General features: G+C 46.1%; 1 protein-coding gene across 1 annotated transcript; it reads right to left on the bottom strand.

Annotated features, from left to right (window-relative positions):
* Positions 1-51,004: 51,004 nt before the first annotated feature.
* On the bottom strand, positions 51,005-141,164 carry EBF2 (EBF transcription factor 2; the record flags this gene model as incomplete). Its single annotated transcript, XM_088521490.1, has 15 exons — positions 51,005-51,202; positions 57,190-57,357; positions 57,847-58,032; positions 58,500-58,677; positions 58,792-58,857; positions 59,987-60,075; positions 66,452-66,578; positions 67,180-67,310; positions 69,036-69,153; positions 76,667-76,748; positions 132,545-132,613; positions 139,088-139,161; positions 139,538-139,593; positions 139,896-139,959; positions 140,967-141,164. Coding segments are annotated over 15 exons (1,638 nt in total), but the record flags the coding sequence as incomplete, so codon positions are not given.
* Positions 141,165-144,179: the final 3,015 nt, after the last annotated feature.

Below are 144,179 nucleotides of genomic sequence, written 5' to 3'. Positions count from 1 at the left end.
TCCAGAATTTCCCCTAACAAGCTATGCAAGATGATAGTCCTGCAACCATTGCTACTGCCAATAACTTGGTTTTGCAGAGCCTGTGTTCTTCAGAATTTTGTTACCAGCAATGGAACTGAGATTTTACCACTGGCCCTTTTGCTTTAATTCACAAATTGCTTCCAATTTATAAATCCTCCGTTCCAGCATTCCTCCCTACTGCCTCAGAATACCAGAAAGCACTTCTACTTGAAAGTTCTGGACTCTGAGAATACAGAGGAGAATCAATGGTTACTTAATCTCCCTGCTGCTGTTAATAAAAAGTAACTTTTACTTCCTTTCTCAGTCATTTTTTCCCTACAAAACAAGCTTTTTAAAACTGATTATGCCAGATGATTTAATGGTATGGCCAAATAGTCCCTGCTTGATTAAGATGGATGGTAGCAGTGTTTGCAGCAATAGCAATTAAGACTCCCCTAGCAAGCGAGAAAAATAACAAATGAATCTAATAAGAACTTATGGGGAACCTCTTAGATGATTTTTAAGATCCAAAATTCCTTAAGAGTAGTAACACCTTAAGTTATTAAAATGCAAAGGATTATTAAAGTCAAAATTATTTTTACTACATGTATTATTTATGTTTTTATATTTCAGTATTTGAACATTTTTAATTTTTTTAAGTTATTAAGCAGAAGTTTAAGAAGCTTGAGCCCCGATTTCTTTAAGTTAACACTTTCAGTTAAACCACAGGATGTCTTTAAAATGAGATTGACTGTTTTAACAAGCCTTGTTTTTTTTTTTTTTTTTTTTTTTTTTTTTTACGTGACATGCATTTGACAAAATGTCCTATCACAAAAACATTTTATTTCTAACTTGTCTTCTGTCCTGCACAGACATAGCTTCTCAAAATACACTGAAAATCAGGACTATGTGATCTAACATTATAAGGATTCCTAGTGTCGAGCTGCTTTTGTTTATGATGTTCTAGAGCTCTTTTGATATCGGAGAAGTCATTACATAGTTTTGTGCCTCAGTTTCTGCATGTGTAAAATGAGATGTTCTCCACCCTCTTGACATCAGCGGAAAGTGTATTTCCAGGCTGCAGAATACTGTGACACAACCAGGGAAGTATTAGTGTTTTTAACCATTTTTATACCAACTTTATCTGTGCGTACAGAGCTGAAGTAGTTAATATCTGATGGTGAGGAGCATTAGTGTTATTGCTGTTCAGGTGTGACTGACAGAAAAAGCCCCCATGATTTAAGGGTGGCACTGCATTTAGAAGAGGTGGCTTGTTCAGCTTTTTAAAGTCCTTAAGATAATGTCTTTTATATCTATGATTGATTTATTTGATATTTATGCAGTTGGCAGTGGGATTTGAAATATAACATAAGCACTTCCTGAGATGTCAGTACTCCAATGTTAGTGTTTTGAACAAGGATGTAATTCATATCTGCAGGTGCTTACTCTGGTATCAAACACTTCAATAACATCATGCTTGTGGAATCCGGCACTCCCCGGTGTCCCATTTGTATCCTGATATGCCCACGTCTTTCCTATGTGTGTTTTTCTTTCTTAAGGAGCTCTCATTTCCTTCAATAGGATATGTTTTATTTCATCCTTTTTCCTGCATTTACTCATATTAATGTCACCGCATTCACTAGTAATAGCTCGGCTTGGAAATAACCCGTATATCCCTGAAAACACTAGGCCTGAAATTTAATGCCTGGGATCCTTTATGAAGAAAGAAGAGATGTTTAAGTGAAGGGAGGCGACCACCTCTCTTTGGACTCCAGTCTGGCCCAGCAGTTATAGGTGTGCCAGGCATGCCCGGGGCATCCCCTGGGCAGCGCCTCGGGGGCCTTGGCACAAAGGTGTCTGGTGTCCTCCGCTTGCTGGCTGCGCTGTTGGAAGCTGGCTGTTGTCAGGAGCTGCTGTGTCAGATGGGGGAATTTGGGCCTCCTCTAAAACAAACTGTAGACACCTTTTAGGGTTCTCTCGTGAATCTCTATAGAGTGAGGAGAACAGAAGATGGAAGTGAGATCATGGGCTTTTGCTGGTGGGCAGGTTCTGGGAAAGCAATCCAGCGTGGTGGTTAGACCAGCTGTCATTCCTGGGCTGTATTCTCAGCCATGCAGCTGCTAGAAAGGGGTGCTTGTACTTCTTGCGCCACAAAACACTATGTTTTTTAAATTAATGCTTTCTTTCTTCTATTTTGTTCCATTTAGGGCGTGTGTCTGTTTATATTCCCATCTGTTTTAAGGAGATCAGTCTCTTCACTTGCTTTGCAAAATACAGCTGTGTATTTGGTGGGGTCTTAAGATAACATTCTGTAAAGAGAACCACTGCTTAGCACTCTTCTAAAGAGCATTGTCCCTCTTCCCATTGCCCTGTAGACATCAATCAGTCTTAATAAGCCAAGAAGAAGCATCTTTGAAGGAAGTAGATGAGACTTGCACAGATTATAGAGTTGATTACCAAATATGACAGTGACAGGAGGAATTTCAGAGGCTCCTAAACGCCAGAGCAAGTTTTTAGTTTGGAGGCCATTCTGAGAGAGCAGTTGTCATTAAATTCTGCAGTTCAGTGCCTGAAATCTTTTTATTTCCTGTCATTATCTTGGTGCAATCAGTAGTACCTTTTTGATTATTATTATGCCTGTGCTCTTCCCCATCCCCTTGAGAATTTCCCTTCCCTGAAAAGCTGAACTTCACAATACTGGTAGAAACTGCATTTTTCTCCCAGCTGGCAAGCAGCATTCCACCAGAGTCTCCAGTTAACAGTGCTCTACTTGGGGAAATGTTACGAGCAGTGATGTGTTTGAACAACTCACTTGAGCAGGTTAGTGCTTCACTGCAAACTCTCATAGGTGATTCATCAGGGAAAGAGCAGCGAACAGAGACCCATCCTGCACTTCCCCAGAATGCAGGGTCTCGCTTGCAGCAGGAGCTACCCCCTTTACAAGGCATATGATCCGTGCACGTATGTATTACTGGACAGTGTGATCAGAATAGTCTCGTGTTTACAGTGGAAACAGGCCCACTCGTTTTTATTGCAGCAGCATTTATATTGCAGCATTATATACTGTGTATATCGCACTGGGGTATTTTTGTATCAGACTGCATACACAGCAGATCGAATTAGAGACAATCCTAGCCACGTTGGACTGACTTCACCTGAGACTGTGTGCTTGGGTCTTCCCTTGCATCTTTTATATATGCAAGGGTACTCCAGGAGAAAACAAAACCAAACCCCACTGCAAACAGTCTTGTGGCCCTGGTAGGATTTTATACCTGACACTCAACTAACCATGCGACAGCCAACCTCACAGCAGATAAAATGACCATCTTGTTCCAAAAGCACTGGCTCCTACTGCTTGCACTGAAGAGAAGCACTTTACCTTGAGCTGTATGGGAGCTGTGACCCAAAAGGCAACTTCTCCACTTTAATAATAATGGAAGACAAGGGTACAGTTATGTTGTACCAGGTTATGGATTGGTATCGTAAGAATGGCTGTATAAGATCTTAGAAGCATAATCTGCTGGAAGTTATAAGATACTTAAAACCTCTCAGATGAGAATACTGCAGAGACGTACAGTATTCAAGATATTTCACTCTCACAGTTTATAAATAGCAAAAATGCAATTTCCTGCTTTCAATCAGGGCAGCTGCAAGTCACACTGGCCTGTGGAAACCGGCCAGTTGGAGTCGCGATTAAGCCCAAGTGCCACATGCATCTTACCTGCTTCAGCCAAAACTGCACGTCAGCAAAGTGCTTCACATCTCCCTTTTCCAGCTTTCTCCCTCCTCCCCATCACCATGTAACTTTTTTTTTTTCCTTTTTTCTCTCCTTCTGCTGTCCTGCCTTAGAAAATAGGTACGTTCCAGCTATTGGCAGGTGGGGACGGGGAATACATGACATCACCCCTACTGTAAAAGAAAAAAAAAACAAGACCAAAATAAAGAGGAATTAATTTAGTTTCCTTTCTTCAGCAGGTGGAACAAGCCTGCCTGCATAAAGCATTTGTTCCTATCTCCCCTTCCTTTTAGCCTCTTCTTAAAAGCAAGAAAAACCTTATGCCTAACTCTGGCACGACTTCAGCTAATGTTACCAGAGGGGTAAGCAAACATGATTTTTAGGTTTTTATCTTTTTATATATAGAGTTTCAAGTACCTAGATCTTAGAATTCTGAGAGAGGAAAATATTTTCTAACACATAATTAGTACTGAATGGGCTGAAGGGAAGCAAAGGAAAAAAAACTGAAATCAAATTTGCATAATTGCCAAGGGTGTGCATTTCCTCTGCATTGTGCTGCATAGAAGCCACACCTCAAAAGACTAAGTCTCTGCAGATAAAGTTTTCTTGAAGATTTGGCAGCTACTTAGGCATAGAGAAAAAGACTGCTAAATCTGTCTGAAAAGAACAGGCCAGCATGTTCCAAAGAGCAAGGAATGCATTAACATAATGTTAAAATAAGAGTGGTGAACCCCAAACATTTCAAAAACTCCCAACTTCATGCCTAGATCTCCAGATTAGCCAAAATTTAGAAGGCAAAATACCCTATTCTCATTTTTTCCTTTTCTTCTGGTGGAACTTTGTGGCTCTGAGGCCCTGTATCTGCTTTGCACAGCTGAAGGCAACCAGTGTTACTGGGGAAGGGAAGGGTCACTGCAGATGGAAATGCAACACACAACAGCTGGGCTGCAAGCTGCATCACCTGTGCAGCAGCCTGGCCGCAGGTGCACTTGATTACCCCTAATTACACTCCTCTCCTCAGCCCCAGTCGAGCTGGTCTTGGGGTTTGTGAAGGTAAGTTCTCTGAGAGGATTCTCTTCTTACTTTATTTTAATCTTTTTCTATTTGTATACCCAGTGTTGCTTTGGTGCTTAGGAGAGAAATAACCTTCCTATTGCTGGGTGCTGTATGGGGAACTGATGATATATCGTCAGTGGATGCTTGGAGCTGCTGAGACTCCTTGGCTTTTCATGAAACTTGCCCTTTGAAGTGGATTTTCCTGACCAAGTAATGCTTCTCATTGAAAAGGGCCCCAGCTCCAGTAGCGGATCACCCTTGTCACGCTCCGAGTCTCAGCTGCTCTCACCAGCTCCTAGGGATGGTTTCCTGCAGAGCAAGCAGATCCTCAGAGAAGTGCTCTCCCAAGTCTTGGTTACTGGTTAGCAGGAAAAACAACACGGAATGCTCTCAGGTATTATTAGCAGAGACATGGTAATGCACAGTGCATCTCAGTAGTACCTTGATTTCTCCCCAGTGATTTTGCTTTTGTTGTCTGTCTCCCCTCAGATTCGTAGCGTTTTCTAGAACCTATCTGCTTCCAGAGCCAGGTATTGCATCCCCCTTTGTACTCTCCCAAAGCGAGAGGCCTCATTCCAGCCCTTACGCAAGGGGGAAAGCAGGGTCCTTGGTCAGTAAAGGGATAAGTCAAACGTGCAATGATGATGCTCAGGCGCCAAGGCCTGGGAGCAGAGCGGGTCTCGTGCTGGGGACAGCAGTTGTTAGAGGTTCGGAGAGTCACCGCTGCAAGGGGGGAAAAGCAAACACATAGATGGACAAAGAGGAACACTTGTCTTGTAAAAACCACCTAACCAAGCAATTAGATACCTCTCAGAGCTGATGTTAATTCTCTGCTTATGCAGCAACCAGATATTAATAAACAGCAATCGCTCTTTGTGGATAGGCAATGGTTTAACTATGTCAGTGTACGGTATTTATGGAACCTATAAAAGCCTACAAAGAGGGAGCAAAGGAGAGCTGGGGAGAAAGCTTTATGTTGCCTGTAGCTTCAGAGAGATGTGAGCGTAACAGCCCCTAGTGAATCAAACTCCTTGGCCTCAGTGTTGCTCCCATATCTGCAGGAAAGAACTTGAGTGAGTAGCTTGGCTCCTCTCCATGGCCATAGAGAACTCACGAGCAGTGGTTTACCCTTGTTTGCAGCACTGCTTCAGGAAATGTACTCAGGGGCCAAGCTCCAGTAAGTGGGTAAGTTTTCACAGGACTGGGACCTTGGATGCAGGACAGAATAGTCTTCTACTGTGTGCTTGGACGACAGAATTTATCATAACACAGAGGAAGACACATGAATGAATGAGTGCAAGGTGTCTGCTTGTACAACTTTGGTTGCTTTAAATTGCAAAGGTGAAAATAATCTCTGAGAGTGGGGAGCGGTGTAGGGCAATGAAAAGTTATTAAAAGCAGAAAAGATCTCAAGAAACCCAACTTTGTTTCATTCTTATGAAGAAGATTTGAATACAACAGGGAAAAAGCATTGGGAGTAATTATCCAAAATGGGTGGCATAAATCCGAGCAGAAAGTAATACATCAGTTTTAAAGCTACTCATTTCAAACTGTGAGTTAGATTTATTTGACCTGCATTTGGGAGCAAATATTAATGAAAGGGCGAAGGCAGCTTATGGCTCTTTCAGTTCTTTCATTTCCCACTAGATGTCTCCGGTGTAAAAACTAATTATGAATGTTCTTGATTTAATTTGGAAAAAAAATTGGATGAAGCTTTTTTTTATTATTATTTCTTTTTAAGTCTTGTGCTATTGTGTGCAGTGTGCAGCTTAACCCTTGATCTTTCTTCAGTAACTACTTCAGCCTTAAGTATGACGGGGGCCCACTTGGAAACAATGCAGTTAATGAATGTTTTTTTTTATTCTTTTTTTCTTTTAATGGAGAGTTGTCCAAGAAGTACAAAAAGAGAATTAAGTTTTTATTCCCACCAATTGTTTCTCTAGTATTTATAACATGTAACTTATCTCCTAGCTCTGAGGAAACATGTTCAGTAGCCTTGGAAACTTCCCTGCTTTTTTCACTAATCACCTTATGGGAATGTTGGATTTGAACTTGATTGAAACCTTTGGCTTTACTTTGTTCAAAAGTAACTTTACAAGAATAAACATTCTGGGGAATCTGCAGGAGATTCTTTTTTATTCTTTTGTCGCATTTGCTCTGCATAGACAGAAGGATCCAGCCATGCAGAGCTCGCAGCAGAACTGAGGCTTCACTTCCCCTAGATAAAAGCAGAATTCCTCACGGTGTTATTCTGTCACCTGCAGTGGGGCAGAGCTTTGGGTAACAATGATTTGGTGGTTGATTGGCCTGTTTGTTTAAAATGAGTTGTTTTGACCTTCTTTTTTAGAAAGTGTGGATCTTCTACTATCTGGATGATATCCAATAAATACATGGGTGCGGAGGCTTGGACTTACGTTTGGAAGAAGCAAAAATCCGTCTTCATCCTTGACCTTTTTGAGGTAAGGAACCAAACGAATTGTCAAAGGCAGACCGAAGTGTGGTTTCATAGTTGCGGACTTCAGCTACTCGCTCTACCATTGTGCCTATTTTTGCCTTAACACCCAGACTGACAAATTGTTAAAATCTAAATGCACGCGTCAAGTTTTTCATTTGGGTTTGCCTTGTACCAGGCGGTGCTGGAAGAGCTCGTTCTTTCCCGCAGCGATTGGGCTATCTAGAGGCCGTCCAGGTCGCTGGGGCTGGAGGAGCCGCTGCAGCCAGGGGTGTTGGTGCCGGCGCCAGGGCCCTGCAGGCCCCGCAGCTCCTGGGCTGGGACGTGGGGACGGGCTCGTTCCGCAGCTCCCGGGGCCTCGCCAGCCCCTCCTGGGCTCCGCGATGCTCCCCCGAGACGGAGCTGCCGTTAAAACCCCTGGAACCGCTGGCGCCGCGCTGCACCGAGGTGCAGGCGTCTAGCAGTGCCTTAAAGAAAAGGCTTGAGAGGTAACGATAATAATCTAAAAACACAAACAAATAAAAAAACCCTGCCAGCCGCCATAAGAAAAAGCTTCCTCAGGGAAATTAATAATTGCCCTCTGTGCACTACGTAGCATATGCTGGCTGCATCCTGCTGCCATTTTCATTTAAAAAAACTTGAAGTTATATTTTAGCATTACAAGGAAACACATTTCAAAACCTATACATAAAGGTACATAGGCAACAGCAATCTAAATTTAAATATCGTCATAGCTATTATGTTAATATAAGACCTATGATAAAGAGCAGAAAGAAAACGATAAGCAAACAATTCTTCCTCCCAAAACACAACTCTTTTTTTTTTTTTTTTGCAGTTAAAAATGATAAGCCACAGACAAATATTTCAAAAGAACTGATTATATTTTTCTGGTCACCTTATTTTACTCTGCTGTTCAGAATGAATGCTGTGTGCTGGGATGCTATTTTTTGTGTATGAGTGTTCTGCAGTCAGTTCTATTTTACCCATCTCAGGGATGGTTTCTGAGAATGGCCAGGAAAAAGACTTACTGCTTCTTCTCATCCCATGCTCCTAAATTTCCTCTCTCTGAATTTCAGATGTAATATCTGTGAGCAGATTTTCAGAATGGTTTTCTATAGGGTTCATTAAATACTTTGGAAAAGGTATTTTAAAATTGTTATGCAGATTTTCCATTTGTATTTGCGCATTTTTAAAATCTGGCAGCTTAGATGGAAATGGAGTTCTCAAGAAGTCTAATCTTTCACCTGTAGTAGATTAATAACTGTCTGCTTGTGCAAATATTTAATGGGGAAAGTTGATTCTTTCCAAGCCTCCTCCTCTTTCACTGCGCAAATCCGAGGCTTCCTCCTTCAGTGGAGCACGTAGGCAGGTAGTCACATCCACGTGCTGTTAAACCCGAGCTGATGTCCTGCCTCCTGGCAACGCTTAGCTTAGGCCAGCACTGTGGTGGCGGAGCTTGGAGCGCAGGCAGCGCCCGCTCGGCTCTGCTTGCAAAGGCATCGCCCGGGTTTCGCAGGCGGCGGGAACGCGGCTTGCACGCGTGCCTGCGCGCAGCCCGCTCCCAGGCCTGGCTGGCACGTGAGGCTCTTTCCAGCGGCCCCTCCAGCGTGCGGTGGCAGCTCGGACGTTCCTTTTCCTGCCCTGTTGAACAGCGTAGACGTACCCGGCGGTGGTACAGGCCAGCTCACAGCCAGCCTAAAACACCCCAGCAGGATCCTGCCCTTCCTTTGCTCGCTTTCTTCAGCCTAACGTGTTTCCGCGTTTCTCTTCTCCCCCGCGCCGCCTCGCTGCTCTGTTCTGCTGGCGGTGCCGCCCCGCTCTGCGGCAGGCCCAGGCCCGGCTGCCCCGGCCTGGGGGAGCGGGGGCTCCGTCCCTGCAGCACCTCCCCAAGTCCCCACGCGTGCAGCAGGCTGAGGGCGCTATTATAATTAGATAATAGAATAATTTCATATGCAATTGAAAGTGCTGCAGGGAAAGAAGAGGGACATTTAGGAAAGTAGATTGTAATTACTTGAGCTGGAATTTGTCCAGGATGCGGAGGTTAGTCTTGTGAAAAGTATCGAGGGATCTTCAGTGCACGCAGCTAGTTAGGATCTCAGTTGGACTGTGGATTCCAAAGATGCAGCCCGGCGCCCCGCAGTGCACTCGCTCAGGGCTCAACAGAGCTACCAGAAAAGGCACAGGCAGCTTTCCATAATAAAGGTAAAAAAAGGAAATAGAGGTTTTGGCAATGACTTTTATTTTGCCCCAAATTTTCCCTGGCGTTTTCTCCAACACTTTCCAAATAGAAACAAATAGTCTGGTTGTTGTTGTTGTTTCTTCAGTGGGAGCTGGGCACAATCCCCATGGGGCCTAATTGAAAATCCCAAAATAAAATTTGTGCCTTAATCAGACTGAGTAGTCCACGAATGATTCAATTTTCCATCATGGAGAAGATGTTGGTATCATTAGGAGAGACTCTGACTTGTACTCTCTGAAAAAGACCTTTCTAATTTTCATCTTTACTGCTAGTCAGAAAGATATATACTCTCCAAATAATGGCAGTTTCCTTGTGCTGAAGTTATAGTGGCTTCATGATACAATAAACAGCACCCTGTCATAAGTCTTGTATAAAAAATGGCCTGACATTTCTTTAAAAGCAAAGAGAAACACTACTGCAGTGATGACCTCTGCGCAAGGTCACAGATGTTTTGCATGGTGGGGGAAACTATGGTTACATACTTATATGCTACGATATATTGCTTACTGTTCACAAAGCGTTTTCCTGAGAAATTACAGTGCATTAAAAAAACCTCGGGTGAGCTCCATGCAGCCTTTGCTGCTAGTTTTTCAAGTGATACAAAACAGAATTAATATGACTGGGTGGGTTTTCTCTTTTGTTCCCCCTTCTTCCACTTACTTTGCACTTTTCTAAAAAGTCTTTAAATGCTTAACCTTCCAAATTGGATAGAATTTCGAAGAATAACAATCAAGCGGGTCCTGAGAAGGTTTGTAATTCAGCTTAAGTTTGGAGAGCTGCCTAAATGCTTGGACATTTATCAGAACATCTGCAAAAATTGAATTGGAAATCTCACCATAATAGTTTACTTATTAGATTTCTTGTGCTTCCCAGCATGTGGGAAGTCAACCGGTGGAACTTATCGCCACTGTTAAAATGCTGTTTGGTGTGTGCAAAACCTGGGTTAAAGGTTTGAGGTTTATATCCTGCAGCGGTGTAAACTGAGATACCTCATTAGAGAGAGCCATTTCATTTGATGTTGATGGATCCAGTTGTGCATTTGACCCTTATATGTATTTATACTGAATGCATCATCAACAAGGACCTTGCTAAGGTTAGAAAAAAACATTTCCCCTAGGACGTTTTACTTCGTGGTGCGTTCCCCTGAGAGACCGTGCAGCTGGGTTCCTACTCCTGGAGCAGCTTAGTCCGAGGGTAGCAGAGCTGTGAGCAAATTGTGGAAACCTTGCTGATTTACTAACTGAAAAAGTTCCTGGGCACTTTATTAACAAGGAAAGAAGTGCCCCAAGAATCCAGTCCATCCTGGCGAAGTAAGGAGTCTGACTGCTGGCATTAGATTGAAATAGCCGGGGCAATTCTTGCCCCAAACTATCTCATCTTGAGGTATCAAGGTAATCCAAAATCAGTGCCAGTTTATGCTAACACCAGTTGTAGGAAGAATGAGCTTGAATGCAGATTGTGGAGGCTTATCCAGGTCACCACACGTGCTTACATGAGCCATTATCTCAAGCTTTTATGTAGAGCATACTGGAGTATAGTGCAGTGATGGAATTTTTCAGCTTTTACAGCTGGCTTATTCCGGGTAGATTCAGTACATCTTCATGAGGCTGTGCTGTGTTATTTTTTACATGTATAAATAAGAAGCACTTCTTCCCCAAAGAGCTTAGTGCCTCAAGAAATGTGATTCAGGACACAGGGAACACAGGCAGTTCATTTCTTCCTAAAATCATGCAGCAAAGCAAGAGAAGAACCCAGTTCCCTCGACTCCTGCTCTGGTGCTTTATATTTTGGACAAGTTCTTTTTGGACGCTTCCAGCTAGCTAGAAGTCCAGGCAGCAGAGGGAAGGCAAGAATGCGATTCTGCCGAGCGGCGTGTTCCTTGGGAAGCGTCCTCCTGACTGGGATGACACATGTGCGGAGGAAGGCACAGGATGAGGACGGGCGTCCTGCTGTGAGACATTTGGAGGTTTGACTCTGGTCCAGAAATGAGCAAGGTGGAATTGCTACTCTCCGAGTCCCACGCTCACGCAGAACTGTGCAGGGCTCTGCTCTGCAGTCTAATAATGTAGCTACCATGTGGGACTAGTAAAGCACATAACCCAAAACTAATTTGTTATAATTTAATGGTGTACTGCCTTTCCTAGTAGGGTAGAAAATGATCATCTTCATTGCCTGGGGATGTGCTATAATGGAAAACATTTCCCCCTTAAATATTGTCTGTTGGACATTGATATACTTAACTGACATTCTGTTTAAAGGACAAACAATGTTAAACATCAATATCCTTGTGCCTTTTGCTACTTGGTTAACGGGAATGGCTGATGTCTGATCCTCCCAAATGAAGGGTTTTGGGTTTGTTTTTCCTTTTTTTTTTTTTTGGTTGTTTTAATGATACGGTATTGGAGGATCCTCAAGGAAGATTTAATTGTGGCAATGGTGCATCCCCTTTCTTCTCTTTTGATGAAGAAAGCATTGAAAGCATTCTTAGAGCAAATGGGTTTCCGTGTGATTGACACGGGTTATGTCCCCCCTCTCTGGGGATGCCCATTCTTTGGCTGCCTAAATGGGGGTCTCTGAGGCAGATTGTTCTCTGTGCCTGACTTGCCATCCTCTTCATTCCTTCCTCATTCCTTATATTGTAATGTGGCTACTATCACAAATAGCAGATATCCTCTCCTTGACCTGTGTCGGCACCTGAATTCGGAGGCCTTTTCCACAGGAGAGCACGTGGCCATAGTTAACTCGCAGCAGCACCCGCGGGGCCCGGGAGGTTTCGCGAGGAGGGCCAAGGTAGCGGTGGCAGTCCCGCGTGGAGCAGTCGTGGCAGGGCCGGGAGACAAGGGCTGCTGCTGCTGCTGGGCGCCGGCCCCGCGGTCGGAGCGAGGCTCCTCGGCGGCCTGCGGGGACGAGGCGGCCCCTGCGCGCGCCCTCCCGCCGCCCGCTCGTCCGCGCCCCGTGCCCGGGAACGGCTGCCAGCCCTCAAGGGCTCCTGCCTTGCGCGGCTGGGCAGCGCGGCCCGGCCTGGCATCGACGACGCCACGCGCTTGCAGCCCTCAGCAAGCTGGAGCAGGAGAGGAACAGCACAAACTGCCTTGACGCACAGCTGTAATGACAGAAGAAAACTTAGCTTCCTTTCGTGTATATTAATGTAGGGCCACTTTGAACTTTCCAGTTAGTGTTCACCTCTTGCCTCCTGCGCGTGATGCCTGAAGTTGCCCAGCAAACTCTTTGCTTGCCATTTGGTGTAAAAATTGAATCTGCCTCCCTTTCCTCCTCTCTCATCCCTCCCCCGTCTTCCCTTCGGTTGGTCTTTTAAACTAACTAAAGGAATGGCAGCATGGTCCAAGCTGCCCTTTCGGTGGCGTTTTCAGTCAACACGACACAGTCCCTTCTGTCTGTAAAGCAAACCGCGAGCGGCCAGCACGGCGCGGAGCGGGAGAGGAATCCAGCAGGGAAGAGGCGGCCCGTTCGGGAAGGGTCCCCGGTGCCGCTAGATGGCAACAGGCCGCCACCGCCGCCGCAGCTTTACTTAAAGATACAGAGACGGTGACCCCTGCGCCTTGAACTCTGTGGAGAGATGTCCGAGACATGCACAGCGCGCTGCCTTTGTTTGAACAGGTACTGCCGAGGTGCTGTGTGCGCTGTCAGCCAGCTCCCCTGGGACGCTCACAAGCTGAACAAATTTCCGTATAGGTATTTTATCCCCTTTGAACATGTAGAATTGTTTGAAATGACTGTCATTGCACATGTTGGGAGAAAGGATGCGTTTTCAACTCATCAACAATTTAACATGTCACCTTGAAGAAGGTTTCTTTGCACAACCTGCCCTCAATTTGCCACCTGTAGCATGGCAGGTGCTAATGACTTATTGCTGTGAATGATCTGTAGAAAACCCAGGCCATCCTGTTGCTATAGAAGTACATTCCAGAGTGGCTGTAGGGGTTTGTTTGTGCCTTGGTTTGCCTGTTCTTGTAGAAGGTCATATGCGGAGGGAGTTGGCGTGGCTTGGTGCGGGCGCCACAGCACAGCAGAGCGCCCTAGCCTGTGTTTGGGCATCAGACGCACGAGCAGCGCGGGAGACCCTTTCCTGCAGCGTGCCCGAGAGGCTGGAGCGCGGCCGCCTGCGCGGGGGCGCGTGCGGCTCCGAAGTCCCGTGGCGCGGGCCGGCGGCGTTCCCGTCCTGCGTGCGGGTGAGCGCGCTGCAGAGCTGCAGAGCTGCAGAGCTGCAGAGCGCCGGCTCCCGCGGGCGGCTCCGCTCCTCTGCTCGCATGGAGCCGAATGCCATCGCTTTAAAAACAAGAGACACTTGGGCGGGGAGGCAGGATGAAGTCTTGAATAATTAGACTAGAAAATGCCAAGGGACGTGACAAATGAATCTTCCACTGAATATTTAAACTGAACGTGCACAGCTGGTGATCTTGTTCTTCACCATGAGGCCAAAACCTGCTCACCTGGGTCAGAAGAGTCCAGCTGAACTGCCCTGCAGACAGCGGGCAGGCCTTGATACCACAATGACAGACCCGTTGCTGGAGGTGGGACTCGGGCCTCACCTCCAGCTTTACAGAGCGCAGTGTGCAGGAGCTGCTGTGGACGTGGAGGGGCTGCTCGGGCTCCAGGTCCAGGCAGGTGGCATCGGTGTGTATTTCTGCAGAGCTCTTCCTGGAGGTGGAAAGGGATGGCTTTTCTTTATTTTTTTTCTGCCTTAAACATAATCCTTTCAGAGAAGGAGAGGGTTCTGCTCATGAGGATGAGAAGGCGAAGTCCTCGCCCGGCTGGCCGGTGCTCGCTCTGCAGAAAGCATTGTGCCTTCAGATCGAGGGAAGAGTACCGTGCCTTCAGCAGCCTTGCACAGATGGTTTCCACCACTACACTTGTAGTCTCCACGCGTTGATTATACATATGCCGAAATTAGTGGAGGTTCTCAGTAACTTTATGCTCTGAATTTGTATATTTTATACAATATTTTATATCTAACAACCTGACCATCAAACATCGGAATTGCTGCAAGGAAATGAGACAACCTGTTGTAATGCATTACACTCAATTCATATGTTTTGTTTCTTTTACTCCAAGGCATACAATTTATAGAAGAAAACATTGAAAAGCTGCTCTGTTCCTTACATAGAGCCTGATCTTCCTCTCCTACTAGTATGTGAAGATTTCCTGGTATTTTCAGTTTTTGGCTTTTGAGTACCGCATGCTTTTATTTATTTGTTTTTTTACCTCTGTTACTTTTCTGTAATATTCTTGCCTTCTGCTGCAGTTGCCAGCGCACTGACTCCTACAGTAAGTCAGCGTAAGCGACTCCGAGAACACACGCCGCGTTGCTGTAGCTCCAGGTGTTGTTGATATTTTTAAACAATTGTTGGAGAGACCCCAAGATTGAAGACGGGGCTTGGCGGAAGGGCTGCACGTTCAAATCACTTAAATAATTAGAAATACAAAGCAAGTGAGCAAACATATCAAAAGCAACCCCCTTCGATGTGGCGAACTCTCTGTAGCACTTGGTGTGAACGTGAGAACCTCCGCTTGGCCCCCCGTACTGCCACACATATGGTCTCACACATAATGACGGGATATGCTGCACGCTGGGAAAATATTTTGTTGAAAATAAGAGTAAAGCGGCATCTTTGCTTTTCCTGGATAATTAGTGGTAGAATATGTAGATGACTTGCTTTTCTTGGAGCAGCTGTGCATAAAAACTGCCTCTGTGTTCAATATGGCAAGTATGGACTGAATGTGGTCAGTAGCGTTACAGCTTTAATTGGCCTTGTCCTGAGTGCCCGCGACGGCCGCGTCCTCCGGGACGGGGACGGGCTTCTCTGCCCGCAGACGCCTTGGCTACGCGGCGAGCCCTTTCCCTTGCGTTGGGATTCCCTCCGCACGCTTCCTAGGGAAGGAGAAGACCGTGCACTAGTCACAGGGAGGCACGCGGGAAGACGGGCTCGTGTTCAGTGTTCAGCTAGATGTTTGATGGAGGGGGGGTTTGGGGTTTTTTGGGGTTTTTTTGGTTTTTTGTTTGTTTGTTTGTTTTTTGCTTTGGTGCCTCTTGGAGTGGGGGAGGAATAATTTTTTTCTCTCTGCTTTTTAAAATTCTCTCTCCCATAGCTGAATGGAAGAAAAAGAGAAAAAAAATGACATCTGGCCTAGATATCTATTGTACTATGAAAATGTTCTGAATTTAAAAATGTCAGACTTCTGGAAATGAGCATTTGTATCTGGATTTTGTAGCTAGGCTGTGTGCTCTTTTAGGATCATGGGAAAGACCTGAGCTGGCAGAGGCTGTGGATGGTGTTTTAAGGTTCAATAATTTAGGGAAAGCTTTAGTTACCCAGTAGTTTAGCAGTGCAGTTTTGTCAGCATTTTTATTTGAATATCTTCTGATGCTAAGAATGTGGCCATGATTCGAGGCCTGAAACAGCATTTGGAAGTGGGGAGCAGGAGACAAGCTGGGAGGGAAGGAGGCGTCCTCACTGTGCAGAGGACCCCGAGACCGCAGAGCAAACTCTGCCGCTCGGGGTCCAGATTTATCACCCACGTGCTGCGTTGCCTACGTGCACAGAAGGGGAGTTGTTAGCGCGATCATTTACCTAGGCAGTGCTGAGAAGTGTGATATTGTAGAACATATGGGCTGCAATTTCATGGCAGAATAGCCTGTGTGAGGAGGCAGCAGCTCAGAAAACATTCTTGCTTTTGTCAGTTTAAATTCATGTTGTTTAACACCAAATTGAAGAAAATGTTAGGATTGCTGTGGCTCGAGGAGGCCACGTTACAGTGCCTGTCCTTGATCCGTTCCCCACCTCCTTCCTAATTCTTGTGCAGTGGCCACAGTGGAGAACAAAAACCCCAACCGCAAGGCTGCAAAGGTTGGTGTGCTAAAGACACTGGTCACGCTGGCCGGGAGGCTCTCGGCAGAGGCAGCTCCCGAGAGCTCCCAGCCGTGCCCGGGCTGCAGAGAAGCAGCCTCGGCTCCGCTCGTGCCGGGGCAGCCGCGTCCTGCCAGGACTTGGCTCCGCGTGCGAGGTCTGATCCCATCCTGTCGCTCTGGAGGATCCCCCCTTGCTGCAGTCGTGATAAGGTGGAGTGTTTTGTGAGTGATTAGCAAGAACTCTTAGCTTCTTAAGAGACGCTGCATTCTCAAACTCCTGAAGGTCTGATTCTGCATCACTGAATGAATAACGTGTGGTTCCAACACAATTTTGTCTCCTTTAGGCATTAGCAAGACCACGCTGCAGCTGAACCAAGCTCTGACTATTGTCACTTCTTAGGAACATTTGTCTTCCCATGCCTTTTGCATTATTGTAACCGACAAGTCTAAGACACTGTCTAATGTTAATTCTGCTCGTTGCTGCCAATTATAATCAGAGCTAGTCAAAATAAACAAATTAAACAAATAAACATGTCAAAACATCTCAGTCGTAGGGAAAATAAGCCAAGTCTGAACTCTATCAGCGCTGCAGTACAGCTGATGTGTGCGTGTTGTAAAATGCTCCATCACATTTTTCACCTTTTGTTTAGGCAGGGAAGGAAAAGGTGGGTCAGTTTAGAATTACAGTTTAGTTCTACCCAGCTAAGGAGCCTGCAACTGAAACCAAATCAAACCCAAATGTTCCTTTGCCTCCTTCACCCAACCTAATGATCATCTGCTATGTTTTAAATGTTGTGGGCTTTTCTGGGCGGTGGGAAGGATAGGTTGATCTCTGTTGTCAGCGTGCCAAGATGCTAAATCATGGTAGGATTTGGACAAGCTGCAGGTGAAAATATACCAAATGCGGATATACGCTTCAATATAAAACATTCTGTTTCTGTGACATAACACCATCCGAACTGGTAAAATACTACACAGTTTAAATTAGAAAGTATTCCAGGTTTAAAAGGGAAATACATAAAACACAGTTCTGCTGCATGGAGGGGACGTCTTGGCCTGGCTTTGTTAAGAATCAATGGTAATGGGAGGAGGCTTTCTTTTTTTCTCTCTTTTTTCTCCCTTTTTCCTCTCTTTTTTTTCTTTTTTTTTTTTTTTAGTGGTATGTTAACCTTAAAAATATGTTCTGAGGTTAAAGGAAAAAGCTGTCGCTTTAGACAGGTGGTTCTTGTAAAGAGGTGATCTTTTAAAGTGCAGTCTTACAATGTCAAAAGCAACGTCTCGCCAAAGATAAAGCTATAATGCAGGTGATTACTGGGACTCTTCTGTTGTCTGTCACATAGCTTTAAAATCTGCTTCAAAATTTCTGTTTGAGAAGGGGCTTGTTTTTTTCATAGGAGCCATGCCACAAAGATCAGTTTCAAGTAGGTAGCAAGTGGAACTGGATCCACGAACTGCCGCGTACGGAAACTAAGGCCCCACTTTTCACTGTCTTGGGATAGGCCCTGTTCTTGTTCCCGATCTGGACTGGCTTCGTGCTGGGAACCGCTGGCCTGTCCCTCCCTCGTGGGGATGGCCCTGCTCTGCCGCAGGGTGCTGCGGTCCCGGCTCGGGCACCTTCTGCCTTGTCCCGAAACTGCGTTAGAAAAACGTGCCCACCGCGTGCCCTGCCATGAGGGAAAAGGCAGGCAACTTCCCGAGGGTGCATGGCCTTCTGCAAGGCTGCTTGAAGGCAGCGTGGGTTTCCCACAAAAATATACAGGACTCTTAACTGCTGATGTTCTTCCTTCTCCCCCTCCCTTCCTTTTCTTCCCCCCGCTTTGTTTTCAATGCACATAGGATCTGGGGAGAAAAGAACAGTGTGCCTTTGAAATGTTGTTTGCTGAAGACAGTATATAGAATCTTGGTTATTAACAGCCTCTCACAAGACAGTTATTTTTGGAGTGGCCTCTGAGGAGGCAACCTCTTGGAATCGAACTCATTTATTCTGCATTTCACTGTCCTGCCATTTCCTGCAGAGAGAGGGGAAAAGTGAAACCACATGTTTTGAGGAGCGAGCGTAGGAAACCCCACTGAAGACAAATGACTGCTCCTCTCCCCTGGCAATTAGTCAAAGCCGGGCTGCGTGCCAGCCCAGGTGTTCCCGACTGTGTATAAATTTGCCAAAGAACAATGAAAATAGCAGCTGATTGTGCTGACAGATTCTTCTGGTAATTTCCTGTTGTTTGGCATCTTCAGGTTACTTTCCCACAATTATGGATCCTGATGAAGTCCGGGGCCTTCAAATCCACTTTCTAACTTGGAACGAGGTAATCGTGCGCGTGCATCCGTGTGCGCGTGCGCAGCCCCGCTTTCCCCGCAAACCTCTAGCCTTTTCTCCTAGTTCCCAGATGTTTTAATTTAATCCATCTTGCAAGATACATATTTTAATGAGTCTGAATTTTAAAAACTCTTTGCACCTGCATCATATAGAATTTCTTGGCAGTCCCAGCATGGCTTTTGCCAGGGCTCATGCTTATTCTATCACTCAAACGTGCCCCTTGGAAGCTTTTCCTCTTGTGCCTTCCATTATCTCGTAACTCGGGGCTGCTGCAGCAGCGCTCGCTGGCGGAGCTCGGGGCCTCGAGCCCGCAGACGGCAGAGGAGGGGAGCGCCGCGCACGCGGGGCGGCCTCGGGCGCCGCTGGCTCTGGATCCGGGAGGGAAGCGTCCCCGGAGAGGGACCAGCTCCCTCCTCCTGAAGGGGAGAGAACGGGGGCGAGAGAACAGACACGCGGTCCGGTGCGTCAGGAGGCAGCAAACAGGCCTTTGCCTTAGGGGTTCTGTTGGGGAGCAACTTGTGCTTTGATTTCTGGTTTCTTCCTTTTGAGCTGGCCCAGAGCTGGCGGGCCCCGAGGAACCTTAGCCGCGGGTCTGCGGCCTCGACGTCAGCCCGGGGTGACACGTGCGTGTGTGGATGTGTGAGAGCGGCGCGAGCGCTTCTTCCAGGGCCGCCTCTGCCTATTTCCTCCTTCGTTAGCTCTTCCTAGAGGATCAGCTCAGAACTCTGAGTTCTGAAATATTTTGCAAATCTTCAGTGGATTTTTTGTTTGTTTTTTGTTAGTGCAAATGTGCATTCTGGAAAGATCTGACTTTAATCTTTAAGATTAAATGTCCTGCTTTATCTACAAAATTTTCTATCTCTTTGTCCATGAAAGGGTGATATTCCTCATTGTTCTGTGGGGTAGGTGAGGCAGAACTAAGGCTCATCAAAAACTTCCTGTTTGCAAACTTTTTGTTTTCCTCGGAAAACTGCATTTTGGGTTATGTGAAAATTTCCTTAAGCAAACAAGACTAATACCGTCAAGTAAATTCTCTTAATCTTTGTCCTTTTGAGCAGGGGAGGGATATCAGTTTCAACTTGCTGGGGACTTTTGTCTGCAGGAGAAGGCAACAGCAGCTCCCGATCGCTGCGTTTGGGCTGTTCACAGGCAGGAAAGGAGAGTGGAGCTGCTGAGGCCGGGCTCAGCACCCCCAGCAGGTCTCTGTGCGTGAGCACCTTGCAAAGTGTGTCCTGTCCCCCGCAGGGACTGGCTCCATAGGTCCCTTGAAGCTCGCTGCCAGAGATCCGCGCTGCTTCCAGGAGGTCTCTGGTTCGGATCCTGCTGACAGCCTTTGCAGGGACCGCCGCCGTTCCCGCAGGGATAATGGCTGGTACCAGCCACTGTCCCCTGAGTATTTCCCTGAGCAGGTTAGCAAAAGGAGGGAAATAACATGGTGAAATTCCCTCCACCCACACCCTCTGGCTTTCATCAAAAAATTCTTTTCGGTGGAAATCTTCTCCCAGCTGGAGTGTCGCCTTCTGTTCAAATCCCTAAAATTAGATTGAGAGTCTTCTCTCACTTAAATAAATCCATGCTGTCTGCTTTACAGTAATTATCCTGCAGCAGTGGCAAAAGCACGCAGGTTTGCAACATTCTTGGAGGATGGAGAGCCCTCTGTGACCTGTCTTGGTCCTCACGTACGTTGGTAAATAGGTAGAACACATGGGAAATGCAGGAGGATTTGAAATGCTTTTCCCCATCAGTGCAGGTTTGGCCTCAGGACTGTGCTCGCCGTGCTGTGAACCCCCTCATGGGACTGCTTCAGCTTTGGGCTCTGGGGACCTGCCAGCTCTGCCCACTCGGCCCCGCTCAGAGCCTCCTGGAGCGGTCTGGCCCCGGGCACCGACTGCCACGGAGAGCTAAACCGTATCGGAGCTAAACCCCCGCGGAGCCGGGAGCCGGTGCCCCCTCTGCAATGAGGCGCTGGGAAGGCTGCGCCCAATTAATGCTCTCCCTGGGTGCTTGGGTGAGACCAGGCAATAAATACTGCGGCAATATGACATCTCCCTAATGGGACCTCGCTGCCTCCTAATCGATTTACAGTGAGTGACTGACACGGAATGGTCCAGGCTCCGTAAATCAGGGCTCGTGCTCTCCTTTCGCAGCGCTAGCGCGTGCTGGGGCTGTCCCCTCGCGTTGGCCACGCTCTGATTTGCAGCGTCGCGGAGCGCACGACGCCCCGCGGCCGCCTCTTGTGAGCACTCGGAGCCAGCATTCAGATTTGTTAATCAAACTGTCTTTCTTTTGGTTGGTTTGTTTGATATTGTGAGCCTTGACAAGATGAGGAAGTTGCATTTGCAATAGCTTAAGAAATAATAAGATGAATCCTTTCCCCCTCTCGCCCTGGAAGGAGGTTCCATGCCAGCAGCGCCGCTTCCAGCTGCCGGCGCTCGTGTCGTTTTCACTGGCACCTGGGGGAGAGGTTTCCTGCACCCCCGGGCGACACACGAGCAAGTTGGCGTTGGAGAAGGCTACCCCAGGTCTGCAGCTTCCAAACTCCTCCCAACAGCTTTTATAGAGAGATCCACGTAAAATATGTAACAGTTACTGCTGAATTATCAGAGGATTCCTTTAGCTTTGTATCACTGTAAGAGAGATCAGAATCTGGCCCTGAGTGTGTTAACATTCTTCCACTACCTTGCAACCTCAGGCTTATGACCTCTGAAGCTCTAAAATTATTATTATTTTTTATAAGGCAGTGCCTGCATTTCTTCAAGTCAGTTATCATGGGTCTTATGACAAATGAGCTTCTAGAGCGCTGAAATTTCTAAAGATATTATTTTTCTTTTTTCCTCTGTCTTAAAAATAACTCTCTGCCTCCTGGTCTTGGACAGAAACTTTACGTAAAGAAAATCTTTCAGGCTGCAGCTCACTGGGTTTCTTTAACAGTACCAGAGCTTTTACGAGTGTTTTCCGATGTTCTCCCTTGCTCTCCCTGATATACATAGTGAGCTGCTGGCTACCGGGGTGAATGCTCCTGCAAAACAGAGTAGCCAGAGACGCGGAGGTCTCCTTGGCCGTCGTGTTCTGCGGGCTGCGCTGCTCCAGGGAGCCTCGCGCGCGCCGGCGTCCCCGACGTGCCGGGCTCTGTGCTCCTGCCTGCGTCTCCAGGAGTGTCTGTTCAGCAGATGCTGCTCGCGCACGGGGCTGTACGTGGGAGGTGGAAACCTGATTATAGAGAGGGGTGTTGGCCCTGTCATGCTGGTCAAATTTACTGCTGGCTAATGATTTTCTGCGTTCTTGGTTTTCCCCTGTATTCTCCTTGGCTGCCGTAAGTGCTAAACGGGCTGAGCAGAGCGTGGCTGCGTGCTGTCCAACAGCTGCTGCTCGTCACCCACGTGGCAGCTGGGCTTCAGCACCGAGGGGCCTGTGCGCGCCGCTCCTGAGATACTCCTTTAGGGATTAAATAGATTGATATTACTGTAATGGAAAATCTGGGAGCTAAGATTTTTCCAAAATGGAATTTTACTTTGGGTGAATCTGTTCCAGGCAGTCCAGTTTGACATGTCTTAAAGGCACTCAGCAAGGCAGGTGGTTTCAGTATTTCAGTCCGTGAAAATCATGACTCATGATTCCTGTATGTTTGAAAAGTTGGTTTTCTGGTTTTGGGTTTTTTTCCTCCCTCTTTTTTCCTCTTCCTTTTCAAGCAGCCAAATCTTGGGAATTACTAATCTCTTGAAGATTTCAAATGATTTTCATGTTTTTGGAATAGTTTAAATTTGGCTGATTTCTTTCAGAAGAAATTCCTGTTGTTCTCCCCCTTTATGGTTATAAAAAGCAGACTCGTTGCCTTGAGGGAGAGAGAAGAGGGATGAGGATGGAGAGGCTGCGGGAAGCGAAAGATGAATTTATTCTGACTTTATCTTTTATTTTGTTCTCCCAAGTTAAATTCTGTGCTGTTTCACTAAGGCCAGCTGGTTTGAATCATTTCAAGAGAACACTATTTATTAAGTGTCTGTTTCGCGCTGTCAAATCCTTCAGCTCCTTCTCTATTCTCCATTGTAAGCCAGAACATCAGTAGTCCAGGTGGGCTTTGAATAGCTCCAGAAAGTAGGTAGGTGAGAATCTATTTATTACTTACTGTAGATCTCAGTAGACAGAGGCTCCAATTAAGGCAGGGCCTGACATACTTAGCCAGCTCTTAAAGATTTCTTTAGCTGCTTTCCCAGACCTATGTTTTGGTGGGTTCTATCTGCATCTGTTGATAAAATATGAATTCTTCATTTTAAAGATAAATATTTGATTAGGGATTCAATTGCTTTCCTAGACTTCAAAATGCTTAAAATCTGGCTCCAAATTTTCTGCCATTAGTACTCTGTTTCTATCCATGAAATCAATAGATAAAAATTGGAAAGCTGTAGGAAAAGCAGCATTAAAAGCAAAGAATAATTTTCAAACAAATCCATAGGAAGACTATTTCAAGGATTGAGAAAAACAAGTTGACAAATGTAGGTAATTAACTTCTACTTCAAAGTGGTGATGGCAACACTAGGGATAGCTGTCTTCAAACGCATGTGAAACATGGGAGCTACATTTTTGAGTGGAGTAGAGATTAGCTGCATTGAAGGTGAGTTGGTTTTGGTTTTGCTTTTGGTTTTTTTTGCTTTGCTTTTCAGAGTCAGGTTTAATCCGCTTTTCAGGAATTGGAAGTGTTCCTGGCTCCCAGCAACTTTGCCAAGAGCTGGAAGTGCCCGAAGTTCTTGCTGTAATTGGCAGAGCCCCGCTGGCACCGCTCGGGCTATAGCAACAAAGATGCTCCAGGCTGAGGACCCAGCAAAGCTCCTACTGGTGGGGCTTTCAGCCTCCCCCACACCATTTTTCTCCAGAATACCCTTTTGTCTGTCAAGGAAAAGCTGTCGTGGTTTGGAAACACAACAATATGGGTATTCCTCAAGTACCTCAGCCTGTTAAAAGGACTTCATTGTTCACACACATCTTCTCCACTTGACATTTCTGCAACCTTGTGGCATTCTGTAGCATATCCCCCTCGTATTAATAGCAATTTATCATTAATCCATTTGAATAATACTTCTTTTTTTTTCCAACGGAAAGAGACAGAAAACATCTGCATATTCAGTAATATTAGCTACAGTTTGTGTCTCAAGTGAGACTAACTGACAACCCTCATTTATTATGACTGTGTAGGTTTAATTGGGTTGACATAGGATTTGGAGTTTGTGAAAGGAGGAGCAGGTTGAAGATTTTTCAGGAAAAAAAAATTGAGGGGGGAAGATTAGGGAGAGGAGAAAGGGAGGAAGGGAAAGTAAGAGTAGATACGATGCCGAGCTGTTCTGTTGAGGCCCAAACATTTAGAAGGTGTTTTAATAACAATGCTTAAATGAGGGATTAGTTATTAAGCCATATGGTTTGTATTACAGCTCTCATCTTTTGTTTCCTGCTTATGCTGTCAAGCATTAATGTGATTGTTTTGATTCTTAATGTCTTAATGCATCATTCCTCCCCGTGCATTAGGCTAATAACTTTGGGCCTCTTAAGGGCAGTGTCTACATTCATTACCTTTTCTGTTCTGGCTGACCATAGCAGTTGAAATGAGTGACTTAAAAATACCTACATGCTCCAACATTTATGCAGCCAACACATCGAGATAATTGAGGAAATGTGAAGTGCATTAAGGGCTGCTGACTTCCACTGTGCTGATGACGTGCATGTAGTGCCTAGGTTAGCCTTCCCTGAGGCTTTTTATGAGCTCTTCTGGATAGATGAGGGTGGTTTGAGTTTGTTGCCTTAACTTTGGGCTAGCTTTCAGGTAGTTGCAAAAATTCAGGAAAAAAAGGTAGGTTAAAACTAACAGCAATTGATCACTCTTTTGACATGTTTTTATATTAGATGCCTTTTATACATTGATATAGGCTACCTTTTGAGTAAAAAGAATAGTAACAACCCAGTAATTTATGGTTCTGCTGGTCGTCTTTCCCGTTTCATTGTGCTACCACTGTTGTGAAGCCCTGAAGCTGGTGTGCTCGATTAAGCCTGAATTGAAAGGGCCTTTGCAATGCTTTGATCTTGAGTGTTTCTAAAACCAAACGTGCAGTTTCAAATAGTGGTAGTTTCACTTAATATGAGCACAGGTTCAGCCTATGTTCTGTCCACAGAAATGATGCACTGAATCGTATGTGAAAACTGCAAATCACTTACAGAGGCAGTGGGATGAATAGTAGTACATGAACGTGACATTATTGTCATTCCATGGTCACCCCAATTTATACGGTAGAAAAAGCAAATGCAGCAAGGTGGAAGGAGGATGAAAGGTGTGACGAGCTGTTCACAACATTAAAATGACCAGTGTCCGCTAGGGAGTCTGTTAGATATTCAACATGTCACTGAAACACTTGTGTGATGGGACTGCATTTGAGAAGGTGTCAATATGAAAGACAAGTAAATGATTTAAGTACAGGATATACCCAGTAGTATTGTCACACGGGCAGAAATGTAAATACACAACAGATGACACAATGGGAAGAGCCAGGATAGGAGCTTTAAGAGGAGACCTGGCACGTATGTGGGGCAATGTTCCCAAGGACATTACACAGGTGGTTGGTCTGGGTGTTTTGGCTGTCCTCCCACCCTCACACCCCGCTGGCTCAGATGCCAGAACAGAAAGTGCCCAGTGTATCTGCAAGCAAACTGGGGGTGTTAGAAGCAGAAATGCAACAGCGACTTGAAGGGGCTGAAGTATTCGACCTGTTGAACACAAGATGAGCCCTGGACAGATAATGCGTGTTGTTTAAGCACAAGAATTGTGTGTGCTCAACCCAGAGTGGGTTTTGTAGTTCAGTTCTGTTACATGAGCAGCGGTATGTCATGTTGCTTGGCAGCCTCTTGCATGGTGGCTGCAGTGATGAAAATGCTCGTGAGATGGAGAGCTGCAGCCCTCGGCGAGGCCAGGCCAGCGCTGCCGTTCTCCGTTCACTGTGTCCCGTGGCGATGTTGCTGTGGATCGGGTCCTGTGTTTAGTTATTGAGGATCTGTGAAGTGCGAAGGCAAAACAACATCGTTCCTGTGAGTGGCAACGTTTCCTTGCTGCCCGCGCGCCCGGAGCCGGGTGGGCAGGCTCCAGAGCGGTGCGGACGCGGGCGCCCCGCTCCCTGCGGAGCATCCGCGGGCTGCGGCCGGGCGAGGAGCCGAGCCGAGCCGTGCGGGCGGCTCCGTGAGCTCCCCCGCCGTCTGCGCACAGCTCATCAGTTCTGCAGAGCGCGGCGTTTCCGCGGAGCTCTGCACTCCTCTTCACCCACAGAGCTGCCTCGTGCACAGGTGTGGGCAGCATGTAGAGGATTAGAGGCTTGTTTCCCTTCAAAGCCAGCCCTGTCGGTTTGAATGAGTGCCTCCTCCGGCGAGGCCTCCCTGCGCGTGGAAGCCGGAGGTCGCTTCTCCAGACAATAGCACCGAGTCACCTCCCGCGCTGCCGTGCGCGGGGCGCCCGCGAGGGGCTGCAGCCTCTGGCGGCGACGAGCTCAACGGCGAGGAATTCATGCCAGCTCTTTCCATTTGCTTATTAATAGGGTCTGTGTCTCGTGCTCCAAGGGGATTGTCCCTTCTTTTGAATTGCTAGCGGGGAAGCACTCAAGCATTCACTCAGTGTAAATGGAGAAAAATGGGGAAGGAGAGAAAAGTGTTTTGGGAAAGATGGGCGAATGTCTTCCAGAATGAAAGTCTAGGGACCTGACTGTGCGGAAATGCAGGTCCTCTCGTTCCAGTAATTTGGCTGAGGCCCCCGGGCCTCTGCAGCCGGAAGGCGGGCGATCTGCGCGGTCTGGCGTTGCCAGCCCCGCGGCACCGGGAAGGGGCCCCGGACGCTGCCGCCTGGGCTGGAGGGACGGACGGGGGACTCGGACGATGCCAGGACTGCAGGGCTCCCAGATATCGACTCCTCTTCCTCACTGGGTGATCTGTGAACGTGGTTAATATTCTCTACGGCTCATGCTCGTGACTATGTCGATCAGTGTTGAGCTCCTTATTTAAATTCATTTTAATTCTCGGTTTTTACTAAGTCCTTTAGGTTGCTTTGGAGATTCGGCTTTGTGGTAGCTGTTTTCCCAGAAATTCTTGTCATTTAACAAACAATTGTACCTTCATGTTGAAGATACTCCAGTTTCAGTGCAAAAAAGACTTACTTCTGTCTATTGAAGGCTTTTTTAATAGCATTGTGGGATAATTTAGGCTGGAAAGGATGTCTGAAGGTCATCTGCTCCAATCCCGCACTCCCAGCAGGGCCAGCCTTAAAGTTAGATCATGTTATTCATGGTCTATAAATAGTTTTATGTCAAATAAAACAGGCATAATCCCAAATAAAACACAGGATAAAAATATGAAAGTGTTTACATGGCCTACTTTGAATAGAGATTTTAGAGTTCAAATTCTGTTGCTTCTCAGTGGTTTTTCATGTACCCGGACAAACTTTATAAAGGTTATCTGGACACCTTAATAGTGTTGTTAATTTGACCATTTTGGAACTCCCAAATTAATATACATTGGGAACGTGGACACTGACTCTCATTCTACAGACTTCAGCTCTGCCTTAATGAGGTCTTGTCCTTAGGTTGCTGAAATTCCTCACACCAGCATGACACTCTCGAGGTGACTGTTCCCGTTTACTGGGTAAGTGGATGAGCTTTCAGGTGCTGTTAGCTACACACTCATGGTTTTAAATGTGGACCGAAAATGGCCAGGTTGTGATGCAGCAAGGGAAAGGTTAGATGCGTTTTCCTGTATGTGTCGTAGCCCTGCATTGACAAACGTGCGTAAGAGCACGTAGCACAGGGCAGCGGCGCGGCGCCACGGCGTCGTGTGGATGACGTCGGGGATGCGGGTTTGCCTTTGGATAACGTTCTACCGCGTGGCGATGCGATGCGATGTGTCCAGCGCCAGGTACCAGCCCTTGTTCACATCTGGTTTTATTTGCTGTGCTGGACATCCATGGGCGATGTGAACACAAGCTGGATAAACCTGCGTATTATTCTTGATATTCCATTGGCAAAATAGTGACATCCTATAAAGCAGAAAATGTAATGAGTTAATTAAGGAAGAACTGTCTATGATTTCCTCTTACCTTTTACTCCCCCCACCGTGTGCAGGTCTGTGTGGCGGCGCTGCCTCTTGCCCTGTGCCAGGATGATTAATGGTGCTACCACAATGAGGTCAATTAGCCGGGGCGGCTGGAAGCTGGAAGGTGGAGTGTGTTTCTTTATTGAACGCTGCATTCGCACTCCAGACCGTGACCTGGGCTGCAGTGATTTATTACAGGGGCAGTGTTTTGATCACTTACCTTCAGTACCTTACCTTGGCTTCAGAAATCGGGTTTTCACTGTCAATTAAAATCCGGGAAAAGAAATCCATTCAAAATCTGAAATGTGGACCCCAACCAAAGATGGGGAACCTGATGATGGTTTTCCAAAAAAAATCTCTGTAAGCCTGAGAGAACCAAGAAATCCGATGATATTCTGTCTGTGACAAAAAATTGCGTCCATTGGTGAACTTCTACAGTCTATTTTCTAACTAAGTTGGAATAGAGGAATGAAACCTGCCCTAACAAATGTTGAAGGGGTGCTAGGAAAATAAAAAACTTCCTTCCCTCCCCCATTTGAAGAACACTGGACATTACATTTAGCTCATCCCATCTATTAAAAGCAAAAATCTGTGGTTAAGCTGATGCAAACGCTCTCCTGTATCAAAGAATAGACTAAACAAGATAGAACCAACAGTTTAAAAATGACATTTAAGTGAATTTCCACTAGGATTTATCAAGAACGGTAGAATACCAGGCAGAGTCATCAGAGCTACAACCCAGCAGTGAAGTTCCGCTCACTGCCGGCAAATCTTTTCTGTTGTTCCCAAGACAAACGCAATAGCATTTTTCCCAGGATCTTCATGAAATTTAGTAGTAATATTTTTCCTCCAGTAGACTCTTCTTAGGCTTTAATTGCTTCTGCAATTCGAAATATGTGCAGTTAAGTTTCCCTTTTTTATTTTTTATTTTTATTTAAAAAGTCTTCTTCTCCGATATGTTTAGGGCAGTTTCTGTGACCTGCTGTTTCCTGCCCGTAGCCTCGTGTCGGCCCAGCTCCTGCTGGTCTCTAGCAGACCTCTCCGTTGGGTGTCTTTGGGCCCTGGCCCGGCAGCGCTGGCGGCAGCCGCGCGCGGTCGAGCTCTCGCGTGGCAGCCGCGCGGGGCTCCCCCTTGCCCCTGGGGAGCTGCTTCCTGCTGTCTGCTCTGAGCCCACAACACGGGAAGACCCCGCACCGATGCCTGGGTCCGACGTGCAGCGGGAGCGGGCTCCAGGCTGCCCCATCACCTTTCCTCGGGGTATTCCTGCAGCCCAAAGGGCTGTAAGGACGGCAGGGCGCTAGGTGCAGCCTTCCAGCATGGCCCTGCGCGGCCGCGTCGCGGAGCACCGCGCAGCACCCTGCAAGAGCCGCTGCTGACGGCAGCCAGATTGCCAAGGGTCATGGACAGCTTTGGCGAGGGGGTGCAGCGCAGCCTGCCTGCGCTCCGGGCGTTAATCACACGTGGTATTTGCCGTGTGAGTATGTTTAAACATGAAATCACCTACGTAGAGGAAAAGCACCTATAGAAAGACGCTAAAATGTTATTACTTTCAGCCTTTAATTGTAGTGAGTGAGCACAGCCCCTTGCTCACAATAAATAAATTTTCCCTGGATATCCTAATTACAGGAAATGAAGTACATTTTGTAAGCATAATAGAATATACTTTTTATGTATACATTTTCATATCTCTCTGAGATGTTCTCTGTCTCAAAGCCTATGGTAGCATGTTTAAAAATGCCTTTTTGTGAGTTGCAATCTGTGGTCTTGACTGGAAGCAAAGGCAGCATCCTGCTGCTGAAAATGAAGGAAAAGAAACCTGAGTAGAAAAGAATATTATAATGAATTTCCAATTTTTGTGACATTGCTGCAGAAATTCATTGATGATTGCAGCCAAACAACTGGATTCCATAAGATTGCTTGAAATCTCCATGCCTGAAATAACCTATGGAAAGAATCTAGGTCGGATCCCGCAGGTTTTGCAGGGTTACTGGTATAGGTAGGTTTGTCTCTGCCAGGCTTCCCTGGAGGGCACAGGACGTCGCGTCCGCCTTGGCAGGCGCACAAGGGCGCCCAGGAGGGCGGCGGGCGCCGCGACGGTCAGCGACGGCCCCCGGGCACCGTGCCGATCCCGGGCACCGCGCCGGCTGCCGCGGCCTCCGCTGCCTCTCTGCGAGGGGTCTCCGTGGGGCCTTGGGAAGAGCCGCTGCGTTGGGAGAGGGTTTCCAGGTGCTTTGGGCGCTCCTGTTGCTGACCAGGCCTCCCAGTAAAGGCAGGACCTTTCTCTTGCGTTAATAGAATTGATTTTTTTCCATGCCTGCTCTGGCTCTCTGTCTGTTAAGGTTTGTTCTGTGTTCATTCTCTTTCTGTCTTTATTCATTCCTTTCCTCCCCCTGTTACCTCTCACCTATTTTTCAGCTGAAATTTTATATTTCAGAGATCCTTCTCAGACTTAAAGGGAAAAAATAACCAAATGCAAACTGCTAATCCTAACATCAGAAGAAGGTTTTCTTTCTTTCATTATGATGTTGATGAAAATTATTATTATTTGGAAGAAGGTGGTAAAAAAGAGAATTTGTCATTATTGTATAATTTAAAATTGCACAGCCTACAGCCCACAAAACAGAGCATGTAATTACACACTTACTAGAGGTAACAGCAGTGCTGATAATTATTCTTTACACAGGAGAATCTCGCTGATATCCCAGAGTCGGAAAGTGGGAACTACAATATCTTTAATACCATCCTTAGAGACCCTCATAAGCAGAAGAGAAGTATGAGGAGGCACACAGGGTCCAGAGCAATATCTTCATCGCGCCAGAATGTCAGGGGCTTTAGTACAGCAGAAATCAATAGATTCAAGTACATTTTTTTTGAGGTACAATATTTTTTTATGACCCTACCTACAGAAAGTACAGCAAAGCCAGAGGTACAGCACTGGTAGGAAACAAACATTTTGAATGGGAGCCGTGTCCGTTTAGAAGAATAGTGAGCTAAGATTTATTCCTTTATTTATTTATTTATTAAGATTTCTTCTGCCAGCATGTGTTAACCGTCTCTGGGCTGTACCCTAAAATTTCTTTTTCTTTGGCATTAAATACCCAGATTATTTTCCTAAAGTTCCCCCCTCCTTTTTTTTCTTTTTAATATATTGCTCTCTAGTTGTTCTCTCTCCATCTTGTTTACCATTTTGTCTTCTTAATTTAAATAACAATAATTGAGATTTGACCTACCTTTGGTGTAATGGGGAGTATGGCGTTACACTTGGTGATTGCACTAAGCTAGAAATAATCTGATAGAGAATCTTCCCTGTCCCTATTTTTTTTCAGTAGTTTATTTAAATCAGTGTGTCTTATTGAGCAAACATTACTCCCCATACTTTGCTACATGGCGTTTTATTTTGCAGGTAATTGAGTTGGCTTTTGAGGAATGAAACCTATTTACTATGGAAACAATCAGAGCAAAACTTTTTCCAGTGTTTTGCCGTTTCCCTTTGTGTAGTTGGCACAAAACGAGGGAACTTCAGCTTTCCATCCAAGCCATTGATGATGAAGCGGGGTGCCTGCGCCCGGCGTGAGGCGGAGCCGCCGCCGCTGCCCGTCCAGCGAGAAATCAGGGACATAAAGTTAATTAAAAGAATCTGATCTTAATGTCATTAATAACAAGCTTAAAATGACATCAAGATCTTCAGAAGTTGGTTTAAAAGGGAAATTAAACTGTTCGCTCCCCCTTTTCCTATTGACCATGAGCTAGTATGGCTTGATTGCATGACAGCAGGATTAATCGTGCGTTTCTCTCGTTGTTGTTGTTGTCTTCTTTTGCAAGCAACTTCCAATTTTTTCACATATTTCTGCTCTAATATCTGTATACAGGGCGGGTGGAATTATGGTGGAAATGAAACACGTGGGAGCTCCGTGTTTCTGCTCCGGATGAGCTGGGTTCCTCAGCGAGCAGCAGGAGAGGAAGGGGAAAGCGTCAGACTTCTGGCAGGTAGTTGCTCGTGTTTGGACACGGGGAGCTGAAGCGCTAGCTCAGACCCAGGCTGCCCGTTGGCCCCTCCTGACCCACTTAACCGCTCTGCCCCTCGGCCTCGCGCGCGCCGGGGTCGGCGCTTTGGCAGGGTTTAGCGTGAGGGTCTCAGCTCTTCTCTGATCAGGAAAGCAAAACAGATCAAAGTGTCTTGACTTGGTTCTAAAATAGTAAATGATGAAAAAAAGAAGAGGAAGCCAAGCACTGTAGTAGTCAAGACACAAATGACATCATTTTTATTTGCTCCCAAAATCTTGATATGGCTGAGAAAGTTAAAGCTGTTGAGAACCTCAGCTCTCTGCACTTACAAAGTAGGATAAATGGGCCTTTGGTAACTGTAAAACACCACTTTGTCTTGCAAGTTTTTAGGATTCTTCTTGAGGTTTATTAATAGTGATAGATCCAAAATGAAGCAGAGGCTCAGGAGCTGGAGCAATCCCTGTATGAGTTTAAAACCCATTGGAATCACCCAGAGCCGCTCTGTTTTGCTGGTAGCCGCCCGTGTGCCTTTGTTTGGTGATCTGCAGGACGGGTCACAGATGAAAGGCTGCTCGATCCGAGAGCTCTGGCTTCAGTAGTGCCTTTGCTGCAGGTTCCCTGTGTGACCTTGAGCAAATCTCAAAACCTGCCTGTGCCTCCACTCGCTGTGACTTAGTGCAGTGCAGACCTTGCCCGTCCTGCGCTCCTGCAGCCGGGATGGAGGCTGCGGGACGAGCGCTGCCCGGAGCCCGTGTCTCCGGCGACGTCCTCGCGTTTCAGAGCGGCTCCGCGGCCGCTCCGGGCCGTGGCACCCGCGGCGCTGCGCCCGACGCTCATGGGCTTCTCCCCGGGCTGGAGGTTGTGGCCCCGAGCAAGCTGCTCTTACCGCATTAATGCAGGCGTACAATCATGGTGATGGCTGCGCTGATATCTCTCTTTGCCTTTTCATCTGGATTATATCTTGGTGTTTTGTGATTCCCATGTTATAATACTAATTACTATTATTTCACACTTCATAACATTTTGGTAACTGTAATGCCCTAGGGTTCCAAAGTTGTCTATTACATTTTAGCCCAGAGGAAACTTAGCATCCAGGTCCAACTTCCATCCCCAAATATGAATTTATATTAGAAATTCTGATGGATCCTGCCTGGGATTGGTGTGGCTCTGACAGAATATTGTAAAACACTGACTTTGTTACACAGTGAGATTGGGAAATTCCTCCCCCCCCTTTTCTTTTGTGTAAATCTGTTTTCACCACAGGAGCACATGCTGTCTCTTCTGGCTACAACACTACTTACTAATTCATCGATTCATCTTTAATGAGGCCCCCTGCCAATGTTTAAATAGCATTCGGAACAAAGAAAAAGGCAACATTTCCAAAACAGCTGCTTCTCTCCATTCTTGACATATCAGCCTTTCAGAATATAAAGTTTTTTTTTTTTTCTTCCCTAAAATTGGTAATTTATAATTTAGGTGTAGCTTTATAATTAATTGTTTGCAGGACAGAGGAAAAATCGAAAGAGATGAGGGGGGCGAGTAAAGTATCCCTCTGGCTGTTAAGATACACGAAAGCACCACGGGCTCTGTGGATGGCACTGGCGTTGCAGATAGAGCGAGGGGAGAAGCTTCCTCTGCAGTCAGTAGTAGTTTGCTGTACGTTGTGGTTAGGTGCAAAGACAGGACAGAGCAAAGTCTCCGCGCCCCGGTCCGCGCAGCCTTGCTGCGTTGCGAGCGCGGCCCTGGTCACCCCCGCGGCGGCCGAGCCCTGTCGCTCCTTGTGGTGGTAGCGCACATAAATCAGTGAATAGTTCAATACCCACGTGCCATCCAAACTGCAAGACCAATGTTTGCAAGGAACCCCAAACAGAAGGGGCAAAATCTGTTGAAAAGGGAGAATTTGTGTACTCAAATTAATGTTGCATCTAATTCATTTTTCAAAAGGTTGTTTTATGTTAAGTAATAGCAAAAGTCCTACAGCCTCTGCACACACATGCACATATGCACGCAGAGCCTCTCGTGGAAACAACAAACCAAATGAAAGCAGTTTGGAGGCATTTCCTGGGAAAAAGATTCATGATTCTGTTTCCATGGAAGCGACAGCACATCCCAAGTGGCAGCGCGAGCTGACAGAGCGCAGCTAGGAGAGCTCAAGTGCCATCTTCTAGCTGGGGAGCGGAGCGGGGCGCAGAGATGGGAGAACTGCTTTTAAGCAGAACACAGAGAATTTAAAAGGACACATGGACATATGGTTAAAATGGAAAGTCGGAGGTGCCTGTTGGTTCTCTGCTTTACCATTAACTTCCTGTCTCCCTTTGGGCTTCCCGCGTCCCTTGGGCAACTGGCATAAGGCGTCTTCCAGCTCCCGTGGATATCAATAATTGATCGTGCAGGGCCGTCGCTGTCCTGGGCAGGCTGCAGCCTTTCCTCCCTGGCACCGAAGCAGTCGGTGCTGTTTCGAGTTCAAGGCAGCCTAGTTTGCCTGTTGAGCTGCTCCCGTAGCAGGAAATGCTCTCTGGTTTGTTTAGTTCAGGAGCTCTTCAAGAGCTCCCTGTGCGGAGCCCGGCACAGGAACGTTTAAATCAGCGACCAGCAGCTTCATGGGGCTAAAGATGGGGCACCCTGGGCGCAGCTCATTACAAAGACCGTGTTTGTTTTGCTGTCATCTTGCAGGTTCCACCTTCTAATTCTTCACCTCTTTCAACCTGAAAAAAAGAGTCTAGTTGGATCAGAAAATTTTTCTGTGTAATATTTTAGGGGCACAGAGACCAGACTGCTGCACAACTCTGTTGTTTCACAAAAATAATTTGTCATAAGTTTGGCCAAGGCTCAGTTTGACTGCTATTTTAAGCAGCTGTTTGGCTGCTGCTTGGTTTGGCCGCTGGGATGAGGAATACCTTAAAATCTGTCATGTTCTCCATAGTGTGCTAGGGTGTCTTTTGGGGAGGTTGGCTTCAATCGAGCACAGATTTGCGAGCTCAGCGCAAGCGGCGGTTGGTGCCAGTCTGCTCGTGCCGAGGTCGGCCTGGCCGAGGAGGTGCCTTTGTGCGGGGCCCTGCTGGTGGGCGCCGGGGCGCGCGGTCGCGGTGCTCCGCTCTCCGGTGCCGTTTTGTGGCTCCGGCAGCGCGTTGCGCCGACGCGAGGGCTCCCTTTCGCCCTCAGGTGGCTCCCGGCTCCCCGGGGCTTCCTTGCGGATGCTGCAGGAAGGGGTCCGCCTGGGTTTGTTTTTTATATCCGTGCTATGCAAGGTTTTGGCTCTCTGCGCCAAAGGAGAAGGCAGGTTACTACTACTTAAAAGAAATATTTTTAATAGCATATTGTTGATTTTCTTTTTTCTTGGTGCAACAAGTTCCATTCTTGATAGATATAGTAGAATATGGGGTGAGTTTATGTGACTAGATTAATGTAGAAATAATGAGACAGTTGAATTAACATTTGGTTATTTTGGTGCAAATCTCTGTATAGTTCAGCCACCTGGAGTTTGGCTTTTCTTTTGACTGATTGAATGAAATACACATAATTTATCATATTTCTTTTCTTTCTCATACTGTATACATTAATGCAACATACAGAGCAGTATCACATGGCCAGCAGTATCTATGAAATGGTACCAAGTCTGCATTTGAGACTGCCGTGATTTGGTTTAGATTCCTCATCCCCCAGCATTCAGTGACCTTTATGGGGGGTGAGAGAAGATAGTCCCTGGATTTTGGTTTTTATTTTGCTTCCCCTCTCAAAATAAAACAAGCTGTAGAGCCCTCTACACCCCCCTATACCTCTAAAGGGGAAAGGGGTAATTTTGCAAATGGTTGGATATAAGCAGGTTAACACAGAACTGCAGGGTCGAACCCTTTCCTTCACCGCCGCTCTCCTGTGTTGTTATGATGTGCAGTTTGGAGCTGGTAGGAGACATATGCATGTTGATAAAGGGCCAGGGAGTTCTAAAATTGTTTTCACATTTATATGTAAAGCAATTGCAGATTTTTCTCTGCCTCATAACTTGAGAAATGGAGCAGACATCCAGGAAGTCTTACTTTTTATTTCACTCTAGTAGACTTGTAAAGCATGCAGCTCTGGTGTACACTGCAACAAGAGTCAAATGAAACTTGTTTTTTTTTTATTTTTTATTGCAGTACTTGTAGCCCCTTAATGCAGGCAGATACCTTTGGAGCAGGGAAGGGGGTAAGTGCCAGAACAGCCGCGAGTGCCTCGGTTGCCCGCAGAGCCGCGTTGGCCAGGAGCAGCGCGGCAGCCCCAGCGTCCCAGTGTGCTCTCCGTCCGGGTGGCTCCGTTCTGTCATCTCGGCAGCGCTGGCGAATGCAATTTACATCCCCTCTAATTGTTGCTTGCAAATGGCTTAGTAAAACACCTCTCCAAGCCTGCATGTTCTTTCCTAGGGTCTAATTAATTCATCTCAGTGTGTTTTGCTTAGTGTTCATTCTGCAAAGGTGCTAAGTCTTGTAAGCAGAGGGAAAGAATCTGAACAGATTTGTTTTCACATTCTACATTGCAAAGCTGGTGGAATCAGACCCAGCAGCTCCGGGCTGCAGAGGGGGATGTCTCTGCAGCGCTTGGTGCAGGGGAGCAGAGCCGCGCGCCGCAGCGCCCGCCCGGACGAGGGGCTGCAGCCCCCCATCCATCATCAGTAATTAATGACCTGCTGCTCATCTGAGGCTCGTGTTTCTGCGCGGGCGCTTGGTGAATGAACGTGGTGGCTTATAGCCCCCATCGAGGGAAGGGGCAGAGGTGAAGGTGAGCAATGCGGCCTGCCTGCGTCTTCCATCTGTCACAGGTGGATGGGACTCCGCGCTGGAGATGGGCTGCTGCTGTTGCACCATTGTCTGTGAGGGATAGAGAGACTCACTGAAAACAGTGTCTTCTGAAAGGTAGGAGCGTGTCCTGCTGCCTCTGAGCCAATTTCCTAGCTGGATCCCTCCTCTTTCAGTTTTGGGCATAGTTAATGCTCACGGATGAGGAGACACTGAAGTGCTGCACGCTGCTGTCCTGGACACGCCAAGGAGCTGCCGCAGGGCCAAGGCCTCAGAGGTTTCCTTCCCCCAGAAGCTGCCTGCAGTGTCCCCTAACGCACGAGGGGAGCAGTGACTGCGCTGCGGGTGAGCAGGAGAGCTCCAGTGCAGTCCTGCGTCTTACGTACCGAGTTCCGCAGGTGCCCTTTTTATTAAGGGGAAAGCCTTGTGGGGTATTTATGAGGAGGAAAAAGTTGAGAGGTTATAGGAAAGGGGAGCAGCATGTCCCTGTGTTCATTTGCAAGTCACCTGGCATATGCTCCCTGTACAAATGATGCTAATGGTTCTGTTTCTGGGTATTCATATGTACATCCAGGTGACAACATATCTGAAGTCTCTGAGATGAAAAATGTCAGTCTGGGCCAGGAAGAGTGTTTGATTTCGTTCCAGGCATAAAGTAACAAATTGCCAGCATCTCCAGAAATAGGCCTCTGTCACTTTTGCATGTCACTTTTAAGTGCCTTATTGATATTTTTATGGATTTTTATTATACAGCTTGTTATGCAGCAAGAACAACCATGCCAGGTTCTTGGGGAGCAGCAGGCAGGGGGGCCTAAACTATAATAAGAACTTGTACACTCATGGTTTTAATGTCTTTTAGTTCAAAGCAAGGAGTTGATGTGATCTTTCATCATCTCAGCTGTTGTTTACCAGCTTCCTACAGATGCTGTTTGAACTAACAAACCCCACATTTCCTGGTTGGAGCGAGTAATTCCCTCCGGAGATGCGATCCGTTCACTGGGAGGCTTAGCAGTCCTGACTGAACGATGCCACTAACAAGAAGGGGATAAACCATCTAAATGGTTAGTATCACCTTTCAGTCAAGTAATGACTAGCCAAATGAGTCTGGCTCAGCTTCAGTCCTGCTCAGTGCTTGCTGCTCTGAGGGAAAACAACCCACAGCAGGGCTGTATTTGGGGTCAATTTACTCCGTATATCAGAAACATATTTGTTTCTGATACAAGGATTTCACTTTGGCACTGATCTATGAAGAGTATTTTGTTTCCTAGCAGTGTATAAATTGAAATCTAGAAAATAGAGATAAGGAAAGAGCTGTGAGATCATCTATGCTGAGAGGATCTGAGCAAGTTCTTATTTAGGCTCCATGATCATGGTGTGTAATGGAGAAAATACCCTCAATCACAGACAGGTTCCATCTTTTCTTCCTCTGCTTCTTCCTTTTATTCCTTCCCCAGCCCATTTGCAGATTAAGAGGCTCCTCCTCTCTTAATATTTTCTAATGAAACAGAACTCTAAAACGAAAAAGAACTTTGCTTGGAAGCATGTGTGGGAAAATGACAAGAGTGTCTTGTTTCTAAAGAGCCAAGAATAATTTTTTCGTTGTTCAGGATGCCTGGCTACTTAGTGTATGTCAGAGACATGGGACCTTTATCAATCAAAGAGCCACTTTGTCACCAAATGGAATCTGTGACTTGCACTGAGATTAAACCCCATACAGGATCTGTGAAATAAGGGACTGATTCTCAGTTACATTAAGGCTCCTCTGTGCACCTACAGCAGCATAAAGGCCCCAAGACTTCTTTTTGTATCAGATCTTTCATAAAATCTATTCATTCAAAGTGCTTTAGGGTTAAAATTAATTCAGTTAATGAGTTAAATAACTGCCAAGGGAGAGAGAAATTAAGAGTCATGGGCAAGCGGGAAAAGAGATGCTTCCAGCTGAGTTTAGAAGAGAGCGTGAATGAGTGGAAGGGGAAAAGAGATGCAAAGAAGATGCACTTCTGGGCAGGAGCTGCAGAGGAAAAAGCTCTTATGCCCTGAGGGTCAAATTATGTGAGGGAAGGAGAAAGGGCCCTCAAATCAAGTGAGGGAAGGAGAAGGGCTGCCAATGGAAGTTGATTTAACACATATTAAAGAAGCAACAACATAAGCTAGGATTTTCACCCATTGTAGCTAGTTGCTATAAAGTCTGTACAGTCTGTGCAAACTTTCATCTTTTACTGTTGTTTGTAATGTAATAGGACTTACTCATGGACATTCCCTCTGAATCGAGAAAAGACGTTTTAGAACCAAAAGTTTCTGTCTGGGTCTTGACACCATTTGAGCCAATCACAACTGCAGTAAGGAGGGTGTCTTAACCCTGGCCGTGCTGGCTGCAGGACTGTGGGTGCCGTGGGTGTTGTGGGTGCCGTGCTGTGCTGTGCTGTGCCGTGCCGTGCTGTGCTGTGCCGTGCCGTGCACGGTGCTGCTCTGCGCTGGCCCTGGCCGTGCTGGGTGCTGTGCCATGCCGTGCTGTGCCGTGCCGTGCACGGTGCCGCAGAGCTCTGCGCTGGCCGCTGCCCCTCTGCATAGGGTGAGGCTCTGTGGTGCTGAAAGATGCTCTCTTTTCTCCGTAGCGATGTATAGCCTGGACTGCACTTAGGTGACACACTGGGAAGCCAACCCGAAGCGGTTCGGCAGTGCGGGTTTGCGTTCTGTCCGGATCCGCGCAGACCCGCTGCCTGGGGTGGTGCCGTCCCAGAGCCTGCCGTCTTCTACTATCTTGCATAAGTGCAGGCATTTATTTTCTTCTATTGAAAAGTTCCTTTTTTCTTTGATATCTTCTGATGATTATTTCTATTAATAAATTAGTTCTTATGGGCTAAAAATAATTTCCCTTTTAAGAAACAGAGTTAGCAGTTGTAAATTTCCCATTCCTCATAGTTTTGAGGAAAGAAAATTTGATTATTCCCACAAAATAATAATAAAAAGCTCTTATTAACCAGAAGCACAAAGGTTGCTCAGGCACGGATACTTGTGGACGAGCTCCTAGAAGGAGCTGCTAAAGGCTTGAAACACACTGAGCACCAAGCGTGGGAGCTGAGGTATCTCCTCAGGTTGTTGCTTCATTAAAATCTTGGAAGGAAGGGGGAACTGGAAGAGCTTAGCTACAAGAGCCCAGAACACAAAATGGATTATTTAGCTTTCATCAGGAGGATGGGTGAATTAACCATTGCTGCACCTGGATTCCTCTCTGTCTTTAGCAATTTGGCTTGCAAGACATTTAGATGCCTTTGAAAAATGTCTCCCACTCTTTTTCTTTTTTATGTTTTTCCCCCTCTGAAAAGCCTTTCCAAGCCTTTAATCATTTTTTGTTGGACTCCTCTGGATCTGAATCTATCATTGGTCTAGACAACAAAGAGTGTTGGAGCAGATGTTTTTCAAGTGTGCTGTTCTGTCCCGACTTTAATAGAATGTCTAGCTTCATGCGAGGCAGGACTTTATGTTAAGTGGTTCTGGACCTAAAAGAAACTGAGCTAAATCAAGCTTTAAACAACCCCCAGTTCCTTGCATGGTTAGACTGATGACATTCCTTACGCTTTAAGAAACCTCTGAGGCTCACAAACAGAAATTTTACATTTAATAGCTCAGATACTAACAGCCTCGATTCATTTCCCTTGGTTTTACATCACTGCTCTATCCCGGTGCGATTCCAGTGCAAGGAGGTGCCTTGGAAGCTCAGAGAATAGTAAACGGGGTCTGGCTTTGCTCAGCAGAACTTGTTCGGGGCTTTACAAGAAGTTTGCAGACAAATTCATCTGACAAAATTTGGTTTAAAAAAAAAAACAAAACAAAAACCCCTGAAAGCTCAAGTGCCCTATTTGAGGAATGTAAATAAAACATGTCCTGGATATTCTCTTGGCTGGGGCAGAGCCGACCTTTGGATGCTGTAAGGGGGAATTTGCCCTCACTCCGTGTTCACTGCTGCATCCCAGGTGGTGGGAGCCCTTTTGGGAGGGCAGCCAGGATGGACGGGGGGAGCCGTGTGCATCCGTGCCGTGTCGGGGCCGTGTCCGTGCCGTGTCGGGGCCGTGTCCGTGCCGCGTTGGTGCCGTGTCCGTGCCGTGTTGGTGTCCGTGCCGTGTTGGTGTCTGTGCCGTGTTGGTGTCCATGCCGTGTCCGTGCCGTGTTGGTGCCGCGTTGGTGCCGTGTCGGTGCCGTGTCCGTGCCGCACAGCTGGAGCGTCTCCCTCGACATGTGCGTGCCCTGGGGTGGCTCCCGAGAGCCTCGTCCCGGCACAGGGCGCACAGCTCCAGTGAGCAGCCTGGGGAAGCCCTTCATGTTCCAGTGCAGTAACCTGGGGTCTCGGGCACCTCGGGCAGTGGTTCAATGTCCAGTTCCTAGCTGTGGATATCTGAGAATGGCCTCTCATTTAATACTGAGTTGTGACCCATCCTGTTACTGATGTTGAATGAACGATACTTTAAATGATGTCTCTAACCGAGCAAACGCGGAGCTTAGGGCGCTGCTTCGGGCCCGGGAGGTTCTGGCTCTTTGGCTGCTCCCCTCTGCCAGCAGGGCCTGCGCTCGGAGCAGGGGGTGACAAGTGCGGGAGAAGCCAGGGATCCCGGGAAGGGGAGAGGAGGAGGCCGGGCAGGACCGCGAGCAGGACCCCGGTGACGGGGCAGACCTCGTCCTCCGCCTGCCGGCGCCCACGGAGCGCGGCCGCGACCGGCCGCGATGAGGAACGTGGTGCAGGGATGCAGGGGCTGGGATCCGGTGCCGGCCGCTGCTGAAAAGCTGTGCAAACCTGCTGAGGGAATGGGAGAGCTCGGAAAGCTCCGACTACCCCAGGCAGGATCGGGATTTCCGAAAGGCCGTGTCGAGGTCCCGCAGCCGGCGGGAGGCCCCGGGGCTCCGGGCTGCTCCGGCGGCGGGAGACGGAGCCGCGTTCCCGAATCCCGACACAGGAAGCTCTGCTGTTCAGTGACAGCTCTTCTGATCACGCTGGCCTCCAATGAAGTATTCAAGCTACCTGCAACTGCGTTTTTGTTTGAATAATGAGAAATTAGATGGATTGAGCCTTTCTGAGGAGGTCAACTACAAGAAGTGCAGTGTATGGCAAACTCTTCAAGTGGTGTAAACTGAGGTAACTCCTAAAATTAGTGGAGTAATGCCAGTTTCCATCAGTCAAAGATCTGGCTTTCTATTCCCAGGCATGTTAAAGGTGTTAGTGTGCAAATGATTGCAAAATTCTTGCTGAAACGTCTTACACTCGGAGGCAGATCAGGTATCTGGTCCGGGGAGGGTACATCCATTGCTGTAAAAGGAAATAAAGGAGAGAAAATTGTGAAGTGTTAACTGACATTTTTAGAAGTTTTATAATGACAGGTCACATTCCCAAGGACTATAAAGTGGCAAATTTAACACCCATTATTCAAGAGGGGCAAAAAGATACAGCAAGCAATTACAGTTTAACACCAGTTGTGGGAAAAATATTAGAAACCATTTTATGGGATTTGGGAAGTGAACAGCTTGAAAAATGTAATTTGATTAGAGATGGCCAACGTGGGTTTTTAAAGCAGGTTTTAACTAACTTAGGATTCTTGCAAGATATTGCTGCCATGGGAGGCAATGGGTGTTGATTGGATGGCACGTGCTTGAGTTAAACGTGCCAAGTGGCAAACTGGGACGAAAGTGCAGATCTCCTCTAGTTTCATGGAGCTGCACTGCTGAACCTGTTTGAAATGTGTTTGCGACAGGACGAAGAAGCTCTTGTTTTCCTAGGTGCTACTTTAATGCAAATAATAACTGCACCAAATTGCAGTGTCCTGCCAGGGAATGATTGGGAAACACTGAGAACCTGTGTGTTGTTATTTGAAAGACAGAAATGTTTACTCATTATATTTTAATAGGTTAGGATCATTGTGGATGAAAGTGAAACAAGATATAAGTCTGCAATGACATGCATAAATACATAATTAACTATATTTCCTTTCCATACGGAGAGGATTAGCTTCCTTGCCTCAGCAGGGAGTTGCTTTATTTGGTGTCTGCTTTGGTGTCCCTTTCTTTTTGACAGCTTACAGAGGTCCATGGAAAGGGAATTTCACTCACTGACTAATGAATGTTGGGAGAAGGGCTCTCAGCACATGTGGAAAAGAATAAGTGATTACCTCAGAAAACTGAAGTTGGGGGACCTTAAGGGCTGTACTATTATCCTGGCTTCTCTTTTTGACCTTAAGTGGGCCCTGTGGGATGATATTGCCCACCTTATCAAGACTTATTGCTTAGTCACAAATTGAGAGAGAGATGTATCTATCGTAAGTGCTGAAGTGTCAGCAAAAGCTCCTCAACTCAGGTTTCATAACTTGAGAAATATTTTATCACCCCTGTGAGCCAAACCTCCAAAAATCAATAGAACTTGAGAGTTGTCTGTATTGATCTGAAAGGCTGAGTTGTATTGAAATATTCATGGCAGAGTGTGTGTGTAGGGGACCAAAAGGCAGGTACCTTCAGAGCGAAACATTCTCATTTTTCATTTAAAATAGATTAAGACTATTAGGTGACTTGCAAAGCACATACTTAAAAGGGAGTGAGTTTGTCTTACAATGAGGTTTCCGAGAGGTAGAGATATGCATTCTCATTACTATTAGTTTTCTTAAATGACAAACTGTTTGGAGGAAGAAGTCAAGGAGATCTGATAAAATTAGCACCACGTTCTCTTGGGGCTCTCTGGGGTTGCTTTGTTTGCAAAGCCAATTTGGACACTGCGTCTTTGATCTTCACTTTCAGTATTTGAGCAGGCATGTTTAGTATCACTCATTTCACAGGAGATTTGGGATTCAGGTTTCTTCAACAATCTCAAAAGCAGTACATTAGAAGGGGAATTGTCTGCCGGTTGTCTTAGAATCTCAATACCCTTGATACTAATTTGATGTGATGCATTTCACCAGATGTGTCTACCTGAATGATGTTTTATGCCCAAGAGGTTTGTGCTACTGTAGAGCATTAAACGTGGTTCTTTTTTTCCCCCATCCTTCCCACCCTTTTCTTGCAAAAGCAACTGAATGAAAAGCATCCATAATTTTAATCTGCTTGGAGATGTGGCACGTTACAAGTATCCGGGAGAGGGAACGTGTGTCAGGCAGGGCTCGTGCAAGGGGTAGAACAGTGCCATGAAGAAAGACTCTGCCAATAATGATTCAAAAATGCTTTAAGAAAGCGATGCTCCCATACATACTAATAGATTAATAGGTGAAGCTCCAAGACCTGCCTTTTTACCACTTACCAAAGTACCTTTGTCACATCCAGGGTGCAGGTTCAATCTCTGCTCATCCCACAGACTTCCCAATGGGTCCCAAGCAAATCCTGGTGCTGCAAGGGGCAAAACACTGCCGGGTGCTGCGGCGCGGTGGGTGTCCCTGTGTGTCCCACGGTGCCGGCAGCACAGCTCGCGTGGATGCAAAGGGAAAGGGCCAACGGACAAAGCACAAACGTAGAAAAAAAGGACAGTTATTATTTGAGGAAAAAACATATTAGCCATTTAGACTACCAGTGCACTGAAAAGGCACTTACGGGAACCTCCAGAATCTTTATGGCAAAAGATGCTTCATGCAGCTAGTTTGTACTGTGTGGTTATGGAGTCCAAATCCTAAACAAGAGGGAAAGCAAGGCCCTTAGAACTGCTTCCTTTCCCCAGTGTCTGCCATGTGCAAATTCAGCCGTTGTTAAAAAGTCCTATCAAAAACCCAGACACCGAGGAAAGCCGACGCTGCGGGAGCTGCTGCCCTGGAGCCGCGGGGAGCGGGCGGCGCGCGGCCGTCCTGGGGCTGCCGGACCCGCGGGGGCCGCACGGCTCCGCGTGTTCCGGCTGGTACGGATCGTGTTTGTCCGGGTCACTGCCTCCCAGACAGGTAAACTGCAAGCAAAACCACAAAATGCTGGGGCTGTTCGGTGCTCCTTTCCACACACAACTTACGTGCACCGTATGTTTCTTAGCACACAGGCCTAGGGAGGGTTAAATAGCAAAGTTCCTGAGTTCTGGCCATTTTGACAGCCTCTTAAAGCTCATGGATGAAACCTCTGGATTGATCTAGAGACAAGGCCCCTCAAGACAGAGATTTTTCTCCTCAATTCAGAGGTGCAGGCGCAGTTCTGAGGCAGGGAAAAGTGCTCGAGGGAGCAGAGCTGGTGGTAACGGGGGTTCCGAGGGCAGAGCAGCGACGGAAGCTCTGGGAGACGGAGGCGTCCGACGCGCGGAGCCTCTCGGGACCTGCCCACGTGCGGGGCTGGACGTGGAGCGGGTGCTCCAGGGCTTCATCCCGGAGGGTTCCGGGCAGAGGAGCTGCTCCGGGTCAGGGATGAGGAGATGAGGAACCAGCAGATGGTGCTCGCAGGTGGGACCGGAACAGCTCCTCGTGCTCCTCTAGCGACTGCGTTCGGGCATGGACATCGGCCTCCTGACTAAGCACTGGAATGAGGAGACACGCAAGGGCCGATGGTTGGAAACGCTTTAGGGGCTGTGAACAATCTGCGTTAGCTGTAAGGAAAAGGGGAGTCTTTGTCAGGAAACCTTTGCTGTAAAACCTGGCGTTGTTTCTAAAGGAAGGAGAATGAAAAATAAAATCTGTGTGGTAGCTCAGTGCTAGTTTTACGTTACGAGATGGGTATTTCTAGCAGGGATTTGGTAGAAAACATGAAGCAAATCCAAAGAAGTCCCGCAGAGTCTAATGAGAAGTTCGAGGTGCTTTTCAAGTTCATGATACTTGGGATCACTCACAAGGCCGGGACCACGGGCTGCTGGCCGGGAAGGCGGGAGCAGCCCTGGGAGCGGCGCCGCGCGGGCCGGGCCGCGCTGCGGGTTGATCTGTTCCCAGATCCACACAGTTGTTAATGAAACAGTTGCTGTTTTGTTGACAGAACATTAATTACTTGATCTTAAGACTTGGTAATTGCACAGGCCCCCTCTGTATACATCACTAATTACATTAGCAATTATATGGCATTTTAAAGACAAAGAAATGACTGCAGCAATTGCAGTGTCATAGGGACCCTGCTGCTAAATTTCAATCAAGTTCCTGTGATTTCAGTGAAGTGTTGAGGAAAGTCCTTCTGCATCAGAGCTCTGCAGAGCACCAGGCTGTGCTGGCTTGGGTTCCCGTGTCCCCATAAACCACGATTTTCTGGCAAAAGTTGCGTCACTCGAATTTCATATCAAAATTAGCTGCAGTCTGTAAAGGCAACTTGCTATTAGAAATATTTCTTTATATGATAGGCTGTATTTCTTCTAAAATAATAATGTATTGGGAAACTGAATTAGAATAAGAATTTTCACAATTCTAAATGTTTCTGAAAGTTGTATTGGATTTTAAGGACTCTTTTTCTGCAAGTTAGTCTGTAGATACATGAGCTAAAATTCCTAGGCCTCCAAAAGTTGGAGTTTTAATATGAAAAGACTTTGAACATCAGCACAATTGTAATATGAGAACTTGCAACATTGCATGTATGTAATGTCACCTTTATTTTGGAATAGGATAATAAGCATAGAGGGTCCTTTATTTTTCTGGTAAGAAACTATAAAGAATATTAATGTGAATAAGAAGTGCCCTTAGAACATGTAGGTTATCTCTACAAGATCATACTTGAATTTTTGCTGTCATTTCCTTTTCCTGTCCCACCTCCCTGTGCTTTCCTTCCAGAACAACCAGAGCATCCCACCTGCGAGCGACGGCAGCCTCGTGCGTGGGGAGCAGCTCCCGTTCCCTTTTTGGGCTGCCCTCCACGACGCTCCTTCACACCCCAGCACTGTAAGTAACACAAGTGACCGGAGCCCTTTTGGGTGCTGCGCTGGCATGAATGGAAACAGAAAACAAACCCCGGGCTTGTTTTTCTTCTTTTATTTCATAGTTGTGCTTCTGGTTTGCAGGCCAGAGGAGAAAGTAATTATATGGCCAGATCTGTAGACGGCCTGAATTGGTGCGCTTCCCCCAGCGCGGCTTTATGAAAGCTGAGGATCCGGCCCGTGTCTGGCCGAGTTCCGAGCTTGTAAACAGGGCGCCGTGGTGTTATGAGCAGCCCCCAGCCGCTCTCACTGGGGCGGTTGCTCCCGAGCTGCCTCTCCCCTCGTTTCCCCTTTCCTCGCGCTGTGGCCGGCGCCCCGAGGACGCCCACGCGGCCGGCACGGGGCTGCTGGGCCCTCGACAGCAGCATTCCCATGCGGGGAACCGGCCGTGGAAGCCCGGGGCTCTGCACCGCGGCGGCTGCGCGGTGTCACCCAGGTAGATAGTGCAACTGGTTGGCAATTCCCTGCCCGCCCGCTGAAAGAGCGGCTGTTGTTCCACCATGGATTGACGTGAAACTCAAGTTTGACAAAATCAGCTAGAAAGAGGCAGTAAAGGCAGGTGTGCGGGAGAGAACCTGTTCTGTAGGCGGCTGTTCTTGAAGCGAGCTGTGCCCAGCGCGCCGCGGCCGCGCGGGTCCTGGCGCGCGCGATTCCTCTCCGTGCTTCCGCAGCGCGGCGCATCGCGCGGGTTCTGGCCGAGCCGCTCCGGAGGATCCGCTCCCGCCCGAGGGGCTCCCCTCTCCACAACCAGCCTCCCCGCAGGAAGCTCCGTGTTCCGCTCGGTGACCGGGACTCCCGTGTCTGGCTCCCCAACTCCCACCCGCACAAAGACATCATCTGAAAGCTGCTCCATAACAAGTCATTTACCTGTTCCCCGAGCGACCCGCGAAGATGATAAAAGACAGAACAAAGCACGCAGAATGCTTGAAATTAAGATAATCCCCCCCCTTGTGTACAGTACAAAAATTTTATTTTTTTTTGTTAGGATAATTTAAAGTTTAAAACTGAAGTAGACATATTCATTTTACAAACAAGATATTCTTCCATAAGTAGGACCATTAAAAACAGTAAACAAACAAAAAAGCTGTCTTTACAAAAGCTCTGTGCATAGCAACTTCATACTATATAATTGACAAAGCAAAAAAACAAACGGAAAACAAAAACAAACAAACCAACCCCAAACAAAGCCCAGAACTGAACTATACAGGAGGGAGAAATGAGGCCTTAATTTACAGAAGGGAGAAAATGGTCTTTAAAAACCATGCATATCGGAAATGTGCAAAGAAATAGGGAGAATAAGATGCTATACCCAGATAAATAATGAAATAAAACATACTCTTTAAAGTTATAAAATTTGTAAGCATCTATCACAGCAGCTTCCTTCTTTTCATGGCAAAAAAAGAAAGCTGTTTGGGAGTATTAAACAGCAATAACTAAAAGAGGACAGATTGCTTATTATTACACTGGAAAAAAAAAAATCCTTACACACAAATTTTTACACTGCCTTTTTTTTTTTTTTCTTTTTTTTTTTGCTGGGTGTTTGCTACTGCCAAAGTCCCCCTTTCCCGTTCAAGGATTCCTGATTGAATTTATTTACACGCGTTCTTCCTTGTGAGGCTGGCACGCTCTGCACAGCCTCAGTGTGATGATTTCCATGCACGAGCAAAGCTCCTGCTCTGAGTCATTCCTGCATTTACTTGTTTTCATTTATTTGGCTCAGCTGAAACTAGAAAGTGGCCTTTTTTTTTTTTTTCTCCTTGTTTACATTAGCTTAGGCAGCTACAGTTGTTTCCCTTCCTACAAGTGTTTGAAGTCGTTTTCTAGGAAAGGTTTTTCTGTCTTTCACTGGACCCTGGACTGTCCCACTTGAGCAACCGGATGGAGCTCGTAAAAACAACTGAAATGTGAAAGGAATGTTGAGAATTTCAGAACCTTGTCTGTTCTGCTTGTCAGTTTTTCTTGAATCTTTCTATGTCAGTGATGTTTTATGCAATAACCTCCCCACACACACATTTATACAACTGGTGGACAATTAACAAAATAGCTTTTCTCTTGAAATGTCTCCTTTTTTTCATTTGAAACCATTTTAACTGAAATTTTGTAAGGAAAAGCTTTGTTCGTTAAAAAAAAAATGTGAGTTAGCTACTGCTGCTCTTCAGCATTTGGTCCTAGCAATTCCTACCGGGAATATCTGCTGGTCATGGATTTTGAGTGTAGCAGAGATGGAAAAACAAGTCACCTGTACAGAGACGGGCAGGGAAGAAAAATCTTCATGCACTGGGAGTAGGGAAATAACATACCAGAAATGAGACTCGTATGAATTATCTTTTGGAAACCTGGGCACTGAAATTCAGGGATGCCTTTAGCTCAGCCTTAAGTCCTACAGCTCTTTCTTTTTCCTTCATGCATCCAGCCCTCCAAGCATGACTTCGGCTTCACGTTTTTGGCCTTTCCGGCGCCCTGATCCCTGTGCTGCGGCATCAGGGCACTCGTTTGTTGTGAGCAGCAGCCCGGCCCGTCCCCGTCCCCTGCGGGACCTCCCAGCTCCCACCCCGGCGCCCTCCTGCGCTCCAGCTCCGCTGCCTGTTGAGCTCCAGGGGCTGCTGCTGGCCCGAGGACGCGAAGGGCGACACAGAACGTGCAGCGTCACTCAACTGGCAACCACAGGTAACCGTGAGTTACTTTAGTTCATATGTTCTGCTATGTAGACACTTAGAGCAACCTGATTTGCAATCAGATGCACTATATATTCATGCTTCTTAAAAATACATTATTCCAAGGAAAGCTATTTTGAAGTTGATCTTAATCGCCACTTTTGCTGGTAAATTTGGGCTTGAATTCTAGAAGACAATTTTTAAAAGTCTTCCTCTAAAAAAATGAATTTAATGGCATTGAAAAGGCACCTAATGCTGCTCCCACTAAGAAGCCAGAGCAGAGCCTGGCGCTCCCGGAGCGTCGCCCCGGCAGTGCCGAGGGCGCCGGCGGCTCCGCGGGTCGGGGGCTCCGCTCCGTGCGCCGCTCCCGCGGCTGCGGCAGGAGCTGCCGGGAACAGCCCGTCCCCCGGCCGGGGGCTCCGCGTGGGCAGCTCCGCTAGCGCCAACGCCAGGTACAAAGTGCCCAGCCCCGGCCAGGAACGCGCTGAACGGTTCCTACTGTACATATAGAATGACCGAGCACCAAAAACCCCAGTCAGCAACCAACAAAGCTACTGGGGAAGTGGCCAAGCATGGGTTTGGGGCCGTACATTAAGGGTTTATTTATAAACAGATGTTGTTACAGGAACAACTATTTTTTGCAACTATGGATAGTATGTATTTTAGCCAGTTGTAAGTAGTGTAGCTGATTTTGTTTTTGTCTCAAAAAATGACTTACCAGCAAAACCAAGTTCTTTAGAGGGCTCCCTGGTTTAGTCAAATAACTATTGAGTTATTTTTCATTGCGGTGTTCTCACCTGCCAATCTCAGGAGAGCAGCTGCGAGGGAGAACTCAACTTTTTTACACTAAAATGCAGAAAAATTCAAACAAAGCAAATATTGATTATTTCTATGACCCTCAATATATAAATGGAAAATACCATTTTTAATGACTCAGTATAAAAGTGCATAAATTATTCAAATACATATCTACCCTTTATAAATGCACCCTTATTATGAAGAATAACTGAACTTAAGTTGTTCTAACTACATGGAAAGCAGTATGTTAGAGAAGCCTTTCCCTCCCAACTGACATATGGACTCTGTATATCAGCTCAGTACCTCCTGACAAATCTGCTCTGTTCAAATCCCTAAGTGCCACTCACTTGCCAGCAGGAGCTTTGAAACTCGCCAGCTTATCCTAGTAGCTGAATAGCCTGAAAAGAAAACCTGGAAAAGGGGAAAGATGAGGCAGATGAAAATTCAAACATGAATTTAGTGACCTGTACACCACAACGTGTATAAAAGTTTCTGATGAATCTGGTAATCAGAAAGAATCCTATACATCCTTGTGCACAAATTCAGTAACAGGGAGGAAGTGAGGAGCAACTGCAGCAGTTATCATCTATCTCAAACGTGTGTCTACATTTTTGCATCATTTTTCTTCATTGTACAACTGGAGGAAAAAGTCCAAAAAAGGGTTTAATTTCTACCTCTACATACAATAAGTTACAAGTTTATTTAAATAATTGTAAAACATCTTACATTTTTAAGAGGTTAAACTATAAGCAAATACACACATACACCAAAGTTCCATCATTCGTTTCAGTTTGTCCTAGAAATTCTTTCATGCTGGTACCCTGTTTTGTTGAATTTTTTTTTCTGCATAAACTAAATCGGTATCTGAAAGGCTCCATAGAAAATAGAAACTTCAACTTTTTTCCCCTACAAAGTAAAACAAATTATTGTATCCAAAATATCAAACTTGAATCATTTTGCCAATTTCTTTTTCCTTTTAATATTTTACAAATCTTAGGAATGCTTCATGTCTTTCAGGAAAGACTTTGCAGTTGTGATTCCATTCTGCCAACTGTTGTTCGTCCTGGTTCTTGGTTGATTCTTCGCTCGCTGTGTTTAGGAGTCGATGTGGTTGTGTCAGCAATATGGAACAGGTAAAAGATGCATAATTATCTGTTGTCCAATCCATAAAAAAGTTCCCCCTTTTTTTTTTTTTTCCTGGGCCTGGCTTTCTCCCAAAAAAAGAGCTTGTAGTGCTATTATTTTTTTCTTTTTAATGGTCCATCATAATAAGTAGTTTTCTGCTGTAAAAGAAAAATGAAAAAAAAGGAAAAAAGGGAAGAGGGAGAGGAGCAGAGCTGCCTCTTCCTTACATCGGGGGGACGACAAGACCAGTCATGGCTGAAAAAGAAAATGACACAGATGAAATTCTGGCAGATTGTTATGGAACATAATCTATTTCACCCTCTGTGTGCAGTCAAATTTTACAGTGATGCCTCTATTTACAGACTGAGTTATTACATTAAAAGACCTTCAATTTCTTTCAATGTTTTTATGTTTAGTGAGCCTGACAGTCATACACAGGGTCTTCCGTTTCTCACTTGGCCAGCTAATTTGCTTGCCAAAAGGCTGATGTTGGGAGTAAGGACGGATGATGTGAAAGCAAATGGGAATTGGCCCGTGAGCCGTGCGCAGGACCCAGCCATGGAATTACGAGTCCCAGCTCCTTGGACAATGACTGGAGCTCGGCTGCGCTCGTTTAGTTTCAGTGGAAATAACAGGCCAGCCTCTTTCTCGCTTGGTTTACCCCATATGTCTGAATCTCTGCAGTCTTACCTGGCACGTTCCCAGAACACCGGGCTATGTAAATTATTTATTAGTCCCTCTCACTGCCTTCAGTTGCAGCTATATTCCCCATAACTGACAACAGGAACACTGGAAGCTGCCTGGAACTGGTTCCTGTTCCTGAAGGTTTCGGGCGGTACGTTAAGTTTATATGTATTTATGTAACAAACGAGTGACTCATATTTCCAAAAGGGCCTCAGTGCAGTGCAAGGTCCTAATACTGCAAAGATTTATGTTCACTGAAATTTGTGGGATTAGTCATGTGTTTAAAGCACTGTCCTCTGAGAATTAATTTCACCCTTATGTTCATAGTGTTTAAAAAAATGCTAAGGCCAAGATCCTCAGCTAAGATGACTTTTATTGGGGCTGTGCTGATTTTAACCAACTGTGGGTATGGTCTATGATTTAATACAATAGGAAAATAAAGCCTTTCATATTTTATAATGGACTAGGGCTGGAGGTCCCTGACAATTTTGGCAGAGCTGAAACGGAACATGAAACTTCCCAGTCTTAAATCAAGGACTTGCTATTTTTAAAAATTGTTTAGGAGTATGCCAGCATTTTTCCAATCAGGATGCCATAAGGCAGTTATCTGTGCTAAGTAATGCAGGTAAATATTCACGCGATTGTTTTTCAGCGAGGCAGACGCAGCCATGGTATTTAGAGATGAGAGACCTTCCCGAGAGCACCACCGAGCAGCTCCCTCCTCCACGCCAGCCCCGAGGGCAGCAACGTTCTGATGTCCTCGAGGCCTGGCCATGCCCCAGGCCAGCCCGGGAGAACCTGCTCCCCGCGTCGCCCCGGCCGCCCTCCCGGTTCAGCGCGGGCAGGACGGGCCCCGCTGGCTCCGCAGCGCGAGCGGCCCCACGCGCCCGGCTCAGCCCGCTGCTCCAGGGGGAAACGCGGGGCTGTTGCCAGCGCAGTTTAAACCCTGTTCCCGAGGGGGATAAGCCATGCTGGCGTAAAAGCTTTTCCTGATACTACTCTTATCAGCATTATTGTCTTTCTCTCAATCTAGGAAGACTTTCACCAGAGCTAAGGAAAGACCGTGAGACTCTTCCACATCTCTCTGAAAAAGCACTTGTACATGCAGCATTTGGAAATTTTAAGCTGGGAGGGAAAGCACATTAGTACTGTATAATCCAAGAACAATTAAAGCTAGCAGTCCTGAACTCACCCTATTGACAGCAATGAAAAACCTGCCATGTACAAGAAGGATTTTTCTAAAATCCTTTCCTGCTGAGCATGGACTCCCCTCGTTCCTGCTCCTGCCTGGCCCCCTCACTCCCCACCACAATCCAGAGGCCGTTTTGTCCTTGCGGGTCCCAAGCGACGCAGGTGGGAGCCCCCCCGGAGCCGCGTCCTCCCTGCGGAGCCGCCGGGCCCTGCGCGGAGCCCTCCCGCTCCCCGCCGGGGCCGCGCTGCCGGGAGCCGATTCCCAGCCTGTATCACTTTTTATTGAATGTTTGTGAGGTTTGGATTAAGGTCTTACACTGCTAGCAAAGCTGTAATTATTTTTGCCTGTATTACTATATATTGAATCGATGTAACTTTTCAATAAAGGTGGTTCAATGCAGGACACTCCCTGATGAGTTGGGAATATAGAAACCACAGTCATTATCCCAGAGGGTTTTTTTTTTTTTTTCTTGCAGGGAAATGGAAAAAGAATTAGAGATGAGCCTTATTGTATTAACCTTGACAGCTTGCAATTATCAACTGAAACACTTGATTAAAATTGTCACAAGGTTGGAGAATTTTTTTTTAATAAATAAATAATCAAACATGGATACTACCCAGATGCTCTGGTGATAGGCACCTTTAATGGGTGTAATTAATAATGATCATAAGCCTGGTGTGTAGGAGAGGTTTCTGAATACGCTGTCTGGCTTTGCTGTGGAAAACAATTCTGTGCAGTTCGTTCAGTGAACTGGTAAGAACTGGGCAAAGGGCTTGATGCTACATTAACCTGTGGTCGGTGCTTTCGAGGTGTCCGGCTTGTGACCTGTTTTAAAAAGATGCTTTCCGGGGAGGATGAACACTGAGTCCATTTAATCAGTTTCAGGAATAAGCTCTCATTTGGTTAGATCACCCTGATTAACATCCCTATCATTGAATGAACATCAAGTAAAAAAATAAGTAGATAATAGTTACAGGACAGAATTCTGTTACAGTTCAAGTCCTAGCCATAAATATTAAATATCTCTTAAGATTTTCTTTTTCAGTTCTAGTGTTCCTGAGGCATCCACGCCCGCCCTTCGCAGGCTTTTCAGAGCAGCTGTTTGCTCTTTACCTCCACGTCCAGCAGGAGCAGAATCCCCAGTGCTGCTGCCACCCCCAACGGCGTCAAGACAAGCTCTCCTCACGAGGCTCCCAACGGCAGTACCTGCACGTCTCTAGGGAGCAGCGCGGACGCCCCGTTGTTAAAGTGCGGCTGTCCTGGCAGCATCAGGCCCCGCTGCCCCTCAGGCTGGCCAGGATCCTGGTGGTTAACGGAGCGCCCGCCCTTGCGGGCCTGCCTGCTGCTCCCTGTCACTGAGCTGGCATTTTTATGTGCAGATGTGCTGAGCTGGCCAAGGTAATCGGGCAGGCAGCGGCCCATGCTGTTCCAGCAGTTTCCAATTTGCTTGCACTTCCCATCAACTAACTGCCTTACATCTGAGAGGAGTTGATTAGGCATTTGTGTACTTATCATGCCATGTTGTGTCACATCACATTTTATCTTCCCAGGGCCTTTTTTAAACTGCCTTGACGTGTGGCACGAACTGAGCCCGCGGTTGTTCTGATCAGGATCACCTGCTCTCAATTTGGAGAGCACGCTGGACAGAGTGGTGTCCAGTATGGATTGCTGCTTGTTCTCTGCCTATCATGTCCTGTTACTCTGTAGGAACGTATAGCAGATGGCAGCTAGAGAGGTAAGCAAGAACACACGGCACAGGATGGCTTAGCTGAGGGTAGTCCCTGTCTTGGGGGCACCATGCAGCCCAAAGCCAGTAGATACAAGACATTTCATGCCTGGCTTTGAGTTATAGATAAAAGGGCTGGATACAGGAGGATAGCTCATAGAAAATGTACTGTAAGACTTTCCCCCTAAATACAGTTTGGGGCAAAGATTTCTACTGTTACTCTGAGCGTTAAAAGCCCTTGGGAATGGCAGGGATGCTGGTCTGAGCATGAAGCTTGAAGAGCTCTGTGTGTTTAAACTAGTTTTGACCCAGGCCTAAAGACTGCCCCGATGAAGGTACCTGCAAGGTTTACTCCAGCATTTCGTTGCTGCTAGTAAGTAGATGTGCACATAATACATCTAATATTCCTATTGCAAGAGGATGCAATAAGTACCATGGAGCCTGTAGCGCCAGGAGACTGTCACCTTTAAATAACAGATGCACCCAGCTTGTGCTGCAAATAATGCATTTGCAAAAATCCTTGCTTCCCCATATTACGGGCTGGGAAATTGAAAGGTAATGTCAAAATATCTGATGTGCAGGGGGAAAGTCTTTGTGCACTTAACTGCTTGTTCTGTGCTTTCAGTATTTTTTATAAATATATATAATAAATAAATATGTATTTTATATATATATATATATATCTGGGGACCAAAAGCTCACTGAAACTTTTTGGGAAGAAGCCTACTTATATTACACTTACTGAGGCCTAAGTTAAAAGAGAAACAACAACAAAAATTGTATTACCAGCTTGCCTGTTCTTAGCTTATACTACAGAGCCATGGCCCAGCCATGGAGATGAACAAACCCCATTGCTGCAGCACAGTAAGTCCATTCGAGAAGCCTCTCTGGGACCCTCCTGTTGACTTTCTGGCCACATCTGTCTGTCAACACCGTGGGAACGTTAATTTGGATATCAGGCTTTGTGTATCTGGATCTTTTCCAATGCATGTGCTCCCCAGCTTGCATCAATTTAAATATTTCAGTTGAAAAAAATCACATCTATGGCTGAAATAGTTAAACTGTTACAAAGAGCAGGCCTCAAGGACCCTGGGCAGGGCTGACCGCGCGAAGCAGCCACCGTCCTGGCTGGAGCCACCTCTGCTGCCGCGGCCCAGCTGGCAGCTCGCGCTGCGCTGGGGGCAGTGCCTGCTCCAGCCTCTTCAAATGCTGTAGTTACGTACAGCAAGTAGGGGAGCTCACCTTTATACCCCTTCATCTGAGTCCTTGCAGATCTGTGTGCCTAAACTGTTTTGGTCAGTAATCACAAACAGCCCTCTCAGCATGGGAGTTAAACGTATTTCAATTGAAATCAAGTTTAAACCTATTCTGAATTCAAGCTGACTGATTTGCTTCTAACTTACAGCATTTTTCAAATGGGTTAAGCTAAACAGGTAAACATATTAAGTTGATACAAGCCTTCCTATTGTAGAATAAGTAATGATAATTTTTAAAGAAAGACTGCTATTATGCAAAAACACTAACAAATATCAACCCCCATCTAAACAGTTTAGATAAATAGCTACCACTTTTGGGTCAACAAAACTTCCTCTACCTATCAGTTTAAAAATCATATTTTTCCTTTTTTTATTTTTTACCAGATCACAAAGAAAATTATATTCCCTGTCAACATGATGCCTGTGGCTTCTCATCCACAGATCACTATGTTTCATTAATGGCAAGGAGCCGATTTTGGAGAGCCGACTTCCTTCCATCCTAGGGAAGGAGCACAAACTTTCTGGTAAGGGGGTAGGGAGAAGCTGTTTTGAATGGATAGCGGAATTCTCTAAGTTAGCTTTTGAAAACATAATTATTTTTGTTCAACAGATGTAAAATTTCCTTATTGTATGAAATAATCAGAGTTTATGCAAGTCCCTATGGTCCAGCTAAGGATTTATAATGCCCCCAAATCAACAGGTGTGGTTTGTAGGGCTCATTTTGGGATTACCACTGGCTCTTGGCATGGCTGAATTCCCAGAGTTGTGATTTCTATGGTATCTCTAGTCAAGCCTGAAGGAGCCAGATGAATTCTCAGGCCCTATAAAGGCTTTTTTTATGGAGACTTGCAGTGTATTTATGTGCTGCATGCCCCCCCCCAAACTCCAGCTTGTTAAAAGAAAGAATTTAGTACAGGTTTTCATTCTTATCTTAATACTCACATTTGTTTTGCAGATCACCTTTAAAAAGGGCCATAAATGTACTATAGGGCTTATTCCCTGCATGAGCCTAAATCTTGCAGCAGGTTTCAAGATATTGGCTATTACAGACAGAGCCGTGCATTAGCTCTACAGGGCATGCGTTTGATTTTACAAGTCCCTGCAGCCTAAGGAGAAGTCATTCCTCACTAGAGAGCTGGTATTTAAATGCAGCGTGGGTCAGATCTGCCCTGGTATGAATGAGTGTCAGTCCCCTGAGAATAGGCAGAGCTGAAAACCTTGTTTTAATCCAAATGAATTCTTTTTCTTTCAGCCATTTTGGGTCTATAAATATCTGGTCAGATTTTTGACTATTGAGTCCTGTAGTTTTCAGTGTTTGCTGTATTTACCTAGACTAGCAGTGGCCTTTTGTGCACAGGCTGAACACTAATTGCACATCTCTTACCTCGAAACCCATTTCCATTTCCGCTAGAGCAGGCAGGAGAAGGGGACCCTTGGGGTCTGATGACAGGAGCAAAGGCACTCTTCTGTTTGACTGCAGGGAAGACGGAAGAGGAGAATGGAAGGATGGAAGAAGTGCTGGAAGAGCCAACTGTTGGACTTGAAGACATTACTGCAAAAATAAAAAGTGAATCCTCATCAGAAATGCAGTTATACAAGTTTGGTGAAACTGTTCAAGATGTCTAACTCCTGACTGCTTGTTTTGCTTCTTTCAGAAGATCTCTTACAATCTTGACTGTTTACAACAAGTCTGAGGTAGACAGTTACTTCTATTGAATAGTATAGCTTAATAAAAATGTGCTTAATTCATTTAAATTCTGAGATAAGGATACCAGAAAGCAGCAAACCCACTAAGGGAGATTGCCAACATGAGCAAAGAGGACAAAATAATGCTGTGCAGAGAGATAATTGCTCTTCCCTCCCTGTTTTTTTAAGAAATATTTCCATGGTTGATTGATGATGTTTAGTAGGTTTCAGACCAGCAAGTAGCCTTTATCATCCCCACAACACGGGTCAGTCCTCACACACACAATGTGAACGTAAATAAAGAATTTTTTGCACAACACCAGATACGTCTTATGTAATACATTAAAATATTTACTTCCATAGGGAGATCCTGTTGGAGAGCCATTAATGAAGCCAGGTGACCCTGGAACACCCAGGTTTGACATGGGGACATTGCTGTAGCCATTCATACTGTTGCTGGAAGTGCTGTAATTGGACTGTTGAGGTGTGGAACTGGATGAGTAACCGCGGGGTGAGATGCTGCTTGTGTTACGAATGTAACCTAAAAATAAAACACATTACACAGCACTTTAGGGGATTTGGCTTACAACATTATTTTCCATGCTCAAAAAAACTTACATAATTAGATCCAGATTACTTAAAAGTTTAACAGGTACTGAATTTAGTGTGTTTTAGGCACTTACTTTCAAATAAGACAAACTTAAAAAAAAAATCAGTTACCCACTTTTTTTTTTTCAGGGAACTGATAAGATTTTTTTATATTCAAATGGATTTGCTTTGTTGAAATTTGCTCTGCAACCTGGAAAAAATGTGTGAGCTCATCCTTTAATGATGTTGAATTTACATTATATATAGGATTTTCTATGATTTTAAGGAGCAAGTTATAGAAATTCATAGGTAATTTTAACAATATAAGCAATATCTAGTTTGCTTATACTTTTTAAGTATAAAACATTCCAAAAGTGCTGGCAGAAATGCCAGAAGTGCTGTAATGCTTGCACTGGTTACCTTGGTTGTTTGCCTGTGCTGATTCTGAAATGCTGACTCCCAACTGGCTTCCGTAAGAGTTAATTCCCATCATACTGGTGTGAGCAGGAGAGCTAGACAGCGCAGGGATCTGTCCCGGATTCCTTGGGACACTGTAGAGAGCTTCTGCAATATCTGCAGCTCGTTTCAGAATGATATCCTGCAGTGCAAGGAAAGGGACAAGATCGATAGTTTATGTGGAGAACATTTCCAGAGTTTATTACAAAACTTCCAAACTCGACCGCCCCCCCATTCCAAGCGTGGTCAGTCTGACCTGGTTGTTATGGGGTGTTCCATACAGCGCCTCGACGAGGTCAGCAGCTCGTTTCAACAGCATTTCCTAGAAGATGAACACAGGCACAAAATTGACGTTTATAGAGCCCTGGATTTCAGTGCAAGGAAAGCATGGACTAATTTTTTTTAGGCAATAAGTGATCATGTGCAAACATCTCAAAAACTTGCTCCTTTGAAGAGGCATTCTTTGCCTATTAAGAAAAATTGGCCTTCTTACAGTATCTCAAGCAAGACATGTAACAGGATGGGTCGCTCCGAAAAGCAGCGCAGCGCGTGCGTGGGAACGGCCGCCCGCCCGCGGACCAGGGCTCCAGCCTGGCCCGGGAGCTCTCCGTAGTCCTGAAGCCTTCGGCGCACGAACGCGCAGAAAACGTTCAGGCTTACCTAAGGAGGACGGCAGCTCTCCGCGGAATTTCGGTAGATTATTTTGTATAGATACATAAAAATACATTACTTTCCATATTCACTTTTTTTCTCCATATTTGTAACGAAATAATGAAAAACCGTAACTAGTTACCTAATCTTCTGTTACCACTGATCATAGGACTTAAAAAAAAAATTATCTTCCAGGGAAAAAAACAATATAAATTATCCTGTTTCTGACTATAATAGGCTTTCAATCTGCAAAGACAGTAATAGTTATTTTTGGTACTGCAATAAAGTGTAGACATGTTGCTAATAATACTGTCACTGTGCTAGGTGCCACATCAACACACAGTGTTTAAAATGACAGATATATAAAATCTTGAATTGCTCCAAGACTGATGCACTGCAGTAGTTGCTACAGAAGAAGTCGAGCTTCAATTTTTTTTCTGAATAAAAGATTCCCTTGGAATTAGACCCCTGCAACCAATCCTTTATGTCTATGATGTATTTTACTTCAGTGATTTGCCAACATAGACTAAACAAAGACCCGTGAATACAAGCTGGGATGATATCTGCATTGGACTCTCCTATCAGCAGTAAAAGCGAGGTCAGAGGCAGGATTGGAGCTCCAGCAGGTAAACGTTACTGGTAGCTGTGCTTTCTACATGAGCAAATTTCAGTGTGGAGCTACAACCGATTGGTGAACTTATGCCTAGTTAAAAATCATATTCAAGAAACATTTTTGTTTGTTTGCTTTATGAATTAGAAGTGAAAGACAATATTCAGTGAAATGCTTGAAAATATTTTACCTTAGCTAGTCTTTCAGGGTCCCCAGGATGTCTTGGGATGACTTTTTGCAGTCTTTGGAAACCATAATCTATTGTAGGTTCATTTAAGGCTGAAAACAGAAAAAGAAAAAAAAATAAAAGATGTATAACATGAATATGCATCTCAGATACATCTCAAAAAACCTTCCAAAGGATGCAGCTCATAGCAGCTTCCCCACTGTCCACCCCCACCCCCCAAAAGCTCAAAGCCTCCCCTGGCTGGAGCCCTAGAAGCATTCGTGGCCTAATTACTCCAGCAGGCCCTGATCTCTGCATAAGCTAAGCAGAATAATAAGCAAAGCATTAGCAGAACGCTGCATTCTAACAGCCTGAGCATGAGGATGGCTCGTCGCCTTTTAGAGAAAATTCCTCTACTGGTAAAGCTGGGGACACACAAGCTATTGCTGTTGGACAACATTATACAAACTAGGTACCCTGACTCCCGATACCCTAACTCCAGCTATTTAATTGTACATATGTTTCTGCCATTATCTCTATATAGACACACATATATATTAAAGTCTTCAGAGCTTAAATAATTAGTGATATCGTCCTGTGCATTAACGTATATACACACACACGCGCTCTCTCTCCCCCCCACACTATGATTGCTCATTCTGGTGCGCAGAGCTGAACTCAATGTACAGACTTATTTTCTGCAAATATCCCAGGAAAAGCCTTCGGAGGCAGGTGTGCTGAAACAAATGACAAGTTCATGTGAATGCTGCCTGCAAAACCTCTAACTGGAAGCATTCCAACGGGAATACTCGCTCAATGCAGCAACAAAAAAAGCAGGACGTCTGCACTTGTATCTGCTCCAGTTTCCAGTGCTGCCTTCTCGCCATCTATCAGAAACTGAGTGAATAATTGGAGGGCTACAGCAGGGAAGCAGTGCCTCAGAACGCTCCGTGTGGATACCGGTGCATCCGGCTGTGTTTCTCCTATGAGCCCGAGCAGGGGTCCCTGCAGGAAGCCCTGCTACACAGGGCCGTTAGACCAGGCCCTCTGCACTCACTGCAGAGCCAGAAATCGAGGGCTGTATCTGCACATACCATCAACACACCGTCCCCGCGCCCTCCAGATGCTGCCACCACAAAGGCTGCAGCTCCCGTTAGACACATGAGGGTCACCCACTGCGTGTGGCTCCCGGGGCCCTCTTGCCACCTCCCTGCAGTGATGCCATCTCCAGCTCTCACAGGCTGGCAGAACGCAGCTGGCCTCAGTCAGTGCCAGCTTCTTCCACCCTCGTGTGGTATTTGTGCTCGTACCTGACTCCAGGAGGTGCTGACGGCAGTTCCTGCATCGTCCCAAATCCACGTGCAGGCAGACCCTGAAGAACTGAAGGGCCGGCTGAGCCCGACCAGCACCCTGAGCCAGCTGCCCTGCCTAGCTGGGGCTGGCTGCTATAACAACACGAAGGTAAGAGGTCACATTCCCCACTGAGATCCATTTTGTATTTACTTTTTATTAAATAATTATGGCATGGCATGAAGTTTAAATATCACAGAAGATAATCAAATGGGAATTGAACAGAGAAACCCCAGACCTGAGAATTTAGTCTTGGCTATACTTAGAATGTCTTTGCTCTCCGCTGGGAGCCATTCTGGTTTGCTTAAGGAGTTTAATCATACACATTTCAACTGCCACAGAAACTGCATCCCATTTGGGAAGAGGGGTTTTTTGCCCTTTTTTTGTCTTTATTTTCTCCCAATAATCCTGAGAATTATAGGCCAAATCTCTCAAGAGCATATATATCATTATGTGCCATTTCTCTTCTTGATTACAAGTCTAATCAGTTAGGTTATGTATCTTGAGCTAAGCAAAAGCACTGCAAAGTATATGGGAAGTATATATAGTTAACTAAAAATAGCTAATGGGAATATCCAAAAACCTAGCTCAGAAAAATAAATTGGCTGTTATCCAAGATTCATTTTTTCCAAATGGTTGACATGCACGTTTTCATTCTGTTCTCATAAATATTAGAAAAACATTTCCCAACAATGTAGAATTGTTCTAAGAGTTCTGCCATTTTGAATCAATATGTTTTATCTCTTGTCACACAAAAGATCTTTCTGTGCAGCCTGCAAAATTGCCTGCTGGTCTTGGGATGAAAACATCTCACATGAAATGCTCTTAAAAACAACCTCCAACACGTGCAGCACTGAATGGTCCTTTCCAACCGAAGCTGCAACAGGTGAGGGCAGGAGGAAGAAACCTCGGGCAAGTTTAAACGAACACCTTCACCACAGTGACACTTCCACAGGGAAAAACGAGCAACTGGATCAGTAGTGATTTACCTACACGTTACATAGAAATCTGCCAGAATTAGATCCAAATGCTGTTGGGTGCATGGATTCACAGTCCATAAAGTGGTCTGGCATGAAAGCAGAATGCTCGATTATTTCTTACAAATCAGGTATCTGAAATGAAATCCCCAACAAAGGTGGTTCACGTATAGCAAAATCCCTTTGGCAATTCCCAAATCCAAATGTTTTTCAAACACAAGAGGTCTCTCGCATTTCTGAGAACACAACATAAAAAAATGTGCATTGACGTAAGATACTGTGTTTAAACAGAGAGCAACAATCTAGCGAGTAACCAACCTGTCACTTATTTTACACAGCTCACCCAGCATAATTGTTTTAACAAGAGAATTGTTGCAGTCAGTAGCAAGGAGAGGTCAAGGCGCCCTACAGCTTTGCCTGACTTTACTTATGACAAGGCTTAAACCGAGTATGGCAAAATGCTGCCTCTTTTATATTGTTCTTTATCCTCCAAAACCCATCCTTTCATTTTAAATACAAGTCTCCAGCTTTATGACTCACTGAGATAGAAAAATCTCTCACACTTGAGCAACTGAAACCACGGCATTTGCAAAACCTGCAACAGCAGCTCTGTCCCACTCAGCTCAATGGGGACTAACTCGGATACCCAGTGATAGCAGGGCTGACATTTAAAATATTAATTATTTCAGCACACATCAAAGCACATAAGACTGGCGAAGGAAGATGGTGTTCTGAGGCTCTGCACGATCTACCCTGAGTGACAGCTCGCTCCGACAGCGGCAGCCAGTGCCCGGGCAGACACAGGGCCGACCTCTGCCCAGCCGGGACAGCTCCGCTCTGCACCACGCGCCGAGGAGCCCGCGGGGCCAGCCCGGCCGGGACAGCACAGGGGACAGCACAGGGGACAGCACAGGAGCCCGCGGGGCCAGCCCGGCCGGGACAGCACAGGGGACAGCACAGGGGACAGCACAGGGGCCCCGCGGTGCCAGCCCGGCCGGGACAGCACAGGGGACAGCACAGGGGACAGCACAGGGGACAGCACAGGAGCCCGCAGTGCCAGCCCGGCCGGGACAGCACAGGGGACAGCACAGGGGACAGCACAGGGGACAGCACAGGGGCCCCGCGGTGCCAGCCCGGCCGGGACAGCACAGGGGACAGCACAGGGGACAGCACAGGGGACAGCACAGGAGCCCGCAGTGCCAGCCCGGCCGGGACAGCACAGGGGACAGCACAGGGGACAGCACAGGGGACAGCACAGGGGCCCCGCGGTGCCAGCCCGGCCGGGACAGCACAGGGGACAGCACAGGGGACAGCACAGGGGCCCCGCGGTGCCAGCCCGGCCGGGACAGCACAGGGGACAGCACAGGGGACAGCACAGGGGACAGCACAGGGGCCCCACGGTGCCAGCCCGGCCGGGACAGCACAGGGGCCCCGCGGTGCCAGCCCAGCTGGGGACACCTGTGTGCCAGGCCGTGGGCCCGACACCATTAGCAGCCGGAGCGGCTCTCGGGACGGGCGAGCGTCACCTCCCTCGTATCCCGGCCCAGGGTAACTCCTGAGCTCTCGGCATCCTCATGGGCGCTGCTTCCCGCAGCAGACTCGAGACCTGCTCAGATCCAGCCGCACGTTTCAGCGAGGCGGCACCTCCTGTCCTTGGCACCTGGCACACACGCTGATACAGTGCAACTGGGAGTCCAGCATATCCTGCAGATTATTTTATATTGCATTGCTCTGACAAGTTAACCCCTGGAGGATTTCTTCACAGCAAGGAAAATTATGTTCAAAATCTCCCTGATGCACACATTTCTACGTTAGCATCTCTATGACAAACTAAATGCAGAGCTGTGATCAAACTTAAGATAGGAAAGCCTATGAGACATATCCTCAGCTGGCATAAGCTGATGCAAGCATTATTAAAGTCAATGGAGCTGTAATGGAACTACTTACAGCAACAGCGAGCCCGAGTTTGTGTATTATTAAAGACAGAGCATGAGGCTACCGCAAGATTAGCAGCAGTGAGAAATGCCTTATTGTTCTAGAAAGGGCTGGCAAGAAAGGTAAAGAAAACTTTATTCACGCTAGTCTAAGGTTCACACTACATGTTTAGCTGTGGTGAGTTTTTAACCCTCGCATCCCACACACAGAGCCATTACCAGGTCCTGTGGGTTTGCCCCGCAGACCCTGTGTCTAGGCAGCCCTTCTGCTCCTTGCCACACTCTGCAGGACGCTGCTGCACGGCCGCAGCAGCCCCGTCTATCAGGACCTGGAAGAGGCTTGTCTGGGCTACAAAACCAACGCCTTCCTAGCAGGAGCACAGCAATCTTCTGGTATCACAGCCGTGGAAGGGAAAAAAAATGCCACCATGTTATTTTCATAGCTTAGAAGTTGTTTTTACTGCTATTAGCAGCAACGACCTGGGGGAATTGATTACACAGGTGAGCTTCTACCTAATAGCTGTGTTTATCATTTTGCCTGCCATGGTGGGAGAGCTGCAAGTTCTTGAACAGACAGATTGAAAAGTTGTCTCTGCTACCCTCACTCGCAGCTCGGCATCTTCTGTGAAATGCTGTTTTGCAACATATGGCAGCAAGCACCCACTCACTCCTCAGAGAATGCTAACAGACACCCCCATGCCAATAGCAGCAGCTAAACAGGGATAGTATATTTAACTTTCTTCTCTTCTGCCAGTTCCTATGAACATCTTCATGCTGGCTTTTACAGCAGCAAACTAATTAACATGTCAAAGAACCAAACTACAGTTTGACTCCAGTCCTCTCTATGTGGCACAGAAAGTCTTGCAGCTTTACGATGACAAAGGGACACTCCTGTCTTTTGCATCTCCGTGTCACTCCGGTCCTGGGCTTCCTTCAGTCCCGGTATTGACAGCACCCATTTGTGACCCTCAGTTTTACTCTGTTGAAGACCCGGGGAGATAAAGGTCTCAACACACAGGAAATGTCAAGCATTTTACATTCTTGGTGTGCAGCAGTAACCAAGGAAGCAGCAGTCTCTCTCCTTCTCTCCCAAAGTAAAGGCATGAGGGTTCACTGCCCCACAGCCCTGTGCCAGCACAACACGGGAGCTCGCCTGGGGCCCCTCTAGAGCAGCTGGTACAACTGAGGGCCTCAAACTTGCTGCATGTTTCTAACTGTGACATCGTATCAATAAATATCTACCGACATACAGAACTAATTATTTATTTAGTATGTATGTGAGTATGGTGCATACAAAAGTACCAGGACATTTACAAATTATTTCTACCTTCTAAATTCTAAAATGTCAGGTTTCCATTCAAAATTTTCCAATTTTGGAAAAACTCTGGCTAGTTCATTTATAATTGGTTAAGATCTTCCCCTAAAATCACTAATAAAAATTTTGTTGGACCTTCTCTATTATTTTTAGTGGAGTTACATCATCATTTAAAATCTGTCACATCCAATGCACCAATATTTCCCGAGGAGCGATGCTAAAAGAGGCTTTCAAAAGCGAAGCTGTTGCTCGCTGCGCACGACCCGGCAGTCGCAGCTCCCAGGACGCGGCAGGTCGGAGGCGCCAGCACCGCTGCTGCCCTCGCCGACGGGTCAGGGAGACGGGCACCAGGCCCATCTGCTTTGGCTTTCAGAGCTAGAGATTGCTCTGTTCATAGCATTGCTGTTCTCCTGCTAGCAGAGGTGAATGCAGGGCACTAAACACTTTGCTAATTCATTTAAGAATAAAAAAGCAATTAGATTTATTTTCAGCTCGCTCATTGGCTTCTCTCAATACAAGATATTCTCCTTGTCCTCTGGGATTATCTTGAAAATGAAAGGTTACCCCCAATGAGAGAGAAATGTAAAATAAATACTGTTATAAATAAAACATCTTCCAGTATATAGAACAATGCTATCCTGTTCCTGTGCACTCAGTACATATAGACAGACCTATACTGTAACAGCACGAGCTCTGCCAAAATACCAACACGTGTAGTAACCCCCCCGTAATGCCTCTGCACAACAGCAAAGCCATCTCCTCACGTGTCCCAAATGCCTCAGGTAGCACAGCGGCCTTCAGCAAGGGGCAAAATAAGCACATAAATAAACAAAACACAGCCTCGTCAGTGCTGTTTACCAAAGGACAAACATGCAGAGCTCCGGCTCCTCTAGTGCAATTCACCATCACCTACCTGTGTAAATAAACCTGCCCGGGGCGCCTTTGCAAAACTGTTTGGATTTGTATGATAATGTCACTTCAACCACTCCGGGAATGTGACGCGGAGGTGTCTGAACTCGAATGGCGTGAGGTGTGATAAGCTGGGAGATAACAAAAGGAGGGACACAATTATATGTGAGCGTTTATTCCCAACGCCACCCCCGGCACGATGCTATCCTGTACCCTCCAACCACGCTTCCTGAGTAAATGCAGCACTTACTACTACCTAGGAAAGGCTTCAGAGCAGCAAGGAGACACCTGTGCTCTTGTTTATTGCTTCCAAGAGAGGAGGACACATTTTAGGATAAATTGTCATCAGGAAAGCCATATTGTCCATCCCTACTGCTTAACTGCTGACCAAGAGCTGAACTTACAGGAATTTTGTTCCCGCTCCAAAACTAGGACCTTTTCCATGTTCCCCTGCCTCCTCTGTTGTTTCTTTACCTCTGCCTGTCTCCAGATCTGTATTTTTAACCCTATGACGATTCAGTCCCATTCTGGATAGTACTAAGCAGTCAGGCTCAATGATATCACACAGCAAACGTTCCCCAGAACAAATATTCCATGGAAAAGGCTTTTCTTGAGGCAGCTTTATATGGCCCACCTTACACATGACTATTGGAATGGCCAAACAAAATGTTCCCCTTTTCTCAGAACAGAGCACATTTCCTCAGCTCCATCAGAGGGAAGGACTTGGCCTACCTCACTCCATACCAGCATGGTTCCAAACACCACTTGCAGCCCGTCAAAGAAGTTGTCTCCAATAATGATCACCATTGCCCCCCCGGTGGTCCAGCCTTCACTGGGGCTGATTGCTTTGATGCACGGTGTGGCTAGAGGAGGACAGAAGAGGTTACAGTTTCTTGTGCACAGTTTGGAGGCTGTTCGCGCTGCTGGGGACGAGGCCGCAGCGCCCGCAGCGCCCGCAGCGCCCGCAGCGCCCACAGCGCCCGCAGCGCCCGCAGCGCCCGCAGCGCCCGCAGCGCCCGACAGCGCCCGCCGCGCTGCAGCTCCACGGCGGGCACCAGCTCCCCACGGTGCGGCAGGGCCTGGACAACCCCCTCCAGCCACTCGCCCATGAAGGCTGCTTTACCATCCCAGCAAGCTCAATAAATAAATAAGTAAAGCATGTTTTCTGCCTTGCTAGTGTTAATTACTTGACTGCTCATTACTGGCATTTAACATTGTGTCATTAAAGCCTAATAGGCCAACTGTAGTGCGTGTAAAAATGAAACGCTTAAATGAGGCTGTTTTAAAAAAACATTCATTAGCATATGATCACACAAAAGCAAATTCTGCAGAAGGACTTACAGATTAAGATTTAAGCTTATCAATGGGTAAAACAGATAAAGAAATATCAAGTGTTTCCTTCAACTCCTACCAGGAGACAATTACTAATAATTTTCTCAATTTTGTGAAGTAGGGGTTTTTTTTCTTCTCTCCTCCATATGTTCAAGCCTCTGGACTATACATCCCATCAGGAACCCAATATGGTTTCCAGGCCATAACCAAAGTCAATCCATCACTCCATTCCCAATGTTGACAGGGTCAGAGGTGGAGGGGAACTTTGGCAGGGCTCCAAAAACATGAGACTCCTTTGAACAGCCAGTCAATCACATCCAATCAGTCAAGGAAAAGCTGGATGGCTTCCTAGGCTTGGAATCCTGGGATTTTCCTTCTACCATTTCACTGCCCGCTGGGGGAGAATTAACACCACTCTGAATTCTTTACTGATTCAATCATGTTCTTCCAGTTCATTAATTCTTCTTTAAGGGTGATATAGGGCACATTTAAGAAGTGGGGCAACAAAACATTATAATGAAATAATATCCTTGCTTGTCTTTTCTACTAACATCACCAGCTCTTCTCACTTTCACGAGCTGCGGGAAGGAGACACAGATAGCATTTTCTAGTAATTCTGAGCACTGCCTGCACGAGAGAGAGGCAGAATCTGTTGGAAACAAATGGATTAGAAGAGGAAAGGGAGGGGCCTACCATTCTGAAGCTTAGCAGATATAAGTATCTGTAATTGCTTTAATACACCCCAAGAACCATCCTGTAGACAGCCATGAGTCTTGCCTAGCCAAACAAACTAAAATCAATTAGTGTCAGCTGCCTTCTGTGCATTGTTATGCTTTGCACATAGTTTGTTTAAGGGAACTAGTGACACTTTCTCATACACATCTTGTGCTGTAACATTTCTGCTAAAATAAGATGTTACATTGCTTAATTTGCATGAAATCAAATCTATCCCAGCTGAGCAAGAAGTCTGAAATTCAGATAATATTCAGTGGTTTTATAATGTTTTTCATCTTCACAGTACAAACTAATTAATATTTTGGAGGGGAGAGAGGGGAATCAACCTCTTATGTAGAGAGGATCATATTTTTTTGCATGCACTAGACAGTTTTTCCCTGCTTCTTGCTTCTTTAAAACCCCTGAGGCTCTGTAGTTTCCCCTTAGCTTACCCCTTGTCTCCTGAAAACAAACAGAAATTCAAGAACGGGTAATATGCCTCTCTACTAATTTGTGCACTGTTCTGCAGACAAAGTTCCCACCTTCTGAGGGGTCAAGCCTCCTTGCTCTCCGTCCGTGCTTGGAGTTGTTGTGAACAAACATGTTGTCAGACACTGCCAGTACATGCCCATCAACGTTCACTGTTGTTGATAGCACAACCTGGATATTTAACAAGAGAAGAAAAAGGAAGCAGGTAAACAACTTACTTGGATACTAGGCTTGTGAAGTATTAATTATTCAGTTCAGCTAAAACTCTGTTCTGTTTTAAAATGTGATCATGTCCTGCAGGCTTTACTCCCTAGCAAGGAGGGGGAAAGCATTTCAGGCTTCATTCTACACATTAAACAGCATCCTAAGAGCCACATAAAGCCCTTACTGTATAATGAAGCAGCAACTGCAGATGTCCCTAGCCCTGCTTTCCTGGGATGCCCTGTAGCAGAGGTCTGCATGTCCCAGCCAGGAGGGAGGCTGCAGAGCGCCACGGAATCGGCCCTCTGACACCTACGTGCAGATTCGGAGCCTCTGCCCACCTTGCTGGGCTTCAACAGCTAACGAGTGCGTAGAGGAAGCAGCTCTACCTGTCTATTAGCCCCACTCATTCTCTCCTAATTTAAAAAGACAGTATCCACACCCGTAAGTCCTATAATTCCAGAAATATGTGTGCCTCTAAACCACACATCAAGAGAAAACAAAAACCTCTTCGCTTTAACTGCTGGAGGAATATGCAACTTACTGAAACTTTGAGTGTGGATGCTTAGGAGTTTGCACAGACACACTTGTGCTATCATTGAGAGAACAGCAGACTCTAATGGTTGATAAACTCTGTTCAGCAGGAGAGGCCCAGCCTTCCTACAGGATTCTTGCACTTTAAAGACTGTTCTCCCTTTTTTGAGACAAGCTTAATTCATTCCAAAAGGCTCTTGTCATACTGTAATACTTCTCTAGCATTCTTGTCACAAAATATGGTGCTTTTGGATGCCAACTGATTTCATCATTGCGCATTTGGGTGGAGTGAGACTCCCATCCAAAGTGAACACTTCCCGCATGACATAGTCAAACCCACTCAGATGCTCCTCGTTATTTTCCGTTAAACAATGGAAATAAATTTTCATCTCTCACTGGCCAGCAGAGACCACACTACAGCAGCAGGGGAATAGACCCGAATTATTCCAGTGTCTGAAATATTTACGACAAGTGTTTAAATTGCAACCAAATGTAAATCAAAAATATACCATATACATTCAGTTACATTACACAACACGCACGTATCTGACTTCACTTTCACAAGGTATGCCATAAACACCCGCCCAGGAGCTCACGGCATGGGATTTTTATATTCACGTAGGCACCCACGCCCTGCCTGAGCGCCCATCCAGGTGCAAGCGTGGCTCAGAACGCGAGAGCCAACTCCGCAGAGCGGGGCAGGCCCCTGCAGCGGCAGCCAGAAACAGTTCCCCCTTCAGAAGGCAAGTGCTGAGCACTTCTGTTCTCCGAGGAGGCAGGAAGGGCAGATGCACCGTTAGACTTCTCTCCGTAGCGAGTCCCTTTTTGATTTACATCACTGGAGGGTCAGAGCCACTTGGCATTTCACAGGCTGAGACCAGGGTAAATAAATCCTGCATTTTCAGGGCCAGGACGAAATGCCAAGTTCAGATCTGGACGAGAACTTCACTGAAGTTCTGGACTCCATCTCTAAGGCCCTAACTGAAACCAGCATGGACCTCTGCCATCTTCGCTATGATGCTGCTAGCCAACTCATTAGCAATGCTGCAGAATAAGAGTATGGAAGAGTATGGATATCAAATTTATTGGACTTCTCCACTTTGCTGCAGTCGTTTCCTCTTGCCTGATGAAGATGACAATTCAACAATCCAATTGTGTTATAGTGAAGATTAAAACCCAATGTTTTATGGATAAAAAGAAGAGGAATGTACATTCCACTACGGTCTCTAACTCCCAGGCCCTTCCCTTTCACAAGCCAACTGCTTTCCCCCAGTGAGTATTTCCTGGGTCATGAAGGGTGACCCTTTCCATCTGGAATCAATCAGTCAACTCCTGACAACTTCCTGAAACACCTCACTCCATTTCCTGTTCTCTCCCCCTTCTCTCTTCCCCCTGGTTTGCTTCACTCTTCAAAACTGCAGGCCACAGCAGCTTAATGTTAGAGGGTCAGACACAGTTAGACTCCAAAACACTACACAAGACCACCTTTGACCTTCAAAAATCTTTACATCTTAGCTAAACAAATCAAGGTCAACATTTCTTACCATTACCTTGTTAACCATTTATATGCATTTTTGCAAATACCCTTCTGAATACATATTTATCAATAACACTTGTTCTTTTAACATCATAAAACATTCCAGGCCTTTTTTTTTTTTTAACTTGCATTTAGTGCTGATGAAAGGTGATGTGCAGACTTCCCTGGAGATTTAAATTCTCAAATTTGTCCACAGCACTGGCAGACTACTTGCCAATAATGGGTTTCTTTTCATGATCTGATGGCACAACTTGTAGACAATGAGAATTTAGTCTCCATGCCAGTTCAGATGATGGAGTTTTAGCTAAAATCAGTAATTGATGCAAAATATAAGCCTAAAAGAATGATGCAAGAACATCAAAATATGTCAGATAGACAGTATATCCTAGCAATCGTAGTTTAGGACCAAGGTTTAGCCCAGACTGCATAGGCACGACAGCTTTTTGTCCTTAGGCAGCTGGATCCTCCAGTCACCCCTGCTAGGGTTCCAGAAGGCAGCAGGTCCAGCGAGAGGCCGGCAGAGCAGCCCGCGATTCCTGGCGTTCCCGCCGCAAGAGCGGGAGGGAACTGCAGCCCGGAGGGGGCTCCCGCAGCCGCTGGGATCCTCCTGCCGCAGCCCCGCACCGGGAGAGGCGTCCCCAGGCTGCGGGCGCCGCGCCGGCCGGGCGCACTCCCGCTCCGCGGCCACGTCCCAGGCCCTGCGCCCCTCTCCGTGCCCCGCGGCGCCCGCGCAGGCCAGGGCGGCTCGTGGCCGCCTTCCGTATCCGCCTGGCAGCTATTGGGAACTCCAGAACCACCCTGACGTGCTGCAAGATCCTCTCACAGGTATCACGATCTTTCCTCTCCCGTCCAAATATCAGTACTTGCATGTTCTAAAGTATGCTCCATTTCAAATCCCGTATATGCATGTAAATATGTATCGCCATGCATATAAAAGCTCTATCACTCATAGACACCTATACAGACATATGGTACAAACATTCCAGGCATACAGGCATTTACTTACATGTAACACTTCTCATCACTGTGTAAATGATCTCTCTCAAAAAATTCCTGTTACCATTCCAAGTGTGGAAAAAATTCTTTATGACATTGAACATCTGGAAACAATATTACATTCCTGATGCACTTTCCCTTATAATTCTGCAGTCACAGCACCATGTTATTTTAACTTTTCAAAAGAATAACTATTATGAGGATTTTAAAATAATTATCATTATTATTATTTTCCAGCTGGGTGGAAGAAAAGATACATGTCAGGCCTCATCCTGCTGTCTTCACTTGCACAGGACTCCAACTGATGTCAACAGGTCTTTTGGTGAAGTGACTAACACAGGGGCAGATGCTATAATATAATGTGGTTGCTTTATCGCTGCATTAGGAAAAGGATGAGCAGTGTGAAAATGCCAGGAGCTTCTCCCTGCGCAGCGGTTCCGCACGATCCGCGGGGAATCCCTCACGGAGACCCTGCTCGCGCCCTGCCGTCTGCCCGGGGCAGGAGGCACCTCCTGGAGCCGCGACACCCGTCCCCTCCTCCACGGGGACCCGGCCACGCGGCCGCTCTCCAAAACCGTCTGAAAGCCTTTGGCTTCACCATTCCCCTTGCTTGAAAGCCTCCTTGTCCTCATCGTTAGGGACCTCATGTCCTACGGCCTATATTTAGTCATAGTTTATCACTTGCACTGCCTCTAAAATTACTGTTTCCTTTTCTGATCCACTTTGGGATATTCCTAGACACCTACACAGACATATGGTTAAGCCCCTTCTCAGCCCATGTTACTAGGCTACTTGAATCAAGCTTTTCTTCCCAGGCACCGTAAGGCCCCATTCCAGCTCCCGTTCCAACCTCGTTCTCATCCTGTTCTTGAAGACAGTTAAAGCAGAACGGTGTATTGCATTCCAACCAAGACATCGGGGGGTACAGCGGTATGAAGACACCCTTCTTATTACTGGCAGAGCTTATCTGCGGCACTGCAGCATCTCATTTGTGGTTTGTTAACACATTTCTTGTTAATATGTTCTTAACTCACACTAGCCCATCCTCTCCAACCCATTTGCTCTTTTCGGAACGCCTCAGATCCGTCTGCGCTCCGTGTCGACCTCTCCAGCACGGGCACCTTTGCTCGCGTGCCTGGTGACGAACCGACCAAGTGCCCGAGCTCAGGAAGGAAACTCCCTGGGCATCAGCCTTGATATTTCTCCTTTCTGTCTCTCCCTAGAACACCTAGATGGAGACAGCTGCCAGGAAATAGCCCAAGTCCCGGTTTCTGCTGAAAACAGAGCTCAATCACTGACCTTCCTCTTTTCTGTTTCTAAAAAAACATATTGCTTCAAAGACGACCATTGCTAGCACTGATGTTCTGCAGCCTTCTACCATTCCCAACTGTGCCGCACTCTGCTCTGCTAATGAGCGCGTTCCTGGATGAAGCAGAAACCCCAATCAACGCGAGGCTAAACGAGTTACCACCACATCTAAAGCACTGAAGCGCCACATCTCAATTCCACAGAATTACTGTCCCCCATTACACGCTGGTCGTTACCATTAAGTATCACTGGGCTTCAATCACGTTCTCCAGAAGAAGTCCTCATTAAGTGGGAGGCATCACGGCTTTTATCCTGCTCCTGGGAGAATCACTCTCTGACAATGCAGCACTGACAGCAACAGCAATATCTATGAAAACTCCATGTGTTTATTAGCTGAACTGAGACAGTCATCATTGGAGTCATTTGAATAGGCGACCTAACCATGTTTTGTTTCCTCTTCCACTGATGATCTCTCCCTTTTACTCAGAAACATTTTAATTGACAAATATTATTTACTTCGGGTCCATTCACAAGGACATACTGCTCAAACCGCGTGTGTACCTGGGCAGCCACCAAGCAGCCATGAAAATGTCCGTTAGTTGGAGGGAGGCTCCCTTTGCCTGCTTTACCTGGTAACAGGCACTAAAGCAGCGTGTGACTCACGATTATCTTATTACTACAAAAAAATAAGATAGTGATCACACACGCTTTAATTTCTGAGGTATAAACATTTTTTCAATAGTAGAAAACCCTAGTATCCTGAAAGTTAAGAGATTTCATTACATGGTTGAAGGTCTACTTTGTATTAAAGCAAATTTCAAACAGTTTATGTGATCACAAAGCAGCTGGTACCACTCTCAAATCTAAAGAATTATACTAAAAATAAAAACACTGCAGGCATCTGGAGCTGTATTAAATTTAAAATGCAGTGTTAATGCAACCTTTCCACCTCGTTTCCCCACTCCTCGTTTTGAAGGGGTGTGATAAGTGAAATGTAACGTGTGGGTTAGTTCAATAGAGCCCCGCGCGCCAGCCGCTGCCCGGGGCTGTGCCAGCAGCGCCGCGCGGGGCTGCGCCGACCCGCGCTCCCGCGTGCACCAGCACCGCCCGGGCCGGGGCTCGCTCCAGCGCCGGTCACGAGCAGGAACGTTTGCACAAGACTATTTCGGTTCCAGATTTCAGCAGCCTTTTACATGATTTAAACTTGGAGGTGAGGATTCTCCCTTTTCTTTTGTAGTCAAAGGTATCTCAATGTGTCCCTTGGTTCTAATGAGCACTATTCCACTTAAAATGAATATATTTTGATTCTACAGACAACACGGGTATAATTTAAAATATACTCAACTGAGCAATGCTACAGAAGTCAATTTATTTATGTACAGAAAGTTAAATGTGTGGAAATGTTTGAATGAGAAGGACCTTAGTAACAACAGCTGTAGGAACAATTTATTAGGGAAAACTAATAAATGTTTTTGGGCTGACCCAAGAATAAAACATAATGAATTAAAAATAAACTGAATAAGTATCCTTGTGTACTATGCTTTTTGACCCTGCTTTACTTGCTTGTATGTTCTTGTACTGCTAGGATGAAAACTGTCCTTTCCAACCCAATAAAAAAATCTTGTGTATTAATTACTTTGCGTGGTATCTTAAAGCTTAACTAAAAGGAACGTGTTCACAGTATGCCCAGACTCTAAGAATAGCTGGGACAATATCTCTTTTTTTCCACACCTGACTTAAAAGGTGCCTGACAAATTTTGCTCAACATGAAGCAACCAAAAAGAAAGAATAAGGAGGATCCAAAAGACAGGGACAGTGTACAAGGGACAGGACATTCAAGAAAGCTTTCACTTACACCATGCGCAGGGAAACTGTGCTTCCATTGCTGGAGATAAGAGCAAAAACAAGCTATCTCTGTTGATTAATCCTACAGTGACTAGATCAGCATGGCTAATCTTTGGTGGAATATGAAGCATTTTTACTCCCAATGCATAAAATTTTTCAACTGAAATATATTTTTAATCTCTTTTTTAATATTCTGACCAGAGTTGCAGTTCAGTACAAAGCTCATCAGCTAATACCTCCCATTTTGAACAAGGCTGAACAAAGATCCCAAGCATTCTGCAATCTTTTTCAAAGGGTTTGCTTTGTAACTCTGAAACAAAGTCTTGTCAACATGTACGGCTTTCATCACGTTCACACCATCATGGTCACACCAAGACACAGCAATGCATCCAGGAGCTGAAAGGCTTGAGCATCCTGACACATTTTTGTGTGGGCTAAGCTGTGGGTGAAGTGTTTCTCAAACACAGTTGCTTAAAGGATCGGGGCGTGAGACAAGAGAGATGGTGCCTGCCTTTCTCCTCAGCGTTGCTTCGAACGTGACACACGTCACCTCCTTCTGGGGTTTTATTAGCTGCTGCTCACAACGCATCAGCGACAGCTATGATGAAACCAGTGGCAGATCTCACTGCAAAGCAGCTGGGTCATTATCCCAAGGGGCTTGTTGCTCTGCTGCGCGAGATCTTAAAGTGACCACGACTGTTCTGGCAGCTGCTTTTAAAGAAGCTGAAAGGCAGTGAAAGAGTTAAAAGGCAAGAGAGACGGTAAGAGCTAGGGAGTGGAGGGAAGTAAGGAGCCTGCTTGTGTACCACGTACAGAGCTACGGCGAAAAACTCTGAGGCATCTAAGTATCACAAACATGACCCCCGCTGCGGGCAGCTGCACGTGCGAGCGCTTTGCCCGAGGGTGTCAAATCAAATATCCACTGCTGCTTGGCACTGTACAGCACCTCCCCTTGGGGACTCCGAGGGGGAAAAGAGGGAGGAGGAGGAGGAAAAGGTTTAAACACAAAAAACCTGAAGAAATCTTTAACAATACCTGATACGACATCATTTACTGTCATGTTTACTATGAACAGTGAAGGAGGAGAAAAAAAAACATAAAAAGAAGAAAAACAAGAAAAATCAAAAAGCAAAAAGTAGAAGAGACAGGAGAGAAGAAAGGTGAGAGAAGAGAGAGAAAACAGAGAGTGAGAGAGAGGAAAGAGAAAGAAGAGGGAGCAGAGGAAGCAGAGAGCTCCTGAGCGCCGAGCCTTGCAGGACTTACCTGGAACCGTCTCATATCCCTGGGGTTCCCCGCTGTTTTCAAACAATTCTGATTGCACTTGAGAAAAAATTTTAAGAAGAATCTGGAAAGATAAAGAACCGTGTCACTTCTATTGACCGTAACCAAGAAAGTGTTACTAAATTCTGTCTTAAAGGACACATCACAGTGATTTACACGCTGTTATGTCAGCAGAACGGGTCTGTGAGAACTTACAAAAAGACTCGGGAGTTAACAAAAATCAGTAAATTCTAAGAGGGTGACTGTAATGCACTCCGAGTTGCTCTCTCTGCTGCTATGAGCCAACATGTCTAAGCTGATCTATACCAATTTCTTCGCTGCACCATTTTAGACAATTTCTTCATCTTTCTCTTGCATATATTTTTTTTTCCCTTGTCTGAATAGATTTTTCATGAAACAATACAGAAGGATAATTTTATCGTAAAAACTACAAAAACTGCCAGGTCAACAAAGTTACCATGCCAGTTATTTTTGCCCTGTCACATACATCTATCCTCATTTGTTATTTATTCAGCAGAATCTACGTGGTCATGCAGGTAAGCTGGATCTTCACCGTGCTTCCCGGGAGCTGGAGCGCAGATTCCCACCCTACCGGTACTAGGCAGCCATTTTCAATAGGCTTTTCCATGCAACATTTTCTCTTGCCTCCATGGACAAAAGGATCCATCCCCTTATCAACTGATTTATTAAACTTGTGAATCTCTGAGCTGACTACACAGCATGAAAAATCACGGCTGCTGCATTAAAACCAAAACAAGGACGTCTGCGACATTCGGATTTAACAAGCAAGGCGTTTTCTAGCATCCTCTATCCCAAGTGAAAATATTTTCGGTGATTCCTTTCGATTACACATTTCCATTTGCAAGACAAAATGGGTCTAACTACCACAATTTTAAAAAAATCAGAGATTTCAAGATGGGTGTGGAAGTCAAAAGGCTTGGATAAAGGAAAAAAGTAAACAGTTGAAGAATTGGCTTGGAATACAAAGAATGGTTTATTTATTTATTTCTCTTGCTGAGTGCTTGCCTTAAAAAAAATCAGCTTTTGCAGTAAGTTAAAGTCCCAGGTGAGCTGGGCCTATTTCCCTTTCTGTTACTATGACAACGATTTTTTACCGCAGTCCCCAAGTCCCTTCAGAACTCACACATTCATGCCTTGAATTAGAACTTTAAAGGAGAAAGATGGCTATTTCCTCGGGTTTACCAACAACAGCCACCAAAGCAGTCCTCACCCAAGCCAATAAAGCAGAAATCCACTTCTGCTGCTCAGTGCCACCTCCTCTGCATCGCTGACCGCGGCGGCACTTCCCTTCCGTCTGCACAAACACACAAAGAAGCACGGAAGGATCCGATCCACCTATACACGGCTGCAGGAAAAACCTCCATAAATCTACAGCGAGCACACAGAACGGGACGCAGACAAGCTCATATAAAAATGACCAGCACAAAATACATCCTCCTGGTGGGCCGTTTTTCATTACAATGTTCTCGTTTTTCCCTTAAATTTGTGGTAACATTTTTAAAAACACCTCAACTATTTATTTTCTGCGTGTGCCTTTTGCAAACTATCATTTTTGTCCCCGCGACTCCTCCCCATGCACGGTTTGCAGAGCGCCGCGCGCCCGCGTCCAGCTGCCCCGCCGGCGAGTCAGTCCTGGTGACCTCTCCCGCTGACGCCGCTGCCCTCTCCTATTCCAATTACGTGGGGAGCAGGATTTTATCTGTTCGGCTGTCTTCAGCAAGTAAAAACATTACGCATACCAGCATACACAAACATTCACAGGAGAATCTGAGCCAGAAACGCTGTGCGCAAACCTTCCTCTGCCCTGCCTCTACAATTGCAATGCTCAAAAACTATACGGAAGTACATAAACCGTGATGAGATCTGTATCTGCAAGGAAAAGCTATAGAACAGAACCTAACTACCAGAGGAACCAAGGCGGGCAACTATTTACATGGAACTGGCCTCCTGTCCGGTCCGGTCATGTTGACAGCAAATCCTACAAGGCTCACACCTCAAGACACAGTGACGTCCTGCTTCCATGGCTAACGTGCTCTCCAAAAGCTTCACTCTGGACTAAAAGGCTGTTGGCACGAATACGTGCTCCAGTTCAACAACCTGAGCACGACGGGGCAGCCACCCGGGGCTGCGCCGGGCCGGGGTCCAGCGCACGGAGGCCAGGAAAGGCCGCGCAGGGCTCTGGCCTCCCGCGTCACCCGCGCGTCCGCGCGCCGCAGCTCTGCCTACGGGGGAGCAGGAACCAGCCCGCTGCGCCAGCACGGCCGCAGGGAAGGCCTCGCCTGGAACTTCTCCCTTTCACAGGGAGCAGGTCACATCTCGCACATATAGCGGAAGGTTGGTAGTTAAAATCAATTAATTGCATTTATTTGATATCATCATCTTGATTTTAATGAATATCTCAGTAGAAGACTTCTTTATAATCTGAATATCTGTCTCTGGAGTAATTCTGCTCTATTATGTCAGTATTATTAGGGAGCTGATCAGAAAATTTCCTACCCTGTTGCCACAGTTGCAGTCAGTGTGGGATCAGGCATTTCACAAAGGCACTCTCAATGAACACACGCCTTACACTGCGAGAAATTAGTGCGGTTATTATAATAATCCAGAGTATTTATATGATACTCCACAATCAGCAGCTAATTAATCTTCACAAAACTCCTGTGCATAAAGTGTGAACCCACTTTCACAAATGTGAAATGGCCTATGTAGGTCAGAAGACTTTGCTGAGTTTGTCAGAGCTTTACTGTGAGACAGCAAAGGAGGCAGATGACCCCGTGTCCCAAGCCCAGACCAAGAGAAGGGCGTTTGGAGGTTCGCTCGTCCCTGCTTTTCTAAATGGAAGGTCTCCAGCTGCCCCAAGGCAGCCACGTGAACGCCCCGGCTCCCACGCCTGCCCTAGCAGCTCCCCCTTCCCGGTGCGGACACGAAGCGACACTTCTCCGCCCGCATCCACCCAAAGCGCCTTCCGCTGCTGCGGGAGCCCCGCTCTGCTTAGGCGTTCCTCGAGCTCGCCACTTCCACGTGCCGAGGAGGACCAGGCTGCACAGGACAATTCCAGGCACAGGGATGAGTGCTGGAACACCCAGCAACCTCTGGAGAAGGGCTCTGGCGAGCAGAGACCCTGCGCTCCCCTCCTCAGTCCCTGGCCTTTGTCCACACTAACTCCTCAGCTCTCAAGCCCATAATTTACTACCATTTATTGCCCTCTAGCCCTTGCGTCTAGTCTGGAAGTGCCATAATGGAGAGTAACAGCACAGCCCATGCGGTTCTGAGGGAAACGCACCGTTTTTGTGGTCCCTTATGCAAAGGTTTCTCTGTTTCCTACCTTTATGCTTCCATCTACAGTGTTCACTAAACACTGAAGTGTGTGAGGAGCTCCACTGATGCTAGCAGATCTGTAATCAAAAGGGAAGCTGGCTTCAAGATGTGAGACTTTTGTGTATCTCTACCTGGATTATTAAATCAAGGTGGTTTGGATGCAAATCTACAAGACTCAAAGATCCTTTGCACTCAGGCAAGTCCAGATCAGAAGTTTTCTGTTTAGGCCCATCTCTATTATTAAATTTAATCAATCAACAAGAGCATGCTCATTCCAAGAAGCTTCTGATGCAAAGCATATGAAGACACACAGATCAGATAAATAGAATAGAGAACAGGTACAATTAGTGCTTTTGTTTTTAAAAAGGAGAAAGGCTCAAAAAGGATGTTAAAGTGACACAAGGCATTGTGCTCCCCAAATAGATTGGAAACATCAGATAACTTTAAATAGCAAAACAGTTCAGTGTTTCAAGGCTAATGGTCCAATGCCATATATCCACCTCTACTGCTTCCCATCCTGCCTCCTTTCTCCTACACCTAGAACTAATCCCATCTATTTGGATTTTAAATCTGAACTTCAAGTATTTACAGCCTGTTTTCCTGTTCCTTTTTTTGTACTCAGATCTGGAATACAACCTGGAAACCATGAGAGGGCAACAACTATGACAGCAAGTGACTGTCTCCTAACGATGAGCTCAGAAAAACAAACAGGGAAAATGCAACAAGAAAGGCTCGTGTTTCAGCTAAGGTACCCTGTGCCATCAGGTAGGTGGCCTGCCTTAAAAATCTCCCTTAAAATCATGGCAGTACTGATCTCAAAACTGCTTCCAATGGTGGCTGTCACGCCAAGAGGCGCTAATCACACTGGGGCAAATAACGCTCTGTGAAAGGTATCGAACACGGGCGGCGGGCAGGAGTGCCGACAGCTTCTGCCGCAGGGGGACTGCTGAAGAGCGTCGCCCTTGGAGCTCATGGCAAAGGCTGCACTTGAAGTCAGGTCTGACGCCAGGCTCATGCCTTAACCACAAACCAAGTCCTTGGACACCCTGTCTCTCCACAACTTAAAACCCCGCATGATCCCATTTTCAAGAAATAAGGGTTGAATGAGAGGGCATTGCCAGCTATACAGACAGTCATTTCTCAGTGCTGAATGCAGTTACTTGGCATGGCCACGTTTGCTAGGAAAAAAAAATCTCCAAGGAAAAGCTCCTTGTTTGTGCACTCTGATGAAAACCTGACACCATTAATGAAAATAATAATTGAACTCTATGGGCTCGAATTGAAAATGAAACACAACACTAAGAGCGTGTTTGTAATTGCAATTGTTCGCCGAAAAGTCTTTGGAGGGCTCTCTGCAATCTGAGCAGTTTCCCTTTTCCTCTGGGTCTTCCTTCTCCCTCCCACGCCAAAACTTTCCAGTAAGTTACAAGACAACAGCTAGGAGCTTATTTATACTCTAAGACCCATATTATTCATGCTGTTTGGCACCCAACCAAATGCTATAGCATAATCAAAAGTCAATAGGCAGGGAGGTAATAGAGTAGAAGATTGGGCTGACTGGCTGTTGAAAGGGACACTCAGATAATATTCCCTGGTTTATTACAGTATCTCTGGGCTCCGACTGTGCTAAGCGTCGCACGGCACATTGTGAAAATGTTATTGGAGACAAGATACACAAAGGACGGGGGAAAGAAACGCTTTTATCCTCATTTCCCTGATGAGGAAGTCAAGGCACTGCGACATTAAGTGACTTGTTCCAAACCATAGTTGAGGTCAATCAAGCCAAGAACAGGCACGGCTCCTGCAGGCCGTGTTTGAGCTCGCGCTGATCCTGCTAGCACTGCAGAACCGCCGAGGCAGCTCTTCACCTCCGCTTCCGACCTGCGGCAGCACTTGGAGAGCAGGGCCAACTCCTCCTCCGCGGCGCTTCCGTAAGCCCCAACGGCACGCGCGCGGCTCGGGGCTGGGCTCTTTTAAACTGCCTCAAGCCTCGTGATGCTCTACAACATTTGTTACATGCATTTCTTTCAGCAGCACTCTGTCCGTACAGCCGTACCCTGGAGCAAACTCAGCTCAGGATCTGCTGTGGGCCTTTAGACCTCAGGAAAAGGTTTCCACGGGCGCTGAACGAGCCCAGAATTTGATCACCGCTCCTTTTCCAGAGAGGTGGCTTCTTGCCCAGAGAAACCAGTGATTCTTCTGCCTTTCGACTGTCGCACCCTCTCGCCCCATCCTTCTCCACAAAACGTTCACGGCTGAGCCACGCTAGGCTGAACAGTGAACACAGATTACGCCAACAGCCTTTTTGCTGCTGCCTGGTCTACTGCTTTTTACTATTTCTGCCAGATGGCAGAGGCCAGCACATAAAAACTCTCCGCCCTGCAGTTAATTCAGAACTTGATAACAACTTCCCCGTGACTCTGGGAGACCAGGGAGCGGGGCTGAGGCGGTCGCTCGACATGGAAGCGAGGTTAGGCACCTATCTAACACCTGCCAGAGCGGATATCCCTCACCGAAAGCTCTCACTCATCTGCCAGGCCGAGAGCACCGCCCGGCCCCGCGCTGCGGGCTGGAATCAATGCGTGAGTCTGCACCCACGCAACCCGGCTCCACAAGCGCTTTGTGCCTCCCCTCGCTGAGCTCTGCTCCGATGGGAGCTTTGCACCTCTTGCGCTTCTGGGCTCGGCGCGGATGACCTTGGGCTCCAACGCTGCCGTAACGTTCTATTCCTATGACAGATTTATGGATTGGCAGCCAGGGGTGCGTTCGGAGCGTTCCTTCCCTAAGACAGGACAGCATCCAATGTTTGTTAGCATCATTAAACTAAAACTGACTTTTCACCTGCTCCCATACCATATGCAGCTGCAAATTTTTAAATTAAACTATGAAGCCATGCATAAATTTACATATATTACAGACTAGCCTCTCCATTTAACATGCAAATGTACTCCAATGTTTCAGAACACCTTCTGTCGCTAATTAATTTGCTGAATTATAATTAGACTAATCCTGCATAATTAATAAGCACAGATTTTTTTTTAATTTCTAAGCAGCTTGATGAGATCATTCACTTCCTTCTATAAACTGCTAAGTAACTGTTAAAAAAAATCTGGAAAGAACATATGTGAAAAGGTATGTTTGATGTCGCATACAAATCTGAACTAGCGGGCGGCTTCAGGAAAGTCAGGATCAATACAGGTAGATAGTCGAAGCAAAGAGACCGTCAGTGCGTTATTTTCAGGAGCAAGGACCAAGACTTTCCTCGTCTATTTTCTTCCCTTTGCTTTTACACATCAGACCCTCCAAGTTCATGGACAGAGACAGAGGAGGCTGCCAGAAGCGTGTGCAGCATGAGGACGCGATGGCACCAGCAGCCCATTGTGTACCAACACCCCCGGTACATGCTGCGTGTGGATAAGCTCCTTTGATGGCATTTGGAACTGTTTTCATTTCAGCTGCCAAAACCAACGGAGATCACTCTAGCGAAACAATTAAGTGCTATTAGTACTGGATCCTTTCTGTAATTATTAAATTGAAGGGTCTTGCTTTAATGTTGAAGAGCTCTGACTTGGAGCCCCACGCATGCCAATATGTTCCTTAAAACACAGCGTGTGGACTAGGGAGTCCACCCGACGTGCAGAGCACGGAGCAGCCGAGCCCTGCCACCTCCTCCAGCAACGGAGTAACGCAGGGAAACGAGGAGACACACGGGACTCCTGCGGGATATGCTGTAAATAAGAAGGCAAACAACAATTTAACGATAATATAATTATACACATATAAATGCAGTGCTTGTAGTCTCATTTAGTGATTATTCTATTTATTAATATAGTTACTGATATGTATTGCAGCCCTATTGCTAATGTCCTTGTTCAATAGTCTTCTGTATTTCTCATGGGTGTTTTCTGGGTGTTTTCTACAGTTGTGAATAAGCAAAACGTCACCAAGGCTCCATGATCTGATGCAGACAAAGGGAGGAGGAGGAAGGAACAACAGAATTCCCACACTAGCATTCCACTGACCCACTGGAAGTCTCCAAGTGCATAAGTTGGGAAAGATGATGAATTGGAATATTGCCTACCACAAACTAATTTCTGTCAGAATAAGAAATTTCTAGGATGTTTTTCCAGACATAGCATAAGGCTGAAAACATCTGCATCTATATCTTCTTACCGTTTCCCACTTCCTTGACCATGGAATTTGCTACAACCGATATTTACTCTGCATCATCAACACTGATATGCCCTACGCGGTACGAAAATTCCTCGTGTGCAGTAAACAGCCAAATACACACAAAGCAACTCCACCTCTCGCTTCATTCATGTCCACCTCCTGGCCTCCAAATTGAACCACCGTTTGCAGCAGCCCCTGAGGTAGCACGGTCTGCCAGAGGCAACAAAAGCAGCAGCAGTTTGGGGCAGGAGCTGAGGCCAAGTGAGAGAATGCAGGGGCGAGCTTTAGAGAGGGGCAATGGGGAGCCTCACAGGAGGCAGCGGCTTCATTTTAAGAAATCCCCTGCAGTTCATGGGCCTTGCAGGAGCCTAATGATGGGACTGAGGAGAAATGGGGAAAAATGAGAAACAATCTACTTCACTTCTGTGCCTCTGCTCGGCTTAGCCAACATTGCGATGCCACTCGAGGGAACTCAGCTTTGCCTGTTCTGACTAGCAGCTGCAGCTCCCAACTTTAGGACTGCTCATGCTGCAACGAGCAGCTGATGCCTGCACTGGATTTTGAGGTTTTTTCCTTCACAAGTTGTACTGCAGTAGTTCCTGGAGAAATTTTTGGAGTGCCTGCAAGGTTTGCTGGATGTTTTCCTCATTTATTTAATCCAGACGTTTGCATTTTAAATAATTGAAAAGCTGCTCTGGTGAGTACACATCAAGGGAGCTAATGGGAGCAGCAGTGTCATTAGAGGGAACTCGTGTGATGTGTCACCACGCTAAGCAGCCAGCGCGGCACGGGCCAGGCCGCGCTGCAGGGACGGCCACACGCTGCTCCCTGCGACGCTTCACACGGCGGAGCAGGCCCGTCCGCGCGAGGCGGCTTAGCAGGGTTTAACACTAACTGGGTGCAACTTCTAATGAAAAATACAAATTGTGACCTTTTTCGTTATAAGTGTTCATATTTCTTCATATGGTTTGATTTAGTCATATACAAAAAAAATGGGAATTATTTCCATTTTTCTGTTTTTAAACTCCTTTACTGAGCTCATTTAACACTGACAATGCTTTCTGAAGCTACCAAGTGAAATACTGCAATTCCTGCAGTCATTTATTGTAATTTGGGGTGTTTCAGGTTAAGATCTTGAGGCTGACAGTGCACATTTTAAGGTGTGGCATGCCTGGGTCCTGCCCAATGTGCTACACGTGCAGCTTGACACCTTGACTATCCTCATTTTTGTCCCCCATGTTAAACTCTTGTTCAGTTTTAACTTGAACCTCCTAAAAACCAACCTCAGCTGCAGAGAAGCCAGTCTGTTTGAATAAAAGGAAGATCACGTGCAAGTTTGCCATAGTTCAGCTGAACTGAACTTTCCAAAATCACTCAGACACTGAGCAGATACGTGTACGTGTGGGGGAGTGTGTGCGGGTCAGGAGAGGGGAAGGGGCATAAATCACCTCAAATTGCTACTCTAATAAATGTGGACAAAAGAATAAAATTTGTCACCAACCTAATATTACCATCAATGTTTTGTCTAGCTACATTCCTTCCAATTTAAAAACAGTTCAATACCCCTTTTACCTTCAAGTAGCAGCACTTAATAAACAGTGATGGATGCTTTTTATTCCCTTTCCCCCCTTCCTGCTACGCCAGGCTTTCCTAAGCCTGTTACAAGGGGATTGTTTAGCTTGGGGGAAATGTAGATCCTCCATCCTTCTTGCATTGACATGCATCCCTCAAGGAATGACGACCATATTTAATTCATAACCCCCCTTGGCTACACAAACATACAACTTCCCATCAATTAGGCAACACAGAGATGCTGTTAAAAATCAATGAGCTTATTATTAAATATATTTTCCTTTCATGTTACAATAATAGTTATTGCTGCTCCATTGTTACAAGGGCAATATCAGCTGGTTAAGGAGCTCTCAAACCCGGAGCTCGAGTGCTTTTTGATCAGCCGTGTGGGCTCAGAGAGCCCCTGAACGACACCGTCCTCGCCGTGCCGCTACACACAGACGCTGAAGCAAAAGGGGACAGAGTGACCAAACGGGCGCCTCTAGAATAAAAGCACCTAACAGGGCTGGACGCGGCTGTTAGGGAACGGCTGCCCAATTTTCATAGCCAGATACGGAGGTTCACAGAAGCACAAGACACTGAACGCGTGCCACACACCAGAGCCATCAAAACACGTATTTGTGTTTTCACTATGGGTATTTATTAGAAATTATTGGGATATTTTGACACATGCCACTACGGAGGGAGCCCGCAAACAGAGACGTTAAATCTGTGCCAGCTCATGCAAAGGTTAAAAAAACTACACACAGAGGCAGGCCCCGAGCCGCGCGCCCAGGCGCTGCCTGGCCGCAGCTGAGCTGCAGCGAGGCCCTGTAATTACGGGGAAAGGTGGAACAGGCTTCCTGCTAATTGGAAAATTCTGCAAATGGCACCACTGAAGTAAATTGACAGTCGTTAGAATATTAGCAAAATGAGGGAACTGATTAGGAAAAAGCTCAGATGTGGATTTTTTTTTTTCTGTTTTAAAGAGTGCCTGAATCTACTGGCAAATTGATAATAAAAGCTGAATCTAACATTAACAGCTGTTATTTGACCTGGATGCAAACATATTTGTGCACGTATATGAACATACGCACACAGATATTATGTGCATACTCCCACACACGCTCATGTATGTATTAAGTGCACAAACATACCCATATTCATCTACCTGTCACGTCAGTACAAATGCACAGCATGCTTTTGAACTTTTCTACAGGTATTTTTTCCCTCAAACCATATGATGAAAGTGTGATCACCCGGAACTTTTACACTTAAGATATTTATTTATATCTTTACATCTTTAAGCGATTTGCTCCCAGGAAAAGCTGATTTCCAGGGTAAATTTGCTCTTGCCTGTTCCTGAACTTTGTGTTTTAGTTTAAACTGCACAGGAGGCAGAGTGGGATTTAGCCACGACTTCAGCCATCCCTCAACACTTCAGTACTTGCATTTGTTATTTTTCAGCTACTAAGGGCAAGGGGAAAACAGACATGAGGAGAAAAATAAGGTGTTCTAATGAGACACACTCCTACAAACACAGCAAAGCCACTCTCCAACTTCATTACATGTCTCTCATTTCTTTTCCTGCAATCCCCTGTTTAGTCTCAAAATAATCTCTGATCCTGCCGCTCTGGGAGTCCCAACTCTTGCCACGCTAACAGCCATTTCCCATGCAGAATGATCTCCTCTGTTTGCTGAAGCTTCTCCTTGCTTATCAGCTTCACTGAAAGCACAGGATGCTGAAATGGTTGGGAGCCGAGGCGAAAGGAGGGTTGCTGCATTTTTTTGGCTTTAACCAGACTTACTTACATACTGCCTTCCTCACAGGGAAGGCCAGAGGATGTTAACGGGAATTTAGCCAAAACATCCTGAAAGAAATTCCTTCAAAATCCTCTAACATATACATATATATATAAAAAGCTATCAATACATTATGGATTATTTAACACAATCCTGTGGAAGTCTAGAATAAATATCAGCAGAGTATAAAATCCATAGACAGTCCAATAAAACTTCAAGTTATCAGTTCAATAAAACCTTCCCCCTTAGCAGCTCCCACAGAAATTTTTGTTACTTCCCAAACAATGCACACTCGAAATGTTCACCCTGAGTTTGAGATCACTTTACTCATCCCAGAGACACAATAAGCCTAATAAAAACTCTGGCCCAGATGATTATAGCACACTTAGAACCAAAATAACCACAAAATCATTTCCACGCCAAACACAGGCTAATCCTTATTTGTGGGGAGGAGAGGGTTCTTATACCTCTATCTTATCCCACTCGTGCCAAATCCGCAATGTTACGTGAAAGCATCAAGCAAACAGCGGACCCTCCAAGCGCGAGGGCTCCCCCGGCCCCGCGGGCTGCGGAGCGGCGATGACGCACGAGTGCCAGCTTGGGCCTTGTTAAAGTTGTACAAGACAGCTGCAGCGTGGAATTTCCTGTATCATTTGGTTGATCTGATTGAGCTGAGAGCCTTGTGTTTGCATTTCAAATAGCCATGTTTATTTTCACATATTCATTTAAACAAATCAGGGAGTCAAAATAATGCCAGAACTAGTCTCTCCATAGCGGTGCCTAGATGACAAGAACACATAGCAATTCCCATCCCTTGTGCTGATCTAACACCCAGCCCCAAAGCCAATTCGAAATCATGGAATCCTTGAGGTTGGCAGGGACCTCTAGAGGTCATCTAGTCCAACCCCTGCACACGCAGGGTCACCTAGAGCACGTGGCACAGGACTGCGTCCAAGCGGGTTTGAAGATCTCCAGAGAAGGAGACTCCACAACCTCTCTGGGCAGCCTGTTCCAGGGCTCTGGCACCCTCACTGTTAAGTCAACAGTTTGATTCTCTTCAGTTGCTAGGGGTTTGGGATCAGGTCTTTTTGTGCCAAAATTGGGTATTTTCTACAGGAGCAGAAAGCCCACAGAGAGCAGCGTGCAGGACAGGAAGTTCCTGTTTCGTTTTGTTTCTTACTTCAGGTAATAAGAGAGAAAGCACGCGAATAGAAAGGTGTTTGTTGGAGCCCAGCGATCCCCTCCTCCTCCTGCAGCTGACGGTGGCCCGTCCAGGCACCGGCTCCCCCAAAAGAAATTCTGAGTTCAGGGCCACAAAGACTTTCGAGACGTTTGCTGAGAGTGAGAGGGGTGAGTGGTTTTGACGGGTTTTATAGGAGTAACCAGACTCCACTGCACATAAACCTGGTTTTTCTTTCCCCCCTTTTCAGGTTTTTTCCTAGTTTTTGCTTTGTTTCTTTGCCATTTTTGGTGTGCTCCATTTCCAAGAGTTCGTTCTTCTGTTATCTCCACTCCACAAAAACAAAACAAAGGAGGAGGGAAGGGAAGAAGGGGACGAGGGGAAATGCCACCAAAGAAAAAAAAAAGAAAGAAAGAAAGAAAAATAAATGCAGCGCAGACAGTTTGTGCCAAATACAGATCACAGGGGCTGGGGTGAAGGCAGGGGGGGAAATCAAGTCACTTTCAATCAAGTGTCACACCTTTAAAGAGTGGTTAAATCTTTGCATTATGCAGCTCATCCCTTTTACAACACGGGGCTCCCGTAGAGAATTCCCTGTTTACACTGGGAATTCCGCGAGGAGCGCATCAATAAAGCGGAACAGATGTCCGGGCGGATGCCAGCGGCGGGGGCCGCTGCCGGGGCGGCGGGAGGCGATGGCAACAAAGAGAGGCGGCATCTGCGGCGCAGGGCCCGGCGTGTGGCCGCGGTGCCCGCGCCCTTTGTCTGCGCCCGGGCTTGTCCCTGGCGACAGGGTGACACATGTCACCCCGGGAGCAGGGCGGGCTGCACACGCGGCGCGGCCGCCCGGGGAGCCCCGCGGCTGGGGACACCCCGCCGCTCCCTCGGGCACCACTTCATTACGCACTGGCTGCGGAGTGCGGAGGGGGACGCTCCTCTTCTTAATTAAAGCAGTGATCGATGAAATTCAACCCTTAGAAAAATCCACCATTCAAAATACTTCTTAAAGAGGAATCTATGCAAACACTCGAAGTGGATTTTGTTTTGCAGTATGGAAGATCCCAGGAAGATCCCAGGCAATGAATGCCCAGGTGCTCCGGGGCACAAGGAGCCCTTGGGTGGGAGAGCCGAGCCCAGCGGGAGCGACACCCCCAGCCGGCCCTCCCCGAGGGCCCGGGACCGGAGCGGCCCCGCACGGCCCGGCCCTACCTGAGGGCCCAGGACCAGAGCGACCAAAAGGGATGCAGACCCAGGCCGAGCTCGGAACCCCTCTCTGCTTGAATGCTTGGAAACACCCAGGGAAGCCCCTCTCACCCTGCAAGTATGCAGAGCTTCGGGATTCCCTGGTCGTTTGGCAATTAGAAAGGATTTTTGGCCGCAGTGGAGCTAGCAAAGGTTAATTGGCCTTGCTGCTGTAAAATACGGCATTCTGATCACTTGATTAATGAGATGTCAGAAGCCACAATTAACCAACATTTTGGGGGAGGAAAAAAATCACACAAAAATATATTTTAAAATATTTAAATACCTCCCCGCCTTCTCCACTTGCTATTGGGAAAGTTGGCTGTTTCAAATGTACTCTGGCTTTCAACATGGTCAGAAAAAAATATTCCCACTCCAGATGAATGAAGCCCCAGTGAGTGTTCTGGGGCGTGCGAGCTCCTTGGGCCCGGAAAGGCGCCGCGGGTCCCGGGCCACGCTGCGGCTCTCCCTTCGCAGCCCGGCCCGCTCTACGCACCCGGACCCGCAGCATCCAAGCTGCGCTTGGTCCACGCGGCGCGAGGACCCCTTCCTCGGGGATTTCAAACAGACTCCAGGTAATTTGAAGGAACACAACTTTCATGGATATTTGTCTCACGCCTGCGGCGAAGAAAGCCCACGGTAAACAGTGTTACGCTCCCACACGACTGCGCAAGAGCGCACGGCTCTTCCTCTGTTTGCGGGCTACATGCACTTTGTCACAACAAACCACTCTATATTATGTTTATATATGTCCTTCAGGCATGTCACAACAGTTTGGCATTCTGAGCCGCTCTACCACTGTGTACATTAAATAGTCATGTAGTTACATTAAACAGTAGGGAGTTCACACTTCACAACCGCTCGGTGTTTTAAAACAGATGTGGGCTGTCTGCTGTCAGGCTGTAATAGAAAGACTTAGGAGGATCTGGGTGGGAATTTAATCTCCAGATGATTGAACGCTCCTCGGCCTCTCCGCACATCTCCCCTCCTCCCGGCACCCCAATTTCCAAGGAGGAGGATGTAAATAACTAACTAACAGGGGCCTACGCCTCGGGCCCCGTGGGGACGGCAGGGAGGGAGAGGGCGTTCGGAATGCGAGTCCTTCGCGGCTCTCAGTATTGGCGATGGGGTGGGCTCGGAGGGTACCCAGGGATTTACTGACAGGAGAATTTTTGACAGTTGATGGACAGATGAATTCCGTCATGGAAGCGTTAGTCGAAAGCAGCAAGGCCAGATGGAAACTCACAGCTTGTCTTTAATATTAATTTTCTCCTCCCCCCCCCCTTCTTTTTTCTTTTGCAGGAGATCAGAATTCCCTAATTCCCTAAAATGTTTCAATGCATCTCGAGGTATTATTTTTCCAAAGCCTTTACCCACCTACTCTTAATAAGAAGTGCTCCTTTGTGTTAATGTTATTTTTTCTCTTTCCTCTCTGCTTATTCTCTGTCCTCCCCAGGAGTCAAAAGAAAGAAACCAAGGAGGAAAAAAAAAGCAGCAGAGCTACACAGCTGCTAAAGAGTCTGCCTGGGTTAAAAAGCACATAGATGAGGAATATCTTCACCTTGTACGATATTGTAAAAATACCGATGAATCTGTTCTAGCTGCAAGGAGAGAGGCAGAAATAAACACCTGAAAGAAATGAGCCAGCCGGAAGGACGACCTAATGACATCATCTATATTTTAAGAGAGCCGCAGGGGCGCGAGTGCGGTGTGCTGCATTCCAGGGGAGCCCGACGGCAGCGCTTGCTCACACAGCCCACAGCTGAAAATAATTTCTTGGTGCAACAGAGCATCAGAAATCGGCCAGTCCCCCACTCTTTGGTATTTCTAATACACTTTTAGATACATCTTATACACTTGCTCACAAGCTTGACTGCCAGGTCATGTCCCCTTTAAATCAAAATTGACTCCCAACATCCAACAATGGTCACTTAAATAAATAAAAATCCTTAACCGCTTCATTTCCCTAAAACATACTTGTGAAACTGATGTAAACAGACAATGATGAAAAAAAATATATCACCATCCTCTTTTCAAAAAGTCCTGTATTCAATTGGGAATAAGCCATATGGTTCTATCATAATTTAACACGCAAGATTCTATGGATATTTACTCAGTAGAATTCCAAGAGGGAGAAAGCAATAAATATTTTTTGCCAACTATTCTACTGAACTCAGTAACAGATACAAAGCTAAAAAGTATGCACACAGAGAATGCAGAAGACTCGAGGAAGGATCTCCTTCTCCAGAAAACTCAATGCACTATTCATTAATGTTCTCATCAGGCTGACACTCACTCCAGCTTTGCAATCTCCATGAGCAAGTTCAGAGATTCCCTGGAAGAGTGTTGCTCCAATCTAGTTGCAAATTAACAAGCTGAAGATTATTATTTCACATTGAAATTAGAACATATGCACATTTTGTATATTTGTTTTTTTCTCAGTCCTGGTTATGTGCAAATATTTGCAATGTAAGATGATTGATGTGCAAGCATGATGCCCTTTTGTAATTGCAGTAATTAAACATTTGGCCAAACCCCTCAAATCAGGCGTTTCTGATGGGATTGGAGTTTGGGAAAAGGACAAAAGACCACGTTACTGCTCAGGGACACCCACGTCCGGAGCCCGCTGAGGCTCTGCTCAGGATCAGTAATTGTTTGCACAGAACTCCAGCTTCACCGGAATTGCGATTTGCACATTACAATCCAAAATTCGGGAAATGTGCAAAGATCACGCATAGATGATGCAAGACACAATTATCCACATTTAATGTAAGTGCCATCCTAGCTCCTGCGGACGCCTGCGCACAGCTGAGCTCCGCGCCGCGGCTGCGCTGAGACCCCTCGCAGCAGTTACGTGTGGAGCTGTTTCACTCCGTCGTCATTACGTGCTCGCTGACAACAGACCCTGAATCCAAGATTATCGCAAGCCTTCACCGACTTGTGCTGCGGATTAGATTTGAGGGGAACAAAGCAAGCTAGGAGAGAAAACACAGCAACCTGCACTGGATCTGAGTAGCTGAGGCTGAGTAGCCAAGGAGTAGCTCAGACTACAATATCACATCCCAAGGCCCATGACCGTGAACCTGGAAATGAATCCAAAGCTTGGGGCTCAGACATATCCTTATTCACAGCTGCAGTTTCTGCAGAGTTTTGCCACAAAAACAGCAACATTAGCCACCCACACAGAGCAGGAAGTGCTCTCAACCTTCTTCACAAATCTGGGCCTATTTTTGAGTCCGGAAATCTGCCATCTTCTTTCTCGTATCATCACCCTATCAATCTCCACAGTTCACACAGACATAAAGATTAAGATTTAAAGATTTTGGCATGAACTTCAGTATGAAACTTTACAAATTTCTACATGGAAATTCTACATTTCTACATTTCTACATGGTTAATAGTATGCAACCACCTCGAACCTCGGTGAAGAGGAGTTCCCTGCGCCACAGCACTTACCTCGTGGGCAGACAGAGTACCACGAAGCGGGGAAATTGTCAGAGGTGTTGTACGAATGACCCACAGCTAAGCAGGGACCGCGTCACAAGCTGTCCTTCAATAAACGGCACCACACACCAACAGCTGCCCAAGATGAGCAAGTTTGTTTATCGCGTGCAAAAACGTGCAAATGTAAGACAGGGCCCTGTTTAGTTACAGTCAGAACGATGCACGTCTTGTATAGCAGAGCGTTTCGGCTTCTGGTCAATGAGAAAACCTTCCGCTTGCTAATCTAGTTATCACTCACATCATTAACAGATTATTCTAAATCAAGACACTGCTTATCTGCAAACCATTGCTTCTCTAGGAAGGGAAGACGGGAGATTTAGAAAACATGTCTGACCAGCCTTTGGCAAGGGATACAGTCTGCAAAGAGGAGAGAACGACGAGGGAAGATGACTTTGAAATTAAAAGGTATTATATACAGCAACAAAGTTATTAATATTATGATTTGAAGAATCCCAGAGTCTAAAAGTTCTTAAAAATTCAGTGATTCATAACTCTGAGATGCAAATCAAAGAACTGGTTGAATTTCAACAGGTTTGTGTGTCACTTACAAAGCACTTCTGGAATAACATGTGCCAAATACAGTAAACTATTAAATATTATTAGATGTGGTTATATGGTATTAGCACCAGGAATGTATTTTCAGATGCAGGCTTGCAAAACATTTGATAAACAGTCATTAAATATCAGCCCTCTACATCTCCCCAAGGCACGTGAGCACATTTCCCTTCAGACCCTCTCCGCTGTGGTTGTTACTGGAAGGGAGAGGAGAGGCCGTGATTTCCGTCTGCCTTTTGTTGCTCGTCTTGTGGACAAGAACAGGTCTCAGCTCCTGCTCTCTATCATCACCTCGGGAGTAAGAAAAAGATAAAGGAAGAAGAAAGAAAAAGTTAAGGTGCACTCAGGTACTGACAAAGAGTCGGTCTTGTTGAGAATCTGTAACTAAAACTCTTCAGTTTTGGTCCCACTTCTACATAAACTAGAAATCAAGCCCTTCTGTGCCAGTGCTCCCAGGTCTTTGGGACAGCTCAGATCAAAATCTCAGTCTTTCTACATAATTGTTTTATTTACTGAAGTAAATAAACAAATCATGGCAGTGAGATAATTGTGTAAATATTGCTTAGTTATAAAAAGAGGTTGTGGGAAATGGTGGGGAGAAAGCAAAAAAGACAGAGAAAGCAGCGCGCTGGCCGCGCAGGGCCCAGGCGGTCGCTCGGCTCGTGCCGCCACAGGCTCCGGCGCGCGGCCGCCTGCCCCTTCCGGGGCTGCCCTCGCTGCTCCTCGGGCGCGCGAGCAGCACCCACACTTAAGGGACTCCGCAAAGGGAGCAGAGCGGAGGGATGCAGTGGGAATGGAGAAACAGAACAAGTGATGTGGCCAGATGCTACTTGAAAGGTAGGCAGAGCGGTTCTTTTAATGACCAGGATTTTCCTCCCTTTCAAACCCCATTTGATTTTGTGAGTTTATTTGCATCATCTAGGAATTGATGCAGAAAAAGGCCAAGCTCTTAGTTAATAAAACACCCCTCATTTCTATTTGCACAGCATCTTTCTTGGTTGGCCAGGTTTGGTAACTGAAGCTCCTCAGAGCTTTATTTGCACAAGGATCGACGACTTCTTTTAAAAAAGGCTTAACTCCAGTGATTACGTGAGACCTAAACGCGACCGACACCCCCGCTCCAAGGAAGTATCTACTAGAAGAGCGCAGAGAGCTGCCCCGCTGCAGCAGGCGCGCTCAGACGCCTCAACCCCCTCGGCTCCACGGAGCCCGATCCAAGGCTAACGGCAGGCGTTTTACTAGCGTCATTAGCACGCTCCAGCCAAAGACGCTCAACTATCCATAAAGGCTAAGTGGGCTGCGCTCATTCCAGCGAGCCCAACCAAACACCACATACACCTGGTTTGTTGAGTAGGGAAATCCTCTGCTGGTTACAAAGGAATCTGCAGACCAACTCTCGTGCCCTGCGCTTAGAAGCCACACTTGGCACGTGCAGCCAAGGGGAGCCACCGCGGCGCGCTCCGCTCCGCACCGCTGCTCCGGGCTAGGCCCCAGGGCAGGGAACGAAAGCCCCTGGCCAGGCTCTTAGAACTAAGTCCACAGGGCCAGGCTCAGCTCAAGTGACCGGCTGAGCCCCAACACCTGAATCCAAACGCACGGTACCAGCAGGTCCAACACACCCCGAGGGCTGCCACTGCTTTCACGGCTGCTGTGACGGAGCTGCGGTCTCACACAGCACTGCACTGCACTGAGTAACATCCACCTTGAGTGGACACAAGACACTAACTTACTTTCTCAGTAAACGACACGTGAAGTGTAAGGTCAATAGAGAACCAGGCTGTTAGACATCTTCCAAAATATTTGTAAGTATTTAACTTATTTTGCTAGGGAAAGAGATTTTCAGCCTAAAGTAAGCCAGTCTATTCGATTTCATGACGAATGCAGTTACGTTGCTAGAAGGACACCACGTTATTCCCACCCTAAGCTATATCCATAAGCACAGTATCCAAGGAATGGGGTTCAGTGGTCAAAGCCCTCGCTTAGATTTGGAAGGCCCAGATACTACTCTCAGCTCTGCTACAGGCTACCTGAGTATTTGGCAAGCTGCAGAGAGCCCTATTTCTTATTTTACGTGCACAAACGGGAGGCAAATGCCTCAACGCCTTCAAAGCTCGCAGAGCTGTGGTTTACCAAGAGCACCGCTGGGTAACCAGCTGCGGGGGGAAACGGCTTCATACTCGGAACAGTTTGAGTAAAGAAGCCTATTTGTAACTAGCAAGAGCACCTCTACTGTCAATTGCCACAACATGACTTGATTGACACAATCCATGATAAATTTGGACTGTGCAACCATAGGCCTAGACTTAGGCATAAACACTCCACAGTAGAGAGGTAAACTAAAACAGCTGAAGAAAATAACAAGATGTGTAAACCAAACTTTGCCATCGTCGTGTCCGCATAAGGAATCCAGCAGCACAAACGCCGGAGCGCCCGGAACGCCGGACAACGGGCGCTCAGCCCCAGCGCCCACCCGAACGGGGCAGAACCCCCCGGGGCGGCACAAGGGGGACGCAAAGGGGTGCCCAGCAGGATGCCCCGGTGTGAAACATGCCCGGCCCCGCGCGCCGTGCAGACACACCGAGAAAGGTCTGCCTGGCAAACACCGAGCACGACTGCACCGACCCCCAGCACTCCCGCCCTTGGTTTTCTTTTCTTGATTCTTTTCTTTACTCCTCTCCTCTCTGTCAGCCTCTCCCTCTTCCCACTTTCTACATCTGCACTTTATTCAATGAACACATCTGCATTCTTTCTTTTTGGCCAGAAACTCTATCCAACCTTTATCACTGACACCTCTCTGCAGTTTCAAATTCCAACCTTGTGCCAAATCCCCATTTCCTGCTGCTTAATTTCCATTCATTTACTCTTGTTTTTGCTTCTTTTGCCATTCCCAGCATGGACCAGCTCCAACCCAGCTTCTTCTAATTTTTTAAGGAAGGCTCCCTATTGAGTGCTATTGGAACTTGATCCTCTGCTCCAAGCCAATGGCTGGCTATTGTTTATACTACCTAACAACAGTTGCCAATATTACTGCTTTTTTCCTTTTCTTTACTTCACTCTTTAAGTGTATATCCTAAGACCCAGGAGAAATCCTCTCCACATATGGTGACCCATTAGGTCTGGTTTTATTATTACTTCTGTAGAATCTGAAGTAGCGTCTTTATATATATATACACACACACACATATATTTTTATATATATGTATGTATATATAAAAAGTTTTTTAAAATCCTGAGAAGAAAGTCTGTGGTGTCTTGTTTACGCAGGTCTGTTGATGTGGCTCTGCTGCTGCTGGTGGATAAGCTGGTACTAGGGCCGTGGTCTTTCCAGACACCTTATCCTCCGAGCAGCTCGCGCAGCGCGCGCTGCCGCAGGGCTCCAGCCCTTCCCAGGCCCTGTTACACACAGCTCTGCAGCTGGGCTGCCAGAACTGCCCTCCCAGCTTTACACACGAGGGAAAGGCTCTAAAAGAAAGGAACCAGAGTACCCGTGCTCTCGCGTGCCCCCAGCAGATCTCAGCTACCAACAGATAATCAGAGGATCAGGCAAAGGACTGAGACATTAAGCCAAAAGCAGCCTTAAATGAACACGGGCTGCACAGGCAATGACGTGTTCCTCAAGCTGCAGTCTGAAGTGCTCCATCCCTCCTCCAGGAGCATTCCATTTGGTGCCTTTCTTCTGTGCTTATTGGCTCTTTGTCCGGATTAGCTTCTCCTTGGCATCCCCTTCCTCTAGGCCAGTTTGCTCCAGGAGTACCTGCCTGTTTTCCCATGCTCGCACTCACCTGCTGCAAAGCTCACCACCTTCTCCAGCACCCTGCGCTTCCACTCCGGCGGCACCCGCAGCAACGAGGCAAGTTAGCCTTTCGTTTTTGAAGAGTTACAAAGCAGCTCAGAGGAGGCTCTTAGGTCATTTCAGTTAATGTACGAGTAACCATCAAGTGTTAATAGCAAAGAAAGGCAGTTTTGCTATGAATGAGTTTCTATAAGCCTAAGTATACCCCTCATCTCCTCTAGCCTTACCTTGGCCTGCTAACACAAACATTTAAAAAGCTTTTTTTTTGCGCACAATTTATCTTGCCACTTGCAACCACGCACTTGTCTCCCGCTTGGTTTTAGGAAGATGTAACTGTGAGTTCAGGACACTCCTGCAGCCCAGGGGATTCTCTCTAACCCCACGCTCAGCATTTCTCTGTGCGGGCTCCACTCGCTACCCTGCCCGGCCCCGCGGCGCCGGGCGAGCCGGCTGCGTGGGCACTCTGCCCCGGCAGCAGGCAGCAGCGGGGACACGCACCCGCGCCAGGGCAGCTGCAGCGATTCGCTGGGCGCCGTACGGACGCGGCGCCTCGAGGGGCTGCGCTCTGCGGCAGGGCCTGGCACGGCCTCCCCTCGTCTGAGTGCGGGTGATTCTACCTGAGCCAGCACCAGAGGTGACACAGACGCTTCCAAACATCCTGCACTCCTAACCTATGGTAAGGTCTTGATGGACTAGGAAAAACCAAGTGGCATCATTATGATTAACAATACTATTTCAAAAACATATAGCAACATACACAGCTTTAATGTGCAAGAAAAAAGGAAAAAAAAGCCCAAAACACAAATAGGCCATCAACTTGAAAACAAGAAGAAAAAATCTAGACTAATTTTAAATTTCATATACTTAATTTTCCATTTTGTTGCAAAACTTTTAAATTTGGATTACTCAGATATCTAAACAACGAACTGAGAAGACCACTGGCAACCCCATTCTAACCAAACGTGACGTAACATCCCTAGGGCCAGAATCAGGAACGCTGGCTCTCCGGAGGCAGGAGTCGCCCCAGAGCCTGCAGGAGCTGCGACAAAGGAGCCGGGGCTCTGCGCCCGCTTCCCGGGATCGCGTCCCTGCGAAGCCCGGCCGGCCTCGCCGGAGGACACGTGAGGAGCGGGACGGCAGGTCCCGGGAGGCTGGCAGGTCCCGTTCGCGCTGCTGGCTCTGCGGGTTTGGAATTACACGTTAGATGATTCAATGGAGACAGCTGACACATCCCGAGGTTACCGCGTAACGCAAACACAAGCTGTGGCACTGCTTTTTGTCCTCAGCACAAAGCTACTTTAAATAAGCCAGCTGACTCCTTCATACCTCAGTTTCCCTATTAAAAAAAGGAAAAAAAAAAAAAAAGTGAAGTAATGCTATCATGACCACGACTGGGATTTAGGGAACATGCTCTAATCCTAGCACTGCCCTTACCCTGCTGCGAGCCCCGAGGAAGCTGCTCGCAGGCCCACGCGGTTTCTGCGCTCAACGCCCTGCGTTCGCAGAGGCTGTTCGGGCAGCAGGTTCTCCTGGGCAGGAAGGGCCTTCTGAGGCCACAGCAGCTCCGAGCGGCTCCCGCCTGGGCTACCGCAGTGCAGAGCGAGAGCCCCGGGCTCTGAGCGCGCACGGAAAGCTCCAAAGGCCTCGGGATCACAGGGGAGCAGAAGGGGTGGCAGCCCAGCTCCTGACCGTGCCCGCGGACAGAGCCGCCACGCACCTGCCGGCAGCGCCCCCGCGGTCCAGGAGAAGCCGCGGCCTCCTGACACAGCCGCGCGCGAACGCTGCGCTCCCTGCGCGCCCGGCGCCTTCGGCAGGCTCTGCACTCGGGCGCTCTGCACCGCTGGTGGCCTCCAAAGCGAGCAAGACAGAAAACAGGAGCATCACTACGAGACACATATTCCCCCCTGCGCATTTAAGCCCTCCTTTAACCTCAGAATGGCAACAGCTTTCAGATCACTACAGCGCACAACTGCAACACAGGAGATTTTTCCAGCTCACTGATATTTCATAAATATCATTTGTTGTCATGTGGTTAAATTAAAAACTCAGGATATCAAACATCAAACAGTATGTTAATGTCAAGTATGCTTGAATAAATACTAAAGAGTTCAACTGACTGAAATATGTGGACTACTAGCTAATTAAGAAAGAAGCAGGTGTGAAAAAAACTAATTTAAGCAATTTTTTTATAATTAATAATGTTTACTTGTAGTTCCCCTTATAATAAGGCTCCAGTTTAACCTCCAGAGAATTCATAGCTGTAATCCAGCATTTTAAAAATAACTAAACAGGGCTTTTTTTAAGAAGAGATCAGTTTTCAAACCTGGATAATCTGCCTGGCATACACGCAGAGAGGATTTTTATTTTAATAATGATGAAGCTTTGTACCAATTGGATCAGTTAGCAAATTATTCCAGCAAATTAAAAACAACAACCAAGTTCAGTGTCCATCATGCTAATATCTGTAGGGATTACAGAAGTAACAAGGAGAAAAATGTTTGGTGCGATTGCTGCAAAAACCATCCCCTCACCCAACCAACCATGGCAAAGGCCGGGAATTTGGAGGCCGAGGTTTCTGCTGGGTCTGAAACTTCTCAGAGGACCAGCGTCCAGGACATTAGAGTCTAGCTTTACACAGGCAAAAAAACAAAAAACAACGCTGAGATTTTTGTTTGAACTGCTTTGGCAGAGCACACACAGCCGATCAACTAATCCAAGACTCTATTTAATGTAGACTTTCTTTCCAAGAAGGCAAATGGAAGTAAAGGAGGAGAAAAAGGCTACAGATGTAAAAACAGACCTGGAATATTTCATTGACATGACATATCTACTGCATTTAATTAAAAGAAGAATGTATGGGAACAATGCATCCTACTCAATCCGGGTCGGGGGAACAAAATAGGACTGGATTAGATAGGACAATTCTAATCCCCCGAGAGCATCCCATATTTAATGGGCGCACCACATGTTTGATATGTAGGGAAGCAAGTGGGTGTTCCTGGACTTGATCCACTATTCATCATAATACCACAGCCTTGTTCATTCCCAGTGTGGAGGCTTAAAACCATGAAACCATATGTAGAATATTAAAAATCATTTAAAGTTAAAACGAGCATTATGAAACCCTGCGCTGGGGCCGGGGCCGCAGTCCAAGGCCCTGCGAGCGCTCGCTGCTCTGCTGATGCTGGTGCAGGGCGCAGGGGCAGCGCCGGCCCCGCGCACCCCTTCAGCGCCGCGCGCTCCTCCCCGGCGCCTCGCACGCTCATTAGCAATAATTGATGCAGCTTTGATACCTACAGCACCAAGGCTTTAATTTATAATTAAACCTCAGAAACTCCAGCTCATTTTCTACCCCTGCTATTTGGTTACAAACTTGTGAGGTTTTTTGCTTTTTTTCCCGACTTTAAATTGTTTCTCAGATACAGTCAATAACTTTACTATATTCTCATTGCCGCTGAATTAATCATAGCTCTGCCCTAACCACATGGAATTTAATTTCCCATAAGAGAAATGTTTACTTTGGTTTACTTTGTTGGAACTCAACGTACTTATACAGTCTATAAAGATTTACTGTAACATATTTTGTTAAGCAACATTAAAGCCTGCGCTGACAGATCTTGTCTTACATTACTTCACTTACATTCAGATCCTTAATGCTTTTGCTATTCACCATTGCACCAGCAAGACACCAGGACTAGCTTAGATATACATGTTGCAAAAATACATGAAATACAGGAAACTTAGGGCCATATTCTGTCATAAGTTTATTCATGGCCAGCTGCTCCTTACCTTGCACGAATTTTTGTTACAGTCACAAGGATGAGTGAACTGCAGGAACAGAGGATAAAAACTTTGCTTTTAATTCCTTGTCACGCATTAATTTCATCTGAATTTATTGCACCCAAGGAGACAGAGGGAGTTTGAACTACTCAAAGCAGGAGGGAGGGCGCCCGCACGGCGTCGCGCGCGGGGCTCGGCGCACGCGGCGCCTCGGCTCCCTCCCGCGCAGGCAGCGCCGGGCGCACGCGTCGCCTGCCCGTCCTGCTCGCAGGCCGCGCTCAGACACCTGTGTCGGGCCGTTAGCAACAAGAACCAACACAGCCCCGGGAGCGCGGAGCCGCCGCGGAGCCGCGTGTGCTGCTCCCCGACCGCCCAGCCCTGCGGCGCGCCCGGCTCTCCACGAGCCTCAGCTCCGCGGCACGTGCTGGATTGAGCTCGCACCCCCCTGGGTGACGGGCCGGTACCCAGGACACGGTACCAGAACGACGCGGGGAAGGGCATCGGGAAAAGGGAGCTCGTAATGAAAAAAAGAAAGAAAAAAAAGGAAAAGACTACATGGAGTTCCGGCAAAACACGGCCTACGCTCACCGCCCGTGTGAATTCCTCTCACATTCATGTGCACACACGTTACGGGGGTGGGAGCTGGCAGCTGGGTGGAGAAAGGAAAATGTGATTTTTAAATATATTTATTAAATCACTGCTGAGAACAGAGGGGAGAAAGAGGAGCCTGGGAATCTGCAGCTGAGGCTCAGCTGGTGAGAAGACAAAGAGAGACCACAGTGGATTCACTATAGGAAAGTCATTTTAAAAAAAAATGAGAAAGGAAAAATAAGGAAAAAAACAACAAATTTTCACCCTCCCCAAAGAAAAAGCAAAATTTGCCATGAAGTAACAGTACAGCACTCAGGCAGACGATTTAGTTTTAGGACACTAGTGAGCAAATCCATTGCCCAAGGCTTGCATTTCCCAAGCCCCAGCAGTTTCAAGCTCAGGCTAGGAAGCTCTTACAGTGATGAAGTGTCCAGCGAGGGCCGCGCTAACGCAGCCTCTCGCTGCAGCCCCGGGGACCGGACCAGGCGGGCACAGCCATCCCGGGCCCCAGGGCACTGCCCAGAGCCCGGGCCAGGGAACGCGCCCGGGAGGACGGAGCCACCCCGAGCTCCTGCCCCTGCCGCGCGGCGGCGCCAGGGCACGTTCGCTCCATCCAGGGATTTTCACATCTCCGCTACGTGAAACGTGAAACCTCCTGACTTTTTGCATTCATCTGAATTGAACAGAAACGTCAAATGTTAGGTTTCTCACAGAACACACAATATGTTTTGCAACTCTCACTAAAATCTCACAGGAGAGCAGATTCTAAATCTCTCCTGCTATTCGCCACAGCCTCCTGCATGTGGCCACTGTCATCGGCCCAGGGAGAAGCAACTTACGGGTGAGCCAGATGGGCCGTGTTTCCCGTGCGGACAAGGTAAACGTGTTCTGCACTGCCTCGGATGGGCCAACTTCCTATAAGATTGGAGCTAATAGGATTTTTTTTTTCCTATTAATGGCTCAAATAAAGAAAATCTTTCAGGGAACTTCTCATTAAGTGGGTATTTCTAACTTCTAGGTTTGGGTGAGAATAAGAAAGCTGAATAGTCAAAATACAAATACGATATCTGGAAAAAAAAATCCAAAAAAAAATGGAAGAAATATAACTATTTTCTTTTTAAAACAGGCAGAATTAGTCACGAGTTAGGAATTTTCCCTAGGAAAGTCACGCAAGTTCCCCCTTGTTTTCCACTACGTCAACATGTGAATACAGGCCTCGATGCAAAGCACGAATTGCAGGATCGGCCCCCCCCTCCCCAGGCTGCCAGGCCTCTGGGACCCGCAGCCCGCGGAGGCCGCGCGGGCGCAGGTGGAGGTGTTTTTAGCAACACAAACGCAGTGTAATTGGGCTCCCGTCAGCGCCCTTCCCCGGCGCAGGGGCTGCCGCACGGGGAGCTGCGGGCGCCGCATCCACCTGCTCCGCTGCGGCGGCGCCCGGAGGGAGCAGCGCAGCGCCCGGTGCTGCGGCGCGTCCACCGCCGCTGCGGGCTGCGCCGGCTGGAGGCGCCGGGCCCAGGAAGGGCCGGCCTCGCCGCCACCCGCAGCGCGGCGCACAGGGACGCTCCACGCTGCCGAAGGCTGCTCTATTGTTTACAGTTTTCTGAGGCACTGACTTCAATTATATATCTCAATTTAAGAATTACACTTGCCAAATCATAAACGAAGACAAACCATTTTCCCTTCCCCAATCTCTCCTTTTTCTCCCAGGATTAGAGATAAAAAATCTGATTTTTTCAATCTCTTTTGTTCAGAGGAACTGAAAATAACTCTAGTCTTCAAAACTGTTTGAGCCAAGTCTTTTTTCCATTTTTCATAACATTTCTACTTTGACAAAATCTGAAAAAAGTTTAATAAAGAAAAACGCCTTTGAATAAGGTTAAGTATCTGGCTTAGACTGACCAAATCCAGGAAATTGAAATTTAAGGCTGATACTAACAAAATCTGCCTCGTATGAAAAATAAGAGAGACTAAATGGTATGAACCATGAATAATATCTGCCAAAACTTTTCATCTTCAGCAGGGAGCCCACTTGAGTACAGATGGAAGCACAAGCTCACACACACACACAACCTATTTATGTTATTTAAATGCTGTTTTATGCATTCAATTCTTATCAGATCTATAAAATGTAATTCGCAGCAGGGCCCACCGCTGTATCCAGGGCAGGGATGCACGTAGGCACTCTGTGGAGTGCTCATGATTTACCTGCCAGCCCAGAAAACCGCAACGGACACCTTGATCTCCCAGGTAAATGTGGATGTAGTCTTCAGGAAAGAAGAATTCAAATACTCTTTTAAAGACTCCTTTGATAAAATACTAAATATATGCAATGCTGCTATTTTAATTAATTTTTTGGCATATCTAAATGATTGCATCTAATTACAGAATAGCATGTTAAAAATAAATTAAGATAAAGCCCACACTCATGTTGACAGCATTTAAATGAAAGATCTCCCATAAAACACTCCAATATCCAGTAAGGAAATCCCATGAAGAATGAGGGCGTCCTGGCCACACGTTAGCACCCAGACTGCAGAGGCTTCCACACTGACAAGGGTCTCCTTAACACAGGAACCACAGCAACGCCTGGGGAGCCTTGAAGGACGCAGCCTCGGGGCCTCTGCGAAGACGTGTTTCCTTCTCCTGGATCCCGGGGGCCAGGCCCACGCAGCTCGCCTGCCCTGCGCGCTGCAGGAAGGCGCTCCAGGCTGAGCTCCGTGCCCCACAGAGCGGGATGCTCCATGCACACGCCTGCATCCCGCCCATTCCATGCAGGAACGGGATCCAGGGCCATAAAGGCGCTCCAGGCTGAGCTCCGTGCCCCACAGAGCGGGATGCTCCACGCACGTGCCCATGTCCCATCCTGTTCCACACAGGAATGGGATCCGGGGCCATAAAGGCGCTCCAGACTGAGCTCCACGCCCCATGGAGAGGGATGCTCCATGGACGCGCCTGTGTCCGTGAGGGGGCCACCCGCCACGAGCGTAGGAAGGTCAGAGAGTAACCCCAAAGAGGTGCCTTGTATAAACCTTACAGCAAATCCCCCCTTCCCTCCTCAACGCGGGGCACGGGGTCTTGGCTCACCAACTGAAATCTTAAACTTTCTGCAAGTCATATGCTCTTATACTATACACATTTCTGGATATTGGCAAAAAAATCTGGAAATGCTTATAAATTCTAAATTGCAACATCAGTCACAAACAGCTAGTTTGCAATCTGGTTTGTTATGATACGGTCTCAGGCTGTGCTCCGTCTACTGCACTGAACAATACTTGGGAATTCAGAGAAGCAAGTGTACGATCCATAACCTTCTATGTGTCCAAATGAAAAAATGTTGCCAAGGAAACACCCAAATATCAAAATTGAAATATAGCTTGGCCCTTAACGAGCCCAAAAGGAGCTGCAGGAAGTTTACTCAAGTTCAGCAGAGATTTTGGCTAGCTGTGAAGACATTATATTAAAGGAGATCCCAGCTCCATGACAGAGGCCGAAAGACAAACACAATGCAATTCTGCAACGCAACCGTGTTCAAGATCTTCTGCTACATTTTTTGTTTTCTTGGGGGAATAGTGAACACCCTAAATACAATAAAAACGTGAACACTACTGAAGGGACAGAAGCAAGGAAAACGTGCATTTGGGGACAAAACAAAAAGGAAGGAAACTTGTAATATTAGCACAATGATACAACCTTAACAAAAAGGTACAGTTTTCCAAGAACTGCATTTTTCTGACATCTTGTGCATATTGAGGTCCATGGAGACTTCCCATTTTCCACACTCAGCACTTTGAAGGTCAGAGAGGTCAAGGTACCAGTATTCCCACCGGACGGCTGATAGTTCATCCAGAACAATCAAGCTACTGCCTGTTCCTCCCCCCTCGTTACCGAGCTGACACTGGAGTAGAGGGAACAGCCCCTGCCAGCGCCACTTACAGCTAGAAATCCAGAGGTAGGAGATTCATTAGAGACAGTCGGGGGCTTTTAGATCTTAGTGGTTTCATTCTTCTAAGTGATGGCCCGCATCTACCAAAAATACAAATAAAAGTGTCTACCCATTTCCAGCTGAAAATCACTCCATCCCAAACCACTCCTTGGCACCTGTGTAAGCTGGGTTATGGGAAGGATCGCTAAATTTGCCATAGCCTTATAACATTTAAACTGAGAAGCTCTTGTAAGCGCATTGGATTAGGCCCCCTCGGAAAGCACCCACCCCAGAGCAGCTGGTGCTTTGGAACATCATCCATAGTGAAAGTGCTTCCCCAGAAACCACACCAGCAAAACCAACATTATTGTTCGTATGTGCACTCCTATTGCTAGTTAAAAACTAACAGAGTTCACCTGATAAATAAGGCAGAAAAATAACTCCCTCCTAAAGAACCAGAGCTAAACAAATGGACGCGAGGGCTCTTTGCTGCCACACCACTGCCCAAGAATCCCTGCCGGAATGGGCACTCTGCAGCACATGGCTGGGATGTTCCGCACGTTCAGCTACTAACCCAATCCCACCTTCCAAGTGTTCTGCTTGATCTGTTTTTACCTGAAGAAAAAAATTGTTAAGTCATTATTGAATATAGATCTCAAAGGAACACACCAAGTTTTCCACGGTATCCCCCGCTTCAGGATCCCAAGCAGTATAATTTAGCCAATTTGGCAGTCTCCCACCACGGGCAGCCGCTCAACGCCATCCAGGGGCTCCCCCGCTGACTTTCCCAAAGGTTTGCAGGCCCCGATAGATACTGCATGGCTATTTGACGTCTTTAGAGGTGCTCGTTACGTTCTGGGCAAAGGACTTAGGAAAATGACATAAAGTGGGAGCTAGCTGCAAAAACACACAGTATACTTCAGCAGAACACTGCTATTATTTGGGTAGGAGTCCCCACATTTTCTCCTATTTATTAGTTATTTTGATATATTTTTCCAGAGCCTGGTATTTCCAGGTTTTGCATATTAACAAAACGACAGAAAATTACAAGAAAAAAACCCTAAATCTCACCTTGGAAGTGTCTTTGCTAAAAGTGTCACGTCTGATTTTTAGTTCCTACCATTCGATGCTCTTAAGAATCACAGGAGAAGAAGGGAACAACAACAACCTTTCAATGGTTGTTGCATTCTCTGCAGCTACTGTAAATATTTTATGAGTGAATACCTCTGAGCAACGCACCCAGATAAGAATTCCCTCTAAGTATTCTTCTAACATACTGAGGAAGGATTTGGACTTTGCTCTGAGTCCTTAATGTAAAGGACTTGTCAACATCAGGTTGTTGAGACATTAAGAGGATTTCTTTGGGTGCCACCTTTTAAACTGCAGTATGAAGCTGCAGCTCCTCGTGCCTGCGCTCGGCCGTAAGCGATTCCAGATGAGTTCTAGTGACAGGCCTCAGGCGCAAGGCACTTACTCACTGCACATTAAAATCTCATGTTCCCAGGTCTGGGTTGTCTTCTCACTGATACCCAATTAGGCAAGAAAGAAAAGAGAGATTTTCCAAAGCCAGAGTTGAAGTAAATAAGCCAGAGCAGTAACTAACTGATAACCGTCCTCAGCACTTGGTACTTTCTGTTTATTAACACTAAGGTAGTTTGAAAAGAAACTAGATTAAAACCAGTAATAAATCAAGTCTTCACAAACGTTCGCAAAATAGAGGGGGACCAGGATTTTAGCCATATAATCACCTTCAAAATGAATTATGCAAAATGTGTATAAATATTAAGCACCTTTCAGTCCATTAAGACTGCATCAACTTGAAAATAATTCTTCTTTCTCAAATAAACTCAATAGATTATTGTAATAAATCTTTCCTATCAGTCCACACGCGAAATGCTACTATCAGCACAGAACCTCAGCAGTTCCTGGACAGTCCGCAGTTGGCAGCAACGTGCCATGAGATCCGTTTCCCAGACGGGCAACCGAGACTCGCGGGGTGAACCAGTAACCCCAGGCACTACAGCAGCTTGTCACACAGCCCAGAATTGAAACCACGCCACTGAAGGATGAAACTGCAGATACGAGTTCACTGCTCTTCTCCTGTCCTACACCAGATAAAATTCTCAGTTGCGCTAGAAACAGTACTGGCCTCTGCCAAACACTAGATGCCAGTGCTTCCTACACGGAACAGTAAAACACATGGCTACGGTATGGCAGGACAGGGGATGCTTTCCTGCCTTGCCGCCAGCTTTCCCAACAACCAGCCCAGCCACTGAGCGCGTCGGAACTTCTCCTGCGGCCCAGCCTTGCTGGGAACAGGGAGGGCTTCCTAACTGTCACAGCAGGAGCAGCAATTCGGGCGCACCTCTCGCTTTGGAAGCTTAGGGTCAAAAGCGGTGTGGCAGTTTTCACGGGCTGAGCCGTTGGAGCATCTCTGCCACAGAAACCTCTGTGCCACTTTGCCCCGTTAGCTCCGTGATAGATTAAGGAAAAAGCAGCACTGGCATCATGACCAGAGGACCTCAGAGTGAACGTCTGTTTTTCTCCTCTCAGCCTCATTTTCCTGTCTTAGAGTTGCTGCAGAGAAGTGGCTGTGACCCACTGTCACTTTGGAGTGGTCGGAAAAGCACCACGACTCCCATGGCAGGAAAGGCAGTGGTCAGAGGCGGGCGGCAGGACGGCCTCGGCCTGGGCCCTCCAGGCCTGTCTGTCACGGAGCTCCTGTCACGCGGCAGGAGCCGCGCTGCAGGGATGCACAAACCGTGTCTCCGTGAAGGGAGAATTCGGTGGGAAACACAGAGAGGCCAGAGAGCAGCAGAGACGCCTGCGTGAGCCCCGCACAGCACGGCCTGGGGCAGTGGCAGGAGCCCCGAGCTGCAGGGCACAGCCCGGCCGCGGGAGCCCCGGCGCAGGCCGCAGCGCGCACCGTTCCCGCAGCAGCAGCAGGCAGCGCTTCTTTTTATGGCTGCTAAATGCCTGGCTTTTTCCCTAAGCAATTTACAGCACAGCCACACACCAAGTTGGCTGGTGGGAACCAAGATGCTCCGAGTTACTCAAAATAGATCAGGGATTCTGCTGACAGATGCCCGTGGTACTTGCCTGGCTAATTTGCTTTTATTGCAGGAACAGGGCTTCTGTGGAGCGGCCGCTGTCTGTCTCACTTTCAGCACGACGCAGGGGTTTATAGAGGTGCCTGTAGAATTGTCTCTACTTTGGTGATGCTACAGGTTTTAATCAATGCTTGGATTAGGCTACTTTCACCATAATGGAAATGGATGTTTTTAACTGCCTACTTCAATTTAATTATATTGGTACTTTATTTAAGATGTTCTAACAGCCTACTTTTAACACATTTATGTACAAGGTCTTCTCCTTAGCTTTTTCTGTTAGGTAGGAAAGTTGCTGTACAGTCTCTGCTACTGCCAAAAGCTTTCTGTACCCATAGAGTGTTCCACGCAAGACTCGATGCAAGGCAGCCCTTTGCAAAGCCCCGGCAGAGCTCTGCGCGGCGCAGCGGCCGTCGGAGCGCCTGCCGCCCGCGCCGCCCTGCCAGCGGGGGAAGCGAGCAGCGCAGCAGCAAGACGGCAGCGCAGAGGGCAGCGCCGAATGTCACTCTGTAGAAAACACCGAGAGAACCTCTCTAAATTCTCTAAGGGTTAAAATGTTGGGAACAGGAAAAAAGCCCATGGAGAATATCAAGAAACAAGGGGAAAAATAAGAATTCGAATGCTTAAATTTGCCTTCAGAGACTATTGCTATAGGAATAGAAAGCTACTATAGTTAATGCTCATGAGGGTTTGGGAAAAAAAAAATGCGAGATGTAATGAGGATAAAGATTTGCCAGAGGGAAGGTCTGTAACGCAGCCCCCACCAGGTGAAATCCAGCAGGTCGCATACAGGCCGGGAAGTTGAGACACTGCTGGGGCAGGAAAAGTGTCTTAATCCACAGTTAACAGATGGGGAAATCAAAGGCAGAGATTCTTCTCCCTCCTCCAAATCACAAACCGAGATGAGACTGAGACATAGAGCCGACCCCGTCTACTCCCTGCTGTCCCTTCCTCATCTCGCTCCTGGGCAACGAGCTCTTCTCAGAGCAACGCCAAATTCTGAAAGTCCCGCTTTCCACTTTCCTTCTCCACCAAGGCCCGCACACCACAGCACCACGCACCAGAGCGACACTAAATACGTGTTTTGAGAGTCTGTTCAATGCAGACGCAGTCAGTGCCGCTGTTGCAATAAACCTTGTTGTGCGGGTCAATCGCCAGGAAAAACAGCACTCCCGACGTCAGGTTCACTGCCTCCCCAGCCCGAGCGGGGTACTCTGAACGCTCCCAACTTCTAAGCAGTTACTTTATGCAAAAGCCAGATAGCAAACATCGATTCCTTCAGAAAGCAGAGTTTCCAATATATACAGATAAAATATATCACTACCTCTCAAAAATCTCCTTCTGAGCTACCACATTCCCATCTTTCTTCTTGTACCAAGTCCAATCCTACTTTTCTTACTGATGAAAACTCAGGTACATTCGTCATGTTTGACCCTTGACTTATGCTCTGTCTTACACAAATTAAACACGAATAGTTCCTTTCACTTTATTTTAAGATGGACTGCACACTATCCTAAGGAAAATAAAATAACAATCAAATCCACAAACCAAAAATGCCAGAAGGTAAAACTTTGTTTAAATTCAGTTAAGAAAAAATAAATAAAACTGTGCTAAAACCAGCTAAAGTCTCACTGGCGAACATTTCATCTGCAAAAAGAAGGCAGGGGAGTACATTTGTTTGCACGTATGATAGGAAGAAGCAAAACCCTCCTTGTAAGCAATGTGCACTCACACAGGCTAAGCCAAAGCAAAAGCCTCATTTCCTGCCCGCACTGAGACGCTCCCAGTCCCCAGAGGGCCACCCCCATGGACCACCAGACTAAGGCAGAACAAAGGAGGCTTATTTAGCCCTTGCTCAAGGAAAAGAGGCTGTTTACTGATCAGCTGGATTTTCGGAGGACAACAGCTGAAAAATCCTTGGGTTACCGAGAAGTTGGGGGGGATGTTTGTTTTTGGTGTTCTTTGCTTTGCAGTGAGAGGGAGCAAGGGAGAACAAGAGAAATGCAGGCAACTTCATCCTGGTAAATGCAATCAGAGGGACTGCTCATAATGTTGCTAAAAAGAAAAAAATATTAACATTTCACAAGTTCCCCTTGTGGCCCCCCATGCTCCTCCTCCTCCATCAAAAATTCATAAAGGGAATCAGCATTCTTTACCGAATGGGTCCCCGAGGTGCCATAGACCTTGTTGGCAAGAAAGGCTATAAATATCGAATTATACACCTCCTGGGAAGAAGGGGTTGAAGATTCAGCTTCAAACCCCTGGCTCCGTCCCCAGGGGAGCTCCCTCCAGACTCGAGGTCCAGCGCGGTGAGGAAATGGGTCAAGTGTGTCAATTTTGAGATCGCCGACCTCTGACACTTTTAATGGCACTCAGAGTCCACCTCTTTGACGGCCTGTTGCCCCTCATGCACCACAAACTTTCCAAAGCCCCTTCAAGTAAGAAATAAACGAGGGAGGGCAAGCAGCTCCAAGGAGCCACAGCTGCTGCCCAAGCAGCCCTGGCCTTGAGGAGCGCTCGCATTTCCCAGCCACCTTCCCCCTTCTCCAGCAATACGGTGGCAGTGAAAGCCACTGCACTTCAACTGTCATGTTCTCTTCGTAGGCTCTGCTCCAGGGAGATGCCAAACCCCCATTATTAGGCAACACAGCACTCAAACAAGCAGCATGAGAAACGCTGTGGGCTGTTGCAGGTCTCCATTCCTACGGCACAATCAAGAGAAGATCAAAACTCTGTGATGCACTAGATTCTTTAAGGGATTGTGCTCCAAGGAAGCAAAACATTTAGTGCATGTAGGTCCCCACACACTGCAATCCCAAGGACACCCATTCCGCACTCCCAAGGATAGAGCTGGATGTCTGTTAACCCCTTGCTCCCAACCTTACTGAAATGAACGTAATGTTGAGGAGAATTAGATGCTTTCTGGTCCTGCTGTAAGCAGTTTATTCCCAAGTTGGGTGCAAGAGAGGCCATGGTGAGATAAATATATTGTATCAATCATGGCTGCCTCCATTGACATCTTGTCACTCTGAGACTAGCAGCAATATGTTACTTCAGTTCTAATGCAACTGTTACTGCATCTATGCATATAAATTAATGCTTTCAGATGTAGTTTCTGAGGTCTCCTAAACCCTTTCTTCCCCCGGGGGAAGGGACTGAGGGGAAGGAGAATGGTTTATGTAACTGCAAGCAGCACATTATTAAAATATCCATGGGGGAATTGTTCTCTCAACACCCAAGGAAAAACATCCTCACTTCTCCTGGCAGTGGCCAGCCTGCCAGCATGGAGGTTTCCAGCCCACATCCTACATGTCCCTTGCAGATGCAGGGACTGCTCTACGTTTAGATGCCACGTCCGCGCGGGACGGCAGAGCCCCTCATCACACCTGCCGACACGCGCAGCTCAGAAGTGGCCCCAGGCGCTCGGGCCTTGGGACCCGCCGTACTGCACCAGTGATGCAAGTCAGACGTGTCCCGCGTGCAGGAGGCTGCGCATTCGATGGGCAGCACATGCTGCAATTACTGGAGATGGAAATTTGATGTAGCCACATTATTTGTCATAGTTTTAACAAGAAAAGGTCTCCACTCCGTTTTTGCCTATGATCAGTGACACATTTTAAGACAGTATCATTTATGTAAACCCACCCTTCCACAGACAATTCATAACTGCCTGTTTTCTTCTCTTTTGCTTATAAGACTTCCCACATTGCATTTCTGAGTGTCATTAAATGTCCTTTTATCGCTCTCTTGTTGTACGTACCTGAGTATTAAGCAGGGCTTCAAGATTTACAACCTATTTTAAACTCAGATAATGATGTATAATTTGTTATCGGCTGTGTAAAGGTTAACAAAGAAATAAACTATTAGCAAAGGGATAATGTATTATGACAGGGCAATTAAGAACTATATCTGGCACTGCATGAAAAGACTGATCTCATTTCCAAAGGAGCTCAACGATCCCCATTCACAACCCATGACGCACAAGGGCAGCATGCAAGTCCACACTTCTCCTTTATTATGGACCTCCGAGTTGGTTTTCATTAAGAAACTTGCAGGACGAACACGCTAGCAGACAACCTGTGGCACATCCACGAGGTTTAAAAGTTACTGCCTGAAAGTCCTCGTGGAAGGTGCCTCCGGCCCGGCCTGGCCGCCCCGCGGCTGCCCAGGACGGGCGCGCGCTGCAGCTGCTGCCGGCACCACGGCCGCGGGGACCAAAGCGTGAGGGAAGGAGGCTCCGAGCGGGCGCCCGTGGGTCCTGCTGCAGCTGGGCTCCAGGGCACTGCTTTGAACTTCCCTGCCGCAGGCTCCACCGACCACGTTTGCTTTGGTTTTGTCCTCGGGGTGTTTTTAATTGTGTTACACTCTTACAATTGTTTTTATGTAGATACCTCCCTTTTCTGTCATCCTCATTCAGGCTGTTGGGCAACTGCCGGAAACGCTTTTTGGAAGAGTTGGGGATAGGCTATTGGACACAGGCCCAAAAAACAGAGGAAAAAATATGGAAAAACAGAGGAGAAAATATGCAGAATTCATGGAAGAAAGACAAGCAGATGCTGCTTGAAAAGATGGTTGTATTCTTGTGTCAACAAATTAGTACATGAGCAGCCAAAAAGCCCACGCAGAGGTAACGTAAGTCAATGTGTCCTTAAGACATTCAAGTGAAACAACTCTCCCTTCAGGCTCCACGTGAGCAAGCAGAGAACCAAGACCCCCTCAGCAATGCTCTCCAGACCCGTTCCCATAAACTCAGGATGAAGGCAGCGGAAAGGCTCAGGACGAAGCAAACCCAGGCCTGAACTTTTGCAAGTTGTACTTTTGAACAAATATTTGAATTTAAAAACAATTACAAAATATCTTTCATGGGGGCTGGAAAACATGGATGGGATTGAATGAAAACACAGATTCAGCAACTTTGGCTAGAACAATATCTATTATATTTCCTTGAATACTTATGCGATGTTGTAGCCAAGGGCTGCTTCAGTCAGTCTTCGCAGCCACTGTCTGGGAGGGAAAGGGACCTCCAGCTGCTGTAAAATCAACTGCAACTTCAACAGCCCTAAGACTGTTCCCACTGAGCCCAAGCTATAACTTTTTGACACACCTTTTTACCTGCAAACCTATTCCCATCTCTTCTCTGACACCACCATCTCAATTTTGAATTTCTTGGCTTTGACTTTGCAGAAACACTCTAGAGAAAAAGAGGGAAAAAAAATACTATCCCTCTAGGATTTTAGCATCAATTCTACACAGGGTTATTAGATTGTTTGGAACCTTCCCATCCCACACTTCCCCCACCTTTTCTGCCGTTTTTCCTGCTCCTAACTAACTCTTACCACATGTTGCAAAGGCCAGACATGAGTCAGAACAAGCTCCCTCGGCAGAGGGAGGGCAGGAGATAGGGGCCCTGCCTCTTCACACACTGCTGGCACCCCAGGGCACCGCGGCCCGGGCACGGCGCAGCCACGCTCAACGTCCTGCCAAGAGGCTGAGGAGTATTTCCCACAAACTACACCCCTGCTACCTGCAGGGATTATTTTGGTATTTTTTCACATTACGTTTTTGCCTATCTCCACCTACCTCTGAACAATCACCATCAGTCCTTGATTTCAACACATTTCTAATCCATCCTAATGAGTGCCGCTGAGGCAAACAGGCAGCCCAAGGGGCGTGAGGAAGAGCACGTGAGGACGGTTTCATTGCAAGGCGGCATTCAAGTGCCGCTGGCTACCGCAGGGGGAGGAGGATGCCCAGGAAGCAGAGCTGTCCCCATGCTCTCCTGCACGGTACCTGCTCCGGAGCGCAGGCCGCGGCGGGGCAGGCACCTCCACACAGCTCCAGGTACAAGCAGGGACGTCCTGGCAAACCTGCCTGTGCCAGGACACACGCTGCAAGGCACGAGCCCTGCCTGCGGTGGCACGGACACAGATGCGACACATGGAGTATTTCCCCCTGCGCGCTGCACCGCGAGGCCACTTCTGACCCCTGCACTCACAGCACTGCTCACCAGCAGTCCAGAGACCCTCTCTTGCTGGTAACAACCACACACAGTGCTGTAGCCAAGGACAAAGCCCCAGTTTCTTCATTAAAGAAGAACACGGTTCCAGTACTCACAGGAAAGGCTGTCCGGCTCTATTACCTGCTGCATTTCTCCCTGAGGCTGCAGGAGAGGAGACTGCGGAGGAACAGTGCACAAGATTTTTCTTTCTTCTAGGATATCAGTGTTAAAAAAATTATTGATGAACTACTTTGTCATTGTTAACAGCATTGCTGACAAACTCACAGCAGGCCCACTGAGAGGAAGACAGCAGCACGCCTACTGAACGCCCCTTGTAGCCGAGCCATGTGCTCTGAATTAGGCAAGGTGTGTAAATTATGACAGCCAGAGCTCTTTAGAGAGTGCCCAGGTCTGAAGGATTCTGGTGCACTTTTGTTGTTGCTGCTGCATTTCCCTGTCGTCGTTCTCTCAAAAGAAGCCTTGCTCCTTGGAGAGAGCACTAACAGCCTCTAGCTCCTGAAGTGTCATCTGACAGAAATAAAATTGAAATGCTAAAAAGAAACTCCAGTTTCCTTTCTGCATTGCATTCATTATTTTATTCTCCCCAACTGTAGATTAACCTCGGAGGAGGAGAACTACTGCGCTAGGCTGGGGGAGAAGAGATGAGATAGACAACCAGAAAACATGGCTTCCTTTACAGAAAGCCACGCATGAAACTACCAGCCCCAAAACACCTGGGAAGATCTTGTCTGCAACACATATGCCAGATGCATCCATGAAAGTTTCATTTCCAGGGATATTCCTAGCAGGACAGTATTACTCTGTACAGCATCATGATTATTACTACTTCCAGGAAAGTAGGCTACACTGCGCTCAGTCTTCAGAAATAACTCCGGAAAAAGACCCTGGAAGGGCATGCAAGTGTCCTCAGGACAGCCGGCTGCGCCCAGCGCCTGCTCGGAGCATGGCACGGAGCAGGCGCAGCGGCAACCACAGCCCCGCACCAAACAGCTCCAAAGAACCAAGGTCAAACCCAGATTTCCTCTCAAGGACCCGTGTAACACTACGATGAGGTGACTGACCTTCTCGGGAAGGTCTAAAGAACAGCTCCAGCACATGTTCTCATGTTCTACCGATGCTCCAAAGGCACAAACTCGAGTCCTAGACGCAGGTGAAACTAGGCAAACATTCTTTTCAAAAATCAACCCATTACACTGATTCCAAAGTTGCAAACAAAAACGCTTCTGATTAAGAAAGCTGTCCTGACATTAGTACAGAGCCAGCAAAATGGTAAGCTGGTACTAAATAAAACTGAAAAGTACTGGACTACAAAGGATACCCATTAAATTGTTAAAGAAATATTGCTAATCAATCCTATTCCTTAATATCCAGGAAACCTATCTTTGTTTTCATCTAGGGGTCCCCAAACCGCTTTCAAATGTTCAACAAACAATTCCCAAACAGTCATAACACAGAGTTATCCCCATTATTAGTTATGCTATTTTCAGGAAATATTTTGACCTCAAGAAGTATTGTACTGTAAATGTTATTTTTTTTTCTAAGCATTCCAGTTCCTTGGCAGGAAAAAAATATTTTTTCTTTTTAGTTCTTACAATAACTGGAAAAAAAAAAAAACACTTCTCTGAAACTAGAAAGTGTAAAAAGAAATCTCCATAAATAGTTCAAAAAATTAACAGTTATGAACAAGAAGTATCAATCAACTTCCAATCATTTCTAATTATCCCCATTATGAGGCATTTTAATGAAATTCTCCTTGGATCAGCCAATTGCTTGCTGAAAACAAGAGATTCAATGAAAGATCTAACAAAAAAAATCGTCATTTAATTTTTCTGTTGAGCTAGATTTCACAGAGCATCTATGAAACCACTGTGCAGCAGCTCCTCGGAGTGTGCAACGCGGAGGAGGATGCGGAGGGCTTTGCCCGCAGTGCAACCATGGTCACTTCCACGCCATTCTGCTGTACAAATGTTCTCATTCTGATATAATTAGCACTTTATTGCAGGGAAAATTAACCAAATGGAACTTTATTCGCTCTTTAATCAATACTCAGTTTGCCAGTGCTTTTTGCCAGATATCGCTGTGTTGGACTCGCGCACTCAACTGCTGCTACAGCAATGAGTCCAAAAGGCCGTCTCGCCGCGGCGCGGGGCACGCGGGCTCACGGCCTTGCCGAGGAGACAACGCTCGGCCCCCTTCTCCTGAGACCCCTTCTCCTCGGCCCTCTTCTCCCGAGATCCCTTCGCTGGTCCATCCAGCCTGGCTCTCTTGGGGGCGGAAGCGCTCACCTCACTGCTCCCGCTTACCCTCATGAGTGAATCTTGTTCTTTTTTTCCTGTCTTTCATGTAAACATAATATCAGCTTATCTCACAGCAATAAAATACTCTGAAAAAAATCCACTAAGTCCTCAAGTTTCCTTCAATAATACCTACAGGAAACTTTAAAAGGTGCTTTCTTGAAGAGCAAATCTTGATCATACCTCTTTGCAAGGGAGTACGAGTATGCTCTTATTTGGCATGCTTCCATTTTAAAGGCAGGGAAATTGAAGCAAATGAACTGAATAGCTTGGTTAAGGCCAGAAAGGGAAACTGTATCAAATATTAAGTTTACAACTCCAAAATTCCTCTGGTTATTCCATGTCTTCTACTGACAGAATTGTCTCATCTCTTCAGAGAGCACAGCTACATCCTACAAAACGGGTTTTACCAATGGCTGGTGGGATAATGTAACATTTCCCCAAAGCAATTCCTATAAATGTTATCTGAACTTGCAGCCTTCTCAGCACTAAGAGCGGAAGACAGAAGTCTAATATAAAACCATTTTCGAACGGAATAACTGGTCAAGTAAACTCATGCAAAAAGAGGCCAAACAGCAGCTTCACGGGGGCACAAAAAAGAACTCAGCTCAGCAGTTGTCATTGGCACCGCTCCATGGATCGCAAGAAGGCCGCTCAGAACGAACACGGTACGTTACTGGCCTTACACAGCTGGGAGGAAAGTGGCTGGCAGGGAGGAAGGAAGGTTCCGAGAGGAATGGGAGCCAGTTCATTCAATATAGCCACTTTTCAATGCAGAAGAGGAAGAAAAAGAAAAATCCGACAGAATTTCCTTAGGAGTGGGAGATGAAAACGAAGTGCTGAGCTCAGCCTCTGAGAAAAGACAAAGAACTGGGTGATCCCGAGCAAACCCCATACGCGCTACCGAGAACTCCGTGGGGAGAAAGAGGGCACAACATGCAGCAGTAATAACCAAATGGGAAAGATAGTTTCTGGGACAAAAGCATGCACTGTACAATTCACCAGGCTATTAGAACACAGAAAGGGAAGTATAAAATTATCATTGTCTAGCTACAGCTCCATAAATACAGTCCAGCTTCAGAAAGTCTTGGAGAAATGAAAAAAAAAAAAAAAAAAAAAAAAGGAGAGAGAGAGAGAGAGAGAAGTGAGTGTCTGCTGTTATTGGTCTAATGAGCTAACTGTGAAATCTGAGCTAAAGACAGCTCCCTAGCGGCTGCTGCCTCTGCCACAAACAGAGAGGAAAGCTCTCCGAGCCCATCAGCGCAAAGCGTTGCTGACAGCTTGGGGCTGCACAACGCCCGGATTTATTTCACAGGCAGCCGCAGCCAGGAATGCAGCACCCCGAGCCGGCCTCCTGCCCCGCAGAGAAGGTGCTCAAGTGCATCCCGGCAGAGCGCACCCCCCTCCCCTGCCCCTGCACAAAACTCAGCAGCAACGAACCCATCTGGCCACCTCCCCCAGGCACCGGCGCGCTCCGAGTTCCCCCTCCGCCGCCTCGCGCCCTCATCCAACACCTCGCCCAGCGCCCGGCGAGCTCGGCCCCAGCGCTGCCAGAGCTCCCCAATCTTTTGCATGACCCTCCACTTACAAATCAATTCATTGCCAAACAGCAGTCAACTCCTTTTGCACCTGACAGCTTGGAATCACTGAACTCATCCAAAATCATTTAAAGGAGGAGAACCTGGAAAGTCATACAATAGCCTGCTGACACCACCTCTCCTGAGGGATTCTTACCTTGTTTAAACTTCGGTTTGAACTTCTAAAATTTAAATGAATCTCTTTTTTAAAATTTTTAAGCACTTTCCAAAAAAATGGCTTATAAAGCTCAAAAAAGTATTTGCAGAATTCTGCATTGAGTTCAGCAAAACATTGATAAACTAGGGTTTGAAAAAACAGATCAAAGGGATCTCTCCCTCTTACACACATGTACATACATATACACATACGCACATGCATATACGTGTGTATATGTGTTAAAGAAAATGTCATTTCTATAAACACAACTGAAAAAGCTCCAATGGATTTGCCAAAACTGAAGGAAATTTAATACAGTTGACAATACAATTATTACTGATTTTCTTGCTGATTAGATACACAAATCTTGACTGCTCACACACCATGCTCCTGTTTTTAGATTTTTAGGAAACAAAGAGGCCTTATTAATGGCTATCTTCTTGATTGGGAAGGAAAAGGGTAGCTCTTCTGTTTATATTTCTCCATCAGCCTGCTGGCTTTCACACAAAGCACTAAGGCAATTACATTGGCTAGTGCGCCAGATGAGAGATTTCGCAAACATCATTAATATTATTATTCATTTACTTTACTCATCCCTTTTTCCTTCGTTCCTAGAGACATCGCAGTGAGGATCTTGCACGGCCTTTTGCTGGAGAACATAACTCCCGTTAATGCTGGATAGCTGCCTGGGGGAAGCAGTGCACTGCGTTGCAGCAGGCAACTATATTAATAAAGTACAGCAAGAGATCCTTAGCTCGGCCACACCAGGGAGAGCCCAACATGACCTAATAGACATGGAAAGGACCTAATTTTCCTGAGTCCACAATTCCATGGACAGAGCAGCCCAAAACCTACGGGTGCAAAGAGAAAAATGTTGTAAGCATGTTCCAAACACCAGTCCTTCAAACTGACTTCTTTCTCTCTCCTAAGACAAGGTCACTAGTTTTATGTATCATTAGATAAGATGATGATTTAGAGTCCTGTCTCTTAAGTTCAAAAGTAGCAGGTTAGAAATAGTTTCATTCTGAAAAGCTCTTTAAAGCCAGCAATTTCAATAACTTCAACTTCACCCTTCGGAAAAAAATTCCGAGCCATTTATTAGATTTGATTATAATTTCCATTCTAAACACTGAGTCAACACAGCAGATCTCAGTCTAAATAGCAATTTGGGAGCCAAGTGTTCAGTGCAAGCCCGTAAGCAGGCGGCTTCAGGGAAAGCAGCAACTTGCTGAATGAGAAAGGCCTCAGGGAGCAGCAAGACCCATCCCTTGAGCGCTGCAACGCGCACGCAAACCAAAACCAGCCCCTGGGCCACCATGAGCAGCCTGAGATGATCTTCTGGCCATTCTGCTAAAAGCCACTGCCTTTTGAGCACTCGGAGTGATTTCTGGTGTGCGGGAAGAGACTGGGAGTAACCAGGCCCTGTACTGACCAGATCGCTCAACAGCGACCGAGCGTATTTGCATTCCAAGGTGAAATCCATCAGGGAGGGAAGACGAGCGGGAGATTTTAGTGCAGACCAGGCGATCCCACTACCCTATACAGTGCTGGATATGGCTACTACTTTAAAATGAACTATTTGCTTACTCTCTCCTCTACCCACCTACCAAGTACATGAGATGCTAGATGTCAACACAGATACAGAGGTGAACATCAGGGGTTCAGCTTCATATTGCTCAGGATTCGGCTCAGATAAGAGTCCAGCTGAAGCCTATGAGTTTCTGTTCCGGAAACATCAATTCACAATTAAAATTAAAGGCTGAAAGTTTTCATTTTTTCCCAAAATAAATGTTACCACATTTAAAGTTTTCTAATATGGGATAGTGACTTAATTGCACATTTTGCACACACACCATCCAAGAAAAGCAGACGCTCTTGATACTGCATTGAAACACAAATCAAAAATGCATCCAACTTTTTTTTTTTTTTTTCAAATCAGTAGCGCTGTAAAAATCCTCGTAAAGCCTTAGAAATTGTATTTCTAACCAATAGATGGGAAAGCTCTTTCCTAAAAATTTGAAATCATGAAGAGCAGCACATGATATAACCTTAAAAATCAGTCATGGCATCAAGAAGTTGGGGAAAAGAGCTCAGACTGAAAGCCCCCACAGAAACCTTAGTTCTTAACGCTGGTAAATCTTTCCTGCCTGACCACCAACCTTCTTTTCTTATTCTAGATCTGATCATTCCCATTAATCCCCCCGGCCTCCTCAGGTTTCTTCTCCATCCCCAGCCTCCTGTTCTGCTCCTGTTCTTCCTTTGTACTCCAGGTTCCCAAGGCATTTCCACCCCTCATTTTTCTAAACATACAAACCAGCTGGAAATTTAAAAAAAAAAAAAAAAAAAAAAAAGACAACAAGGAGGTATGAAGCTCATTTCAGCATGTAATATTAATTAAATAGAGCAAGGATTAATATATTATATACTTAAGAGCACTAGCACAGCTCTTGGCTCAGGTCACACCAACCCAGCCCATGAAATCTGTGCTCCTCTCCAGCTTTTCCACTCTAGGGAATGTGAGTGGGCTGATTCCTCTGGGCTCCCAATATACCTACCCATCCCAGGCTGCAGAGCATCATTAAATATATTGCAAAAAGGCTCAAAACAGCCACCCGACTCAGGAGCAATGCAACAGTCGAGCCTGTTTTTATCCACCTCTTCACTCTGCCGGCACAATGTGCTCCATCTTCCTACAGTCCCACTCTTCTTCCCTGCGATCCTGCCAAGGGCGATCGCCTCCTGATACCGCACTCCGTACCCACCTATGGAACAGAGGGATGCAGGGGGCTGAGGGTGGTGGTGGGGAGAACTTCAAGACAACCGTAAGGAAGCAGCAGCAGGCAGGGAACCACGCTACAGATCTTACTGTTGAGGTCACAGTCGCCCTGCTAACATGTGAGGCCCCTTCCCATTAGCACTGTATTTGGATGCACGCTCAGCGCTGGCAGCGAGCGGCCGCCTGTTTACGGGCAGCTGCCTGAGGAAGGCTCCCTGTGCCACCAGGACATGCACCGTCTGCAAGACGTCTTGACTCAGAGTCCACAGTCTAAGCCTGGCTGGACAGCGGGAACTTCATTCCATGAAATTTAAATTAAAAGGTGTTACACTCCCATAGGCTTTACTGATTAAACAACTGTTCACGACAGTCAGGTTGCTCTCTGATTTTGATGTGCTTGTTCCATGCCCACATGTTAACTTCAAAAAAAGATTTTAAAAATTAAAATCATTGTTACAATTTGCTTATCGTTAAGATAAAGCAAATCATGTTGTCCCTTCACGAATGCTACTGCAAGTGGCTACACAGCATGACCCTTATTTATAATCCCCTGTAAATTCACCCCAAAAGTCATGAACTACATAATATTAGTTCTTACACACTGACATATTTCCTGATCTTTCATGAGCCACATGGGAAAACAGTTTTCGCCTGATCTGAATGAAGAAGAAAAACAGTGATCCTAATCAACCGTTTACCCTTAGTGGCTTCCCTAAACAAATCTGGGAAAGAGCTTAAAGGCTTGGGAATATCCTCGACCCTGCTTGATGCACTGTAATAACCCTACCTAATTATACTGATATAAAAACTAATTGGAAAGATAGCAAATGTCAGGGTAAGATGCAAATTGTAGGGTGTTAATTGCTGAACAGGTGCTGGAATAGAATTAAATGAGCATCTTGATTAGGAGACTGGAAAAAACAAATGTGGACCCCGAAATCAAGTTGGCCACGTGAATTATTGAGCAGCCTCCTCGTAGCAGCTAAAGGTCATGTTGACGTGCCCTCTGCTTTGTGACGGCCGCGCTCCCTAAACAATAGCGAACTCCCCAGAAAACACGGCTTAGGAGGGAGACGAGCCTGCGGAGGGCGTCAAATTTGCAATAGCAGAAGGGAGGAACTGTTCTTAATCGATGAATTTATTGGTGGACTGATATGTGGATAATGCTGGTGGAAAGTTTTCCGTATGGATCATCACAGTGATCCAGATGCAGTACTCCCAATCTAGGAAGTCCCCACTAGACTGCACAGGTATGTGACCCAGTCCCCACCTGCTAAATGTGGGGTTATTATAAAAGATGGTTTGGGACATGGATACTGAACCTAACAAAAAAGGGCTAAAACTGCAGAACAGTTTTATTTTGTATTTTTACAGGGACTAACATAGTAAGAACAGTAATTAAAAAAGGCATGTTAACGCCTTAAAAATGCCTAATAAAATGCAAAGGAGTAATGGCATAAGAATCAGATGCTTATTTTTTTCCATGTATTAACAAACTTTGGCATCTCTCCTCCTAAGCAGTGCCTTCCAAAAAGTTCACATAACACAACGCACTACAGTTGTCTCTAGATTAATGCTCCACGATTTACACTAAGTGTTGGACCCATATTACGGAAGACAGAACTAAGCAGAGAGTCCACAAGGAGATGCTCTCCTGTATCCAGCGAAACCACGTACCAGGCGGGGTTGAGGCAGCAGTGCCAGCATGACCCAAAGTGCTTCTGACAGTTCCTCAGTGGACGAGTATCTCGCCGCAGCCGTGGGTCTGAATGAGCAGCAAAGAGCGAGCTTGGCGCTGAGCGGAACACGCCCGGCTCCCTTTGCCCCGGCCCGACGCGCAATAGAGGTATCGCAGCAGAGGCAGGTCTGTGCTCCGGGAGACGCCGGGAAGGGCCAGAGCGCAGGGAGCGCCCGTGCTGCTGCTGCGCTGCCCCGGAGGGGACGGGGACAGGGACAGGAGGCGCCTCGACTGGAGACAGAGCTTTACGGCCCTCACAACTGAGGCTACCTCTGTACGCAGGGGACACAGGGCCCCATGGGTGACGGGAGAAGAGAGGGTGGAGCACGGCACTGCTCCGGCTCCTGGGATAAGGACACCAATTCCTTAGCTGCACAGCAGCCTCCCTGGGCTGCGCTGCTGGCGCAGGGAGCTGCCACCACATCCCGTTCTGCAGACGGGTATCTAGTGCTTGCAGTGCTCTGCATGAGCACAGCCCTGATCCACCTCACACGGTCTGAGACAAGCTACCACGCAGGGCTACTACTCTATGCTGTTTAGCTAAACAGTAAGAAACTAACAGGGAGGCTTTTGTTTTTTTTTTTTTTTTTTGAACATACAAAAGTCAAACTAGCAAATGGGAGAACCAGATGTTTGAAGGAATGCTGGTAAATGCTTGGGATAAAGTGAGGCAGAAGGGAGAAAAAAGAAAATTCTTTAACAAAAATAGGATTGGGGGTGGGAGGGAAGTTCTACATCAACTCATGCTGCTGACACACACTGTCTACCTTTTTACACTTTTTACCCTGCTTTAACGAAGTGAGTTTGACTGACGGGATATTTTGTCAACATGAAATAGAATGACGTGGTGTGAGTTCAACTCTGCAAGTTGTGAATATTTTAAGGCACTGAGCACAGATGTTCCTATTAAGTGAACCATTTCAGGACATCAATACTATCAAGTATTCACCTGGGCTCAAATTTAAGATCTAACACAATCTTGTTTTGAATCTAAGATAAATTTACTGGAGTGGGCTCGAGGGGCAATGAATTCAATGGACATTTAAAGCTATTTAGAATAATAGCTTAAGGACACGGGACAAAACACACACGAAGGTCACAGACCTCTTCGTTTTTTACCAGACCTTCCAGTACATCATTTTTTCTTTCTCAGATTCCTATAAGGACACAAGAATCCCAAGTTTCACAACTTCAAAAAAAGACATTTCTAAAACTTTTTCTGATAAAAAGTTCATAAATGTGAAGCATACCAGAAGCCCAGATGGGAGTCCTAACAGTTTCCCTTTTCTTTTTAGAATTTAAATTTCAACAAAATACTTATGCCTCTTGGTGTTGGTGCTAACCAATACTAAGTGTTAATTGCTTTGCTGAATCGGGGCCCATTTGCTGAAATAGCTTTTATCAGTGTTGCTTAAGAAAACTTAAATGTATCTCTTCAAAAATAATTAAATCCAATTTGTACTGGCATCAACACTTTCAGCTTCAAGTCTAATTCCTTTATGCCATCAACTAATTTGTTCTATTTACTATGTACTGGCTTTCATCCATTTCAAACACCCCTGTAATGACCCTCCCTCTACCACCTCTTTTCAGGGGCTCAGGGATCTGCCTAAGGCCTGGCATTTTGGGGGAGAACGTGCATCCTGGAAGCGCAAACACACCTTGCACAGCAGCACGCTTACCCCTAACTCTTGGATGCAGCCAGAAGAACAAGGCAATGCTTTCTTTCCTTTTGATACAAGCCTCTTGTTCAGAGCTCCAAAGATGCAGAGTGGGAGTGTGGTTGTGGACAACCTCTCCCTGGGGCAGAACAGACCTGACTGGAGCAAGGGAGCAGCACAACAATCAGGGCGAGAACACAGCCTGGTGCTGCAGCCATCAGCACGAGAAGCGAGCAGAAACGACAGCATGTCCTGCGGAGAACGGCACCGAGCTCTTGGAGGAGAGCACCAGAAACAAAAGGGAAGGATTGCCAGAGGAGCACCTTCCCGCCAGGCTACAGAGCCCGAGTCCTGACAGGATTGATACTAATCAATTGCATCATTTTAGTTTGCTTGGGATTTACACTTTCAGCGAGACTATTTACTTTCTTTCTTTCTTTCTCTGTCTTCACACCACAAACGGAGCAGAGGGAGAAGGGCTCACCATTGCAAGGGCTGCAGTTACAGGGGCTTCGCTCACTGATCTCTGCAGGTCACACAGGGACAATGCTGGGATGCACTGAACTGCAAAGCTGCCTTAAGTCAACCTCTGCCAGCTCAATCTGTCTCCTGAAAACGTAGCCCACAATTAATATGCACTTAAGCGTATGTACTAAACCCCATGGCAGCTGACATGATGCCATCTGAACATGTAAGTTAGAATGATCTGTTCAGGATCGGGTCACCTGTGTGCACGTCTCTGCTCATCCTCCACTATCTGTTAAGATGCTCCAAACACTTTCATCAGCCAATGTGGACAAGTATTGTGGGTGTCATGTAAACTGTCCTTACAACTTGGCTAGCGGCACCAGGCGATTCGGTAAGACAACATGAGACCACCTTCCTTCTCCTTTATGCCATCTTACTTGCAGAACAGCCCCTATTTCTATTTAAACTGCAAGACCTTTGATACCACACAGAAACAAAATAAAGCGTAAGGAGGAAATGATTAGTCCAAATTGTTCTGCAGGCCACAGAAAGGGAAGTGTGCAAAACTGGCTTCAGACATCCTAATCTCCATCCCTTCCACTAAAGTACATTAAATCTTGCAATGGGAATGGGTTAGGACTAGCCCTCTTGAGTTTGCTAGAGGATCTTGAATAAAGAAAAAGTCTAAAGGAAAAAGGACATCATACAATGGTTTTTATAAGATCAATTTAACTTCCTCATCCTATTCTATTTCTCTTCACCTGAAGAGGTATTTGTCTCACAAGAGCCCCTTGCCTTGGAGTTCTGCTTTCTGCCTGCGAAGAAACCGTGTCTTATGCAACACTGTCTACATTAATTTCGCCGAGAACTGCTCATATCCAGGGAACAACTTTTCCTACATGGCTGTAACAGCCTCGCTCATGGGCACGTCCCACCTCTGCACTTGCCGCTGCAGAACTGCAGCTGAAGGCTGCCCCACTCTGCTGCTTCACAGCAGGAGAGGAGTAAAACCTCTCCACAAACAGAAAACTTTCTGCCGGAACACAGAGCAGAGAAACGGCATCTGTCAGGCTCATAACGCACTGACAGTAACAAGATGGTCTTTCTACCCCACACATCTATTTTTCCTTGAATGTAAATACACTGTGAATGTAGATTAAAAATATGATTTTCTTTTATTTTTGAATAACTCAATGAAAGTATTTCTGTTAGATGTAGTGTCATCTGCAAATGAATCCTTTTTAGAATGCTTTATAGTTGGGACTTGGAAAAAAATGAGCATCAAAAATTGTTAATTTGGATAATTTTTTTGCTAAATTACATATAGCAAATTTCCAAAAGTTGAATACAACCTTCAACGAAAGTTTTGATGCAGATTTCCACAAGACTGAGACGGATCCCGAAATCCATAAAATGCCATACAATAGGAGTCCTGATTGTTGCTCTCTGCTGGTATAAATACAAAATCTCTTCAGTGTGAGAAATAGCATGACCTGGTGAAATCAGCTCTCAGTCACCTCCTGTCAAGGGCAGCAGCTTTTGGGAGCATTTGGGCAAGAGAGTGAGTAAAAGCCCCCACAGGGCAGTAAGTTACTACCTTTTATTTTGTTTTATTGACACAGCCTTTGCAAGAAAGATGCAAATTCGCATAGGAACAAGTAGCCCACTTTGCCTAATGGGCTCACAATCATTGAGACTCAGATAAGCTGACTGCTTAAAACCAGCTCAAGAACAACAGTAAAAGATAGAAAATTATTGCTTCCTGTCATGACCAAATATTAAACACAGCTCACACCTAATGGCTCCATCACTCCCCAGGGAAGAAGCTTTATGAACAATAAAATCCCAGCAGACTTGCACTGTTCGGACTTAGAAGCCTCATTATAGGCCCACTGATCCAATACAATTTACAAGCTCAATGGACTCCGCGTGAAGGAAAAGCCACCAAACATGGAGTTATAAATGTGACGCCCACAGAGAAATAAGCAGGGGGCTCTCCAGTTGGGAAGCAAGTTAACGGAGAAAAGGAGGAGGAGGGAAAGGAGAGGGGGGGAAAAAAAAAAAAAAAAAAAGGAGAAAGAGCTGGTGGTGACGAGAGCAGCACATGGGCGCTCCGACCCAGAGCAGGACGGGCCGGAGAGCCGCCCCGAGAGGGAACGTCCACGACGGGCTTACATGACCCAACCTGAACACAGCTTGGGTTCAGCTGTATTACAGACCACCTATAAGATCTTGAGCAAGTCATGTACGCTTTCAATATCTTTTAAATTATGAGTCCAGCTCCAACTGATTTAAGTGAGTTTTGGACACTTGAGCACTTTTAATCTAAATCTTCTTATTTTACAAAGACTCTGGGTGAAGTCCCATGTGGAAGAGAAATTTTGCCTATAATTGTTGGAGTGGGAAACAGGCCACTCATTAACTGGAAGGTCTTCATAAGGAAGCAGCACACTTAAGAGAGGCTGAAATCCTGGGATGTTTACAGGGTGGAAAGTATGCAAGATCCACCAGAAACAGATGGTGTCAGAAACACCAAGGAGGGAATGGATAGAAACAAAAGGTTCAAAAGCGGGGCAAGAGGCAGTAACACGAAATGCTAGGGCACGTGAAGTGACAAGTCTATAAAACAAGGTCTAGACAGAGGCCAAGAGAAGGGGAAAGGCAATAAGGGAGACTATTTTAGGTCACAAATACACAGAGGAAATGGCTTTCATTCAGACGAAATTATTCTGGAACACTGGCATGATCAATAATGAGTGCAAACGGATGGAGGGGAATGCAGACTGATTTTCCAAACGGGCTATAGAGATGGCACACTATCTAATGCTATGCTGCACACAGAGGATTTCTTCTGTGTTGTTTGCATACTGGACATAACAGCAGCCTCTACTCCAGCAGCACTTTAATTCATGGGAAAGTTCATTCCACTTTCTTCCCTACTACTACTAACCTTATCGATTCTGATGATTCCACGTGGTTCTGCCACTTGTCCTTTTGAGATCCCTTATGCTGTCTGTGCAGGCATTTAACCTCCTCACTTGCTGTTTATGAGAACACTGCACTTAGGAGAATTTTATCCAGTCTATTTCAGTGATCAAACTCCAATAAATTTAAACGGGGAAAAGGATTTTTCCCCACACACAGTGTTTTCACTTTGCATCGCCCAGTCAGGATAAGCCCAGCCAAAGCAGTCAATGTTTTTTTAATCTCAGCTAAAGCACAATTTACCTAGCAAGGCTGGAATTCATCTATGTTTGCCATCCTGCACTAGAGCATCACTGAAGCACATCTGATTCATATAGAGCTGCTAAAATCCTCTGGCTCTTGTCTTCACTAGACTAATTTTCTTAAGGCCTCCACAGAGCAGTAGTAATAGCCGTGTTTTATTCCTTTAAATACATCCTAGCTCCAACTTAACTGTATTCACCTTACAGTTCTGAGACCAGAACATGTGCTGGCTGAGTTGCACACAGACGTACCGAAGCTGCAGGGAATTGGCTTTGGTGAAGCCTCTCCCACACCTCCCTCCCGGCCCCTCCAAATCCCTGTTTCTGACACGGTGTCTCGCTCTCTCGCAGCCACAAAGGCCCCTGTCCTTCCTGGCCTGGGCCCATGTCAGGTGCCTCGAGGACAAAATGGCTGCAGCCCGTCATGCCACGGCGGGGAGCTCACGTCCACAAAGCTGTGGGAAAAGAGGTTCCAGATCCGCTAGCTCCCTAAGAAACCTGGGCCTGAAATCAGCAGGGATTTAATCTAACTGCATTGATTTTTTGAAGTTTCAGAAGCAGTAACCTTCAGCCCAGAGAACACTAACAGTCTGCGGGAGAGTAACTTTTTAAATGACTCCAAACAAAACTAGCCCACAGTCTGCCCTGCTTACAAGCCTACGTGACCACGTTTCGAAGATCTCAAGACACTTTGCACTGCAAACTAGTAAGGAAATTTTGGGTTGCTGCAAAAGACAGACAGAAAGAGAGAGAAAGAATGAATGTGCTATGAGAAGCACTTGTCCAACGGCTATGATAGTGCTCTTTAAGTTACTGACTCTCCCCAAACATCCAGTCTATTAAAAAATTCATAAAGAGACAGATGGCACAACAGCAGCTCTTTGCAGGAGAGTAGGATTTAGCAGTGAACAAAGGACTGCGACTCCCCAGGACAAGCGAAGAGATCAGCGTGGGCCTGGGAGCCTCTGAAGGGGGATTGGAGCACGGGGGAGCCGCGCAGGGCTGCGTGTCTCTGCGCCCCGCAGCAGCAGCACATCCCACACATTTATTCCACCTTGGCAGCCTCACAAGGAGGAAGGGAACAATTCCAAGAGCACCATGTATTGGAAATTTGCCTTGGAGCAGGAAACATGGAAAACAAAAATAGTATTATTCAAGGAACTGAAAGCACTTCATATAGGTAGTTGCTAACACTTTAAGGGGGAAACTGAGGCAGGTTACGTGACTTATCCCATCACTTTAAGCCTCAGTGCAAACCTGATGCAGCTCTGTTCCTTCATGATGTTCTACCTCCAAGCATTAGGAAATATCCTTGTGTCTACTTTATGAGTTCATTTTGAAAGGGGCACAAAAGAGATAATCTCAGCCATCCCCAAGGGACTTTAAGAGAAAAAACTGGGAGAGCCAAAGGTCCTCCAAGTCCGATTTTGCAGAGAGGCAGGAGTGAGAGGGACGCTGAGCGATCCGGCCTCGTGCCCTTCTGCGGAGCAGGAAGGGGGAGCAGGGGAGGGCACACCCAAAGGCCAGTCCCGTTCCCGTGGCAGAGCACTAACACGCAGCGCGTCCCGTGCACAGCGGCACAGCCCCAATGCTTCCTCCGGCACGGCTGGCCTTGCTGAAGGCAGCTCTGGTGCCCGTGCCCATGCCGGCACAGCCCGCACCCCTGCGCGTGAGCAGGGGGAAAATCTCCAGGCACATGGCCTCAATTATGCTTTGACACGCTGGGCCCTTACAGCACACAAAGGTAACCCAGGCTCTGCAGCTTCTTTTTAGAGACTCTACCAAGAGTGTCACCAGTTTGTGGTTTGGCACCTCTCTCAAAATCATACTAAAAGGCTAGCCCTCAGGAGCAGGGGGCTCCCGTGCAGGGAGCGCAGCCGCCTCAGCGGGCACCGCAGCGCTGGCCCCAGGCCTCCACCCTCCCTCCGGCTGACACCATTGGACACGGTGGGCGACACGGCAGCCCCCAAGCCCCGCTCCTTCCAGCCACCCTGCCAGGCGAGGAGGCGAGGGACCACCTTGTCGTTCCGTGCAGAAGAGTGCTAGTAGCCAACAGGAAGGGGGAAAATAACTACAAGGTCCTGAGGATCGAAATCCAGTTTCCAGAGCAAAGGTCTGGGAACAGCAGCAATGTTTTGTTCAGCATAAGAACTTTAGGAATTCAACTGAGAGAAAAACACACACAACCCCCAATAACAATACGGCAGACCTGTCTCCCCCCCCACCCCAATGCTGAACTTATTACACGAGATGCAAAATTCATGATTTGGCAAACACAGTAAGGCATGGCTCTAACATTAAACAGGTAAAACAGTACAACACCCTGAACATCACCTTGCAAGATAATCATACATTTTGGGGGCATTTTGAATGCTCTATCCTGTGTGGCTGATGCCACTTGGCTCGTGCCTGAAATTCTGCTCACGTTTGGTAGCCGCCTAGGCACTAGCCCAAGGAAAGGACCTTCTTTCTCTGAGGCACTGACAGATCTTTGCATGCAGTCTCACAAAGCACCCGCTTTGCTTTCTTGGCCTCCCTTGGAAGTCCAGCTGACACAAGAGACTTCAGAGCTTTACTCTGCCTGCAGATGAAGGCCTGGTTCAAGGCTTGCACTGCCCGGACGGGCTTCAGCACGTTTATCAACGGCCACATTGCAAAGACTGGTTGCTGCATGGCAACTGCTCCGGTTTAAGCACACTCAGTGCTTCCATGTATGTCCTTTGCATATCTGTTACCACCACTGCAATTTCTTTAAGTGCAGCTCTGCACTTTTTTTTTTCTTTCCTTTGGGGCCAATACCCAGTTTTAGTGATCCCACCTTTAAAACAAAGGTAAAAATCTTTAAATAGGCAATCTCCCTTGTTTCTCTCATCTACCTTCCTATTATCACCTCTGTTGGACTCTAGATTTCACTTGCAATTTCCAGAGAAAGCAGCACACACATAGGCAAAGAGAGCAATCCCAAAACCCCAAAACGATGCCATCATGTTTTCCTTCCTCCCTATATTTCTACAAAAATATTGTTATTTTGCTAAAGAATATTAATGAAGCTACCAAGCTGCTCAAAGCTTTTTCCTGTTTTAGTGATCTAGTTGGATCATATCCCTGGCAAACAGACAACATTCAGACACACATACGTAGAATATTTGGTCACAATGAAAATGATAGACACACAGAATATCATATATACACACACATATATATATATATCAACAGCTCCTTCAAGATAAATCCAAACAGACTCAAGGTAACCAACCCACCAACTCTTAGGCTAGCATTTTTCTAAAGAGTCACGACTCACAAGCACCTAAGAGCAGTAGAGCCATCAAGTCCCGGAGCTGCCTCAGAGCACACACCGCTCTCTGGGTTTGCTTTTGTGCAAAAACAAGGACTCGTTTCCTACCTGTCAATGATCACAGGGTCAGAGGGAGTCTCATTTCTGTTGCCGCAACTTTTCTTCTCACAGCACCGACTATAGGGAGGGACAAAACGAGATTAAAGAATTACTGTGAGCTGATAGTAAAGCAACCACCTGAAAGTCTTGTTTGGTGAGCTTCAGGATTCAGCATTAGCCCTAAAAAAGCAGCTGAGAAAGTTCTGGCTAGCATTTTCAAAATAGAGAGAGACTGAGGGAATTGGGTGCCCAAATCCTGGTCTATTCAGCAGGAGTTTGGCACCTGGCTCCCTTTAGTCTTTTTTGAAATTCTGAGCCAAAATGAACAGCAATATGGTCACACTTTAGACTAAGGCTCTATTTATAAAGGATTTATAAATGATTAACAGATGTTATAACCACATTACAGACATAAGAATCATGTGTATGGCTAAAAGTCCATTAAAAGAAGGTATTAAAATTAACTATAAGCAACCTACTGCTTTAATATCTGATTTTTTGTTTATTAAATATAAAGTAACTCTAAATTTTCCACATGTCCATAGAAAACTTCAACTGTACAGCAACACCAATGAAAAAGAGAAACTGAACATACAGTGAGACTTTATTAAGGATCTGAAGAGAAAATTTCCAGATTCGAATTTCATCTGCAAGTCTCTGAAACTCTTTCTGTGATAAGCAGCCCTGGATATTATGCTTACATTTATACCTGATTTTGATTGTGTGGCCACCTACATGATGGTACAGAAATTGCAACCAGCTCCAATAAGTTTACGATATAATTTGGGTGCATTTAAATCATTATTATTAAATTGTTACCTGAAATACAGCAGCAATTATTTTGCCTAAAATACAGGAGTAAAAATTAATATATTTATCTGATCTGAAAAAAAAAAAAAAAAAGTAATGCTGCTGTCCTGAGGAGCCTACAATAAGGTACACATTGCAGAATGGTTTCCATGTATGTATGTGCATGCACACTTATACACTGTATGTGTATGTATGTTTATATACACACACGTATCATGAGACAGTACAGAATAATACAACCCCAACCCATTCCCAGGAGCTATTCAGCACTCTTCAGTCCCACTGAATTAAATTCAGTGAAACATTCAGGGAAACAAGAACTAAACTGCTACATCTCTTTGCCCCATTTCAAGAAAATTCAAGAGAAAGATCATTACTTGATTTCCACTGCTACGCTCACTAACGAGAGTGATGATCCCTTCATTTACTCCAGCTGAGTATCAGAGCTACTAAAAAGCAGCCTTGATCTGAATTTCTCTCTCCATTCTAAAAATGTACCTACAGCAACAAAGTCTGTTAGAAGTTAAGCTGTCCCAGTGCTCAGATAGTTTATTCTGACAAAACCTAACATGAGAAGGAAGAGGAACACAAAACTCCAGAGCAGAATCATGGTACTTTTGAGCATACTCTGTACCAGAACTTCCGTATGCTTCAAAAGGCAAATTATGTCCTCAGTTACACAAGTGCCACTCCAAAATAAATTCATCACATCTGAGGTTATTTAAACTTACAGAATTTAAATTCTACAGAATCAAGAGATAGTTAACTTTTCTGTACGGCAATACAGGGGCTGAATACATCTGTGAAGTTAAATCAAACTGAATCCCTCAGATTTCACCAATTGCAACCACAGCAGTTAAAAAAAAAAAAAAAAAAGCTTGAATTCACTGAAAGCTGTACAAAATATAGTAAAAGAATAAAGAAGCTTTTTTTTCCCTTGAAATGCATAGTATTCAACTATAACTACCTAAAATAAGTGTTTAAAAAAAAAAAAAAAAAAAACACACACTCCTTCAGGTACTAAAATGTTCAAATGTATGCATTTTATCCATAAGTTACTGTGCACCAAAACTTTCCCTTCGCAAGCTGAAATTGCCCACAAGATGATAAAACTAGCAAATCTATTTGAATAGCAGCACTGTTTCAACATTTCTACATTCCCTTTGCCTCAAACCTGCACTTACTCATCCACGTTAGTCCTTTTTAAAATAAAAGGATGCACTAAATATTTAAAAATCCCTGGGGCAGACCCTCCAGCAGCTGTAAATTGTCACAGCTCCATTGACTCCAGTAAAGCTATGATAATTCACACTAGCTAAGAATTCCCCACTCTCTCCAACTCCTAACTTTTAGTATGTCATATGTGCTTCACTGCCTTATGACTGTTTATAAAGAGTGCAAATTTTGTAATAAACAACAGACATATGGTATTATTTTCAATAGGGGAAAAAAAAAGAGAAAGAAAAAAAAAAAAGCTAGAACTGTATGAATTTGGCAGGTCCAATATTTCATTGCATTGCAAATACTACCAGGAGCAAATGCCTTGTTGGTTTCTAACCGAATATACCAATATAATATAACAACAAAGGAGTGCAAATTTTAAAATATTTTTGTAGTAATGTTATATTTTTTTACAGCTAGCTGAAACAGCCGTTTTCTCCTCTCCTTGCAATGATACTAAAAGAGATGGCCTATAGTCATATAACTCATGCAGATACTCCTAACAAGAATATAGCCGGCTGCATCACACCCAGCACCGCTGGGGAAGGACGAGCCGAACGACCTGCACTCCATCTCCCACGCTTCCAGAGACGCTGCCGCTTCCTTGTGGACTAAGCGCTCAGAAGGAATACCCTGCGATTGGAGTGCAATGTATCTGGGATCTGAAACTAGCATATCTTGTTTCATTTTAGTTTGCACAATTACCAAAGCTATGCACTTCTAGCAACATTTCAGACTTTTCTTTTAAAAACTGTAACTTACAGCCAAAGTCTTCCAATCTTCTTACAAATATCTACTTTCTTATCAGTCCTCGTTTGGAAAACAGATTTCTGCTAGATGGCTAGATTATTTCCTTGGACCACAACACATTTTCAGCCTCAAGATATATGAAACATTTTCTCTTTAGTAGGGAAAACAGTCATTCTTTTCCAGTGAATGAGTAGTCTACACATCAGCCGGAGTGTTTTTAAAGACTAAGGATATTTCAGGTGAAAGCTCTAGCAAAGTACCTCTCAAAACTTTAAACCACTGTCTCATCTCCAAGTATTTCAACCCAGTACTCAGGTACTTCTATTCCCACTGCCCTTGTAAAACAAGTGCTGCCTGTAACATAATTGATCCATTCCATTTTAAGTCAGTGGCAAAAATCCCAAACTCTGGTGGTCCAGAATCAAGGATATAATGCTCAATTAAAGAAAATGAATGCTATGACTTCAGCCATATTTAAGGTCCTAATACAAAAGTGTCATAGAAACATATCTTCATGGGTACTTATTTGCTTAAAAGAAGGATATCAAGGCCAAATACCAGTCTTCTCTACACCTTTTCTTATTGCGCTTTGAGTTGTTTTACTTTACCCTCTAACTAGATCTAGACAGAAAAATAATATATTATGAACATTCCTGGAAGAACAAACCAGAAAAGCCAGTCTCCGAAGCCATCGCTCTCCATGCCACATCTACAAACCAAACACCCCAGAAGGTTCATGGCAGAGGCGACCCGCACCCTTTGCCCCCCTCACACTTGACTAAAATGGTTTTAAAATTCATCCCTCAACTTCCCTTCCCTAACCACCCCCCTTTCCCCAAAAAATCTGTCTCTAATTTCAAACTCAAATAAGCTCACAGCATGGTGGCCTTTGTTTTGTTTTCTTCTCCTCAACTCCTCCCTGCAATTGCATAACAAAAGTGTCTAAATTCACACCATCTGGCCGATAAAGACACGGGCCCCAGCGGCCGCCTGGCCCAGCTGATTAGAGCTGCTGTCTAGTCTGAGCCTTGTGGCGAAAGTCACAGCTGTGGGGCTCGCCTGCGCTCAATACAGCTCTGTTATTAGCCAGCTGTAGGCCCTGAGACTACTTCTGTTCAAATTATAATACCTTTTAACCCTCTGAGCATTGAGGGCATAGGGGGTTGCTGGCAGCAGCATAACAACTAGTTTCCTCTTAGTTGATAATTGGAAGAAAAAGAAAAAGAAAAAAAAAAAAGTTAGTCCAGGAGAGGAGACTGTTTACCTTGATTTCCAACCACTGGGAGGAAAAGACTGCATATTTGCGATAGACCCGCCTAATAGGAACAGTTCCCATTAGGCTGTAATAACCCAAATGAAAAAAATTTGATCTGCAAATAAATAAAGCCGCTCACTGAAAGCACTAATTATTGAGAGTTGAGAGTTTAACTTTCAATTGGTATGACAGATTGTTGTAGCCGTATCAATATTTAGACAACTTTCCTGCTAAGCATGCATCTGTCACTGGCTGAGCGGGAGATGCAGGTTTTTGGATGCACTTGTCTCCATACAGCACGAGTGTCTGCATGTGTGATAACACACAACCGATTCCGGGCACAGGGGCAGCCCATCCCAACTAACAAGCACTGCAAGAAGGAAGCAGACAGACAGAGCGACCCTTCTCTTTTTAAAAACAATAGGCATCAATTTGGACAGCAGACTGAGTACAAGGCATTAATTTTTTATATAATGTTACTAATGCAAACTAAACTAGGAGCGTTAAAAATTGATGCTGCCACTTAAGCAGCACACAATTAGCAGGATTTGATTATTGTACTTAAATAAAATAAAATAAAATGTCAAGTTTAACTAGAGTTGGATCCATTCCCTTGGCATTATTCAAAGTGATGTGTGTAATTCTGCTTCAGATTACACAGCATCTTGTTCAGAGATACTTTAGGAAAACAAGACATTTAAAATCAAATGTCTTGATTAGGTTACAGGGAGCTTTTGATTTGGTTCACTAATCTGTGTATTACATGGAGAGTCGTCCCCGAGTTGTAATTCTTCCTTGGCTAATCTATCAAGCAGGAGAGTTCAGTATAATCTGAATAATGGTTTACATTTGTAAAACACTACCTTAAATCAAGCATGGAATATGTTTACAGGCATCAATGGCAGCCAGATATACAAAAGGTGAACAGTGTTTCACACTTTGAAGGACAGATTGTTTGGAGGGACAGAGAGGAAACGGGAAAAAGAAGCCAACTGAATTTTATTTTAAAGTAATACACTCGAGTACTGATGTTGGAGCTTTGCTGAGATCTCAACTTCTAAAAGACCATCTCTCCCTACCCAGGGACGGGGAAGAAAAACAAAGTATGCCGTGCTTTTGTTATTACCGACAGAAAGTCAGACGCATAGAAATTCTTATTTTTGTCTTCTCTAATGTTCACCTAGTTACAGAGAGCTAAAAACTTCCAACACTAACAGCAAAATATACATTTAAATAAATATATAATTTCTAAACAAGCCAAAACATATCTATTTAATCTGCTATATGTACAGGCCATGGCAGAGCGCGTCCCACGCGAGCCTCGCACACAGCACAAGCTACGTGTACAGATGCATGTACAGTTGGTCAGAAGCAGCAACGCTCACATTCTTAATGAGAGCAAAGCACAAAGCTAAAATACCTAAGGCGTGTATAAACACATAAAAACTTTTATAAATACATTTACCTAATTCTTATTATAGTTAATATTATGTCAACTATTCCCAAACCTCAAGTACTGAAACTAACACTTTCCCCTGACAAGAAGCCTCTCCAATTAAGCTATTATATTAACTTAGATTACTTAAAAAATATATACCTATAGAACCGGGAACAGTAATGTTAAAAGCAGCAACATTCAATTCAACAGCATATCTCCTCCCACTAATACACTAAATCACAAAATGTGTTTAATAAAGGACAAGATTGGTTTTGCCTTTCATTTTATGAAAGAACATTCTATGCACAATTTAACACATTTTAATATAAGAACATTGACAATGCAGTGTTATATGTATTGAAAAAAATTTAATTACAGAGCACAGGAAAAGTAATAAGTTACCATGGAAGCACAAGGTACATATAGAAGGTACATGTTAACTACAGACTTGCACAAATGTTATTAAAAACATCCTCAACTGCATTTTACTAATTTTCACTTTCCATGCTAAAAATAGTGTCTTCCTAATTAAATGATGGAAGTCCCATAGCTGTTGCTTACAAGGTACAAAAAGGAAGGACTTAGAATTTGGTTTGATTGGGGTTTCAGGAGTAGGAGAACAAAGCAAAATTAAAAAACATTTATTTTGTTAATTTAATTAAGAACGTTAAAATATTTCACTAGGTAAAACGACTGGAAAAAAATGCCTTATAATTTTCAAGTAAAATCTTTAAATTATGTGGAATATTTGAGGAAGATAAACAGGAATATTAACTACAGCTTTCTCATGCTTCATAAAACAACACGAGAACACCTAGCTAATGGAACAAAAACAGCACAGCCGGATTGCAGGCCTGGGGTTTGCAAATCTGTTGCACAAAAAAAAAAAAAAAACACTACCAAAAACAATAACTAAAATATATTTTTAAAAAATACACTATTTTGAAACTAAATATTTTTAAAAGTCTCTCTGACCAAAAATAAAACTTCTCCTACATACATGTTCTATGGAAAGAGCATTTCGGCATCTATAAAAGCAAACTGAACAAATCATATACTGTCAATAAATTCATCCTACCTGCACATGACTTCATGAGTGAGCAAAACTCTGCACATTTCAGGATTCTTGTTCTGTCCTTCATAAGTTATAGGCTACAAAAATTAAGAAAACGAGTAAACCAATAGCACCGGGGGGTACTTAACTGACATAATATTCAGATTTGAGGTGAAAGCTTTTTACTATTGCTCATCGTGGCTTGCAAATAAATGCCTTCCCCAAAAGTGCTTTTAAGCAGGATAGCCATCTTATAGATAAATACTCACTAGAAAATGGTTAAAAAACTATAATCAGCAGAGGCAAAGAGGAGATCCGAGAGTATTATTTTTGGTATTATTTTTCAAATTCAAAATTAAGGTCCAGTGATATTAGCAACACCAGAGGAGAAAAAACAAACACACAGGGTGAGGAGTAGGGAAGAGCAAGATTAAGATGGCACAGGATAGCACAGCACATAGTAGCTATGCTTACCTGCTTAGTGACCGAGTCAATGAGTCTAACATACAGATCCTGTTCAGTCCTGACACCTAGGGCAAGAGAGAAGAGTGATAAACGACACTGTTACAGATATCCTTCTCTGGTCACAAGGATTAATACATCTAGTTTCACCCAGACTTACTACATAGCCTCTGAAAACACCATTTTGCTTCCAGAAGGATGTTTCCCAAGGCCATCAGCACAAGGTAAACTTCAGAGCCCTTCCCGATACCAAGGGCCATCATCACGCAAAGGAATTTCTGTGGGTTTGGGGTTTTAGAAACTATAGCAGTAGCACCTACAAACCCTACCTTGGTTTGCAATCTACAGAGGGTGACAGAGGGTGACTCACCATTACTATAAAGGAGCTGGAGTTTGTAATGTGTGCCGTTGTTTGTCTTTTCATTGCCTTGCTCCTGAAAAATTAAAAAAAAAAAAAAAACTACATACATATATATCAATATATCTTCCAGAACTTATTTGGCACATTTAAAATGCAAAAGCTGATAATCATTATGGAAGCGACAATGAAGTTCATTAAAATTCTGCAAGGCAGAATCGCTGATTGGGATATATTAACCTTCTGAATGACCCAGGACAAACTACAAAATACTGCTGACATTTTTTCCTGTAGGGGTTCAGGAACTTTTTTCGCTACCTTATTTGCTAAAAAGCACTCAAATTTTTCAAGACAAAACACTTTATGATGAGCTTGAACATTTCAAGTCAGTTACTGTTAAGCAGATGGATAGTGGGAATGCTCAGCGTTCTTGGTTTTTAGTAACAGTGCTGTTTTGAGCCAATAAATATATTTATTTCCTGAAGGTTATGATATTGGGATGTTTCTTGGACTATTTTTCCCTGTAATTTCCTAAAAGATAATATTTATGAACACCCTTCACAATTAATAACTCCTGTGCTTAACTAAGAAAAAAGGAGACGACGATAGCATGAGCAATAGGAAGCACTTAACATATGAATTTAAAATTTGAAATCAAATGCTTTTTGAGTCCAGTCCAAAATTAAATATAATTAAGCTCAACAGACTCTATAATAAATTAGAATTTAGTTTCCACTTCTGCTAGGGTACCTAGGAAGGTCTGTCAACTACAAACAAACAAAAACCAAAACAATACATTTTTCCCGTGCAATTTTTAAATGGATGTATCAAATTCCCATTGTATTCCCTGATACAGCTGAGGTTTGCAAGCCCTGTTAACCATAACAGCACACAGAGGGCAGCAGCTCTACCTGAGCACCTGAACCCTTGACCAAGGGCTGGTTATATTTTGCTAGGGACACAGACAACAGGTATTAAAGGTTAGCAGCTCTCTGGGGAAGGAGAGGAGCTCCAAACTTGGGGGGGCGAGGGGGGAAGGAAAAAAAAAGAAAATAAATAAGGAAGAAGGACGAGAAGCCTTACTTTATCGTTTTCTACAAAGTCCACAAAAGCTGTCCTCTCTATTTCCACCGGCTGCCCCTGTCTGTCGTAGAGAGCCAGAACAAAGTGAAAGAAATTGGATTTCCTCAAGTTGGAGGGTGGCTGCTTTTCAAAGTGAGCTCTGGACAAAGCTACTCCGCTGCAGAGGAAACATACGGGATAGGGTGTTGGGGAGAGACAAAGACATTAAAAGGCTTTTGCAGTAGTTGCGGCAAAACAACAGAAAAGGCAGAACACGTTCGGAGAAAAACCGGGAATGGTTCAGCTTGTGCAAAAAGTAGGCTACAAATAAGCGCTCGTCCCAGTGAGCGCGCGCGGCGCGGGAGCCGCCACGGGGCAGCCCCCGGGCTCGGAGCCGTCGCTCCAAGGCTCGGTTTAGCCCGGCCTCGAGCTCCGCACTGACACTGCGAGAACAAGGGGAAGTTACAAACCTTGACCGCTGCAAACACTGGCTACTGCTGAATGCACCAATTCCTTTAGCTCTTCCTATATTTTCTTCTTACCTGTCAGCTTCGTTTCTGCACTGCAAGTGCGCGAGAGGGGGTGCGGGGGGGGAGAACTGCATGCAAGAAATTACTAGAGAATCTCAAAGTGCGGTATCGTCCGGCCCCAGTCACCTTCCTTCCAGGGGAAATCAAGCGACCATAAAGCGTTTGCTACAAACGGACTGTCATCTCCCTCATCTATATTTTCGGTAGAAAACAAGTAGCTTTAAGCAAGATATTTACTTTCTTCGGCAGCGAAGTTTGTCAGTGTTGTTTTTGGTCACTGACCTATTTGCACCGACGCCTGGGTCCCCTGTTTCTACGTTAAAGGGAGAGAATTTAAATTCACATTAACTAGCCCTTGCCCCGTGCCTGCCCCGTCCCGAGCCGCAGCTGCGCTGCTGAGCGCAGTCAGCTGTAGCTCCCTCTTCCTAACGCCGGCCAGTACCTACTGCGAGGTAATTAGGCGCACATGAACCTCCGCAACACTTAATAATTTCGCCAGACAAGTTGGGAGTCGCAACAGCTTCGTTTCTTTAATCCCCCAAATCGCTGCACTGCATTGCAAAAAGTCTTTGGCTCTGAGATCTACCTAAGTTTCCCTGAATTTCTCGTCCTATCAGACAGGTACATGGGAGCGCACGCAGCCGCCGGCACTGCACCAAGTTCGGGGCTCCCTCTCAAGCTGCATGTAGAAACTTGGGTGCCTTGATATGCTATGGAGCTCTGGGAGAAGGAGGGAAAGGGGAAAAATAAAAAATAATAATAAAGACGATGCCACCACGCAGCCTAACGCGGCGGCATCTCCACTGCTCCCCGGGATTGGGAACTTCTTGGAAGCTACTTCCTTTTACTTTCGGTTTCCCCAGGCACAAACCTCTCTTCCTCTCCCCTCATCACTACCCACTGTATTTATTAAACCGTCTGTGGACGTTCATGCAGGTCTGCCAGCACCTCCCGTAGTGTTTGGGACACCTTGATTACGGGGCAGCCGTGGATCGGGGCACGGATTTACTGTTTCTATGAAGTCTTGCACACCGTTACACACCCTTCAGCTTATCTCTACACTAAACAAATTAAAAACCCAGCTTCCAGGTCCATTCAGCCTTCCCCCCTTTCCCTGCTCGAGGTTACTTTGATGTGTGTGTTACGCACGGAGCAAGGAAAAGAAAAATATTTTACTTGAAGTGGTTTTCATCATCTCATTCCTCAGGAGCCCAGCACAACTACGGGGTGCCGACTTGGCTGCGGAGGGAAAGCAACCACCCCGAACCGAACCAAGAGGAGCCGCTGCCCGGCCGCGCACGTGCGGGCCGCGCTCCAGCCCCGCAGGCACCTCCCGTCCCGCCCGCCTGCGAACCGTCCTTGTCCCCGCAGCCCGCGGCTGCCTGTTCCTGCCGGCTGGCACTCCGGATCCCCAAAGCTACCTGAATTAGGTGAAACAACATGGGATGTTAGGGGAAGGAGATAACTACTTTTAAGTTAAAATCAACTTCGTTAACTCTGACCCAGAAAGTGTGAAGCAGGGAAGAGTCTTTTTCGTCGCTGGGCACAAGCAATTCCACCCCCTCTCCGCTCTGTGCAAAGAGAGAACGATCCGAAGCCCTGTCCTGTTATTCCGCACAGGTTTTTAGAAATCTCGGCGCTCCTCTGTTTCTGCAACGCTTGTCCCTACTCTCCGTCTGTACTACCTTGAATTCTCACCGACTACAGAAGACTTGGGAGGTAGGGGCACAGAAGGGGAGAACGACACGGTTAGTATCTACTGCAAGCAACAACTGGGAGTGAAGGAGAGATTTGCTAAAAAAAAAAATAAATAAAATAGAATAAAAAAGGGAGGTGGGGAAAGAAATACAGTTACCGTTACCTTTGTGCTGCTACGTTTGCATCCACAACCCCAACGTTTCTGACCCAGGACCTGACGGAATCCATTTCAGAACCTAGAGATTTATCTTTCAGAATTGGTCCTCTTCCTAAAGTATCTTGAATCCCAAACATTTAAAAACTCTATTCCAACTAGCAACAGTTTCCTTTGGAGGGGGATAAGGAGGAGGAAAAAAAAGAAGAGCCTCTGAGATAGACACACACAAATCCCAAGAAAGTGGAAAAGTTCAGTTTTAAAACCAACTTCTTCTGTTACTTTTTTTTTTAAAGATTCTACGTGTTTTAATGCCTTCAAATAGGAGAAAAAAAAGTTTTTCCTCTTGCAAAGTAAAAGTTACGCTGATTCAGTCTTGCCTGGTATCATCATCCTTCACGCGCAGGAAAATGCATCCAGAAACTGATGGCTGTTAACAAGGTCCGCCTGACTCTCAAAAGACACGGGGAGAAGGATTGATTGCTGCCTAATCCAGAGGAAAAAATAATAATAAAAACCGGGATAAACTGGAAGAAATGGAGCTACAGAGTCTGCTCACACGGCGCGCCCGGGAGGAGACGACACTTCCCGGCTCGTCACCATGAACGGGTTACGGCAACGGCACAAAACCCGCCAGGAAGAGGGCGGGGCCTCTCCATATAGGGCCGCCGCCCGCAGCGCCGCGCCCATTGGAGGCGAGGACAACTCCAGGGGCGAGGACGGCTCCGGAGGGGAGCGCGCGGGCCCGCGGCGCCCGGGCCGGGAGCGGCGCCTCTCCGCGCCCGGCGCTGCGCTGCGCTGCGCTGGGGGCAGCGGCGCGGCCACCGTGACTCCAACCCAATTTCACGCCTA

This window comes from Tinamus guttatus, unplaced genomic scaffold (genome assembly GCF_059628265.1).
Source record: "Tinamus guttatus ecotype Peru unplaced genomic scaffold, ASM5962826v1 Tinamus_guttatus_pri_ptg000123l, whole genome shotgun sequence".
Lineage (NCBI taxonomy): Eukaryota > Metazoa > Chordata > Aves > Tinamiformes > Tinamidae > Tinamus > Tinamus guttatus.
Note: the sequence above shows the minus strand (reverse complement) of the source record. Positions and strands in the feature narration are given on the sequence as shown.